This window comes from Engystomops pustulosus, chromosome 3, assembly GCF_040894005.1.
Source record: "Engystomops pustulosus chromosome 3, aEngPut4.maternal, whole genome shotgun sequence".
NCBI lineage: Eukaryota > Metazoa > Chordata > Amphibia > Anura > Leptodactylidae > Engystomops > Engystomops pustulosus.
In genome coordinates, this window is record NC_092413.1 from 52,878,672 (window position 1) to 52,981,492 (window position 102,821).

The window sequence follows — 102,821 nt, forward strand, 5'->3', positions numbered from 1 at the left end:
CCCAATCCGGGGTCTCCTCCCTTTCCATAAAAAGTGTGATATCACCTTGTTGAGTGAGCTCACGTCTCCATGTTTCAAAAGTATCGGCATTGGATACATTTTGAAATGCTCATCATTTTGATAAGCTGATTTCGTCCCAGCAGGGAGAGAGGGAGATCATGCCATTGCTGCAATTCCCTGATGATTTTCTGAAATAGTGGGGTAAAGTTAAGGCGGTAAAGGGATTCTGTATTCCTACCTATTTTGATCCCCAGGTATCGTATCCATGACTGTGCCACTGGAATATTACAAATGTTCGCGATGTCAGGCCTATCTTGCCGTCCAGTCCCCAAAAATAATATTTCACATTTTGCTTTGTTTACCCGAAATCCCGAGAACTCTCCAAACTTATCCAGTAATTCCATTACCGCCGGTAAATGACGAACCGGGTCTTTCATAAACAAAATTATGTCGTCCGCGAATAAAGCCAAGCGCAGATTTTTGACCCCCACCCTTATCCCCTCAAACCTTGTTGTCTTTGCCAGGACACGCGACAGGGGTTCCAATGCTAGATTAAACAACGGAGGAGAAAGGGGGCATCCCTGCCGCGTGCCCTTCTGCAATGGGAATCGTCGCGAGATAAAACCCGGAGTACTAACTCTGGTACTGGAGTTCCCGTATAGAGATGCTAAATAATTGCAAAAAGGGCCTTCAAATCCCATGTGGTGCATCACCTGCCTTAGCCACCCCCAACGTACATTATCGAAAGCCTTTTCGGCATCTAGGGTGACCAAAGCAGGGGTCACAGCCCCAGGGGGTAGACGAGAACTAGCATCCATTGCCAACAAAACTCGCCTCACATTCGTCACAGCTGAACGACCCACCGTGAAGTCTAGTTGAAGTGGAGAGACTAGGGACGGCATTATCGACGCCAAACGGTTTGCCAGGATTTTAGAGAGGATTTTAACGTCGACATCCATCAACGAGATGGGTCTATAGGAGCTGGGACACTCTGGGTCTTTACCCTCTTTTAGGAGCAGCTTAATATATGCGGTATTCATGTGAGTAGACATAGGGGAGCCCTCCATTAATTTGGAGAACAAACTAGCCAAAGTAGGGGCAACTTGCTCATGTACCGCCTTGTAGAATTCCCCCGTATAGCCATCTGGCCCAGGTGCCTTGCCAGTAGGAAGGGCCTTTATCGTCCTTTGTATCTCCTCTGCTGTAACCGGAGCATTAAGAGTTTGCACCTGGGTCTGTGACAAACGGAGCAACTCCAAGTCATGCAAAAAAGATTGCCCGGAGTCATCTCCTATGGGAGATTCTTTTTATAGATTTTCAAAATACTTCCCCAGTATGTCATTTATCTCCTTTGGGGATACTGCCACTGTATCGTCTGGGCGTTTCATTCTCAAAAGGTGGGTCATGGGACGGCGTCCCTTTGCCAAATTTGCCAGTAACCTACTAGATTTGTCCCCAAATTTGTGAAGTTCCAATTCGAATTTAGATCTAGTGAAGTCCTCCTTCCTCTCTGCCCAAATAGTAAATTCCTCCTCGGCTTTCCCCCATGCTTCTCTTGTGGTGTCTGATGGACTCTCTAAAAAATCTGAGTATGCTCTACGTACCTCGTCACTTGCCCTCCTAAATTGTTCCCTGGTTGTCCTTTTTAGCGCCCATACATGATCTCTTATACGGCCCCTAACTACCACTTTACCTGACTCCCAGAACAACATAGTCAGTGGCATGCCTCCCATTTCCATCGATATATATTCCGTCCACCACCCTCGCAATAGTTGTACAAAATCCTCGTCTTTCGTTAAGAAAGAGGGGAATCTCCACAGTATGTCACTGCCTTTCGGGGTCTTGTCGGCCAGTTCCAGCATGACGGGGGCATGGTCTGAAATCACCATGTCCTCTATCTGAATTTGGGTGATTCTTGGCATCAGTGTTGGGCTTAATAGAAAATAGTCCAGTCTCGACCAGGTGTCATGTGGATGGGAATAATGGGTATATTCTCTTGTCCTGCGGGTGCATTAAACGCCAAGCATCGTCCAGTGACAAAGAGGCCGCCCAGTCTTTCAGTGAGTACGTCCATTGTCTCCCTGTTGTACCTCTATCTCTCCTACTTCTGTCTTCCCTACTGTCCATCGTCAGGTTATAGTCTCCTCCCAAAATCTTCAAATGTCCCCCGTCTGTCATAATCCTTATCCTTAGATCCTCATAGAAAGGTTTCTGCTCTGAATTGGGGGCGTATATACCATAAATGCTTATAGTCTCTACTGCTAGGGACAACTTGATGTGAATCACCCTCCCTTCTGTGTCTTTCTCTGTCGAGATAACTTTGTGAGGTAACGTGCGGTTTATTAATATAATAACGCCTGCCTTACGCTCCACTGCTGGGGATCCATAGAGTTCTCCCACCCAAAGCCTTTTCATTCTCACCATATCCTCCTCATTCAAATGTGTTTCCTGCAATATGGCGATGTCCACCCTGAGACGTTTCAAGTGGCGAAGCACCATGATACGTTTCTGGGGGGAGCGCAACCCCTTCACATTCCAGGTGACTACTTTCATTTTAAATTATCGTAGTTTGAAAATGGCCTGCAATTGCAACACTACTGGAACAGCTGAAATATATTAGTACTTGTCCTTCCCTCCCTCCTCCCCCCCATTCCCAACCCAAGTAGAACACAACAGTATTACAATCGATAACAAAAGACAGACTTATTGCACAAGAAATGCGTTTCTCAGGATATCGTTAAATTTCACCAGAACTAACAACTACACTCTCCTTTGTGGACTCCCTTTTTTCTAATGGTACAGGTGCTATACTAGATATTTCCCACCCCCGCACATGACTATCGGTAATAATATTGCCGGAAGAGCAGTAGCGTAACAGCAAAACGCACCCTTTCAGCGCCTTCTCCTCTGGAGTTCCCACTTCCAACCCCGCTAGTTACTAACGACATCCATTATTGTGCAGGACCTAAAGTGTAAGATATAAAAAAAAAATATATATATATATATATATATATATATATACATGTTGAATGTCATATAACATGAAATGCCCTGCCAGAACTATAACATCGAGTACAAGCCAGGTGACTGTCCCAACAAACATAGACCACAGTGACAACCTCTTTCATACCGCCATTATAGACGTCATCTCCGTTAGACTATCTCCGTCTGCCTCTGTCGTTGCGGGCTTGTGGACGCCCCCCTGCGACTCCCCCCACTGGGTTCGTAGATGCAGATCACCACAGTCTCTGTGACTTCTCTCCTCCGTCATCCGTGCAGCTCCTCAACGTTCCCTCTTAGGTAAGGAATCATGTGACACAGTCTCCAAAAACTCCTCTGCTTCTGCTGGGTCTTGGAAAGCATGTTGTATCCCATCTGTGGTAGTAAGCCGTAATATTGCGGGGTATGCCAGCTGAAATCGGACATTCCGCTGCGATAGTGTAGAGCACAGCGGTGAAAATAACTTCCTCTTTCTGGTGACTGCCAGAGAAAAGTCCTCGAAGACCAAGATCTTGTGGCCACGAACCAACAGGGGAGAGCGAGAATTGCGGTACGCTCTTAGTAAGTCCTCCTTATCAGAGTAATTCAAATACTTAGCAATAACTTGCCTCGGTTTTATTGACTGCCCCTCCGGGCTCTGCTGCGGCCCTCGGAGTGGCGGTCCCACCCTATGTACTCTCTCGATTTGCCGTCTCCTGTTCAGGCCCAAGGCCTTAATTACTTAAGGCCTTGGGCCTGAACAGGAGACGGCATATATTTCTCATATATTTCTCTTAATTGGCCATTGTGGATTTCTTCGGGTAGGCCTACAATTCTTAAATTGCTCCCCCTCGAGCGGTTTTCAAGATCTTCCACCCGCTCTAACAAAGTAGTGGATAAGGAGCATAAGTCCTCATATTGAGTTTGTAATGCATTAGCCTTTGCGGTGTTATCACCTAGCGATTTTTCCATGGCCTCTATCTTTTCCTCATTGCGCTTAATCGAATCTTTTACCTCGGCAAGAGAGTTCTGCAACGTTGATGTCAAGTTGCTCACTAGGTCCGGGACTAGAAACCTCGCCACCTCTTTAGCCAGGATCTGATAGTTCACCTCTCCGACCGAGCAGGTGGAATGCTGCGGTATGGCATCTTGCTGGTCCACTTCGGTATAATCCTCTGGCTAGGAGTGGAGGGTAATTTCGCACTCCTCTCTGGGGACATTGGTTGGTGGTTGTTGTAACTCCAGTGATACCATCACCGCTGCCTCCGGCTCTTTTCCCGCCGGCGCCATGACAGGAGGACAGTCTGATGACGCAACACGCGGCCGGGTGTGTTTTATAAGCTTCTGCCTGGTCCGGAGCAGATACCGCTCCATAAACTAGTAGATCCTAATTCCAGGTTTGTCTCCTTCTCTTTCCTGGCCTTGGATGGCTATAGATTGCAGATCTGGGAGCTGAGCTTAGCGGGGGAACACGGGAGCTGTTTAGCAAGCCGCCATTCCCATCAGCGCCGGAACCGGAAGTCTAAAACCCTGTTTTAAGAAAGTGGATTTCGATTTAAGAATCAATGGACCTGTAGACAGTCATGTACAGCACCAAAGAAACTGCTGTATACAGTCAGTGGATAAGCCAAAGACCGTACTGGCCTGTAGTACAGGTAAAACTGGTAACGGTCAAGGTAGGCAGAACAGGTTCATATAAGGATAGGCTGGGGGGAAGGCAGGCAGCAGAACGTACTGTCAGCACTCAATGGAATCATAAAGCTCCTAAGAGTGCTGGCGGCTTCAAAAGGATGGCGGCGCATGGGCGCCGCCATCTTTTCGAGGATCGCCGCTCCCCATGATGTCATCGGGGATCCGTCGCCATGGTAGCCTCAGGTCTCACAAAGACCCAAGGTTACTACGGGTTAACCCATGCATGAGCACATTGTAATGTATGAGTAGTAAAATACACATATACTGCCATACTGTAGTATGGCAGTATATGATAGGATCGTACAGACAACCTAGGGTTAGAGTAACCTTGGGAGTCTGAAAAATAGTAAAAATTAAAATTAAAAAAAATAATAATAAAAAACCCTAAAAACTCAAATCACCCCCCTTTCCCTAGAACTGATATAAATATAAATAAACGGTAAAAATCATAAACACATTAGGTATTGCGACGTCCGAAAATGCCCGATCTATCAAAATATGATAACGTTTTTTCACTGCGTTTAATGCCGTAATGGAAAATCGCGCCCAAAGTCGAAAATGGCACTTTTTTGTCATTTAAAAAAAAAAAAATTCTATAAAAAGTGATCACAAGGTTGAACAGTCCTAAAATTGATAACATTGTAAACGTCATCAAAATCCGCAAAAAACGACACCCCCCCCCCCCACAGCTCCGTACACCAAAGAATAAAAAAGTTATTAGCGCCAGAAGATGGCAAAATCCTCCAAAAAATTTTTGTACAGGAGGTTTTAATTTTTTAAAATGTTATATTTAATGTTTTATAAATGTTACATTATAAAACCTATGTAAATTTGGTTTCCCCGTAATCGCACTGACCCAAAGAATAAAGTAGACATGTCATTTGGGGCGCACAGTGAAATCCGTAAAATCCAAGCCCACAAGAAAACGGCACAAAAGCGTTTTTTTACGAATTTCACAGCATTTGGAATTTTTTTCCCGCTTCCCAGTACACGGCATGGAATAATAAATACCATCTATATGAAGTGTAATTTGTTACGCAGAAAGCAAGTTGTCACACAGCTCTGGACATGGAAAAATAAAAAAGTTATGGATTTTTGATCATGGGGAGTGAAAAATGAAAAAACAAAAAAGGGCAAGGTCCTGAAAGGGTTAAAGTTGAGTCCTCAGTTGTTGATGCCTATCATTTATTGTCGAACTAAAAAGGATGATTACAATTGCAAGCTTCTTGACTACTTACAGTCGGTACAGAAACTATTCACACTTTTTAAAAACTTTTTCACTTTGTTCCATTGCATCCAATTGGTAAGATCAAAAATGTTTTTTTTCTTTTTGCTCATTAATGTACACTCTGCACTCTCTCTTACTTAAAAAAAAAAAAAACTGAAATGTAGATATTTTTGATAATTTATTAAACAAGAAAAACTGTTAATTACACAATTGCCACCTTGTAGCAGATTTGGGCCGAGCCAGGTTGACACATCTCTTGCCTTGAGCATGTGCTTAACCTGGTGTTAGGGTTCCTTGCTAACTACACAGACCTGTGAGAGCTGATGCTTAAAGTGTGTGTCAGACATCCTTGCCCATCGGTACTAATGGCATTGCGCAGTGTACTCCTGCACACAATGGAGGTTGACCTCTTGCCCCTGCAGGGACAGGAAACAGAGGTTATAAACCCTCACCTTACCCTCTGACACAACTTTTTTTCATGTCCCTACAAGAAGGAAAAGAGTTGGCTACAGGTTCAGCCTAAGGAGGAAAATGGGCGATAGGTAAACTGCAATCTTTTATTGATGATAAAATTCAACCTTCTATTTCTTCTAGACTTTGTTGTTTCCCTTCACTGATTCCAAATCTGATAAATTGACCTCTAGCTCTTTTATGGAATCTGTTAATCTAGATCCATCAATTTAAAATAGAAGAGTCAGATAAGAGCATGTTCAGCGGCTGTTCGTGCCATTATAGAAATAGAAAATATAATTTAACTAAGATCTGTACAAGATAAAATGTTTGGAGGCCTTATAGCGAAAAAGAGGTATGTGTTTCAATTAATAAATGTCACGGGTGCTCCTATGACTTGGATCACAGGTACACCTGTGGTACTCCATGTGCCCCCAGCCCCTGCTCTCTCCTCGATCCAGCACTGGCACCGACAGGCCAGCACACGCGTGCCGGCTTCCGGAGATTTAAAGGGCCAGCGCGCAGATAATTGGCGTTGGCTGGCTGCCACTTCTGATAAAGTCTCAGCCTTAGAAAAAGCTTGTTTCCCATGACCTTAGTGATTACTGTGATTTCCCGTTGTGACCCCGAACCTGTTCCCGTTTATGCGCCTCCGCTGCCAGCCCTGACCTTCTGCTCTGCCTCTGACCCTGAACCTTTGCTGCCTGTCTCCGTCCACAAACCTGCCTTCCGTTTCTGTACCTTGCCTTGGCAGCCACCACGGACAAAGTCGCACTTGTGGAATGACCTGGTGGTACCACGCCGCAGCAAGTCCAACCCGCTTTGCTGCGGGCTCTGGTGAAAACTGGGTACCACTAAGACTCCGGTCCCGGGTGTCGGCTTACGTCATCGTCCACGGTGGTCCAGTGGGCCCTGGAGCCTGACAATTGAACAGTTAAAGAAATGATCAGAAATTAAAAGAGATGAGTGGGAAAAACTTGAGACCTCACCAGTGTCCAGAAACTTCAAAAACTGATTATTATTTGAACTAGACGGAACTAGTAAAAACTTCTTGGCTGCAGCTCTGGCAGTAGCCTTGGTCATGGGAGAAGCTTCTGGCCACCCTGGAAAGAGATGAATGCATACAAGCACGTATTCCTACGTACCACTTTTTGGTAGCTGGATAAAATCCATCTGCAGTCTTCAGAAGGGATACAGCAGCTTGGGTGTCACCTTCTGTGGGGTCTTTACCACCTTACCCGGGCCGTGGCGGGCACAGACTATAAAGGCTTTCACTAGTCTAGTGACAGGGGTAGTAATGCCCGGGCAAACCACTGGTGGTTTATGAGCACTAGCATGGCCATTTTGGATATGCGTGTGTCCATGGGCTACTTGACTTACTGTCGGGTGCAGGGCTCTGGGCAGGCACAACCTCTCTCCCAGCATCCAGGTCCCATCGGCATCTGGGCTCCAGCTTTCCTCCACACTTCCTTCACTTCTGATGACACTCGGGCCACCAGGGACTGGAACACCTGTGGATCAAACTTTTAGCTCAGAACTCACCGCTGAGACTTCAGGACAGTCTCTGGGTTCCATCTGTGCAGCTGCCATTGCCATCCTGTCAGTCACATACTTGCCCTTGGCTTGTGGAGTTACCAAATTGTGTGTGCTTTTACTTTTACTTTCCCCACCTCTTGTGGAAGTAAGTGAGCATCCATGAGCTCTTTAACCAGCGTGCCATGCTTAGAGGGGGTCCCTGCAGAGGTGAGGAAATCTCTAGCCTTCCATATGGGTTCATAGTCGTGTTTAGACCCCAGACCTATACCTTGAGTATAGATGTTCGCCCTTTTACCTTCCACCAACTGTAGCGCTTCCCTGAGTGCCGTCACTTCACCTCCTGCGCTGACCTGTGTGGAGGGAGTGGTTCTGCTTGTACTACCATATGTGCGCCACTGACCACTGTATATCCAGCATAGAACCGTCTGTCTGTGCACCTTATCAGTGTATCCTGGGGCATCAGTTGTCTGGCCTTTGCTCAGATGCTTGGGCTGTACTTTGGTGAGGACACTGTGCAAGGAATGTGGGGTTTGCATCGTAACTGAGTGATCTAGGATCCCTGGCCTTGCTGAGCAGATTGCTGGCTGCAGCTACTGACACATGAGGGGCTCCCCTCACAACTGAGTCTAACCGGGCCTAATAATGGGCAACTGGGGAGGCCACCGTGTTCCTGGGCTAAGACACCACTCGGTGCAAAATAAAATAAAAGGTCTGGTCCAGTGGGATGTGCCTAGGGCCGGGGCAGACTGGATTTGCCAGCTTAAGGCTATGGAATGCATCAATTGCCTCCTGACTAAGGGCAAATGGGGAAGAGGCAATGCAGTCAGAAAGGGGCAGTAAAAGGCTGGAGGCAGCAGACCTTATCCCAGGCCTGCAGGAGCTGGCCAGTCCTAGAAACATGTGAAGAGGCTTAGGTCCTCAGGGCAGGGGCACATTCTGGACTGCCAGCTTTCTTTCCTCTGCCAGGTATCTGCCTGTGGCTGAGAAGCAGTGGCCTAGGAAGACCACCTTCTCCTGGTAGTACTGGAGTTTGTCTCAGGAAACTTTGCAACCCTTCTGGAACAGAAAACACATAAGGTCAATAAATGCATCCTGGCAAACAAAAACAGTAGGTCCTCCGCATACTGAAAAGGGGAACATCCAGTAAGGGGCAAGTCTGCCAGTCTACTCCCTGTAGGGCCGTGGGGTATTGGCTGGGTGAGTTTTACCCCCCTTGTGGGAATCTACATCAGGTATACTGGAATACTGAACTGGTAAAGGCAAATAGGTACTAACAATCTTCATGTAGGGGCACAGAGAGGAGAACATTTGCCAAATCAATAACAGTGAATAATATGTCACTCTCAGGGACTGCTGGCAGTTTGGGATAGGGACCACTGGGCTTCAGTACACTCATTGGCAGCTTGGAGGTCATAGACCATCCTGCATGTATCCAGCTGTTCTTTCTGGGTCATTTCCTTGACCGGAAATGGGTTAAAATCATCATCGGGCTAGCAGGGGAGAGTCACACATCAGTTCTACAATGAAAGGCACTATCTCTGTTTGGGGGGGCCGTTCAGAAGGGGGACTGTTCTTGCTGACATCCCTGTCCGTTACCACCCCCCCTTGTCCTGCCCTGTTGGGGCCGTCTCCGCCACTCACTATAGTAATGTCTCTTCCCCACAGTCGAAACACGCACACTTCGGTCGGGCTGTCAGCGGACCGCAACTTTCTCTCAGTCTCACTTTGCCGTGGTCTGTGAAACTGGTCTCTGTTTCCCTTTGGCTTTCAGTCACAATCTTATCAGTCCCTGTATACGCAAGTCTGGTAGAGATGTCTCCTGTCCGTTAACACCTTTGGTAACAACCCATTACAAAACAGATGTACACTACACTCTCAGGTCATCATCCCATGTGTCCCAAAGCTGCAAACCGTTCCCATGGAACTCTTCCATTACATTGTGCGTCTCAGCTTTATCTCATCCAGACATATAGGATTCTCTTAACTATCTATAAACTTCTGGCCAGACTCCAACATCTCAACAAAATCCAGGTACACTTATGTTGGTTTTTAATCAAAAAGGAACAAAAGTCAGTCATAGGCTCTGTAATACAGTTGGGGGCTCATTCTTGCTTAGTCTGTTCGTGGGTTACACAGGAGGACATCACATCATACTATATTCTTGTTCCACAACCAAATAACTTCCTTCAATTTTTTTTTTACATTGTCAGGGAGAACTCTAAATGCAACGATCTGCCCCCCCCCCCTCCCTTTTTGAAAACCAATTTACTAGCCTGTGAACCACAAAATAACAGAACACAGATTCTAAGCAACTCAATATGGAGAAATTCAGTTTTCCGTGAACATCAAGGTCACTGTTTCTCTCGTAGATAAGACAGACACAGAATTCCAATCCAAACCACACAGAATTCTGCCCCCATGGTCTGCCTAGTTAACCCCTTAAACGCCAGAAAGCAGGTACCAGAGACATTGCAACACTTTTTATAGTAATTTTTCTCTTATTGTCAGGATCAAATAAATTTTGATAATACTCAAATAAACAACATCCCACACTCCAAGACCCTTAGCAGACGCCCAAAACGGTGAAATATCACCAGCTGGCATTTGTTTTCAAACGTCTGCTCAGAATCCCGAGGGGGGGGGGGTTCAGTTACTATCATCAACCAGCCTTTATGGCTGCCAACAGAGTAGAGTCATAGGCAATCAACTTTCAGGGACTTGAAGGGAATATAACTTAAGATGGCCGCCACTGAAAAATGGCAGGGCGTGTCATCTTCTCTAACCACCAGATACAGGGGTGGAGTCTGCATTACAGGGGCCATTTTCTCTCCCTAAAAAATATAATTAAATCTCTTTTTCTCAAATTCTCTGAAGGATCCCTGTCACTCTGTCCTGGTCCGTCCGTCAAAGTCAGAGGCTCTAAGTGTCTGTTTGCAAATCTGATCAAGTTTTCTCACTTGTACAATCATCAGATCATCTGACACATCCCAAAACCTTGAAACCTTCAATACTACTTTTCACTTAAAACACAAAACTACCAGCCCTTATGTCCGATCATGTCAACTTGCACTTTTCCATCAGTCCTACTTAACTAAACAACCTTCTGTCTCTGTGCATACTTCCCCTTCATGTGGGACACAATCTGAGTAGCTTTTCTAGGTCCGCACCCTTGGCTTACTTTACTTTGCTTACTTCCCATCACAAATGCCTACAACTGCAACACTGCCAAACCTGTCCCCCACAGACACAACGAATCCGACACCTTGTGTGACCGACCCCAAAGAAACTAGATCCCAGACTTCCACAGAAGACTCTTTACCAAGTCTCCCTTATTGACTCTTAACCAAGTCAACTCTCTTTACTGAACTACTCTCTCCTTGACTCTTTACCAAGTCAACTCTCTTACTGACTCTTTACCAAGTCACTACTAGTTCTTACAGTCATCCACAAAGTCGTTCAGACTCCCCAAAAGGAGCTAAATGCTCACCTGATCAGGGCGGGTCTCCGCTGCACGTGCACAAATTGAGCTCTCTACCTCTATGGGCAGACCGATTGACACTAGTCAAACAGTACTATAGACAATATGATAATCTGACAATCACAACAAAGTATCTCCTACTTTAGCAGTGCGGACCTCTAAGGGTTATTCCCCCCCTTCCCACAGTTTCAGCTAACATCACAGACTGTCTGACCATCCGTCACTGTCCAGTCTCTGTCTGTCAATGTCCAATCACCTTACAAAGTGGTTCTTTGCCAAAACTCTGAGCTTAGGTTACAGTGAACAACAGTGGCAGATATGTAACACAGAGACAGAATTACCCGGTCCGTCCAATTAGTGAACCAGAAGTGACATTTCAAGGTAGACAAAAAAAAAACAGCTTACCCTGAGAGCTCTCTGGTCAGTTCTGTTCACCAAGCTGGCAGGGACCCTTCACAGAGGCTGTCTCGGTGCTGTTGTTGCTCACTCCTAAGCCCACCCAGGGACGCCAATTGATAGGGATTTTTATGCAGGGCCCCAACAGCCCTCTTGACTTTTGTAAGGTGAGTCCTAATTAACCCTTTGAGGGAGGATGAGATTGCTGCCGGCAGTGAGATGACAGAGAAAAGAAAAGACACAGTCCGGTCTTTAGATGCACTCAAATCACACTGTTTATTTAAAAAAACCCCAGCTGTATTTTAATACAGAGAAATCAGCATTTTGGGTGTTGTATGAAAGGAGATAAGGCACTTAGATTCTATTGGACATCAGCACATTCTGGGAAAAAAGTTAATTGTGCTCAATTCTCACAGACCTTGTGCACAGATATTGTTTATACTAATTTTCGGAGAAGAAGAAGATAAGTGTACTCCAGAATCATAATATAATCAAGGACAGACTGGCTTCTCATTAAATGTCAAAGGGTATTAGCTGACAGGCGAGCAAACAGGTTACATAGAATGAATTTTGAATCATGACATTAACTTGACAATGGTCAGGGAACATGGCCGCTGTATCTAAGATGGCGGACAGTAGTCAAGATGGCGTCTGAAACCAGTGCGATCTCCTTAACATGGGATAGAAGCAATTCGAAATATCCTAACGACAGCCAAAAAAGATCCTGATGTCATATCTTTTATATGTGAAGCTCTCCATTTTCTGTTGTCTAACAATATATTTCAATTTGCAGATACATGGTTTAAGCACTTAGTAGGGACAGCAATGGGCACACCTGCAGCATGCACTTATGGTAATATTTTCTTAGGTTATCTCGAGGACAATACATCTATACACCAGACAAATACATTTCTTAAATGTATCCAGATATACCACCGGTTTGTGGACGATATCTTCATAGCATGGTCGGGTACCCCACAAGAATTTGTAGAAATTGTGTCCTATCTTAATAGCAATTCTATAAACATGTTCTTTACGTACAAAATTGACCCCAAGAAAATAGAATTTCTAGACGTAGAAGTGCATATCTAGAATAGTAGCATTGTAACAACTATGTATCAAAAACCTACATCTACTAACTCCTATTTATGTTTCTTGAGTTATCACCCAAGTTATGTCAAGAGGGCCATTCCCTATGGACAATATATTCGTCTCAGACGTATCAACAATAGAGACGATTTATTTATAACTCAGGCAAAGGATATCACAGAACGTCTACGAAAGAGAAGTTATCCCCAACACCTTCTCAAGCAAGCAATGGAAAGAGCATTAAAAATGATCCCTGAGCAATTACTATGCAAACCATGTAAAAAAAGAAAAAATTGAGAGGTTTATATTCTCATTTGAATACAGTGCCATGACCCCCAAAATTAACGATACCATTAAGAAGAATTGGTTTATGGTAAAAGCTGACCCTCAACTTAAAACTGCAGCAGAAAACGGACCCTTGGTTACTTTCCGTAGAAGTAAACCAATAAAGGACTACTTGGTACGTAGTAGGCTTTTGAGGTCCTCTAGTGAGAAAAATTGGCTTAATAAATGTGTCCCGATAGGAAATCATAAATGTGGAACTTGCAACCATTGTACCCAGGTGTTGACAGGAAAAATTGAATATAGGAAGTATAGAACACAGAATCAGGCAATGTTTTAACCTGTAGATCGTGTTTTGTTATCTAATGTAATTTTTTGTCCATGCAAAACGGTTCTATATAGGTAAATCAATTAAAGCTATGTTCACACGGTTCAGAGAACATAAGAATTCAGTTATAACAGGTAAGGGAGCACCCCGTTTGATAGAACATATTAATCAGATTCACAAAGGCGATATAAGTACATTAAGGTTTGCAGGCTTGGAACAAGTTCAGATACCGTATCTACAGAGGCGATAGGCACAAGATATTAGTAAGGAAAGAGGTGCAATGGATTATAAAAACAGAAGCTATGGAGCACTTAGGCCTAAATGACAAGAACAACATGGGAGTGTTCTTATAAACATATTAACAAATATTTCGTATAAACCATGAAATGATACCTGAATTTTGCTTAGTTATTTTTATATATATATATATATATATATTTTTTTTTTAAATGTACCAGCTATTGAATTGTATGTTTTCCTATACGTTGTTTTGAAATATGTATAGAGGTAGTAGTGCCTTTTTCCCTCCTAGCCCTGATACTTGTATGTCAAAAATATCTATATTGTAATCGGATAATTTTTGATAATTTTGATAATCAAGAATTATTAGAATAGCCCACATACGTTAAGACTTTCTGGAAGTTTTTTCAGCTTGAGTGCGCCCCCTACCTGAATTTATAGGTTTTACCTGTTAAAAACATGAGTTTTTCTCTGGGTCCGATGTTTATGCTTCATTGAAGTCTGTGCTTAAGCTATGCTCCGCCTATGGCTGTTTACAGCATAAGCTGATTGGTCAAGCAAAACCATATTAGTTTCCCATCAGGTTCGCCTTTTGGTTCCTATGATGCCTCCAGCATAGATAAGCCACCCCCCCTTTTGGTCAATGCAACCCGATTGGATACATAAATCTACAGGGAATCTTGTAGTATCAGTAGATGGAGTTAACAATACATTGCTCTGCCCTTTTCTTTGTTTTTAACCAATCATGTGTGTTTTAGCTACGTAGTAGCAACTTTTGGTGCCCTGGTTTAAAAACCAAGTAAGGACGCCAGAAGATAAAGGCAAGATGAAGCGCTAGGATATGTGCGAAACGATTCGTCCCTCTAAACGCTCCTGTATAACAATGTTCCTCTCCCTGTAACGCATGCTATGTTTTAATATGTAAAGAATAAAGAAGAAGATGTTTTAGACATGGTGAGTGCCAACTTTTCCTTTCCTCTTCAATGATGAATATGTGACTCTGCTCTACGCTCTATTAAGTTTGCTCACCACCACATATACGTACATAGATGTCATTCCTCTTCAACAGGAAGAATACGGCTTGAGAGATCTGGGGTTATCCTAATTCTACTGAAAGGTCAAATAGCAGTGCCCCTGATACACTCTTTTTTTTGTTTAAGCAGTTTAACCTCCAAGCATTAAAAAACTACAGAGGAGAGCCTGAAAAAGAAAAGTATGAAAAATATAAATGCAGAGGCTAATCCAGGGAGAGAGGACACTTGAAGCCAAGGGACAGTCTGTTTTTCTCCTGGAAATATTTTTATGTAATAAATGTATTTACAGAAAATCTGAACAAAATATTTGGTAAATGGATATTGCCCTGCTCCCTGTGTGATAAAGGACAGATTATAATTCAATGTGTTGCTGTGAAAAGTGCAGAGCCTCTTCTACTCATTCCTCTCACATCCCACATAATCTCTAAGCAAACGCCACGTGTGCTTATTGTGCAGCAGCCAGATGAAAAGTGCTGACATCACCTCCTGCAATGTGTGCACCATACACGTGTATATCTCTCCATGCACTGACTCATAAGGAGAAGCAAGATCCATCCGTACTCCTCCTAATGAAAGTCCAATCTTATGCAGATTGCACAGATACTTAAGTAGTTTCCTGATACTTATAGTGTATAATGTACTGGTGGTCCACAAATGACTCCTATGGTTCTCCATATCTGTACTATCAGTTGATTTATGCTAGGTGATTAGAGAACCTCATATTAAGTTTTTGGAGAAAAGTATGTTTTCTTTCAGACTAGCGTTTTTCACATCAGTATGCTATCCATGATTTTTGTGGATAGCACACTGACACATTTGGCTTATTTACAAAGAGTCCGCGGCCGCACTTTCTTCGGATATGCCAACATTTTCGGGGTATGCGTGGCTGTGACAAGTATTTAGCAGGGGATTGTGTCGCACACGATCAGATTTTGGCGCAGCTGCGCCGGCTTTCATGCGACAGAAATCATGGGGCGATCCGACTGATTTGGACTGAGCGCAGGATTTAACATTCAAAGTGTGTTGCAATCCAATGCACTTACATGCACCAGGAAGAAGAAGGTGAACTCCGGCGGATCTGAGCGGGGAAGCGACACATGCAGGATATCGGGCGCACAAGTGAATCACAGTGCATTATACATGGACAATGCACTTTCTGCGAACTCCTCCGGACAAATGTGCCCCATTTTGTTCTATACGGCTATTCACACATCCATGTTTTTTCACAGACTTTTGGACCGTGAGAAAAAAATCTAAGGGTATTTTTTTCTTGTCTGCTGACCATAGACCTCCCTTTAAGTCACTGGGGGGAAAGTATGCTGGTGTAATGTAAAAAAAAATCCCGCCCCTATGCCACGCTGCTCCTGCGTTGGTGGTTCTGCGTTGGTGGTTCTGCAGGTTATAGCAAGTGCACAGGTGCGCGATCTCCGCACAAAATCTCCTTCTACACTCGTATAGTGTGAGGGTGGTTAATGGGAACTATGTCAGTAGAAAACTGACATACAAGCCCTGATAAATCCCTAATATGTTTCCCCGGCTTCCTCTGCACTTGTTGAGTAAGCACTTCACTGGAGGGTGAGACAGTGTAACAGCCAGATCACAGATCATCATTATCATAATTTTAAAAGTTGATTTTGTGCTCTTCGGGTCATAGCTACACCCCTGCTTCATTGCACAAGAGTCATACCATGGTGTTTTACACTGGCTTCACTGTGTGACTATTCAGGCGCAGGGAGCACCGGACCAAGGTAAGTATAAAGTTTTTTGCTTGTTCATTTCCCATGGTGGAAAAAGTGAAAAAGTAAAAAAAAAAAATTATTCAATAAAAAAATAAAGTAATAAATCACCAAAAATACCCAAAAGCCCCAAAACATATAAAGAGACATATAACTAAAAAAAAAGTCTAAATCATAACACAAACCCCACATATATAGTATCACTGCGTCCATAACAACCCATAGAATAAAAATAAATAATTATTGAACCCGCACGATGAACGCCGTAAAAGAAAACTGTTATAAACCCTCCAAAAATTATGATTTTTACCTATTCAATCCCACAAAAAATGCTATAAAAAGTGATCAAAAAAACATATGTACTCTAGATGATACTGGTGCAAAGTACAACGTGTCCCGCAAAAAACAAGCCATCAACCAGCTCCGTAGCCAAAAACGTAACAAAGTTATGCCACTTGGAAGATGGCAATACAAAAATGATAGATTTTTCCCCACAATAGGGTTTTATTTTACAAATTTAGTAAAACGCAAGAAAATATATTCGTGTCTGGTATCCCCGTTATCGTATCGACCCATAGAATGAAGATAATATGATTATTAGGCTATACGGTGAACACCACAAAAAAAAAAAAGTAAAAAAAACAGTAGAGAATTGATGCTTTTCTACTCCTGCTCTCAAAAAGAAGTTCCTAAATTTTCAACAATAGGTGATACCAACCCCAAAATGGTAACATTGGAAAAAGCATCTCGTCCCGCAAAAAAAATGCCATCACATGGCCCTAATAGCGCAAAAGCAAAAATTTTACAGCCTTCAAAAGAGGCCAATGAGGAAAGTAAAATCCTGGCAGCTGCAGGGTGCTCCTTCCCTTCTGCACCTCACTGTGCGCCCATAACACAAGTAACGACCACATATGGGGGGTCTCTGTACTCGGGAGAAATTGTAGAACAAATTGTATGGTGGGTTTTGTATTTTTATCTTTTGGAAATGTGTAAATTTTAGGGCTAACTGAATGTATAACCGGCACAATCTGACTATTCTAAATTTCGCCTCCATTTTGATGTAATTACTATGAAGATCTCAAGGGGTTAACAATCTTCGTAAAATCTGTTTCTGATAGCTTGAGGGGTGCAGATTTGAAATTGGGTTGGTTATATGGGGGGTTTTGATGCTAAATATGTAAATTTTCATTCAAAACTGTATTTATCCCCAAAATAGTCAATTCTGAAAATCCGGAAAAGCGCTATTCGATTTGTAAGCCGCGTGACATCAAAATAAATTATCCAAACATTTCAAAAATGGTGAAAATGTAAAGTAGACAAATGGGAAATGTTATTCAGCAATTTATTTAGGTGGTAAATCTATCTGCCTGAAAACGCAATGATTTCAAATTTCAAATTTTTCAGAAAATTCATCATATTTTCTTTTTTTTTTTGTAAATAAACGCAAAACTTATCAGCCAAAATTTACCACTAAAATGAAGTACAACATGTGGGTAAAAAACAATCTCAGAATCGTTTTGATAAGTAACAGTGTTCAAAAGTTATAACCATATAAAGCGACGCATGTCAGAATCCAAAAAATGGGACTGAGCCTTAAGCTGTAAAATGGCTGCGTCCTTAAGGAGTTAACCCTAGGTTGTCCGATCGATCCTACCATATACTGCTATACTGCAATATGGCAGTATATGGGGATTTTACTCCTCATTCATTACAATGTGCTGACAGCACATTGTAATGAATGGGTTAAAACGAGACAGCTTCGGGCCTTCGTGAGACCCGAAGCTGTCATGGCAATGACAATCCGCGGCAAGATGGCGGCGCCCACCGTTTGCTATCACCGATCACGGGTGTTATGGGTAAGCCTTTGCTGCAATATGCAGCAAAGACTTAGACCCCTTCCACACTAGTGTTGCATTTCACGTCAGGGTGCAATGCGTGAAAAACTGACGTTTTTGGCTGCGTTTTTGCTCCATTTTTCCTTGGAGTCATTAGCGTTTTTGCGTTTTTTTTGCGTTGTTCGCATTTTTTTTTTGCGTTTTCGGTGCGTTTTTCACGCGCGTTTTTTAAGTCAATGGGAGACTCGAGCATTTTTCAAAGGGACCATGGTTCGGGAATAAAATGTTTTATTTAATTGAAAAAGAATGTCTTCTGATAAGTTAGCAGATGTATGCAAACATCTGCAATCTATTCTTCACTGTTCCGCGCGTATATTAAAATAAAAACAGTGAACACAGGATCATTTAAGTGAAAAACACAGTAAAGAACACAGTGAAGAATAGATTACAGATGTTCGGCACATCTGCTTACTTGTCGGGAGATACGCGCAGAACGGTGCGAACAAAATAGCATGTGAAGAACAATATATATGTGTGAAGAACACATTGCAGATGTATGGAAACTGTGTTTTTCACTTAAATGATCCTGTGTTCACTGTTTTTATTCTATTCTTCACTGTTCTTCACTGTGTTTTTTTAATTAAATGCTCGATCTCGAGCAGGGGAATTATTCATGTCACCTAGCAACCCATCCATTTAAAACGCATTGCACTCGCATTGCACTTGCAATGCTTGCGAGTGCAATGCATTTTTGATACGTCTCCATAGACTTGAATGGGGCGGGAAAAACGCAAGTGAAACGCAAAAGTAGAGCATGCTGCGATTTTGACGCGCGTCAAAACAAACGCAAGCACGCGCGTGAAAAACAACGCAAATGAGGAAAGGCCCATTGGAAACAATGGGACAGAGTGCAATGCAAGTTCTGCACGTCAAAAGCATGCGCAGGAAACGCGTGTGAAATGGACTCAGGACTGAGCTCTATCTTTTCTATGGCAATTGATGCGTGAAAAACGCATTGCACTTGCATTGCACTTGCAAGTGTCTCAGAGTGCAATGCGTTTTTGATGCATCTCCATAGACTCGTATGGTGCGTTTTTCACGCGCGTGACTTGCAAAAGTAGAGCGTGTCGAGATTTAAACGCGCGTTAAAAAAAACGCGCGTGTGTGCGTGAAAAAAAATGCAAGTCTGTAAAGACCCATTGATTACAATGGGTCGGAGTGCAATGCAAGTTCTGCGCGTCAAAAGCACGCGCAGAGAACGCTCGTGAAAAACGCAAGTTTGAAAGGGGCCTCACTATAGTCCCAGATTGCAATAATCAGCTGTAAAGTGTCTGTAATTAAGTTTTATTGATAATCCTTGGTCCCATTACAGAAAAAAAATGTTAAACTCCGATTGTCACTGGGGCAAAGAAAAATTTTGTCTGGATCTACAATTATAAAATATACAGTTTCGATTTACATACAAATTCAACTTAAGAACAAATCTATGGACCCTATCTTGTGCATAACCCGGGGATTGCTTGTAGTGGACCTATTTTAAAAACCCCTCAGGGCGCGTTCACACGTTCCGCTAGCGCCGCGTTCATAACGCAACGCTAGCGCACAGGGGGCAGAGTTTGGGGCGATCGCATATGCGTTTCCAGAGAAACGCATGCGATCGCGCCCTCAAGGATCGCAGTAACACTATATTTGGAGGCACAATACCCCCTTGTTTAGCCTTTATTAGCATTTTAGGGGGGGGGCTACGGAGTTTGCGTACCTGTAGCGCCGCACTGCCTAGTAGCTATGCACAGAGGCTCATTGGCCACACAAGTGTGAGGTTTACTTGTGTGGTGAGTCAACGTCATAAGGGGGAGGGTCAAGACAAGGAGGATTTTTGCAGGTCATTCATTACAATAAGCCACTGGCTCATTGTAACGAATCTGCAGAAGCCATGTAGCCTCGTGTCAAAAGAAGACCCGAGGCTACCATGGCAAATGATCGCGCCCGGTGGCGGCGCCCGGCGGCAATGACATGGTTAATAGCCGCGATCGGTTCAAGCACTGACCGCGGTTATTAGCGGTGGGGGTTTTCTGCATAATGCAAAACCCCCCACCTTTGTATGAAGAGGACTCAGCCCGTGAGCCCTCTTCATACACTCCTTATACCTCTGCGCCGTAAAGCTACGGCGCAGAGCGTTAAGGGGTTAAAGGGGTTTTCCCACAAAGCAAGTTAGGCCCTATCCACAGGATAATGACTAACATGCTGAATGGTCGGGGCCTCAGTGATGGGACTCCTACAGATCACTAGAACGGGAGTCCAATGTACCCCTGTCGCCATGGCCGGTTCTAGACAAAGTGGGGCCCTGGGCAAAACAAAAAGTGGGGCCCTAAAATAAAACTATTTTCTAACCAGTCACAGTCAGCAAGAGGCTCCTTTAGTATGGTAAAACAAACTGTAATATGGGAGAATTTTATTGGAGATGGATAGATGATAGGGAGATTGATGGGCAGCACGGTGGCTCAGTGGTTAGCACTACAGCCTTGCAGCACTGGTCAACATCTGCAAAGAGTTTGTATGTTCTCTCTGTGTTTGCGTGGGTTTCCTCCGGGTCCTCCGGTTTCCTCCCACACTCCAAAAAATTACTGGTAGGTTGAATACATTGTGAGCCCCATTGGGAACAGGCACTATCTGGCAAGCTCTACCGCCAGGCATTTCTGGATATGTTGTTGCGTTATTAACCAGAGCAATTTTTACAATTTTGATGTTTAAAGAATTAAAGTAAACCCAACAAACCATATATTTTATGAAAGCAGACACTTGCCCCATTTTCAAAATTGCATGAAAGAGTTTATAGACAGCGGTGCCTTCATGCAATTTTGATTCAAACTGAAACATTTTATAAAAAATACTTAAAATTTTACTTTGATGGCAAAAATATGCTCCAAAAAGAAAATATTTACCTTCACATCTCCTAAATGTAATAGATGGACATGTGTAGAGTTCACAAATGTCCCATATTGATATGTTCACATAAATAAATCCACATACTATCACTAAAACTGTAATAACTAGAGATCTCCTTTTCAGCTACAAATTTTATGACAGCCACAACCTGCAAAATATATCAATAAAACAGAATAAAAAGTAAAGGCGCCATAAAACCTATAGAATTTTGAAAGCAGACAAGCAAGCGATGCATTTGGCAATTAACATTCAAATGTTCCTCTAAAATATGTACAAATCCAGATACTTATATAAAGAAAATATACTTTCCTAAAACAGTAAGATGTAAGGAGATCATACAGACCCCACATGTGTATATCCACCAAAATATGCAGCACAGGGGGTGCCAAACAATTTTTGCAGAAAATTGCACTGAGCATCACACAGATCTATCATTGTCTGCTCCTTACACAATGGTGACCCAAATAAATAACGTTTAGTCACGTTTAGATGTCGCCAGTGTATTAGCCGCACAATAACAGAACCCTCCGCGCTTCATAAGAATGAGAGTGAGAACGTCATAACCTAGGTGTAAGTAACGGAGGATGGTGTGAAATAATAACTTTATTCCAGAACATGGGTGAGTTTTTGGTGTTACATATAGCTTTATGGACCTGTTCTGGGTCGCGGTGTAAATATATAATAGCGAAATTAGGCGGAGAGGATCGAATGTTCATCGTATAGAAGGCAATTAGAGAGAAAGTGTGTTCTTAGATAGTTCTGCATATAGAAGGGTTAAAACATGAATATTAGTTGATATTATCCCTTCTCAAAATGTAGTAACATATAAAGTGAATATTTCCATTATCTGTGAGGTGCAGCAACTCCTGTGTCCCACAAATTCTCCCTGCAGCCTGATGGCTAAGAATCTGGGGCGGGGGCTACACTTAAAGGGGTATTTCGGGAATATGAACGTCTGACACAAAAACCCATGATGATATAAATAAATGAATACAACAATATCCATGTCATTAGCCACAAAACGGAGCTTAAATAATTTGATTTTATGATTTACAAAATTTATGGCCTCTCTAAAGTAGGTGGAGTTATCACTAAGATGGCCGCACCTGGAAACGACATGTTCCATGATCCTTTAGTTCTCAGTAACTCCTCCTCCCTCTTATGCTCTGCTCCCAGTGATGATGTAACAGATTTTCTTGCTCTGTTACCATAGTAATGATGTGTAACTGCCATCACCACAACACTGGCCATACTGGATGCACTGCAACCAACCAACTACAGCCAAACACAGTGGTGATCACATGACCCTGCCCAGGCAGCTGCAGGACATGTGATGTGGACATGTGACCAGCAGCCATCTTCTGTCCTGCAACGGACCGCGCGGAGGAAATTAACGGACTGATTAAAGGGCCAGTAGCATTTTAATTCTTCATTACAGTCTATGTCACCAGCATTTTCTGCTAAGGGGAGCAAAATTTTAAATAACAACTAATTACACACTAGCTTATATTTTGAGTACCCATTTGTATATGAATTATGCTGATTCCTGGAATACCCCTTTAAGAGGGCTGTATCTCTGGCTCTGTGACACATAGAACCTCACTTCTTTTTTCTTATGAAAGAAGAGAGTCTTCTCTTTTATATGATTCTAAATTTGTGTTTCTAAGTGTCAGAAAAATGGAGATATTAACTGTTGAACTGCCGTTGGGAGTGATTTTTATATATAAATATGGCACCTGATATTCTCACTTTAAACCTGAATATCTCTGGAACCATGGCACCTAGAAACACAATTCAAGATTCATTTGAATTGCCCACTTTGCCTACCCATAGCGCCGGCCCTGCCTGTCGCACCCCTTGTAGCAACACCGAGATGGCCTGGGCACCCGGTAGCGCATGGCTGGGCTGCACCGTTCATCCCTATGGAGCTGACAGAGATTGTTGAGTATGGATGTGGATAGGGCCTAACTTGCTTTGTGGGAAAACCCACTTAAAGGACATTTACCAACAGATTACCTGATGGTAGAGGACTATTACCTCCCCGTCCCCGCATGTCCCAGGTTTCATTTCTTATATCTTTACATGGCTGCATTCCTGTAAAAAATAAGTTATAAGATATGCAAATTACCCTGTGGTGCTCTATAGAGCACCATCAGGCTCCACCGTAACATAATTTATGCTCGCCCCTTTCTGAGAGCCGGTGAGAAAGGACACCAGATAGCATCACCGCCTCTCAGAACGCGGCGGGCATTATATTACGGTGGAGCCTGATGGCGCTCTGTACTTATTTTTTACAGGAACGCGGCCATACAAAGATATAAGAAATGAAACTTGGGACACACGGGGACGGGGCGGGGAGGTACGTAATCTACATTGACCATCAGGTAATCTGAGTCCTTAAAGGTAGATATTTATATGCTATGGGGTTGGACAATTACATTGCAAACTTATTTTTGGGTTCCATCTTTCTCTGCCCTAGCAGTTACATCTCTACCACCATATATGATACTGGTGTGACCAGAACCGGAAGTCTGTGGAGAAGCGTTTGTGAATGAGCCCTCCTCCATCTCACTGTATTCTCTGATATTCTCTGCCATTTAGCAGACACTCGAACATTTTTCAGAAATTCCAGAAATATCCGAGAACCTCCACCAAACTATATATATATATATATGTATGTATGCATATATGTATAGTTCTCTGCCCGATTATTGGTAATCTCTTTTGAGGTTCTGCGGCAGCTGAGTCCCTGTATAACGCAGTAGGTATTTGTGCAGCGTCACATAATCCTCCGTGAGGCTCCTCCTCCACAACATGTAAGACTAGGGGGTGTAATAGCAGGAGGCCGCCACACTAGACCTGCGGGCACTCCCTCCTCACCCTCTGCCCTGCCCCCGCAGCTGTAAGACTAGGGGGTGTAATAGCAGGAGGCCGCCACACTAGACCTGCGGGCACTCCCTCCTCACCCTCTGCCCTGCCCCCGCAGCTGTAAGACTAGGGGGTGTAATAGCAGGAGGCCGCCACACTAGACCTGCGGGCACTCCCTCCTCACCCTCTGCCCTGCCCCCGCAGCTGTAAGACTAGGGGGTGTAATAGCAGGAGGCCGCCACACTAGACCTGCGGGCACTCCCTCCTCACCCTCTGCCCTGCCCCCGCAGCTGGAGGAGGGAGAACACTCCGTTTCTATAGGATGGAGCCGGAATCCGGGTGTCGCTTCCGTGTGTGTGTCCTGACAACCCCTCCTACCTCAGAGGACGAGGCCCGGGCAGGGCGCAGCTGTGTGACTGGAGACAAGGTGACTGCTACCTGCAGCCATACACGGGATGCGCCGGGATAGCGGGCAGTGCATGTTGTGTCCAGCAGGCGGCGCTGTAGACAGTAGGGGTGTCATGCGCGGTGCCATATACACATAGAACTGCACTGAGAAGCGCTTGGAAGTTTGAGCCGCGCACCTGCAGCAGCTGAGGGCAGAGCAGTGAGGACCGGGCGGGACTGTATGTGCAGCATTTCCCATGGCGGCCCCCAAGCTCCTGTGTCTCCCTCTCCTATCACTGCTTGCTCTGCTGCTTGCCTACTGGTTCCGCCATGTGGAAAAGGATAACCTGCAGAACCGGCTGGACACAGTGCTGTCATCTCTGCTGCGGGCCGAACAGAAGGTTGGTCTGGATGGACAGCGCCCCCCTCGTATAGCGATAGGTCAGTGCAATGATATGTATTTACTTGGTCGTCACAGTCATATGTGCAGACGTATGTATACTGTACAAATGTACACGCACATATATACACACATACTGTATACACAGATATATATATACTGTACAAATGTACACGTATATCTATATACACACAAGCTGTATACACAGATATATATACTGTACTAATGCACACGCACATATATATGTGCAAACTGTATACACAGATATACTGTACAGATGCATGCATATACATATACACTGTATACTATGTGTGTGTAATATATTTATTGTATACACACTTTATATATACACATGCAGTCCCCTACTTAAGAACACCCAACTTACAGACGACCCCTAGTTACAAATGGACCTCTGGATGTTGGTAATTTACTGTACTTTAGCCTGCAATTAAGCTTTATTGTTATTCCTGGTTCTTATGACAAGCCAACATTTTTAAAATCCAATTGTCAAAGAGAACAAAAATTCTGTCTGTTACAATGATAAAGTATACAGTTCCGACTTACATACAAATTCAATTTAAGAACAAACCTGCAGAACCTATCTTGTATGTAATCTGGGGACTGCCTGTACTGTACAAATGCATGCATACAGACATATACACTGTATACACTTTTTATATATACTGTACAAATGCATGCATACAGACATATACACTGTATACACTTATAAATATACACCGTACAAATGCATGCATACAGACATATACACTGTATACACTTATAAATATACACCGTACAAATGCATGCATACAGACATATACAAACTGTATACACATATAAATATACACCGTACAAATGCATGCATACACACATATACAAACTGTATACACATATAAATATACACCGTACAAATGCATGCATACACACATATACAAACTGTATACACATATAAATATACACCGTACAAATGCATGCATACACACATATACAAACTGTATACACATATAAATATACACCGTACAAATGCATGCATACACACATATACAAACTGTATACACATATAAATATACACCGTACAAATGCATGCATACACACATATACAAACTGTATACACATATAAATATACACCGTACAAATGCATGCATACACACATATACAAACTGTATACACATATAAATATACACCGTACAAATGCATGCATACACACATATACAAACTGTATACACATATAAATATACACCGTACAAATGCATGCATACACACATATACAAACTGTATACACATATAAATATACACCGTACAAATGCATGCATACACACATATACAAACTGTATACACATATAAATATACACCGTACAAATGCATGCATACACACATATACAAACTGTATACACATATAAATATACACCGTACAAATGCATGCATACACACATATACAAACTGTATACACATATAAATATACACCGTACAAATGCATGCATACACACATATACAAACTGTATACACATATAAATATACACCGTACAAATGCATGCATACACACATATACAAACTGTATACACATATAAATATACACCGTACAAATGCATGCATACACACATATACAAACTGTATACACATATAAATATACACCGTACAAATGCATGCATACACACATATACAAACTGTATACACATATAAATATACACCGTACAAATGCATGCATACACACATATACAAACTGTATACACATATAAATATACACCGTACAAATGCATGCATACACACATATACAAACTGTGTACACATATAAATATACACCGTACAAATGCATGCATACACACATATACAAACTGTATACACATATAAATATACACCGTACAAATGCATGCATACACACATATACAAACTGTATACACATATAAATATACACCGTACAAATGCATGCATACACACATATACAAACTGTATACACATATAAATATACACCGTACAAATGCATGCATACACACATATACAAACTGTATACACATATAAATATACACCGTACAAATGCATGCATACACACATATACAAACTGTATACACATATAAATATACACCGTACAAATGCATGCATACACACATATACAAACTGTATACACATATAAATATACACCGTACAAATGCATGCACACATATATATTATATGCAGTCAGTATACAAACTGTATACCCACATATAAACACTGTACATGTATTGATGGGGACCTCCATGATTCCACTGCTATGGACAGGAGTGTTACATGAATTTACTTATAAATTTTGCAGAAAGGTAAAATACCGTATATTCCGGCGTATAAGACGACCTGGTGAATAAGACGACCCCCCTACTTTCCTGTTTAAAATATAGAGTTTAAGATATATTCGCCGTATAAGACTACCCCTTTTCCAACGCATACAAAACACCGGTAAAAAATTTTTAAAAAACAGATTTGAATTTAACATGGTCCTTTTTTTAATGTAAATTCTTATGACATGCAGGTATATAGCAGGAAAACTGTCGCTCATAAACATAAGGCATACAACAACAACATTACCATTACAGCACTGCCCCCAGTAGTATACAGCACAGCCCCCAGTAGTATACAGCACAGCCCCCAGTAGTATACAGCACAGCCCCCAGTAGTATACAGCCCAGCCCAGCATTAAAAAAAAAATAAACTTATATACTCACCCTCCGGTGGCCCCGATGTGCTGCGCTGCTCCCCCGATGTCCGCGCGGCTCGTCTTCAGTGTTCCACGCCGTCTTCTTTCTTCTGCCGGGCGCCGCCATTGATCTTCCCCGGCAGGCGCCTAGTAGAAAAAAGAAGATGGCGCGGAAGACTGAAGACAGCACAGCGCGGACATCGGGGCCAACGGAGGGTGAGTATGCGCCCCGATGTCTTTTTGAGGCTGCCGGCAGCTTTTTGAGGCTGCTGGCAGCCATCGCTGTGCAAACACCTGCGATCGGTGCTAGCACCGATCGCGGGTGTTACCGGTAAGCCTTTGCTGCAATATGCAGCAAAGACTTACCGGCTATGGAGAGGGCTCAGCCCGTGAGCCCTCTCCATGCACCGGGACCCGACCGCCGCCGTATAAGACGATTACCGGCGTATAAGACGACCCCAGAGAAGACAGAAGATTTTTCTGTCTTCAAAAGTCGTCTTATACGCCGGTATATACGGTAAAAATTGTGAGTATTAAAATATTGACTTCTCGGCGTAGGGGATCAATAATATAGTTCTATATTCTATATAATAATATTCTATATTCATATTATAACTAATGTACAAATTACAGGCAGTGGCCGCTCCTACAGATATCATGGACCCATTGAAAAGCCAAGTATGGGCATGTTCACAAGGCATTTTTTTGAGGAGAGTTTAAGGAATTTTTCACCCAAAAACTGAAGCTTATCTCTTCTATCCACATCCGACTTGCCACAAAACACTCACCACTTTTTTTAATCGGTGCACGCGACTATTCGGAGACCAACCAATTTCAGAAACTTCATGAATTTCTTCTCCCATATTTTTTTTTTTTCTTTTTAATGTTTCCAGTCGAGCGAAAAATGGCTAAAGTTACCTAGCGTAAACAGCAATCTGAAAAAAAGTCTGCACATTCGTAAAAGTAAATGGATGTGTGAACCGACCCCTAGGAATCAATGGGTCAGTATGCCATCCGCAAGGAACAACGGATGGCATACGGACCTCAAAAACGCCCGTCTGATTGAGCCCTAACTTTGTGGGAAAAGGAACGTGTGGCATAAATGCAAATGCAACGAAATTGCTACTCTTTATTGCTGATGTTAGTTAAGTCAACTTTTGGAAAAATTTAAGAGTGTCTAATTGTACGTTGCGCCTCCTGATTTCTCATCTAGCATCAGAAGCTTGATAAAACTGGCGCATTATAAGGCTGCATTCACACCCTGTTTTGTTGATCCGTTGGGAGGATTCCTGACGTGTCCTTACAGTGTAGGGCCTAGGCATATCCCCTGCATGCTTCCATAGTGGGATACCTTGCCTGGTGCAGGGGAGTAGTGAACAATCAATGGCTACTGATGAAGCTTGAGGTGTTCCCCCAGTGATGTCACTGCCCTTATATTATTTTCCCTCCGTCTTTTTCTGATCATACTGGGCAGACGGAGGCAAACATTATTCCTCTGACTACCAGTATAAGTCTATGTATACTCTGAGTGTGTATATCAGGAACTTTCTTGGTGGATATCCTCAGCATTTACATAAAACATGGTTTGAACCTAGCCTCAGACTGTCTAGTATAACAGTGTACTTCCGTACTTTACAGGGAACCTGTCATCAGAAATAATAAACTATAAGCAGTATATTGTCAAGCAGCTGAACAGTTTCCTTGTCTTCTTTCATTGCCAAGCGTGGTGGCATCATCCAGAGAATAGATTATAAAGTGAGATGTAAATTGTTTGCAAGTCCGGGAGGTGGAGAGTTAAACACTGAAGTTAAGCTCTCTCTGCCTCTGATGCCTGTTTGAGATCAGACTTCCTGAGATGTGGTTAGTAATGTCTCAGGTGAAGGAGTTGTTCTGAGGTAGGGGTAGCTTAACTTCAGTGTTAAATTCTCCACCTCTTTGAATTTATACAAACATTACATTACTTCAAAGTTGATTCTCTGGGTGATGCCTCTACATTGGGTCATGAAAGAAACATTATCTAGAAGCTGTTAATCTGCTTGACAGCATACTGGTAGCGGTTTATTGGGCCAATTTCTGATGACAGGTTCCCTTTTAGACACTTTTGCTGAATCTCCCCCATGGGTGAATCTGGTGACAGAATGAGCTCAATGACATCTGCTGCTTTTCCAGAGTAGCCATGTATGATGGAGATATCTATAGAACCATAGAGCTCATTCATTTGAAGGATGTTAACAAAAAAAGTTGAACATTCAAAAATAAACAATAGTATTTTCTAGGTTCCCAATTCTCATTTGTCACTGGACCAGTATCAGTTCTTGCTTATCAAGTTTGGTGTGTTTCTCAGTATCGCTACATCTCCATATAAAGACACACCTTAATAACGCTATAATGGTGTATAGGCCAAGACAAAGATAGTCACCCAGTTTAGCTGATTATCTTTGCATGGAAAAAAAAACAGGAATGTTGTAATATTATTATTACAGCGAGATCTCCCATATAATTACATGGGGAGGTGTGCTAGCTTTTGAAACGTCGTCTTGCACATGTCCAAAATGCGCATTCATGTGCATGTAGCCTAAATAGATCTGGCCATTTTCAAATGTGTCTCGTCAGAACTTGGGTCCCTTTCACACTAGCGAGTGTAATAAGTCCAACTCGCATAACACTTGCAGCATGGGCTGGCCGGAAGCTGGTGTCGGCAAGTGGGTGCCAGCCAAACGACCGGAAGAGGACCTGAAGAGGCACCGCTGGATCCGAAGCAAGAATAGGACCTGTAGGGGGCGTCAGAAAGGTGAGTACAATGTTATTTTTTTTTTAATTAAAGGTTTGGCATACTCGGGCTGGCAGGCTATATACTGGGGGGGTGGGGGCTGGCAGGCTATATACTGGGGGGGTGGGGGCTGGCAGGCTATATATTGTGGGTTGGCAGGCTATATACTGGGCGGGTGGGGGCTGGCAGGCTATATACTGGGGGGGTGGGGGCTGGCAGGCTATATACTGGGGGGTGGGGGCTGGCAGGCTATATACTGGCGGGTGGGGGCTGGCAGGTTATATACTGGCGGGTGGGGGCTGGCAGGCTATATACTGGCGGGTGGGGGCTGGCAGGCTATATACTGGCGGGTGGGGGCTGGCAGGCTATATACTGGCGGGTGGGGGCTGGCAGGCTATTTACTGGGTGGGGGAGGGGCTGGCAGGCTATATACTGGGTGGGGGGAAGCTGCCAGGCTATATACGGCAGGGGCTGGCAGGCTATATACCGGGTGGGGGGAGGGGCTGGCAGGCTATATACTGGGTGGGGGGGGGGGGAGCTGCCAGGCTATATACTGGGTGGGGGGGAGCTGCTAGGCTATATACGGCAGGGGCTGGCAGGCTATATACTGGATGGGGGGAGCTGCCAGGCTATATACGGCAGGGGCTGGCAGGCTATATACTGGGGTATATGGGCTGGTCTTCTTTATCATGGCTGGAAGCTGTGACCAATGCATTTAACACCCTCTACTTATACTCAGGTCAATTGGTTTTGAGGGTGCGGTCACACGTTGCAGTTAAAACTTCATCGCAATTAGTTTTGGGTTGGTTTTAGGTGTTATTACTTATTTTAACAAGTGAAAGACATCAAATCAACAGGTGAATGACATTTGTGGAGCAGCTTTCTCCTTCAAAATCAAATTCACCCGCTAGGTTCATGTCTTTCATCTGTGAAATTGACAAAACTGCACCTAAAAGCTTGACTAAGAACTTTATTTCTACGTTCGAAACGCGTAGGTATAATGGTTAATGCCATGTGAGCTGCAATTTTAATGGATTCAAATAAAACTTAAAGATTTTAAGCCGTATGGAGTGCCGGTCCTAACTCACTTTTTTCTTGCACCTAAAACCACCTCAAAACTGATTGCGATGTAGTTTTAACTGCCAACTGTGACCGCACCCTCACAGTTTTTGGTGGTAAAATTAGGTACCTCGGCTTATACTTGGGTCGGGTTTTACTCAAGTATATACGGTACTACTTTGGTTGGGTGAGGTTAGTAGGATCTATATAAAAAATTTATACATTACTGGTTTTTATAGCGTGAAGTTCCCATCATAATTCTTTGTTACTTTAGGGATTAATTTACAAACCAACCAACTAGAATATGTTTACTTAACCTTGTCAGCTATGGTTTTGCTGTCTTACGCTGTGACAACAGCAAGTGGATTCACATCATTGTTTTGCCCGCCTCAGAGTGTCCTTTATAGTCACACCGACTACATGATAGGAATTTGTAATACAGGCAGTCCCCAGGTTACATACAAGATAAGGTCTGTAGGTTTGTTCTTAAGTAGAATTTTTGTATGTAAGTCGGAACTGTATATTTTATCATTGTAATCCCAGACAGAACTTTTTTGGTCTCTATAACAATTGGATTTTAAAAATGTTGGGTTATCATAAGAATCAGGATTAACACAAGCTTCATTACAGACACCAGTGATAACGGTTACAGCTGATCATTGTAGCCTAGGACTAAAGTACAATAAATTACCAACATCCAGAGGTCCGTTTGTAACTAGGGGTCGTATGTAAGTCGAGTGTTCTTAAGTAGGGGACCGCCTGTATATCTCCATATTAGGTCACATTACCCAGTTGAGAGGTCAACTTTTTGTATTTCCTTTCCATTTTCTTGAATGTTTACCAGTTTTCTATAAATCACTTTCTCGTATCCCTTAGAGACATCTATAATCATCTCTCTGTTTCTGCCCAGGTTTTGGAGGTTGTCTCGATATCATAGTAGATGGAGTAGCGTTAATGCAAGAGGCCGCCATAGAGCCGAGCTACCACCCAATCCACCACAACTTTATTGAGACGGAGACACAACTGGCTGAGAGCTTTGCCTACTTTTTTCCTCCGGGTGCTGCCTCAGAGTAAGCAAATATTATATCAATACATAATCTAATAGAAATTATGTCTACTGAAGGTACTTGTATAAATATGGAATAAATTAAAATTAATCATAGTTGCCCTTGGACACCATCGGTATCAGAGGTCGCACTAACATTTTTCCAAAAGGGTAAAAATACTCCTCTCACCATTTTTGAGGAGTATTTTTACCCGAGGAGTATGAAAATTTTGGTAATACATAGCACACTCACACAGCACACACTGCACAGCACGCACAACACAGCACACACTACAACACAACACTGCACACACTACACACACTGCACACACTCACAGCACACTCACAACACTGCACACACTACAACACAACACTGCACACACTCACAACACTGCACACACTCACAACACTTTACGCATGGCAATTATTTTGGGGGGGTAATGGTGCCTCATCACGCGTCTATGACGCGTGGTGAGGCGTTAATGCGACCTCTGATCGGTATATTTTATCCCAATATTGTTTGGGGTAATTTATACGTTTACTCAAAAAAACATGGATTACAGATTGTGATCTCATTAGCTGATATCATTCTGACTAATTTCAGGGGAGCTGCTTGGTAGCTGTCAGTTCTCGTCTTTCTTAAAGGGGTATTCCCATCTGGGTATTTACATTAAATTAAATTCATTTGCCATTTGTAAACATTTCTTCAATTGGATGTTAATTAAAAAAATGTTCCTGTGTAAAGATAAATACTCATAAATGTAGCCATGTTGTCCCTTAGAAACGAGATAGCTTCCTCGGATACGGCCACGTCAAACTCTGGCAGCGGTGGTCAGACTTGCGCTATAGAGTCCTGCCGGACCACCAGGATTCAGCAATCATTACCATAGGGTGGCTGTGCGACATGTAGTAACTCCCGGACATTTTATATACAATAACCTTTTGTTTCTTTGTGCACTCAATCCATCAGAGGTGGCCGTATCCGAGGAAGCTATCTCGTTTCTAAGGGACAACATGACTACATTTATGAGAAATTATCTTCACACAGGAACATTTTTTTTAATAACATCTAATTGAAGAAATGTTTACATATGGCAGATTAATGAAACTGAATGCGAGTGCCCAGACGAGAATACCCCTTTAACCAGGGCCGATTCTAGCATATTTGCTGCCTGAGGCGAATATTAAAATGCTGCCCCCCCCCCCCGCCCCCCCGCTCCCTGTTAAGTAAATCCTTAAACTTTATTAACAAGTAACATCCCTACAGACAGCTCCCTGACACTGTGTGACTGACTACAGGATCTGAGAGGCATTAGTGACATCTAGTACCTTATAGATGACAATCTCTTCCATCAGTAGGACTTTATTCCGGGTTCTCCAATCCATGACGTATCACTGCTGAGTTCATGGCCGGATATCTTCAGCTCCGTGCAGCATCTCCACCCGGCGTCCCTAAAAATACCACAGTCACTTACAGTATAAAGTCTCCTGGATAACAACACTGTGCTCCTAAATAATATATACTCCTCACAACACAACTGTCCGCATGCTACCCCACATATAAAACATCCCTTCATTATAAAGGGATAAAATCTTGCCCCACATATACAGCCCCCTCCCAGCTTAGTAATATACTGTATCCCATATACATCCCCCCAGCTTAGTAATATACTGTATCCCATATACAGCCCCAGCTTAGTAATATACTGTATCCCATATACATCCCCCAGCTTAGTAATATACTGTACCTGATATACATCCCCCAGCTTAGTAATATACTGTATCCCATATACAGCCCCAGCTTAGTAATATACTGTACCCCATATACATCCCCCCAGCTTAGTAATATACTGTATCCCATATACAGCCCCTGCAGCTTAGTAATATACTGTACCTGATATACAGCCCCCCCAGCTTAGTGATATAGTGATATATAATATATACAGCACCCCCCAGTATAAAATGATTCTGGACCCATATAATATATACTGAATCCCCCCCCAGTATAAAATAATTATAGCCCCAAATAATATCTATAGCATCCCCCCCAGTATAAAATAATTATAGCCCCAAATAATATCTATAGCATCCCCCCAGTATAAAATAATTATAGCCCCAAATAATATCTATAACACCCCCCCCAGTATAAAATAATTATAGCCCCAAATAATATCTATAGCATCCCCCCAGTATAAAATAAGTATAGCCCCAAATCCCCAAATAAAATATACAGAACCTCCCCCCTGCCCCTAGTATAGCCCCAAATAATATAAATATATATTGCACCCCCCCCCCCAGTATAAAATAATTATAGCCCCAAATAAAATACATAGCATTCCATCATCCCCCCCCCCCCCAGTGTAATATAATTCTGGCCCCATATGATATATATAGCGCCCACCCCCCAGTATAAAATAATTATAGCCCCAAATAAAATACATAGCATTCCATCATCCCCCCCCCCCCCCCCCAGTGTAATATAATTCTGGCCCCATATGATATATATAGCGCCCACCCCCCCAGTATAAAATAATTATAGCCCCAAATAAAATACATAGCATTCCATCATCCCCCCCCCCCCCCCCAGTGTAATATAATTCTGGCCCATATGATATATTAGCGCCCACCCCCCCAGTATAAAATAATTATAGCCCCAAATAAAATACATAGCATTCCATCATCCCCCCCCCCCCCCCCAGTGTAATATAATTCTGGCCCCATATGATATATATAGCGCCCACCCCCCCAGTATAAAATAATTATAGCCCCAAATAAAATACATAGCATTCCATCATCCCCCCCCCCCCCCAGTGTAATATAATTCTGGCCCCATATGTATATATAGCGCCCACCCCCCCAGTATAAAATAATTCTAGCCCCAAATAAAATACATAGCATTCCATCAAGCCCCCCCCCCCCCCAGTATAAATAATTCTGGCCCCATATGATATATATATAGCGCCCCCCCCCCCCCCCCACTATTAATTATTAGCCACATTTAATTAATTAAAATACATGAAAAATAATAAAAATCATACTCACCTGCAGGCAGCTGCTCCCTCGGCGCGCGGGTCCCGTCCTCACGCGGCGCTTCCGGCAGCCCCGGCTCCGCACAGTGACACAGGCGCGTGACGTCATGACGCCTGTGTCACTGCTTAGAACGGAGCGACGCAGCTGCCGGAAAGGCGCTGCGTCGCTCCGAATATAAATCGCGCCTGTGTCTTAAAGAGACAGGCGCGATTTATTTAGCTAGTGGGCGATTCGGGCGTTAATGGACACCCGAATCGCCCACTTTAGAGCGGCGAATTTCGCCGCCCTTTACAGGGACCCGCATTCTGCCGCCTGAAGCGAGATTTTCATCTCGCCTCATGGCAGATGCGGCCCTGCCTTTAACTTACACTGAACCAAGAACATCGGATGTGGTGACAGGTTTTACCTATAGCTACATTCCTACTTTCCCACATCTCCATCTTTAGTATGCTTCTAGTATTCTTAATTCATACTCCTTACCATCCTATGGTTGGAATATTTGCTACCAAATCATTTCATGGTCTACAGCCAATGTCTACACAACAAACCAATACAGCTCATTCTGACAAACCTCTTAAGACTCTTACGTTGAAGTCATATCTTGTTATATATTTCTTGTTATGAACAGACGATACGTGTCCAACGAGACCTTGTTTAGGAAGCTTGTAGATGCCTCAAAAAGACTTTCAGAAATGCGCTGGGCTCTTGGTGGGAATGCTCCTGTAATGGCCAATCGTTTAGCATCTGAAGGATGTGGACGTCTTCTTGGAGGTCGTCTGAGTACAGAGGAAATTAGTGTATTGTCTGACCGCATCACAGGTAAGATCCAGAGATAATAATTTGGTGTGTTACCAGTACAAATAAACATACAATGATAAACAGCATAGAATAACATAAATGTAGATAAGTCTTTAGGTAATCTTTCTGAAGTTTTTATCTGTGATTAATAAATATTTTATTATTGGTCTTGGGTGGATTAAAAAAAAGAACCAATTCTTACTCCTGATCCCCTATTGCGCCTCCCATCACCTCCAGCCTCGGTTGTTATACAGAGGCTCAGCAGTGAGCTTGATTGGGCCTCTGGCTGCAACTTGTATTAGCCTGCTCTGGGTCCGATGACATGACAGATTTTTTTGCTTCTCCCAGAAATAAAAAGCTGGCAGAGGTGTCTGGCAGCGACTTATCACCCTATAGTAAATATGCTTGCACAGCTGACTTGTTTATGGAGTAGATATGCATATAAGACCGTGGCCAACATTTTATCTTATTTGTATTGCCAGCGGGAAGATATTTTAAGTCCCGTGGATGTTTGCGTTTAAATGAAAAAAAAAAAAGAAAACCTATAGAAAATAATGTGTTATATAACAGTTCCTTCTTTAAATCTACCATTTGATGCATTATGAAGCAAACATACCTTGAGAATGCTGTAGCTACACTGATGCAGAATCATATATTGGTTAATCCCTGAGCTGAGTGGTTTTGCTGAAAAAACAATTATAAAATTCAGGTCCTTGGGGAAAGCTGGATGCCTACATAAACACATTACATACAGAGCTTCTTGAACTGTGCAGACAGAACTAATCAACCTGAGCTAGATCACTCATACACAGCAGCTGGGGGATGGTGCAGCCATTGATTACTTCTGCTTCTCAGGGATAACACAGTGACTACATCATCCTCTGCAGTGCATAACTAATGTGAAAGGAGAAGCAGCTGAGCCAGACAAAGGAGCAAGAGATCTTCATTAGCATAATTTTATAATTTTCAGCAAAACCACTCAAACAAGATATGTGCATGCATCAGTGTAGCTACAGCTACAAGGTATGTTTAGTTTATAAAGAGAAAGCAGTGAAAAGTCCAGCTCACCTCAACCAAAGGATAGAATCCGACAAGGCACGGACTGCCTCCCTGCCACGGGCTGCATCGAGTTTGCACAAGCCGAAAAGGGAATTAGTTGTCCAGCTCGTCCAAGATAATACAAGCTTTATTTAAGGCATAATATTTAAAATCCCAAAGCGTTCGTGGCCTCTGTCTATCTTGGACGAAGCTGGACATGGAATTCTTTTTCCGCTTATGTTTAGTTCATAAAGCATTAAATCAAATGTTAGGTTTCCTTAAGTGTAATTACAACTTTTAAAAACATTTTGAATCCCTCTTTAACCCCTTTGTAACCAAGGGTCATTGGTGCATGAATATCCAGGTAAAGTTTTGCAGTTCTGTTCTTTAAATGATTATATATATTTGGAACTGCTGACATATAACAATTTTTACTTACTTTTTTCATGTCATATGAGACTTTATCTTTTTTATAAAGAATTAGCAGACTTGACTTGAATAACAAATAATTTGAAAAAATATGCTTTTTTCCTATTGGTATCTCTTGTGATCATACCAACCCAAAGAATAAAGGGCTTGGTGTCATTTAGAGCGCATAGTGGTTCTTATTGCCAGTTCCCCTCTGCATTTAAGTTTCCCGTTTTGCATTTAAAAACGCAGATCCCTGGCTTCACAGACGAGGGTGCGCAGCTGCAGGAAGGAGCGTGATTAAGATGCTATGGTGGGTGGGATTGACACAAGCTACTGGGGCGTTGAGTAGCCTTTGCTCCCGCTCCACGGAGAGGCTACTTCTTGCCCAGTAGCCTCTGTCGATAATTTGCATAAATAATAAAATATTTAAGTGCTTCTACTGAATTTAATGATTATGAAAAGAACTATGTGGCTGAGGGTTATAGCAGCAACCTATTTTAACTTATTTAACTTTGATTTTGGATATGCCAACAAATTAAAAATTGTTAACCATTTAATAAGTAATAAGAAAATATAACTAAGGGTTTGCATATCTTTTTTAAAGGGAACCCGTCACCACTATTTTCACAAATACAGGTAGTGGCAGGTTCCTATAGAGCTCTAGTAACTATCTGACCTCCTGCTTGTAGCTAAAAATTATTCCCCTCAGATCCCCATAAAATCAGAGTTATAATCTTGCCTGGTATCTATGTAGCTTTGGAGCGAGTCCACGGGGGGGGGGGGGCGTGGCCTAATGTCATGTGACCAGGGTGACATCATCAAAGGTCCTTGAGCTACTTAATATGAAAACTATACCCCATGTACATATCTGACCACATAAAACCATCACAGCAGCCTCCATGGACTTCTACTCTTCTCCATGCAGGCTGCTGTGATTTCATGTGATAAAATATGTAGTGATTTCATGACATATATGCTTAGTGTACAGTTCCTAATGCAACAAAAGCTATAGGACCTGTGATGATGTCACCCTGGTCACATGACATTATAGCAGCATACAGAGATAGGGATGGGGAGGAGCTGCTGGATTCAGCCCGAGGAGGCCACGCCCACCTGGACACGCTGTAGCCATGCTTAGTTACCAGATAAAACTATAAAGTTGAATATATGGGAATCTCAGGGGCATAATTTTTAGCTACAAGCAGGGTGTCAAATAGTTATTAGAGCTCTATAGGAACCTGTCACTACCTGTATTTGTGAAAATAGTGGTGACGGGTTCCCTTTAAGGGGCTTGCCCAATAAACAATATTACTAATTGCCAATACAAAGTTAGTATTTGACAGCAGCCTTATTTACAGTCTACAGGACTTGTGGAAATGACTGAACACTATCTCTATGAATCCCATAAATAGAGAATAGATTGGTGGTTACACGTTGTTTCTCTCATTTGCAGTTGCTGGAGAGCCATTAACAGATGCTGACATTCACCTAATAATGGAATATCCAACCGGAGCTAAATGGGGAAATCACATCTCACGTCGTGCCAACAGGTGACCGCAGGCATCATTTACCATGCAGTCTTCAAGTCTGCAGTAAAAAAGAATCAGGAAGATGGTCTACAGTACAGAACTGTATCATTACAGAACTGCATTGGATTTTTGTTTTCATTCTTAACAGTGTTCTCCAGTTCAGAAACAAAGCCCTTTTAATACAGCTTTTTGTTAAATGAGGTAGAATAAACTTGCCCGATAGGAAGATTCAGATCCAGCACAATGACTGTATCCAAAATCCTTATTAGGCGTTTCAAGCACTTGATGTGCTCTTACTCATGACTGGCATGAAACATGTTAATTGTTACCCAGTTGCAAATTGCTTTGGATGTCACATGTCCTTGTGCTGGATCAGAATTTTCCTGTCATGCCATATTAACATTTACCAAGGTGCCCTGGATGGTACATGAGGCAGAGAAAAAGGGTGAACTGGTATTTGGAACCTAGAATGAACTCCTCTGCAAATTGGTGGTGGGTACCTGGCTCTATTTCCTGCAGCTCTTGTTCATCTGTTATCATACGATGTGCTGTCTGGGCAGATCACCACTGCAGTCAATTATTGGTATCTGCCTCACTAAAGACACTATATAAATCATTTACTTTTGGGGTTTATTAAGAGATGGGTTTTTTACTGGTCAATGTTCTTTCTTTATAGGTACATAGTACACAGTGATTCACACAATCCAATGATCGATTCTCTGGAAGATTTTAAATCCCAACTGGAAGGTTTTAAGCCAGATCTCCTCGTGATTGGTGGGTTACAGATGATGGATAGTTTTCCTTTTAAACAAGGTGAGGTCATTCAAATGTTCAGCTGGTGGATTAAGGAATAATCCTACAATATTCTGACTGCTATTAAAAAGATATTTGTAACAATGGACCTATAGATTGTTCCCGCACAGGGACCCATTACAGTTTGTGTTCGCCTCTGTGTATATCTTTGGATCCAATATATGGTACTTTTGGGTTATGTGGTAGTGTTTTGTTAATATCTCAGTATAATGTTGGTTTTCATCATACAGGTCAACGTGAATCTAGGCTCAAAGCCCTTCAAGAAACTATCTTATCTATGGATCAGAAGATTGGTTGCCACTTTGAGATGGCCTCTTTTGTAGAACAAGATTTGATGAGGGATTTATTGGAGTATGTTATACCCTACTCTGATTCCTTGGGTATGAATGAACAGGAGCTTCCCAATTTGCTGAGTCTTATTAAAGGAGGAAACATTACAGTGTTATCCGACCCTTACCCTCGAGTGGCCTCCATCCTAGACCAAATGCGGGAACTGTATAAACTACTCAGATCCCAAGAACCAAAAATGGGTCAGAGGCCATTGACCAGATTGCATGTCCACACGTTAGCTTTTCAAGCTATGATGGTGACCAAAGGATCTATGTGGAAGAACACAATGTCTGCTACAGCAAAGGCATCTCTGACCGCCAACAGGCATGTGTGTGGGTCTGCCCGTATCGACACACGCAAGGCCAAACTTATCATGGATGAGTCCTTCTCGGTCAGCCGTGAAGTGGGCAGTCAGAGAATACCTTTCAAAGAAAGTCGACCAGTGTCTTGTTGGGAAGAGGAGACTTATGAAATTTGTCTAGCACCTGTCCTGGTATGTACTGAAGTATTCCAAACTGCAGGTGGAGGAGATAATATCTCTGCTGCAGGACTTGTACTGCAAATCTAAAGCTATGGAAACCCGATGACCGACCAACATTCCATTAACAGATAAGGTGTGTTTCAAGGGTACATTGACCGAAACTGACACAATCTGAGCCATAGTTTCATCTAGTTTTCTTGCCCTTCAGGTTGCATTCACACATTAAGTTTTCATTGCATACAGAAACGCAAAGTGCGTGGCTTGGCCTAATCGCATATGTGTTCCCATTTTGTAGACTATACAAAATGCCATCAGTAGAAACACATATGCAATCAGGCTGATCCCTATTTCTATATGCAATGCAAACTCAACATGTGAATGCAGCCTCAGAATAGAAATATAGGCTTAACCTTTTCTTCCACCACAAGTTTTTCATTTTAAGATATTTACAGTGTGGTCAAAGGAGATGCCATAAATATTCTGGAAAAAAAAGTTCACCAAAACCTGTCTCAGCTGTAAATGAAGATGTGACATTGTATGGCACTGGCATATATATATATTTTTTTTTCTTTCAAAAAAAACAATACTAAAATGTGCTGGGATTTCTTTGCTAGTACATTTATGGCATATCCACATTAGATGTCATGAAGATCTGAGATGGAAATACCCATTTGTGATAATGTGAACTTGTTTTCTGTAAGTTTTTACTTTGTGTCCGCAACGGGTTTGTCCGCAAAAAATGTGGACGGGTGATGTTCGTGTTCATTCCTTTTCTTTCACATCCCCCCAAAACACAGATGGGTTTTCTATTTCTGCACAGCCCCGTTTGAGAGAACCTGGACTGCATAGGGATGTCAGCCATGCGCCGTCCCCTTTTTTGCGGATTCATTGACTTCTTTCCTATTCTATTTTTTTCTTAATGTTTGCACATCTGTGAAAACAATGGATGTGTGAACAGCCCCATAGTAAACAATGGGTCATTATGCCATCCGCAAAAGAAAAATAATAGCATACGGACCTAAAAAATGCCTGAATGAACCTTTATGTAGTAGGATATTCACTGCATGCTGCTACATTCCTTACTGTTTTGCAACTTTATCTGTTTTATTGCTTTTGTTTGCTCTATATGGACTAAGATCTTAGTTTTGACCAGCCTGGTAGGCACTAAAAAGTGAATTGTGACCAAAAGGAGAGGAGTATGGTAATATGCAAGCTTCCTGTGGAGGTCCTCCACTCCTGATGACTGATTTCTTAATGAAACAAACACTTGTTTTTTTTCATTTTACAAACAAGCTCAAGATGGGTCCAAAAACAAACAAAAAAAGCAGTACTAGCTTTCCTTATCTTGACATGACGGACAAGGAATAGTCACTATGACAAAAATATTTACACCCTTTTTGGTCAGGCAATTGTTGAGGCCTTTCAGTGAATGTCCGTTTTTTTTTTTTTTTTTTTTTTTAAGACTATGCTCAGTTTTATCAATTGACTTCAGTTGTGAAACTTGTGGCAAAAGAAATGATGCAAAAATTGTGTTTGCTGTTTTTACATACCGTACTGCTCTAAAGTTACACATGTACCACTGTTTACATTAAAAATATTCTGTTCAGGGCACAGTGTTGTGTCGCTACTTTGTTACTACGCTACTTGTACATGATTAGTAGGACAGAGGAGTGGTTGTTTTTTGGGGGGTGGGGGGAGTTTCATCCAATTAATCAGATTTTTTTATTTTACATCTCGTTGCATTCACTCTTTTGTATGCATGGTTTTCTTTAGTATGTAAACAGTTCATCTCCTGTTGGGCTACTTCCAAACTTCAGCAACATCCTGAACGCCTCAAGCTTTATTTGTACTGTCCTTAAATTATTGCATTGCTGTTTACATAGTATATGTTAAGTATAAGAAGTGCTGACAAAATATGTAGCCTTTTTTGTGGCACATGGAAAACCTGTTGTAACTTAAGTACACGGCTATACAACTATGCAACATGGATTGGGGCCAACAATCCGGCAGTAGTGTTGTAGGCAACGCCCATTGGTTTACTAACATGCCGTACAATAGGGATTATGCAGCACAAGGTATTTTACTTATACATGGGAAATATTGTGTCCATATGGAGCTCCTTTATGTATACAAAAGAGTAGGGTAGGAGATGTGATTCCGATATTTACCTTAATAGAGAACTCCTGTCCTTGGAACAACTCAACCATCTAATAGAATTTTAATACTAGCCTCAAATTGAGAATTTCACCTTCCATGGTGACCAGGTAAATATATTGCTACCAACGTGATAGTTTGGTTGGGGTTTACTGTTGGAGTATAGATACTTTGAAGCAAAACCTGTGTTTTACACCACCATCATTTCTAAAGAGAATGATTTATATTACTTAACATGACCACAGTGCAGAATTACAGGACTCCATGCATAATAGTGATATATAAATGTATGGAGTTCCTTCTTCAATGCAAAACCGTACCAAACAGATCATCATTACGATTTGGCACTACTATTTAGAAAGGAATAAGACTTCCTGCATCATACATTACTAAACAAGAGCAAAGAAAATGTCTCTGTAGTTAATACAAATAAAAAGGGTATATTTCAGCCAAGTAAATGTGAAGATTTAATTACCTTATATACTCGAGTATAAGCCTAGTTTTTCAGCACAAAAAATGTGCTGAAAAACCCAAACTCGGCTTATACTCGAGTCAAAAAAATAAATACCCCTGCATATCTTCTGTGCGATCTGTCCGCCAGCTGCAGCAGGCTATATACACTGGGACAGGGTCTGGCAGGCTATATACTCTGGGGCAGGGTCTGGCAGGCTATATACACTGGGGCAGGGTCTGGCAGGCTATATACACTGGGGCAGGGTCTGGCAGGCTATGTACACTGGGGCAGGGTCTGGCAGGCTATGTACACTGGGGCAGGGTCTGGCAGGCTATGTACACTGGGGCAGGGTCTGGCAGGCTATGTACACTGGGGCAGGGTCTGGCAGGCTATGTACACTGGGGCAGGGTCTGGCAGGCTATGTACACTGGGGCAGGGTCTGGCAGGCTATGTACACTGGGGCAGGGTCTGGCAGGCTATATACACTGGGGCAGGGGCTGGCAGGCTATATACTGGGGAGACTGTGACCCATGCATTTCCCACCCTCGGCTTATATTCGAGTCAATAGGCTTTCCCAGTATTTTGTGTTAAAATTAGGGGCCTCGGCTTATACTCGGGTCGGCTTATACTCGAGTATATACGGTATATTTTTCTAGTGATTAGGCCCACTTAGTCCTATACTAAAACTAAATTTGAACAAAACCTGGTAGTGAGCACCATTTCAAATGGTAAAGCACAGCAATATTAATAAAGCTTCAAAACCTTTGTATGGGCTAAAAATACCAAACCCTTTTTAGTCCATATGCACATTTACTCACCCAGTGCAGAGGATTTCCTGAAAGTGCATTATCCGACGACAAAGCACTGTGACACGATTCAATAAGATCGTGCCCCTAATTTCCTGAATGTGACGCTTCCCCGATCAGGTCCTCTGGAGTTCACCATCTTCCTCCCAGTGTATGTAAGTAATAAGTGCATTGTAGGTGACAATTTTAAGTTCAAATCCCGTGTTTTGTCCGAATCAGTCGGATCGTCCGATGGCCCGTCACCCCGATTTGTGTCTTATTAAAGCCGACGCGGCTGCGCCAAAATCTGATAGTGTGCCAAAATCCCCTCCTAAATGCCTGTCCCAGCAGCGTAAATCTGAGAACATTGGAATATCTGACTAAAGTGTGGCCAGCGGGACCCTTTGTAAATAAGTCCCATTATGTCCATTAAAATTTTAGGATAGGGCAAGTATGTGAACACAGTAGATTTGGGGTAGGGGGGGGGGCAGCCACCTTTCACAAGCACTTTTTCTACACACATACAGGCAGTTCCTGTGTTACATACAAGATGGGTTATGTAGATTTGTTCTTAAGCTGAATTTGTATAGAAGTTAGAACAGGTATATTTTATAAGGGTAATTCCAGTCCAATTGGTTTTGTCTCTGTGACAATTGGGTTTTTACAATTGCTGAGATGGGGAGCACCATGGCATTGGTGAGGGAATGTGGGGGTTACATTAGGTTTTCAATTTAATTAAAAAACCCTAAACTATATAATCCTGTACTTTTTTCCTTTTTGGACATAAGGATATAAACAATAAAAGATCTATATTTATTATACACAAACAGAAATTACAAAAGTTATAAATTGAGTATATAATAAGTTATTCATGATGAAATCACATTCTTCCACCTTTGACTAGTTTAGCTGACTGTTCACTATGAAAAGGAAGAATAATCCATCATTTTTAACAGCAGATTGCTCAAATGGGCGTCTTCAGCCCAGTTCAGTTGGGAACTTAGAATGAGCCTCTGTTGGGAAAAATCAAAAGTAGAATCCGTCAAATTGTTAGAAACAAGGGATAATTGGCAAATGCACAGAGAGCTGCCACAGGGTAACAAAACTCTATACAATACTATATTTTTTGGGCTGGGAGCGATCCCTATATTGAAAGGTCAATATTATATAAAAATAAAATATTTGACAATATCTGGAAAATAATAATTTTCAGGAGGTTGAGGCTATATTATCTCTCACATGAGGGCTATACCATAATTTACAAATTGAATACCTGAAAAATCTCTTGAATGATGATGATTTTGCATGTCACATTTTGAATGGTTTCTCTTCCTTTATCCTGGGTCTTTGTTTCCAGATCTTGGATTTTACGATTTGTTTTTTCAGCATATTTTAATTTTTGGAACAATTCCTGCTGTTTCATGCGTGTTTCTAGAATGAAAAAAACATTTAAAGAGGGCCTGTCGAGTGAAACCCTCTAGCAGCACTTGCTTAAATAAATACTCCCTAGCCCTCCCCCAGATAGAGCATTGTAAAATCTCTAGATTTTTCTGTACCGCTAAGCTAGGAAACAATCCACCAGCGGCATATTCATAAGGGGTCGGCAAGTCGCTCCCCTCTCTTCAGATTCATCCCTGGACTGCTGCTACCACACCTGCTGTTGGAGTGACTGGCCGACTTGATGCTGCAATCACCTCCTCCTCGGACCGTCCCCTCGTGAATAAGCCGGACCGCTGTAAGTTAGGTCCGACGTGGATTGTTTCCTAGCTTATCGGTGTGTTTTGATTATTGTAAAATCTCTAGCTTTAACTGGGGGTGGGCCAGTTTCTTACTTTAGTAAGTTCTGCTAGAGGCTTTCATTCGCCTGACTGATTCTCTTTAAAGAAAATCAAAATCAAGCATGGATAAACCAGGGACACTTACTTGTGCAGAAGATCCATGCATTGTGGTATTCTTTGTCCTTCAAATATCAACTTTTAAAATTATATTAATGGGCCTGAAAAGCTACTAGGGCAGTTCCCAGAGCCTCTCCATGCTTTAGAGTCACCAGTTAGGGGGGGAGGGGTGGGAGAGGGTGCGACAGTCTCCCTCCCCCAGCACTACCCCCTCCCTCAGCCTAATGTAATCACACTGCAGCACAGGAAGTTTCAGCACAGGGTGAGAGGGGAAAGTGCTCCTTGTACAATAACAGTCTGAAGCATCAGCAGAGATGGTCTCTGGGAACCGCTCCAGTAGCCTTTCAGGCTTATTACCATTAAGTTTGCAATAAATCAACCAGTTAAAAAAAAACACCAAGAAATACTCACCTCAGTTCCTCCCATGCTGGGAGAGCGAGGCAACGTCACGCGAGGGGAGTGAATTTACTCCTCTCACGTGTTGTCACCTCACTCTCCCATGCTCCCAGTATGGGTGAGGGAGGTGCGGGCGGTGCATAATTAGCAGCCCAGAGTGCCAGACTTTTTGTCCCCCCGACCATGCTGCTTTTTTAGAACTTTCTTTTCTAGGTAACCCTGGCCTGTCAAGACTAGTGAAGAACACCCCAGGATCAAGATGAAGAGGATATGAGTATTATTGAGTAAAAGTTGATTTTAGATGGAAGGAAACCATAGATAACAAATATAAGATTGCAGTAACAGTGTCTGGATCTATGAGTAAGTGTATGATGGTATATTTCCTTTTAAACTTTGTAAGGCATGTTCATATATGGCAGCATGAACGGATAGACTTTGAAGAAATCCACCGAAACAGTCCCATTCAGATATATGAAACAGATTTATAGCTGCAGAAAGTTCTTGCAAAAATTAGAATACACAAACTAAGCAATCACCCAAGCCCCGCTGTTTCTTGTGTTTGTTCTCATACCGCATAAGAAGAGAACTTAGAGGGGTATTCAGATGTTTAATATTTATGACATGTATCCACAGGATAGGCCATAGGAACCTGATATTTTGTCCCGGAGGTGGAACGCAAACCTATTTTGAAATCGGAGGTCTCCTTACCACTAAATGCTTGAAAGGAGCAATGGTTGGAACTGGTTGGATGGTCAAAATTAGAGTCAATGAGAGAATTATCGTTTCTATATCCCGGACAGTCAAGTGCAATTGCCAGGTGTCCTCCACATGCTCCAAATTATACAAGAATCAATAGCATCTGCATCTTTTAAGAAGCCAATGCCATTGATAACGAGCGTAAAACATAGGACTCCTGCTAGTCACACATGGATATGATGGAGCCTGGAGTTGACCACAGGAGAAGCAGGATGCCATGGGGATGCTGGAGAGGCATTGGCTTCATATAACTAGAAAAGCTTTTGACCTCAGAAGTGAACATATGCTTGTGTTTCTGCTAGCCATCTGCATTTAATACTACAGAGATAAAATCCACACAATCAGTAATAAATACATCAGTAATAAATATACATCAGATATACAAATTCTGTGTACTTACCTATCCTACGCCTACGTATTACAGCCAGTTGCTCTTCTAACTGTCTGTTGTTCTAAATTAAGTAAGATATAAATCACTATCATCAGGTGTGTATACAGTACATAGTACTGTGTGTGCTTTATGGTTTGAGCCTTACAATATAATATAGATAAGTTAAGATACGTTAAGACAGCCAAAGTATAACCAAAATATATTAAAAAAAAGTTATTAGTTCATAGGATTAAAATTCTCATTCTCGAGTGTTCTATTGACACTTCCTATGATACCCAATAAATACTTAATTTGTATTTAATATTTTTAACTTCTTTGTTCTCCAATTGTTACATGCATCTTATAGCTCACAAAATATGGTATTAAATGTTATCAGACAAATGCTTACCTGGTGTAACACCATGGTCTGCTTACATATTCCCATAGAATGATTCATCAGTCCCATTATTGGTCTAAAAATTAAGTGAAAAATAAACCAGACTAGAACATAGAACGCTAACATCTTTAACATAACAAACCCAGTTCCTAGTTATTTAGTTAATATTTGGATTATCATTAAAAACACTTCTTGCAACTTTTTTGTCTTAGGCGCTTTTTGTCAGATTTATCATAGTTGCTTATACTGCTTGATAAACGTGGCACATGAAACATTAAAGTCTGCTTTGGATTTGAGACATCTTGGTAAAAGGTTGCAAATTTTCTCAATTTTTAAAGAAAACTTACCATTTGATTTGATGCATTATGAAGCAAACATACCTTGAGACAGCTGTAGCTACACTGATGCAGGAAAGTATCTTGGTTAATCCCTGAGCTCAGTGGTTTTGCTGATGAAACATATATAACATTATCAGGGCCGATTCTAGCCTATTTGCTGCCTGAGGCGAAAATGGAAATTACGCCCTTAGACACTCCCCCCCTCTGTGCAGGAAATATTGCAGCAGCAGAGAGCAGAGAGATATTAGCAGTTGAAGTGACAGTTGGAAATGGGGTCTGTATATGAAGATGAAATTGCTGATTGTAAATATAACGGTACATGTCTCCTATTATCTTGCACAAAGAAACAAAACTTCTTTAACCCCTTATCACCGACACTAGTTTTCAGCTCAATGACCAGACTCGATTTTTCAAATCTGACATGTCTCACGATAATTGGTTATAACTTCGGAACGCTTTAACATATCCCGGTGATTTTGAGAATGTTTTCTCGTGACACATTGTACTTCATGTTAGTTATAAAATTTAAGTGATACGTTTTGCGTTTCGTTCTGAAAAAAAGTGAAAATTTGGCAAAAGTTTGTAAAAATTCTTCATTTTCCAAGTTTGAAATGTTCTGGTTTCCAGACAGGAAGTAAAACTACCCAAAAAGTTTGATAATTAACATTTACAGAATATCTGCTTTATGGTGGGATGATATTTTATGCTTCCGGTCATTTTTCTAGGATGTTATGAGGTGCAGAACTTTAGGTGCGATTTTTCTTATTTTCATGAAAATTGCCATAACTCACATTTTGAGGGACAACTCGGCTTCCAAGTGACTTTGAGAGGCCTAAATAATAGTAAAACCTCATAAATTACCCCACTATAGAAACTTCACCCCTCAACGTATGTAAAACAACTTCTATTAAGTCCATTAACCCTTTAAGTGTTTCACATGGGTTAAAAAATATGGACCTGCGATTTAGAAACTATGGAATTTTTTGGAAATACATTCATTTAGGCCAAAACTGACATTTTCAGAATAAATTAAATGATGAAACGCACTGCAACGCTTGATGCCCAATTCCTCCCGAGTGTACTGATACCACATATGTGGTGGTAAACTGCTGTACGGGCGCACGGCCGAGTATAGAATGAAAGGAGGCGCCATTCACAGCAGATTTGTATTGTCACATTGTACGACCTATAAATTTTTATTTTTTTTGGTAATGCGATCATATGAGGGCTTATTTTTTATGGGATGAGATACAATGTATAAATAATTTATTTTGGGAGTCTAAAGCTTATTCATGAGATTTTATTAACTATTTCAAGGGGGACACCAACAAAATCATCAATTTTTATTTTGGATTGTGAGCATTCCCCCCCCCCCCCCCCCGCTCACCGTAACGTAAAAATAATATTTTATCTTTATTCTCTGGTTCACTACGATTGCGGTGATACCTCATTTATATAGTTTTTCTTATTTTGCTCAATTTTCCTGAGCAAAACCAATATTGGAGAAAATCGCATTGTTTTTACTATTGACAACTTTTCAGGGCCATAACTTCTGTATTTTTCTGTTGTCAGAACTGGTTGAGGGCTTATTTTTTGCGAAAACAGTTGTTCTTTTCAGTCGTATCATATTAGGTACCGTAACTTTTTTTGATCACTTTTTAGAACATTTTTTGTGATGGTGTTTGATGAAAAATTGTATATTATGGGAAGTTTTTCGAGTTTTTTTTTTACGTAGTTCACCGAGCGGGTTCAATATTGATTTAGATTTATTGTACAGATTAATACGGACGCGGTGATACCAAATATGTACGTGTTTTGTGTTTTATATACTTTATTTGCATTTTATGTGTTACTGGGGAGATTATGGGACTTTTATTTTATTTATTTATTTAATTATATTATAAAAAGATTTAATTTTTTTTTTTTTACTTTTTTACATTTTCTACTTCTTGGCTTGAATAAGCGATCATCCGATCGCTTATTCAAGCCTTTACACTGCAATACACTTGTATTGCAGTGTATAGTGAAAGTAACTGAGCATGCTGCGCATGCTCAGTTACTTACAGCCGGGTCCTGCCAGGAAGGCAGGACCCGGTGAGAAGAGGAGCCGACAGCCCCGGGTCACTCGTCGGAACCCGGGGCAGCGGCAGGAGGGATCGGATCCCCCGGTAAGCACACCGGGGGGGTCCGATCCACGGGGGACACACTTGCACGCCGCGGTCATGCTTGACCGCGGCGTGCAAGGGGTTAAACACCCGGGATCGGAGTTTTTCCGATCCCGGGTGTTAGTGCCGGGTCTGGGCTGTGATATCACAGCCCGACACCGGCACCAGCGAGACCCGGTGTCCCGAAAACTTCTTCTGATGCGCCGCCGTAGAAAGGCGTCGCATCAGAAGAAGTACCCTTAATGACCGCCGTAAAAACCCGATAGGGCGGTCATTAAGGGGTTAAACACAACTCTTCTTTCTGATGACACGAAGACTGTGTTTCTAGGTTCTACAAATCAAATGTTATGGGTCTCAATATCCAGGATGTGTTAGACAGAGGAGCCACCATGTCAGGGTGTAAGAGATGCATTCTTGGCAGCAAGAGGGTAGGTATATTATATAGCACCCCTTCATTAAATTATTGTTTGTTTTTTGTTGTCTGTATGGCTATCTGCAATGATAGGCTTGGATCAAAAGTGCAAACTATTTGAATTAAGTAGTCTTACTAGCCTAGCAAATAGCTGAATAGCAGGAATATTCTCATATTCCAGCGTTGTGGCTTTCTGCAATGTGGAAGGAGGTAATGAGGAAAATATTATTGTCATGCATGCTATTTTGTATACTATATTTTTGGCCTGAGCAGTAAAATTACAGTCACTACATATAAGCTGCTGTGAAACTACAACATTCCCTAATCTCTCCTCCACACAGGGCCGCATCTGCCATGAGGCGAGATGAAAATCTCGCCTCGGGCGGCAGAATGCGGCCCTCTTTAAAGGACACCTGTCATCAGGTCTGTGTCACTAGTCCTGTCACTACTACCTGTTGGAGCAGCTCACAAGGATCCCATCCCAGCCTTTATCTAGTTATTTCATACATTAATCATTGTAAAATAATCTATTCTTTATCATATAAATGAGGCTGGTCACATGGTCAGAGGCAGTGATGTCACCCCTGTTACCCCTCCCCTCTCCTCCCCCTGCTCATGTCTGTGTGTAATGTATAGTAAAGCATGGCTAGTGTGTATGTCATCTGCTGACATGCTGCATCCTCCTAATATACAGGTGAGAGACACAGACATCAGCTACACATGAATCTGACGTGTTCTGCTGTAACATGGCTGCCTGGAGCTGCTGTATCTCTCCTAAACACACACACATGCACACACAGGCTGCAGGGGGCGCCATCACCAGGAAGCACATCATTATACAGCCTCACATCATTATACAGGCTGTCAGTCAAGCACTGGGGGTGTGGCTGTGCCTCCCACTCATGAATAGAGTGGACAGCTTGAATATGCTAATGCTTCATTGGACATTTCACAGGTCATTTGCATACAGCTTTAGGACCTCATGGCTTAGGTTTACAGGCATGTAGAGGGACAATGAAGGGATAGAGGCAATGCTCTCTAATGGCAGTTTATGAAAATATATTTAGTTTAGGGGGTTATTTTGCATGACGGGTTCTCTTTAAAAGCGGCATTTTGCAGCTCCAATGTGGGCCCGCCGGCGCCCGAATCTCCCTTCAGATAAATCGCACCTGTCTCTTTAAGAAACAGGTGCGATTTACATGCGGAGCGGCGCAGCACCTTTACGGCTGTTGGCGTCGCTCCGCACAGTGCAGTGACACAGGCGGCGGATGATGACGTCACGCGCCTGTGTCACTCAACGGAGCCGCGGCTGCCAGAAGAGCCGCGTGAATATGGGAGCCGCGCCGTGGGAGCACCCTGCCGTGAGGTAAGTACAAGTTTTATTATTTTTATTGTCCAATTATTAATTAAATGTGGCCATATATATATTAGGGGGCGATTACTGCTGTAACGGGGGGGGGGGGGGGGGAGGTTGTCATCTATATATACTTTTTTACTGGGGAGGCTGTGTACAGTTATAAGGGGCCAGATCCCATTTTTCCTGGGGGGGGGAGGGGGTTGTATACATTTATATGGGGGGCCAAATTCTAATTACACTGGGGGGGAAGGGGCTGTATATATTTATATGGGGGGCCAAATTCTTATTACACTGGGGGGGGGAGGGGCTGTATATATTTATATGGGGGGCCAAATTCTTATTACACTGGGGGGGGGGGGGAGGGGCTGTATATATTTATATGGGGGGCCAAATTCTTATTACACTGGGGGGGGGGGGCTGTATATATTTATATGGGGGGCCAGATTCTGTTTATTCTGGGGGGCTGTATATATTTATATGGGGGGGCATACTCTGTTTATTCTGGGGGGCTGTATATATTTATATGGGGGGCAGATTTTGATTATACTGGGGGTGCTGTATATATTTATATGGGGGGGGGCAGATTTTGATTATACTGGGGGGGCTGTATATATTTATATGGGGGGGCTGTATATATTTATATGGGGGGCCAGATTCTGTTTATTTTGGGGGGCTGTATATATTGAAATGGGACTAGATTCTGTTTATTCTGGGGGGGGGGGGGCTGTATATATTTATATGGGGCCAGATTCTGTTTATTTTGGGGGGGCTGTATATATTTATATGGGGCTGGATACTGGTTATACTGGGGGGCCTATAAAAATAAGTTATATATATTCATTAGGAGGTGCTATATATTTTCATTAATCAGGGTAGTACTCTATATAAATTCACACGTAACATAATAACTGGGTGGGATATATTATTCATAAGATACAATAGATTACTTTGCATCATGTAAAACAAATGTTTGGGGGGGGTCTGTATTAATAAATAGGGGGTGTTGTATATTGATTGGTGCTGTGCATGCTATAATTCCAGTAGAATATATATAATAAGGAAGGGATGTTTTGTATGTGGGGAGAATGTGGTCAGTTGTGTTGTGAGGGGTATATATTATTTAGGAGCGCAGTGTTGTTATCCAGGAGACTTTATACTGTAAGTGACTGATATTTTTAGGGACGCTGGGTGGAGATGCTGCACGGAGCTGAAGATATCCGGCCATGAATTCAGCAGTGATATGTAATGGATTGGAGAACCCGGAATAAAGTCCTCCTGATGGAAGAAATTGTCATCTCTAAGGTACTAGATGTCACTAATGACTCCCAGAACCTGTAGTCAGTCACACAGGAGCTGCCTGTGGGGATGTTAATTGTTAGTAAAGTTTTCAGCATTTTCTGAACCGGGGGGGGGGGGGGCAGCATTTTAATATTCGCCTCAGGCAGCAAATATGCTAGAATCTGCCCTGCCTCCACATGTAGTGAACAGACATGGCAGAAACTTACGGTGTGCCTCTCTGCTAAGTCTCACTTCACACTCCTTTGCTCTGGACTCGGGACTGCAGCTCCACCACCACTTGTCAAGCTTCAGCCACATCAGAGGAGGAGAGGGGCTGCTGTCAGAAGCTTCCCTATGCTCTGGAAGCATGACAAATGTGAGTGGCTGCTAGAAACTGCAGTGCTGGCTTCAGCTTTCATGTCAGGAGCAGTCAGAGCGGCAAGTACTTGCAGTAGATGGCAGTACTGCTCACTGCACTCCTGCAGTCGGTGCCGGCATGTTGTGGGAGGAGGCAGAAGGAGGATGAGGATCATGTGAGAGACAGGAGGAGGATCTGGTGATAAGCACACAGAGTAGATTCTGCTGAAATGGTTGGTCTGTGCATCAGGACGCCGCCCTGCTTGGGGAGCCGCTATCTGTCGCCTGATGCAAGATTTTCATCTTGCCTCATGGCAGATGCGGCCCTAAACATTATGATAATGAAGCTTTCTCTTCTGTGGCTCCTTCAGGGCTTGTCTAGCACAGGAGAGAATGATGTAACTGGTTTGTGCCTGGAGGAAGAATAATCAATTGCTGCACCATCCCCCAGCTGCTGTGTATGAGTGATCCAGCTCAGGTTGATTAGTGCTTGACTAGCTATGCTTAGTCATTCTTTACATAGCAGCCATTTGCAATTAAGCTCCCTGTCTGTCCCAGCTATCCCAAGGTCCTGAATGGTATAATTGTTTTATCAGCAAAACCCCTCAGCACAGAGATTAACCATGCTATGATCCTGCATCAGTGTAGCTACAGCTGTCACAAGGTATGTTTGGTTCATAATGCATCAAATCAAATGGTAGGTTTCCTTTAAGTATTTCCTATGCCTATGTCATACTTCATACTTCTGACTACCACCTCTGTATTCACTTTATAAATGTGGCATAAGTAGGCTAAAATAAAAAAGTGTAGCAGGCTGCTTGATGTCACTGGAGTTTAATTTATTCACACCCCTGGTCATTTGTTGTCCTGCCTACAGAGGATCCCCAGCTTTAGCATTGTGCATAACTGAGGTTTTCAGAGCTCACCAGCTCTCTGCAACCTCTGTAGGCAGGACGACAAATGACCAGGGGTGTGAACAAATTAAATTCCGGCAGTGCCGAAAGGTGCTCTGCATAGCACCCTAGCCTAATTTCCGTATTATACAAAGTGTTTTTTTTTTTAAATAATGCTTCTGATATGGCTTATAAGAAAAGATGAGTACCGCATGGAATCGAGAGGTGAGTACTAATCATCTACCATCAGTGATGTTCTTTAATCTCCTTCATATCATACTGGTAGTGGAGTCTGCTGACAGGTGCCCTTTAAGACATTATAGAAAATCCTACTATAGCAACTAGTTATGCCAGTTTTATGATTAGCAGTTGAGATATAATGACACTGCAGGGTACTGCACAACACTAGCCACTGATTCTTAATAGACTAGATAAAATAGTTTCACTTACCCACGTTGTTCAACATTTTTCTGTAAGACAGTCAGCAAAGCATTGAAAGTCTGCATCCTAAATAGACACATACAGTGAGGTGGTGACAACTATAAGTCAAATTAATGATTTCCTAATATACCTCAAGATATTCCAATTATTAAAAAATAAAGCTACTGTATGTAGCAGCACCAACGCTGTCATCTTGTTTACAGTGTCAGCACTGTTTTTTTAGTGAAGAAATAGACTCCTTCCATAACATATCACTATGATGTAAGCATTCCCGTACCCAGCAGAGGTGTCGGAACTCACAGAACTCGGCACAACTGCAATGTGAAACTGCCATACAAAGTCAGAACTTTCAAAAACAAAAGATGTGGTTGATTTTCTTGCACCTCTACTGCACACAGCTATTTGTTTCATTCAATATGGTTGGCTGTTTAATCCATTTTCATCCATAAATGCATTCTGCTTTGGAGGAAAAACTATAAGTCGGTCATGCTCTGTAAAATTTATCAAATTCTATTGAATTCCAACTATATTTTGGGATTGAACCAAAATATCAGCATGCAGCTTCTACAAATATACATAATGGAAGTGTTCTAAAAAAAAAAAAAAAAATTTCAGATGGAATTGTCCACATCAACGAAACAGCTTGGAAGCACTGAGGCAAGTATGATTGTCCAACATAACTGAACAGGAGTGATGGACAGGAACAGGTAGGCAAAATGAAAAAAGTGCAAGTGCATTACTGCCATAGTAAAACGATCTGTAGAAGCCAACGTTGCATGCTATATTTATGGCTGTGTACATGTACTTACCTCATGAGAGCAAGCTCTTTGTTTTTCACAGAACAAATTTCATTTTCTAAAGGCACACGAGCAATACTAAGACTAAATAACCATAGAAAAATTACTGTCACTGTCAGTAGCTTATTAACAAACCAACCAGATAACTTTATGAACAAAATAATTTTAAGAGAAAAAATATAAAACATTTATTTTAAAGTTTACACGATCATATAAAACAGGGCTTTCAAGCAAAATCCATGTCAGAAATCCACACTATCTGCATACATGTTCCATACTGCAGGAAACACAGGATGGAAAAACCAGCACCCTGCACCTTTCCATTATGCTCCCAGACTATGTGGGACATGGGATATCCCCGGTGATGTTACTGTCAATATAAGGAAATTGACATCACTGGGGAAACACCCTGAACATATTCATTCCTCCCCCTTGGCATGACAACATCAAATAGTCAAAGTAAAAATAGAGTCCATGGCCAAAATATTTCTATACTCTGGGATGTATATATTAAAGATTTGGTCCAAAAATTCAAATCAATGGCAGGTGAATTGATCAGTGACAGGGGCTTATATGGGCAGTACTACCATGATAAAGCAAGTATTGTTGACATCAGTGACTAAGACCCCCAAAAATGTCACAATGTTAAGCCTTGCAAGTCATTCCCCTGGCCCCCTTATTAACTATATACACTAAAAATACCAAAGAAACCTACCTCACATTCAAAGACGTATCAATATCATCTTTAGCAAGTCCTCCTGAGAAAAATATATATACCAAAGTGTGTTATTTTGAAGCGCTTTTATATTTTTGAGAAATTAATATTGAAGATATTAGTAAAGATTAAATAAACTTTATTGAGGAAAATTTGTCTGAACTACATTTTCCCTCCCCTCTTCCTCTGTAGTCATCACTATATCTAAAGCACTTATGACAATTGATAAAGAGAAAGGGTGAAAGCTAAACTCCTTATAAACCCAAGATAAAATTTCACTCAAGCTTATTTTAATAATAGAATATAACAAACTCTGGAAATGACAACACCCCCATGGAGAACAAGATTGTTGACCCCATTAAAATAACAGCAGAAACTAAATTTACATAAACTTTATATTTTGCAAAAGCACTGGTTAATACAAACTTGTATGAAGTTCAGTTTTCATATCCATCAACTGCTGTTTCATTTGCCTTCCAAAACTGCAGAAAACAATGAGATTAGGGTTAAATTGTAATTACAAAAAACAATTGTTATCTGCATGTTACTCAGTCTGTGTTGGCTGGATATAGCAGCCCAAGCAACACTTAATGCAAATCTGTGTGTGCCTGTGTCAGTCTCCTCTCCTCCACACTCATGCAGCCCAGTTAACCCCTCCGCACTTCTGGTCATGTTCATTAAGCAGGCAGAGAAGGGGATAGTGTGGAGAAGAGGAAGAATGCATTAGGAGACACAGGCTGCAAAGTCCCCCCCCAGCCTAGGACTCACTAAACTGCTAACTGGGAGCCAGGTAATGTGAACTAAATATATATTGCTGAAATTATTCTGAATGCTGACAAAGGTTGTTTTAAAATACGTATAACTTAGGCTATGGGAAACTGTGACCAGCTAAAGATGACATTCCTAGTGACGTTTTAAAGGGGTTTTCCAACGAAAAAGCAGTTAGGCCCTATCCACGGGATCGGGCCTAACTTGCTGACCAGTGGGTCTCTCAGTACTGAGTCCCCCACAGATCCCGGAAATGAGGGGTCCGATGGGGTCCCATGTCCCTCGTCGTGCCCCTCGTCGCTCCGTCAGAGTAATGGAGCAGATGGCCGCACATTGCCGAGCTCAACGATCTCCGTCTGCTCCATAGAGCAGAACGGTCATGAGCGACAGTCTGACGGAGCGACGAGGGGTCCGACGGAGGTACATTGGACCCCATGTTTTCGTTGTCTGTTGGGGTCCCAGCACTGATCACCAAGTTAGGCCCTATACAGAGGAACTTTTGTTAGTGGGAAAACCCCTTTAAGGTTGATGAATCAGGCTAAAACGCAGACCAAGTTTCATGTAGTGAACTTGCTCATGTAAAACACTGACCACCAATGACAGAAGCAGGGATGAAGGAAGGTACCCATGAATAACAGATACTAATAATTGAAATAGAATAGAAAGGATTATTTTAACAGATTATAAAGTAGATTTTAAGAACACATCTCATTTAAAGACCTACTGACAAGTACAGTACAAGTTATGGCTGGAGTGTAAGGAGGCTTATGCGCTGTGCCCTCTCCATACATGGCAGATGTCTGCAGTATTATACACTGCTATGATCATTGCTGGCCGAAATTTGGGCGGCTGACCTATTAGGCCGGCAGCACACGTGTTTGCGTTTTGAACGCGTTTTTGGGACGTTTTTGACAGGTTTTATCAATTATCTTAATTAAAACTGGTCAAAAACGGATGAGTTTTCAAAAAAATGCATGTATTTTTCAAAAACGCATGCATTTTTTTAATGGACTGCTTAAAAACGGCCCAAAAACGGGTTTTACAACGTCACGTGTGCCGCCGGCCTTAGAGATCTAAGGATGATACATGGGCCAGCTATCTTCTTCAGTGGAAGGTGCACCTAGGTGGTTACCTCTAACAGCAAAGACTTTCCTAAATAATCAATGCCTAATCCTTATGGAGCCTTCTGACTGTTCAGAGGAAGATCCATCTCCTTTTAGGGTGATGCCACACATGGCGTTTTTGGTCCATTTTTAGTCAGTTTTTCTCAATTATTTTAGTAGGTAAACAGGTTGTAAGCAGCCAAACGGATGGTAAACAGCCAAAAACGGACTGAAAACAGATGTTTAAAAACGGACCAAAAGTGCCATGTATGGCATCACCCCTAGAGACCACATCCATGCGGTTTTTGTGTAATGCACTTCACTTTTTAATGCACTCGAGATAAGAGCACAATCTGGTTACAGTATCTCACCAGATAATCTGCATGCAGGATTCAGACCCTTTTTTAGCTTTATGGAAATTGTCTTTTTCTCTACGAGTACAGGGAAGGCAACTTTCAGCACACTTGATGCTCGTGTTACGCAGCTGGACAAGTACTTCAGGCACTTGATCCCTGTCAACAAAACCACAAGATTTATACAGAAGCCAGAAGCTCCATTTTTCATTTTAAAATCAATGTTAAAAAAAAATTCTTACAATGTTTGTCATCCTTAGAAATCTTCTCTTTCCATTTTTTTAAAGATTTTTTTTTATGCAGTGTATATAGTATACATTCACTATTCTGCAACTGTAGATTGCAAATTTCAGCAGCTGAGGTGAATATGCCCCATGTGGCTCCAAGTAAAGGCTTTGGGTGCGTCCACACGTTCAGTTTTTCAGATGCTGTTTTTTAAGCCCCAAAACAGGAGTGGAGTGAAAATAGAGGAGCAGCAGCACTTCTTAACCCCTTAGCGCTCTGCGCCGTAGCTGTACTGTGTGGAGTCCCACGAATAGCGTTCAGCGCAGTACAGCTACTGTGCAGAGACAATGCCGCTTCAGCTCTGCACAGGAGCCGAACCAGCATCGGGAGTCGCGGGATGTCAACGGTAATCTACCGCTGACATCCCTGGCTAACACCCGCGGTCGGAGTGGGCTGCGATCGCGGGTGTTTACCCCACGATCGTGCTTCTGCATAGGCTGACACTGCTAATACCCTTCAATACATAAGTATTGCAGAGTATTATCATGAATAAGCAATCAGATAATTGCTTGTTCATGTCCCATGGTGGATCAAGTAAAAAATGTAAAAAAAAATGTTTTTCAATAAAAAATAACTTTCTAAATCACTAAAAATGCCCATAAGCCCCAAAACGTATAAAGAGACATATAACTCTCAAAAAAGTCTAAATCATAACACAAACCCCACATGTATAGTATCACCTTGTCTGTAACAATCCATAGAGTAAAACTAAATAACTATTGAACCCATATGATGAACGCCGTAAAAAAAAAAAACGTTAAAAACCCGCCCAAAATTATGATTTTTACCTATTATATCCCACTAAAAATGCAATAAAAAGTGATCAAAAAAACATATGTACTCCAGAGTGATATTGTTGCAAAGTACAACATGTCCTGCAAAAAAAAAGCCATCAACCAGCTCTGTAGCCAAAAACTTAACAATATTATGCCACTTGGAAGACGGCGATGCAAAAATTATAGATTTTTCCCCACATTGGGGTGTTATTTGGCAAATTTAGTAAAACATAAGAAAAAATATTCATGTCTGGTATCCCCGTAATTGTTAACGAGCCATAGAATAAAGATAACAGTATTATTAGGCTATACGGTGAACACGAAAAAAAATAAAAATAATAATTGATGGTTTTCTACTCATGACCTCAAAAAAAGTTCCTAAATTTTGAACAATAGGGGATACCAACCCCAAAATGGTAACACTGGAAAAAGCATCTCATCCCGCAAAAAAAATGCCGTCACATGGCCGCAATAACGGAAAAGCGAACATTTTATAGCCTTCAAAAGGGATCAATGAGGAAACTAAAATCCTGGCAGCTACAGGGTGCTCCTTCCCTTCTGTGCCTCGCTGTGCCCCCATAACACAAGTGGGGGGTTGCTGCACTCAGGAGAAATTGTAGAACAAATTTTATGGTGGGTTTTCTCTTTTTATCTTTTGGAAATGTGTAAATTTTAGGGCTAAATGAACGTATAACCGACAAAATTTGACCATTCTAAATTTCACCGCCATTTTGATTCAATTACTATGAAGATCTCAAGGGGTTAACAATCTTCGTAAATGCTGTTTCTGATAGCTTGAGGGGTGCAGATTTGAAAATGGGTTGGTTATATAGGGTGGTTTAATGCTAAATATGTAAAATTAAATTTCAAACAGTATTTATCCCCAAAATAGTCAATTCTGAAAATACGGAAAATCGCTATTCGATTTGTAAGCCGCATGACGTCAAAATAAATTATCCAAACATTTCAAAAATTATGAAAATGTAAAGTTATTTAGGTGGTAAATCTATCTGCCTGAAAACGCGGGGATTTAGAATTTCGAAAATGGCTAATTTTTCTAAAAAATTCATCATTTTTTTTTGTAAATAAACGCAAAACCTATCAGCCAAAATTTACCACTAAAATGAAGTACAACATGTGGGGGAAAAAACTATCTCAAAATCGCTTTGATAAATAACAGTGTTCAAAAGTTATAACCCTATAAAGAGACGCAGGTCATATGCAAAAAATGGGACTGAGCCTTAAGCTGTAAAATGGCTGCATCCTTAAGGGGTTAATGAGAAAATCCATACCTTCGTCTGGCTTCAAAAACTATCTGAAAAACTGAGGGTGCGTTCATACTTTTGCTTTTTCAGATGGTTTCAGAATGTCATAATGATTGAGAACATATAATTTAGAGAAGCTGCACCTCCTCTCTTTTCACCCGACTCCTGGTTTGAATATTAAAAACTGCATCTGAAAAAGCAAACGTTGAAACGCAACCAAAACACAACGTGTGAACTTGGGGGTGAATGCACATGTTGCGTTTACATTCTGTTAAACAGGTTAACACCAGGCTTAATCAAACACAATTTAGGGTGCGGTCACACGTTCAGTTTTTCTGATGCAGTTTTTTTAAGCCAAAAGCAGGTGTGGATCATAATGGGTGAGACAAATACTTGAAAGGTGCTGCTCTTCCTCCTACTTTTACTCCATTCCTGGTTTGGGCATCAAAAACTGCATCTGAAAAACTGAACATGTGACATCACCCTTAGAGGTAATGTTAATGCATTGCAAACTATGTACATTTTTTGTTAACACCCTTTAACATGTGCACCTTGTCTAACATTTGTTCTACTATTAGTTCCAAAAATATGGAGCTTATGTGGTTCTGTCACCAGACTCTTGTGGCACCATAGGTCCCAGCATGTCTTTTCTTTCATAACCCTTCATTAGGTTGATGATAGCTAATAACTGTTACTTTCTGCTATCTAAAAATGGCCTGACCTGTTCACATCTCTTTTTGCTGCCTTCTTTTTAGATGCCATGATGGTCCCACCAAGTAGCTCTAATGACTGCTCAAAGTGGTTCCGCCCTTATTTGTAACATTCTTACACCCTCCCACTATGTTTTAGTCAGCCAATCGCTGCAAACATTACACCTTAAAAATTCCGTTTTTAATAACAGAGGCAGCGTTCACACAATGTGTTGTGTCGCGGGTCCTTGCTGTGGCTTTGATGCATTCCAAAGGCTTGAACCATGATCACATGCTGAGGTTACACTGCATTTTAGCAAATGCAATGCAATGAAAACGCATTGTAACCTTTGCATGATATCAAGGCTGAAGACTTTGGAATGCGTCAAAAATAAAACAAAAAATGTGAGGCAACGTGCATTAAAAACCCTTCAAGAATTCTTTGGTTCAAAGGTGTTATTTGCTTCAGTAATACTAGTAAAATAGTAGTGTCTCATGGCTTTCTTTAAAAAAATTCAAAACAGGAAAAAGTGGTAATTTTTACATTTATAATTTATCATTATAATTAATGATAATATAATAATAAAATCCCCTTTTGATGGATATGTTCTCATGTTCCAGGGCAATATATTTTCTAGATTTTTGCCCACCAGAACACATCCTAAATGTAACATCTGGAATCGGAAAAAAATATCATGGAATCCACCACAAAACCTTTTGCATGATCTCTGCCATATAGCGAAACCTTATTGGCAATTAATAAATGGTTAAGGGGTGTAACACATTGTGGAAAACTAACAAGATATTTACATTAATATGTAATATAATTTTTAATGGAGGAATACAGGGGTGTAACTAGGAGAGGCAGGGCCCCATAGCAGGCTTTTGAATGGGGACCCCTTCCCACTTACAAAATATACATATTTGTGTACTCACACATACGAGTTACAAACACATTTATACACTCATGCGCAAACATGTAGAGCATATACACACATACAGCGCCATATACAAAAATACAGCATACAGTATCTACACACATGCAGTATATACACATCCTATACACATATTCTACTTTAGTGTGTCAGGTCGGTTGACGTGGCCTCCTGACACTGCGGGCCCCATAGCAGCTGCTATGGCTGCTACCAATGTAGTTACGCTCCCAGAGAGGCTTTAACTTTGGAGGTCACATCCATCACATGACTTAGAGTCAGTGGATGACACAAATCATGTCCGTCTACTAGCGGCCATTTTGTTGATTTTTGTCTTATCTAAAGTACTGTGAGTGGTCTTCAAAAAAAATGGTCTCTCGCTGTTCCTGCTTCCGTTAAGACATTCACTGTTTTCTTGATCAGAGAGAATGGTACATGTGGTTACTGCCAATAGAGAAGAAATAAATAATTATTTGACTGGGGGAGAATAGACAATGATAGGAGATTTAGCAGTAGGCGAGGCAGCGTCATGTTGTGTCTTGTGACATATGGGTCTGGTATTGTAGTGTAGAGTTGTCATTTTGTCTGTATGTTGTCATTTTATTAGCGGATGTATATACCGATGGGTACGGATGCGTGAAAATATATTTGTTTCATGAGGTGTGAAGAGTGACATACAGTGACCCAGATATGATCAGTACATAGTAATGCTACAGATCTCATTGACATGTGTATGTATACAGGTTAATGGAAGGATCAGGTGGAATTAATCTTCTTACTGGAGGTCTTGAATATTTCAATCTTATATAAAAGTCTTCAATCTGTCATCCATTATGAATACACCAAAAGTTAGAGGAGATGGCTCGGTTGGGCCAAACAAAACCACCCCCCTTGACTCCCCCAGAAGAAGCCTTGGTGGCGAAACACATGTTGGGGTCCGTGCACATCAACATAGTCTGTATATTTTATACTAGTGGTTTATCTATTGACATCATTATTTTACCCCTGTTAGCTCCTCAGACAACTGGGGCATTAAGGGTATAGGACAGTGATGGCTAACCTATGGCACTGGTGCCAGAGGTGGCACTCGGAGCCCTTTCTGTGGGCACTCAGGCCATCACCAGAGATGACTCCAGGTATCTTCCTGCAGCCCCAGACAGCCCAGGACTTGCTGTGCACAGAGCTATTTTAAAGTGACAGCTCTACCTGGGACTATTTTCTGCTTTATTGGTGTCCTCAGGGTGCTGGTATCAATGAAAACTATGACAAAGAAGGGAGTATAAATCACAAATTAAATTTCTGTGTTGGCACTTTGCGATAAATAAGCGGATCTTTGTTGTAGTTTGGGCACCCGGTCTCTAAAAGGTTCGCCATCACTGGTATAGGATGTTGTTATACTCCATTATGAGGTTGGGTGCTGTTATGCAATATTTCTGACTGACTAAGGTCCTTGCTTACAGCATAGGTTAATTTTCAGAGATAATACCATTGATAATCATGTTTTATATCCGGGTTTTGTGCATTGTATGTTAGTCTGTTGTTGTCCTTGTGTTTTCCATTTTATCCCTACGGGAAGCTTTCAGTCATTTAATAAAGTTTATTGAATTTTGATTACCCTTTGGTATCACATTTTCTTTACACAAATTGAGAAGGCGTTTCTGTCATCCATTATGGTAATATGGTTTACAGTAATGCACCTGAACTTTCTAGCTGCAGAAGTATATTGTAAATGAGAACTTTCTAACCATGTTGTAAATGTAAATTACTGGTAAAGAGTCATGGGGGTAGGGTGCTGTTTGACACGGGTGCCCCCGCGATCCTTTTCGCGGATGGCGGGCACATCCGTGCCTCTCTATGTGCCGCGGTCCCTGCTGCCGATGTCCCGCTCCCCGCTCCACGGCCTGGACTCTCCTCTCCACGCTCCTGGCTGTACTACTGCTTAAAGGGCTAGCGTCCTCCTGCTAGCTCTGGCTAATCCAGCTAGCCCTTATAATCCGGCACCTCCCTTCCCCATACCAGGCTTCCCTAAGCCGTTCCTGTGGAAGAGAAAGCCCATTAGCGTTCCCAAATGCCTCCGTGCTCCCTGTGTTCCTCCAGCGTTTCCAGGCGCCTCCATGTTCCTGTCTCCAGCGTTACCAGTGTACCTCCGTGTGCTCCTGCCATCCTGTGTCAAGTCTTCAGTCTGCCTCCGTGCTTCCTGCCTTGCCTTCCAGGGTTCCAGTCCCGCGGTGTCTCCAGTTCGTGCCAGTGTTACCAGTGTTTCTCTGTGTTCCTGCTGTCATCCCAGGCTCGGACTGTTTCCTGAATATCCTGTACCTTGGCTGCCACTGTGGGCCTCATACCATCTCCCGTGGTGGTCCAGAGGGTCCACTGGTCCACAGACTCCTCCCTCCAGACTCTTCCCTGTCCAGACTCTTCTGCTTTCTGTGTGACCGTGACACTGCTGTTCTCAAAAGTCGTGCTGGCCCGTCTTCCTCCTGTCTTCATACATCACTACCAGTCCTGACTGCATGTCCTGTGTGGCACTGTGTACTGGTCTTCACAAGATGTTGTTGGAGCAGTAGATTCCATGAAATGTCCAGCACCAGCCTCTCCTCATCCATGAAATGTCCAGCACCAGCCTCTCCTCATCCATGACATATCCTGCACCTGCCTCTCCTCATCCATGACATATCCTGCACCTGCTTCTCCTCATCCATGAAATGTCCATCACCAGCCTCTCCTCATCCATGAAATGTCCAACTCAAGCCTCTCCTCATCCATGAAATGTCCAGCAGCAGCCTCTCCTCATCCATGAAATTTTCCAGCACCAGCCTCTCCCTATCTATGACATATCCAGCACCAGCCTTTCCTTATCCATGACATATCCAGCACCAGCCTCTCCCTATCCATGTGCAACATCCCCCACCAGGGCCTAGCCTTTTCTTGGGACCTGGAGGCAGCTGGGGCCCAGAATACTGGAGGGGCTGGCGATTGCGGCCTAGGGTTGTCCTACAGCCTGGAAGGTTTTCCAACAGGTGATGTGTGAAGAAATATGGAGGAAGAGGCTGTACTGGTTTCTGCCTGGGGCAACCCCTAAAGGTCTGTAAGATAGGTCTGTGGGTAATGGATGGGTAGTGGTGGTAGACAGCCATATCCAGGGATCAGATTGAGTCAACGTCGGGCAAATCAACTCACGGTTCTTTATTCAACAACAGGTAGCAGGCAACGGGCAAAAACGGTCAAACAGCAAATTCGGATTCTGGTACTGAGTGGTCGTGGAGAGTGGTCCTGCCTCTCCTCATCCATGACATATCCTGCCTCTCCTCATCCATGAAATGTCCAGCACCAGCCTCTCCTCATCCATGACATAACCTCCACCTGCCTCTCCTCATCCATGACATAACCTCCACCTGCCTCTCCTCATCCATGACATATAATGCACCTCCCTCTCCTCATCCATGACATATCCTGCACCTGCCTCTCCTCATCCATGACATATCCACCACCCGCCTCTCCTCATCCATGACATATCCTGCACCTGCCTCTCCTCATCCATGACATATCAATCCACCAGCCTCTCCTCATCCATGACATGTCCAGCGCCTGCCTCTCCTCATCCATGACATATGCAGCAGAGCCCCTATAATAATGACATGTTCACAGCAGAAGGGCCACATGGTGAGCTGCGGCTTTCTCTTTTCCCAGGGGCAGCCAAGCAGTGTAGGAAGGCACATCCATGTTCTCTACCCGCACACACCTGCACAGTCAGAGCCCGCAAAGCTGTGATAAACAATTGTATGCTTGATTTTCTTCCCCTTTCATGTACCTGCTGTCTGGCGGCTAGCAGGCAGCGGGCCCCTTCCATCCCTGTACCATGATCACTTTAGTATGAGCCGTGTGGGGCTGTTTGGGCTGAAAATTTCGGCTTATACTCAAGTATATACTGTATATTATTAACTGTCTCTGTCTACAATCTCAAAGAGCATGCATCCTGTTGCTTGGCTTGCTTGCTGGGCAGTGAAGAGGTACTCCGTAGTGAGTTTGCACACCGAGATTGTAGACAGATGCAATGTGCTATGGGGTTAATATAATGCCAGAATGGATCTGGGTATTATGTAACCAAAGTTAGGGGCATTTGAAGGGACATCTGCCCCTGCAGCTTCTAAACATTACTCATCTCTGGCAAATATGACTCTTCTCAGCTTAGTTTCACATGGTATTTGAGGAGATTTCTTTTTTTTTTTTTTTTAAGAAATTCAGGAAAAACACTTAATGCCCTCCCTGAGGGAAGGGGGGGGGTGGTATTTTAATGGGTATGCAATCTGGTAACAGAATCCCTTTAACAAAAGAGAGGGAAAATATTTTAGTCAAATCTAAGTTCACACCTGTGTTCGGCAGGTACCGCCACAAATCTTGTTGTTAGTAGTGTTAAACATGCACCAAGAGCACTTCAGTCTAATTTGCATATCTCTAAAGTTAACTTCTGGCACAGAAGGAACAGCTTGAAAATAAATACAAAGGTACGGGTAACATGCCTTACGTAACATGCAGGCTGCAGCATTTAGTAGAGGTAGGTAAATCGTGGTGACGGGTTCCCTTTATGGTGGATATAAAAAGGCTGGATTCCCAATGAAACTGTCTTGAGATGGATGAAAAAATGGATGGCGGTTATAATGTTCCACCATGTTCTTTTTACAGCTCTGATTGATGGGATAACATGCCTGGTGATGACTTACAACCATACTGGATCTGGTAATTACAAAATAGAAGACAAGAATACAGACCTGAAGAAATGTTACTTACCTAAACTGACAGTTATCTGTTGTCTGCTGTTATGGACAGCTAGAAGGATGTCTATTTCATAGATGTTTGAATGACAGCTACTTTTGGGGGGGTCTGTAAAAATATATGGTTGGGGGGTCTGTAAAAATAATAAACCTCTTATACTCACCTCCTCTGGTGCTCCTGTTCAGCCACTGCACAGTCCATCACTCTCGGCGGTGCCATCCCAACCACAGCCATGCCCTTACTACTGCTTGTAACTCATGCTGTAGTAGCTGTGGTTTAGGCAGCACCGCCAGCCCCCCCCCCCTCTCCCCCTGGCATATATATTTATTTTTATTCCCTAATGGATATTAGTCCAAACCTTCCTAGCTTATGTTCCTGTCACAAAGTTCTATTAGGGGCCGAAAATGTATCCTACTAAAGCCTCACAGCAGTCTATACTGCACTTTTTTGGATTATAATGTAAGTGCCCTGTCAATTATCAAATTTGTCAGAATGGCATGCATGCTTCCTAATTATAGTCAATGGGAGTTTTTTTCTTATATAATGTGTTGTTTTTTTTATTCACAAGTCATCCCATATGTTGGTAAAATCTTTGGAGATTTGAAACCGGAAACCATAGTATAGATTTGTGGTTCTGTTGATAATAATGACAGGTGTTTGTATTTTTTTTATTGATGAGTGGACCTGTTAAAAGTTGTGCCCAAACCCCCAGTAACTCCCAGTGTTCACTGTTTAAATACCGCCTGTAAAACCACCAGCGGCATTACATTCAACACAACGTGTGCACTTTGGCACATACCAGCAATCTTTCCCCACCTTTTTGGAGAGGAGACTTGCTCCTTATGATGTCATCGGATAGCAGCACATTGATTTAAATGCCGGTGGCAGTGATCAGCGCCAACATTGATAATGGGCATTAATGGTGAGGGGAGGGGTGTTTAATAAGCAGCACCTAACCTGGACCCGAACTTATGACGCTCATTACTAGTCACTGTCTTTTTGGAAAGTGATACACTGTGTTTTTGTGAGAAGCTGATCATTTTTGTTTATGGTTGGGTTTATGATTTATACCATGAAGTTTTGTGTCTTCTGTTGAAGTGGTTAATGATATGGTCTAGGCCTCTGTGATTGTCTGGCCTAGGCCTCTGTGACCATCTGACCTAAACCCAATGGGGTGGTTTGGGATGACCCGCACTTTAGAAGGAACACTCTCTGATATCCTTGTGTTATTGTAAAAGTTAAGTGGCAGTGAAAAAAAATTAAAAATAAAGGGCAAACCCCTATTATTAGTAAAGTATCTAGTAAAAGGACAATCCCAGTCAGTGGAACACCAAACAAAAAAATAGCAAACTAAATCATCCAAAAATTGTTATCTTCACATCCCTTAAAACTCACATTATTTCCAGATCAGACATTTGTACTAATATTTTATTGAAGTGATTTTGGTCCTCAGATGTTGCCTTTTTTAATTGGGTTTCAAATACACTTCCAGTACAGTGTAAAACCCCGTTCAGATGTTGCTTTTCGTTTCAACTCTTGATATGGATGTTCACAATACATAGTTTGCACTATGAAAAATGGGGAACTGGAAGAAAAAATATATGAGATGACTTTCCAAAGCAGCAAATTATTTGAAGTCACATTTCTTATTTTAAAAAATTAATTCCAGGTAAGTGTTTTTTTCTTTTCCAGCCTGTGACCCCTCTAGAGATTATCTTATGCTTTACATATTATATTTGTCAAGTATTTTATTAGCAGCTATAAAATAATTTAGATTGTAATTCAGTTGACCTTATAAATGCCACCAATATAAAATAAATATACCATAATTTATGGACCATAAGACACACTTTTTAGCAAGAAAAAATCTTGCTAAAACGTGCCTGCGTCTTATGGTCCGAAGGGCAGGAGGATCCAGCTCTGCCAGACCCTCCTGACCGTAATGGAGATTGGGTGATGTGCTGACATAGTGCTTCACCTGATCTCTTATAGAGGAGAACCTCCGCACTCCCTTTTCCAGGTGTCCTGACATGTATATCACCTCCAGGACCTGGAGTGATGTCAGAAGCTTGTGACTGTGTGTGCAGACCAGGCAGTCCAGCTCCCTCACCTGGGCAATGACCATAACATCAATAGATCATTCATGAATGCTGTAACAAAATATATACAATTGTTTATTTATCTACTGTTTCTATGGTTATTGTCCAGGTGGGGGAGCTGGACTTCTGGGTCTGCACACACTATCACATGTTGTGCTTTCCCTAGAGATCTCAGTTTGGTGTGCAGTCTTTTTGTATTCATAATGAATAGAGAATATCTATTAAACGGCATGTTTCATTCAGAGCTGTGTGTGTGTTCTGTGTTTAGCAGTACCCAGTGTGTTCCTTATGTGTGTGCTATTTATTTCCCAGTGTACATTGCAGAGCCTAGTGCCAATGTATAGCAGTGGACAGTGTGTTCCTATGTGCATGTGTGTAGCAGTGCAGAATGTTTTCCTTTTCTGTTTGTGTGTGTGTGTATAGCAAGGCTGTGTGTGTGAATGAACAAATGGATGTAGCGGAGCTGTGTGTGCAAATGTATAAATGTAGCATGGCTCTGTGTGTAAATGTATGGATGTAGAAAAGCTGTGTGTGCTGTGCTGTTGTGCAACCAACAGGGATATTTTCATTGGTATAAAATATATTTTTACTTTTTTTGGAAGACTAAATCTGGGGCACATCTTATAGTCTGAAAAGTATGGTACATAAAATAGTCTTAGTTTATCAAATACGATACAAAAAAACCAATACAACAACATATATATATATATATATATATATATATATATATATATTGTGACACAGTCAGGGGTTTGTTGCTGGATGGGAGGTATTATCCTCTCAGCTTGTGTTGCTCAGAGTAATGCAGCAAGCTGAAATCAAGCACCGGACCAAACTTCAAGCTCCGGTCCAAACCGGGTTTTCAGGGTGTTCCAGCTAACAAAGCTGAGCTGGAAGTGTGCACAAGGGTGTGGAGTGAGCTTGTTCCAAGAGCAAACACGTGTCCTGTCTAGGAGGACAGGTTGGTTTTTTTTTTGGACTTTAAATGGACTAAGTGCTATGCAGCATTTTCTGCAAGGTGTGAACTTACGCCAATAATTTGGACTATTTGTGAAGACCCTGCTTCTGGGTGAGAAGGCCAAGCCTGGTCTGTATGTTTATGTTTTAAACAAGCATGAAGACAATGCTGGATTTTTTGTTCCATTTGTTTTGTGGTGTGAATAAACACTGAACTGAACTGAGAACTGTCTCTTTCCCTCTGTCTGCGACCGCTACCTAGCTTATACCTGAGCAATACCCCACAATATATATATATAAAAAATGTCCTCCTATCTTCTATACCAGACCTGGGCATTGTACAGCCTGCGGACCACAACCAACCCTCTGACTGGCCTGTCTGTGCTCATTGAAAAATGTAAACTCCCCTCTGTATTTTTATTGAATCATTGTAAAGTTTTATCTACAGTTTTTTTTTATGTTGGGATAAGTTATATACTGCATATAGGTATTTTACAGTGCCTCCATCTCTATAAAAATGTGTCTTGTCCTATATACAGTCTTTTGCTATCTATATAAATCCCTCCCATACCGCTGTCCTCTATACAGCACCTATACATGTATATAAGCTAATAATGAAAGAGCTAGAGGGCTCAAATTTTGACTTAATTGTTTTCATGACATATGAGACTTTAACTTAATAGGATAGTTTTATTTATTGCTTATTTTTTTCTTTATAAAATTAGCCAATAAATGACTACAAATATGAAAAAATAAGCTTATTTGTAATTTTTCAGATTAAGGATTTTTTATAATAAGTATAAGTTATAATTTATAGATATGTACAGCAATATTCCATACCCTTTCCCCAAGTTCAACGATGGATGCAGAGGGTGCAGGTACTACAATTCTGCAAACTGTAAGCCAAGTCTTTCCTGCAGCCCCTTTTAGCCTTCAGCTGAGGTTAAAGGGGGCACATTTAATACACCTATATCTTCTTAACCCAGGCTCTAGGGGTAGTGGACCACCAAGGAGGATGACTTACGCCGACACCTAGGACTGGAATCTAAGTGGCACCCGGTTTTCACCGTGGTACCACCAGGACGTTCCACAGGTGCGACTTTGTCTACGGTAGCAGCTAAGGTGCGGTACACAGACGTAAAGCAGGATCATAGGAAGCAGGCAGGAGGTCAGGACGGGCAGCTCTGGATTGGAGTCTGAGACGAAGTAACAGGTCAGGGCAGACGGAACAGGATCAAAGTCTAATAAAGAACCGGGGTCCCAAGCTTTCTCAACGGCATAAGATCCGTCAGGGAATGCTGGGAGAGGCTGGCCTTTAACTATCTCCTGGAATGACCAGCAGACAGCTGCGGGAGCCGGAACGGGGATAGGTGGCTGGCGTGGGCGCTGTGCTGGCGGGGCATGAGGGGCACAGGTGAGCCCTGTGAGAAGGTACAAGGGGCCATTATTGATGGCAGATATGTGTCACCGAGGTGCCTGGCCTCAGTGAAGTGAGCCGGTTAATGTTTGGTCAGGAACCTTAGGTTTCTGACAATATTTAATGTAGCAAAGCTGCTTAATGCAGTTGATCCGGGCCCGCTTTCATTGGAGTAGTCAAGAGCAGGGTGGGTGACTACTCCCACATATCCAGGCCAGGTTTTGGCTGAGAGGTAAAGCCAGGAAGCTCAGGTGAGCTGGGGGATGTGTTTGCAGTCTGGAAGTCTCTGCTATACTGCATGCAGAGCTGGAGGTGTTACACAGCCAAGGATGAGCAATAGTGACATTGTTTGGTTATGCTGCTGGATGGAGACACAACCTACAAAGAACTGTGAGTCAAGATTGTTTATATGGACTGTATTTTCTGTTATATGCTGAAGCAAGCAATTCTGTTTCGTTAAACTGTTTTGGAAAGAAATAAAACAGCTACCTGGACTGTTACTAAAGTTGCCATTTGAGTTGATCCCCTACAATTGGTGCTTTGGATGTGGGCATAATCCCCTGGATATATTGTTTGTTTAGAGCAGTGATGGCTAACCTATGGCACTGGTGCCAGAGGTGGCACTCAGAGCCCTTTCTGTGGGCACCCAGGCCATCACCAGAGATGACTCCAGGTATCTTCCTGCAGTCCCAGACAGCCCAGGACTTGCTGTGCACAGAGCTATTTTAAAGTGACAACTGTACCTGGGACTATTTTCTGCTTTATTGGTGCCTCAGGGTGCTGGTATCAATGAAAACTGTGACAGAGAAGGGAGTATAAATCACAAGTTAAATTTCTGTGTTGGCACTTTGTTGTAGTTTGGGCACTCGGTCTCTAAAAGGTTTGCCATCACTGGTTTAGAGCAAAGGCTTCAGCTCAGAGCCAGCACACAGCAGCTGCCATGGAGGAAGTGATCAAGCACCTTGTGCAGTCAGCACATACTGAGGCTTTGCGAGCCCAACAGGAGACCAACAAGCTCCTTCTCCAGCAGATGGCAGTACTGACAGACGCCGTCCGCATGCAGGGGAGTCCAGTTCTGCCAAACCGAGATAATGGTCACCTTGTCAGAAAGACTGTAAGGGAAGCATTGCAGAAAATGACCCCGGAGGATGACGTTGAGGCGTTCCTCACAGTATTTGAGAGAGTGGCTGACCGGGAGAAGCTGCCGCCAGGTCAGTGGGCTGAAGTACTGGCTCCATATTTAACTGGCGAGCCCCAAAAGGCGTATTATGACCTGGCCCTGCAGGATTCCAAGGAGTACCCCAAATTAAAAGCGGAGATACTGGCACGGCTTGGTGCCACCTTAGCAGTCCGAGCACAGAGGGTGCACCACTGGTCTTATAGCCTGGACAAGCCGCCAAGATGACAGCTGTTTGACCTTTTGCATCTAGTCCAGAAGTGGTTGCAGCCTGCTCTCCAGCCCAGATTGTCAAACAAGTGGTTGTAGACTGATTTATGCACTCACTTCCCCGTGCCATACAGTGCTGGGTTGCACAGGGTGACCCCCAGAATGCAGATGATCTAGTGGGATTGGTGGAGAGGTTCCACACTATGGAGAAATCCCTGGGAGGGCCAGGGGATATGAAATCCGTATACTGGGAGCCCCTAAAAGATTGGAACTGTCAGAGACTGGGGCCTAAAACCTCTCATGATGGTCGTACCAAGGACAAAGGGGGGTACAAACCAGTAACCAAAGGGATACCCCGGGAGGTAATCTGTTGGAGATGTCATGCTCCGGGTCATATAGCGGCCCAGTGTCCCCTCACCCCAGAGCCCATGGATTGCTATGTGGGTCGCCACAGTTCCCTTTTTGCCCAGACTGCATGTAGTGCCATACCAGCCAAGGGGGAGGGACCACAGATGTGTACCCTGATGGTTAATGGGACTCTTGTTTCAGGACTGTTGGACTCAGGGAGTTTGGTCATTCTCATCTCGGCCACTCTCCCTCACATTATGGCCCCCGGGAAAACTCTGGGTGTCACATGCATCCATGGGGACACCAAGGTTTACCCAGTGGCTCAGGTTATGCTTGGGACAGACCAGGGTACTGTGTTGCACAATGTGGGGGTTGTTAAACAATTTGTACAGAGCGGAATCAAATCCCAATACAGTAACCACATCCAAATGGTGCTACACACATGAACAAAATAGCACATAGAAATTTAGAAAGAACGCATGTGTTAAGTAGCTATAAATATGAATCCTTTATTTCAAATACACATTTAGGAAAATCAAATGGACAAACAATATAAAAACAATTAAAACACAAACGAAGCAGATCAACTGCTTCTGTGATGAGAACGTAGCAGGTGCAGTCATGCGATAGTGACTGACACCCTGCAAATGGACCCCCTAGGACCAACACTTATAAAAAGAATAAATGAGTCACTGAAGTACTCCAGTATGAGCAAACTTGAACAGCATAATACACTAAATGATATGAGCAGAAAAGATCCCAAAATGAGAAGGATAATAGGGTACAGGCTGCTGAGGGCTATACTGGAAGGCATGAAATTACCCAAATGAAGGAGGTCCAAGGGGAGTCCAACCAATGCCCCACGCGTATCGCCGCAGAACGCGGCTTCCTCAGGGGTGCCCAAATGACTTGGTGTCTAAGTTTAAATACCTGTAAATGATGAGCCGTGTAGCGCTGCCGGTGTGTGGCCCTGGTGTAATGGCGGCGCCCATGACGGAACACGCCGGGCGCGGGTCACATGATCTGATGATGTCACTTCCGGTGACGTGTGTGCTTGCGCATGCGCACATGCGTGAAGTGGCCGGGCCCGATATAGAATGAGTGCCAATAGGGGCAGGACATGAAGCCTAGTAAGTTTAATAACTAAAGTGCCGGTGCAGTAATAAAGCTGGAAAGGAACCCAGCAAAAAATTGTTAAACAACTGATGTATGAGGTAATTGTTGGACGTGATTGCCCTCTGTTCTGGGACCTATGGGCCAAGGCAGCTGTGCAAAGTTCCCCAGAGAACCCAGTCAACTCTGTTGATGAAAATCCTGAGGAAACATCAGGGTTCTCTCTGAATGTCCTAATAGGGGAGAATGAGGAAGATTCAACTTCAGAGGAGGCAGCTGTCCCTGACTTAAATGTATCCAGGGAAAATTTTGGCACAGCCCAACTCCGGGACATGACCTTAAAAGGGGCGCTAGAGAATGTTACAGTGTTAAATGGGGCTGCTCAAGAACCTGGGGCAGACAACCGGTACCCACATATTGCCCTGAATCAGGACCTTTTATATCGGGTGACTAAAATAAGGGATGAGATAGTGGAGCAGCTACTAGTCCCAGGGCCATATAGACGTGTTGGGAGGTCACCTAGGGGCGGACAAAACACTTGAGAGGGTACTACAACGATTCTATTGGCCAGGTTGTTACCGGGAAATCAGAGATTACTGTCAATCCTGCCCTATCTGCCAGATCACATCCCCAGTGGCACATTTCCGCAGCCCTCTGGTCCCTTTGCCAATTATTGAGGTCCCATTTGAAAGAATAGCAATGGACCTGGTAGGGCCCTTAGTGAAGTCAGCTCGGGGGCATCAGTACATCCTAGTCATTGTGGATTATGCAACACGTTACCCCGAGGCTGTCCCCCTAAGGAACCCCTCCTCCCGAAATATATCCAGGGAGTTGTTCCATGTTTTTTCCCGCACAGGGATTCCTAAGGAGATCTTAACGGACCAGGGAACCCCGTTCATGTCAAAGGTGATGAAGGAACTGTGTAAGGTGTTAAAAGTCACCCAGTTGCGCACATCAGTTTACCACCCCCAGACAGATGGTCTTGTGGAGCGATTTAATAAGACCCTGAAAGCCATGCTGAAAAAGATGGTAGAGAAGGATGGGCAAGACTGGGACTGCCTTTTACCGTATCTTTTGTTTTCGATTAGAGAAGTGCCCCAATCCTCCACCGGGTTTTCACCCTTTGAATTACTTTATGGCAGGCACCCCAGAGGTCTCTTAGATGTGGCAAAAGAAACTTGGGAAAGTGAGGTTACACCATATAAAGGTGTGGTTGAGCATGTAGCTCAGATGCAGGAAAGGATGTCCAGGGTGATGCCAATTATAAAGGAGCATCTTCTCCAGGCCCAAGAGTCACAGGCCAGGGTCTATAATAGATTGTGTGAGACAGTTCCATCCAGGAGATCGCATACTGGTGTTAGTCCCTACTGCGGAGAGCAAGTTCCTAGCAAAATGGCAGGGGCCCTATGAGATAGTGGAAAAGGTTGGGGAGGTCAACTATAGGGTCCATCAGCCAGGGAAGAGGAAGCCCTTCCAGATCTATCATGTCAATCTGATCCAACCCTGGAAAGAGAGAGACCCCCCTGAGGCTTCTTGCCTAGTGACTCAATCGGAGTCAGCCATCAAAGCCGTAAAAATTATCCCCTTCCCAAAAACAACATTGTAGGGAAATGCTGCAGAGGAACAAGGATCTCTTCACAGAAAGCCCTGGTTGTACTAATGTGATAGAACATGAAATCCTCACAGAGCCTCATGTCAGGGTAAATTTAAAGCCATACAGGATCCCTGAGGCCCGTAGGGAGGTAATCTCCAAAGAAGTCCACAGGATGTTAGAACTGGGAGTGATTGAGAGGTCCAAAAGTGGGTGGTCCAGCCCCATAGTGTTAGAGTCAAAGCCAAATGGTGAATGGAGATTCTGCATTGACTACCGCAGACTCAATGAGGTATCCACAGTGGATGCTTACCCCATGCCCAGGGTGGATGAGCTAATAGAGCAATTAGGGCCAGCCAGGTACATCAGCACCCTAGACCTTACTAAGGGATATTGGCAGATTCCATTGTCTAAAGAGGCTAAGGAAAAAACAGCTTTTTCCACACCTGAGGGGAGTTTCCAGTACGTTCGAATGCCATTTGGGTTGCAGGGGGCCCCTGCCACTTTCCAGAGAGCCATGGACCAGGTTCTACGTCCTCACAGGAAGTATGCAGCAGCGTACTTGGATGATATTGTCATTTTTAGTCATGACTGGGAAAGTCACCTCATTAAGCTTCAGGCTGTCCTGAATTCTCTAAGAAGGGCTGGATTTACGATTAATCCAAATAAATGTGCCCTAGGAATGGACAAAACCAGGTACCTGGGTTACATAGTGGGAAGAGGAGAAATTAAACCCCAACTGAATAAAGTGGAAGCTATTCAGAATTGGCCCCGCCCACTTAACAAACCGGTCCGGGCATTTCTAGGAATTGTGGGATACTACAGGCGATTTGTCCCCAGGTTTGCAGAGATAGCAGTTCCTTTGACTGACCTCACAAAGGGTACAAAGTCGGCAATGGTGCAGTGGTCTTCAGAAGCAGAGGGGGCTTTTAAAGAGTTAAAAGAAGCCTTGTGTAGTCAACCAGTGTTGATAGCTCCGGACTTTGTGGTCCAGACAGATGCGTCTGATGTAGGTCTGGGTGCAGTTATGTCTCAAGTAGTAAATGGGGAAGAGCACCCAGTAATTTATCTTAGCAGGAAACTGTCCCCAGCGGAGAGAAATTATGCCATCATTGAGAAAGAATGTCTGGCCATAAAGTGGGCACTAGACTCCCTCAGGTACTATTTATTGGGAAGGAGGTTCAAACTAGTGTCAGACCATGCCCCACTAAGATGGATGCGGGAGAAGATGGAAAAAATGCCCGGGTCACCCGCTGGTTCCTGGCCCTACAAGATTTTTCTTTCACAGTGGAGCACAGGCCAGGAAAAAAGCAGGGAAATGCAAGGGTGCATAGTCTGGTGGCTAAAGGTGCCAAAACCCCCGGCTTTTGTCAGAGGAGGGGGGTATGTGAGAAGGTACAAGGGGCCATTATTGATGGCAGATATGTGTCACCGAGGTGCCTGGCCTCAGTGAAGTGAGCCGGTTAATGTTTGGTCAGGAACCTTAGGTTTCTGACAATATTTAATGTAGCAAAGCTGCTTAATGCAATTGATCCGGGCCCGCTTTCATTGGAGTAGTCAAGAGCAGGGTGGGTGACTACTCCCACATATCCAGGCCAGGTTTTGGCTGAGAGATAAAGCCAGGAAGCTCAGGTGAGCTGGGGGATGTGTGTTTGCAGTCTGGAAGTCTCTGCTATACTGCATGCGGACTGGAGGTGTTACACAGCCAAGGACCAGCAATAGTGACATTGTTTGGTTATGCTGCTGGATGGAGACACAACCTACAAAGGACTGTGAGTCAAGATTGTTTATATGGACTGTATTTTCTGTTATATGCTGAAGCAAGCGATTCTGTTTCGTTAAACTGTTTTGGAAAGAAATAAAACAGCTACCTGGACTGTTACTAAAGTTGCCATTTGAGTTGATCCCCTACAGCCCGCATATTCTCCCTGGAAGGCCCTGTGATTTTTGTTTATGGTGTAATTATGACTTTCATTTTAAGTAATGTCAGCGATCACTGAAGTTTATATGCACCATGTTTTTTTTCTTAATCCTGTGGACAAATGTATTTTCACTGCATTTCATGACATTTCTTGTTTATGTTTCGTTATGTTTTCATGTCTTGTAGGTGTCTACAAATGGGAAGCACTTGTTGACTTACAAACACAGGATCAGCCTTGAAAGAATTAACACTCTGAGGACAGCTGGAATGGTGAAAATCAAAAGTATTACATATGACTATCATTCAGTAAGTCTTTCAACATTTGGTAAAATAGTGTGCTCTGAAAGTTCCTCTTGACATTATATGAATACTTGAATAACTAGGTGCTGCTACCCCTCTGATCAGTAGTAAGACGCTACATTAACTATAAAAGATAGAAAAATAAAACCTGACCCTCTAAGCACTGTACCTAGGTGGGTACCTAAGGCCCACCAGTGAAATTGTTTTAGGGGGCCCACTTACTGCTACATAGAAACATTACCTATATTGCTAGAGGTCTAGGATCAGGGAATTTCTAGGCACTGGCAGGGAAGGCAGTGAAATAACAAGTACGGCAGTCCCTGGGTTACATACAAGATATGGTCTGTAGGTTTGATCTTAAGTTGAATTTGTATGTAAGTCGGAACTGTATATTTTATCATTGTAATCCCAGCAAGAACTTTTTTGGTCTCAATTGGATTTAAAAAATGTTGGGTTGTCATAAGAATCAAGATTAACAATAAAGCTTCATTACAGACACATTTGATAACTGTTACAGCTGATCATTGTGGCCTATGACTAAAGTACAATAAATTACCAATATCCAGTGGTCCGTTTGTAACTAGGGGTCGTATGTAAGTAGAGTGTTCTTAAGTAGGGGACCGCCTGTATAGAAATATGTATCTCCTTTCCTCTCTTCCAGTGCATGGCTTTTGATTTGTACACAAAGACTGCATAGATGATGCAAGGCATTAATGTTGGGGCAGTTATAAGTATTACCCATAGTTTCCCGGGCGTACTGCTGGCTCCTGGGCTTTGGTTAGGGATGTTATTGTCCGCAGTGTTGCCAATTACAAAATGATGATGTAATAACTGATGACAATAATTCCCCCCCCCCCCCCTACCTTGGGGTTGCCGCAGCAGATACAGAAAGTACAGTTGTCTCACTGACACTAATGGTATAAAATGACACTAAGAGCTGTCTCACACTAAAAGGTTAGTCAGTGTTTCTTTATTTTTTTACTTCAGAATTTTCCAACAGATATCTTTATCTCTGTGCAGTACATCACCACACTGCGTCTGAAAATGCCACAGTCACTTACAGTATACAGTCACCTGGATAACTGATGTGTCCCACTGTTCTTCTTAATGATATTTATTTCCCACTACACAACTGACCACAATGTGCCCCCCACATATGTCAAAAATTACTTTGCAACACCTGATTACAATACATACTACAACTCCTTAATAAATAATACTATACCCCTAATTATATGTAGTGCCTTCATATTTAACTACATACTATGTGATTCCCCTATAAATGGTTTTATATATAGCCCTCTCCAATGAATTGTTTACATATATAATGGCCCCTATAATTATTTTTGTACATCTCACATCTATTTATTGTTTTACATAATGTTTTCCCTTATTATTATTTTTTTCATATATCGTGCCCATTTATTTATATCATACACAACTCCCTAATTAATCGTATTATATAATACTCTCCAAGTAAATTGGTTGAATTTATAACTAATATTTAATCTTCATAGGGTCCCAACATTATTTCATTCATTCATAGAGCCATTCCACCAAGTATTAATTTACATACAGTGGCAAAATGTGAAATTTATACATTGTGCCCTCCATAATACAGTGCCCCCTTTCTCCATCCCCTGTTGCTGAAAAAAAAAGAATTTACCTAAATGGGCACTCCAGCATTCTTCACCTCCTGCATCCTCCACCTTCCTCCTTATTGCTGCACTGAATGTATGGGAAAGGAATACATACTTTAAATACATACAATTTTTAAGCTTTTATTTTCAAAAAAATCCACTGTAAAAATTTAGACTCCAACATCAGTAAATCTAACATGCAACCACAAGATGTCACCCACGAGCAATACTTCAGCTAAAACCATTAGTATGGCTTTGACCCATCCAGGCTCTCGTACATGGCTTTGACCCATCCAGGCTTCCGTACTTCCCACCATCTCTGGTAAAATCCAAAGGGAATTAAATAAACAATTTATACATTATGAATTTCAATGTAAGTAATGAAAGTATTACTGTAAATGATCTACCTGTATAGGATAGCCATTGAAATTGATGTAATTTATATTTCTTTTCTTGTACCTGTCTTTGTACCTGTCTCCCTGAGTTTCATACCGGGACATTTCCGGTCATTTCCGCAATAAATTTCATGCCTGTGACCTATATACATATGAATCTGATGAAGTGCTCAGCACGAGCGCGAAACACGTTATTCTAATTTTATTTTTTATATATAATCTTTTTATATGAAATAAAAGAAGTTTTTATTCGAGCGAGCCAGTGCCATTTTTTACTTTCCGGATTGGAGGAAAAACTGATCCCTATTGGATACGGGAAGACTCACGTCGGAAAACTGCACATCTACCACGGGGGAGAAAGCAGTGGAAAGCGGCAGCGGCACTAAGTCTCATTATAAGCTCTACAAGGAGTTGTGCCCTTCATGCACAACTCCATTAGGTGAGTGCATCACTACACCATCACATTTTTATATTATATGAAGGGTACTATGCTATAGGAGCACTCTCTGTCCCTCCTTGTCTCCCCACCTTCTCTTCATATCCTAAAAAGATTAAAGGTGTTTTCCCACTAATCAAGTTAAGCACTATCCACAGGATAGGGCATAACTTGGTGATCGGTGGGGGCTCAGACCCCTACAGATCACAAAAATGAGGGATGCCATGGGGTCCCAGTTACCTCTGAGGGACCCCTTATGGCTTTGAGAGAGTAATGGAGTAGATGGCCTGCATGACCGTTCTGCTCCATTCATCTCTATGGAGCTGACGGAGCCGTCCGGACCACCTGTCTCCCATCTCATCCCTGGCCACTCTGCCCGCCCCCATCCCATCCCCAGCTGGCCCCAACCGTTTGTTGCAACCCGGCCCTCCCGTTCCATCTGTGGCCGAGCTGGCTGCAAAAATCTGCGGCCTGGCTACCAGAATGCCTGAAGATGTATGTACCTTTTATAGCTTTAGATGGGTTTGCCGTGACTCACTAAGATCGTGCGCCCGATATCCTGCATGCGTGCGTTTGTAGTATATAGCTAGCCAACCCCCTATAGTATACATCCAGACAGCCCCCTATAGTATGTAGCCAGGCAGCCCCCCCTGCGGTATGTAGCCAGGCAGCCCCCCCCCCCTGCGGTATGTAGCCAGGCAGCCCCCCCCCCCTGCGGTATGTAGCCAGACAGCCCCCCCCCCTGCGGTATGTAGCCAGACAGCCCCCCCCTGCGGTATGTAGCCAGACAGCCCCCCCCCCTTCGGTATGTAGCCAGACAGCCCCCCCCCCTGCGGTATGTAACCAGACAGCCCCCCCCCCTGCGGTATGTAACCAGACAGCCCCCCCCCCCTGCGGTATGTAGCCAGACAGCCCCCCCCCTGCGGTATGTAGCCAGACAGCCCCCCCCCCTGCGGTATGAAGCCAGACAGCCCCCCCCCCTGCGGTATGAAGCCAGACAGCCCCCCCCCCTGCGGTATGAAGCCAGACAGCCCCCCCCCCCTGCGGTATGAAGCCAGACAGCCCCCCCCCTGCGGTATGTAGCGAGACAGCCCCCCCCCTGCGGTATGTAGCGAGACAGCCCCCCCCCTGCGGTATGTAGCGAGACAGCCCCCCCCCCTGCGGTATGTAGCCAGACAGCCCCCCCCCCCCTGCGGTATGTAGCCAGACAGCCCCCCCCCCTGCGGTATGTAGCCAGACAGCCCCCCCCCTGCGGTATGTAGCCAGACAGCCCCCCCCCTGCGGTATGTAGCCAGACAGCCCCCCCCCTGCGGTATGTAGCCAGACAGCCCCCCCCCCCTGCGGTATGTAGCCAGACAGCCCCCCCCCCTGCGGTATGTAGCCAGACAGCCCCCCCCCCCTGCGGTATGTAGCCAGACAGCCCCCCCCCCCTGCGGTATGTAGCCAGACAGCCCCCCCCCCCCTGCGGTATGTAGCCAGACAGCCCCCCCCCCTGCGGTATGTAGCCAGACAGCCCCCCCCTGCGGTATGTAGCCAGACAGCCCCCCCCCTGCGGTATGTAGCCAGACAGCCCCCCCCCCTGCGGTATGTAGCCAGACAGCCCCCCCCCCTGCGGTATGTAGCCAGACAGCCCCCCCCCCCTGCGGTATGTAGCCAGACAGCCCCCCCCCCCTGCGGTATGTAGCCAGACAGCCCCCCCCCCCTGCGGTATGTAGCCAGACAGCCCCCCCCCCCTGCGGTATGTAGCCAGACAGCCCCCCCCCCCTGCGGTATGTAGCCAGACAGCCCCCCCCCCCTGCGGTATGTAGCCAGACAGCCCCCCCCCCCCCCTGCGGTATGTAGCCAGACAGCTAAGTACTCAGTTAATTTTTTTTTTTATATACCCTAGTGTGAAGGAAACAGTGACCTTTTCGGACCCCTGTTATCCTTTTATAGACACTCCCAGAACGCACGGTTCTGAGAGGTGCAGGAAATGATTGAAAGTTGTCCACACAACTTCCGTATATGGCACAACAATAAATCACAGCCTGAATGGCTATAAGATACCTTTCAATAGCCTCAGTGAGACAGAATTTTATGAACCCTGAGCTGCCCCTATTGTCCTATAGTATAAGCCTGGTCCATAATGGGGTTATATAGGGTAAGGAACCAACCCGGTAGCATATACACTCACCGGACACTTTATTAGGTACACCTGTCCAACTGCTCTTTAACACTTAATTTCTAATCAGCCAATCACATGGCGGCAACTCAGTGCATTCAGGCATTTAGACATGGTCAAGACAATCTCCTGCAGTTCAAACCGAGCATCAGTATGGGGAAGAAAGGTGATTTGAGTGCCTTTGAACGTGGCATGGTTGGTGGTGCCAGAAGGGCTGGTCTGAGTATTTCAGAAACTGCTGATCTACTGGCATTTTCACGCACAACCATCTCTAGGGTTTACAGAGAATGGTCTGAAAAAGAAAAAACATCCAGTGAGCGGCAGTTCTGTGGGCGGAAATGCCTTGTTGATGCCAGAGGTCAGAGGAGAATGGGCAGACTGGTTCGAGCTGATAGAAAGGCAACAGTGACTCAAATTGCCACCCGTTAAAACCAAGGTAGGCAGAAGAGCATCTCTGAACGCACAGTACATCGAACTTTGAGGCAGATGGGCTACAGCAGCGGAAGACCACACCGGGTGTCACTCCTTTCAGCTAAGAACAGGAAACTGAGGCTACAATTTGCACAAGCTCATCGAAATTGGACAGTAGAAGATTGGAAAAATGTTGCCTGGTCTGATGAGTCTCGATTTCTGCTGCGACATTCGGATGGTAGGTTCAGAATTTGGCATCAACAACATGAAAGCATGGATCCATCCTGCCTTGTATCAACGGTTCATGCTGGTGGTGGTGGTGTCATGGTGTGGGGAATATTTTCTTGGCACTCTTTGGGCCCCTTGGTACCAATTGAGCATTGTTGCAACGCCACAGCCTACCTGAGTATTGTTGCTGACCATGTCCATCCCTTTATGACCACAATGTACCCAACATCTGATGGCTACTTTCAGCAGGATAATGCGCCATGTCATAAAGCTGGAATCATCTCAGACTGGTTTCTTAAACATGACAATGAGTTCACTGTACTCAAATGGCCTCCACAGTCACCAGATCTCAATCCAATAGAGCATCTTTGGGATGTGGTGGAACGGGAGATTCGCATCATGGATGTGCAGCCGACAAATCTGCGGCAACTGTGTGATGCCATCATGTCAATATGGACCAAAATCTCTGAGGAATGCTTCCAGCACCTTGTTGAATCTATGCCACGAAGAATTGAGGCAGTTCTGAAGGCAAAAGGGGGTCCAACCCATTACTAGCATGGTGTACCTAATAAAGTGGCCGGTGAGTGTATATATGCAAGACTCGGACGCAGGGATTCGTGGATCGAGATAAAAGAGCAACACAGATTAGATTTAATAGGGCACACTAGACAAAACAATATATACAGTAGAGATATATACAGTTACACAGAGTACAATATACAAGGTAGCACTACAAGTAACAGCAGTTCAGTAAGTTTGTTACCTTTTGTGTGTTGGGCCTAATGGAACCTGATAGTCAACAACTTAAGATCCTTTTCTGTGCTTAATGTTAAAATGGTTCCCAGATTCGCGTTTTTGCGCCGTTTTTTTTTTTTCCTCCCCTGAATTGCCCCAGGTTTTTGGCGCACGTGATCCGATTGTGGCGCTTCGGCGCGGGCATGCACGCGACGGAAATGGGGGGGGCGTGGCCGTACAAAACCCGACAGATTCGGAGAAACCGCCGCATTTAAAAAAAAAAAAAAAAAAAAAGTGTCGTGGGACATGCACTTACCTTCACCAAGTATAGGATCGTGAACTCCGGCAGGCCTTGGCGGACTTCAGCGCAGCAGCGACACCTGGTGGACGTCGGAGGAACTGCCTTAGTGAATCGCCGGAAGACCCGAATCCACCGCAGAGAACACGCCGCTGGATCGCGAATGGGCCGGGTAAGTAAATCTGCCCCAATGCGTCCTTAGAGGTGCTTGATTATATCAGGTGCGGACACACCTCTGCCCACCCAACAGGAGGTGTCATGGGACCCTACTACCTGGTATTACAACCAGAGCCCTGGAGAAGTCATAGCTTCTCAAGGGGAAGTTGTAGGGTCATGGTTCTGGTATCATTGGATCCGGGTGAATCCCTGGATCGCATTGATACCAAACCTGACCCATTTGCTATACTCCTATCCAGAGATATTGATATCTCGGGACCCAAGGAATCTCAGGACCCAGGAATTGGACCACTGATCTCCTGAAGATAACCAATCCAAAAATGTAGGGTTGAGACGAACGGTAACTCCAGAATTGGCTGCAGAAATCCTTTGAAGCTCGGACACCTGCTGTGTTAGGTAGCACTAGTTAGCTCCTTAGGCTAATTAAGCCGAGGCTGGGGGAAAGTGGGGAATTTAAGTAGTATAAGGCCTCCCCCAGGCCCTATTTATTACCACGAGTAGAAGCCGAGTGGGGAATTTTAATAACAAAAGTTGTGCTGAAATACTCGGCTTATACTCCAGTAAATACTGTACCCTCCAGAGTCATTTGTTGCTTGAGAAAGACTATCACTTAGCTGGAATGACTTAGTTAATGCAGAATAAAGAATCACAGTTTTTTTTTCACATTTGCTGTCTTTTGGATTGCTGTTTGTTTTCATGTGTTTTTTTGGAAAGCCTCTAGCCTGGACAGCCCTTAACAAAATGGCATAGATAGATAAATCAAAGGGATAAGTTCTATCCCAAATCCTTCAAACCTTGAAAAATCCACAGTAAAGTTTCCTAGAAAAGGCAGCTAGAGATGGGCGAATCGATTCTAACAAAGTAGAATTTGTTTAGAATTTCAGGAAAACTTCGGTTCTGCACGAATCCGAAGTTTACGGTGATTCATGGGAACAATTTTTTTTCCCCCCTTTATTACCAAAATGGTCGCGAGCATTTTTGTTGCTAAAGCTGATATCAAGAAATCTGTGTCAAATCAACATAGTTGATTAACCAATATGTCAGACAGAGGTGGCAGGTGGAGCAGAACAGGTTGCAGCACAGTAAGAGGACATCACAGACAGAGCTGCCCGTGTCATCTAGCGGCAGTGTGTTGATGAACAACCCAAAGGTTCTCGATTGGTTGACTGGGTCATACACTTCCGCCCAAATGACATCTGGCAACCCCAGCCAAGAGTCCGTGGGTTCGTCAGATAGAACCCTTAGTTCGCATGGCCCAGGAGCAGGTCATCGGCCCTCACCAGTCCTCAACCAGCCTCTGTCCTGTTCATTTCCCTCAGCCAGAGATCTACTAGTTGGTCTGCGCTCAGCACCACTATAGAGCGGGGACGAAATCTTTGAGGACAGTCAGCAGCTGCTTGGCAATGAAGAGGTGGGGCAGACATCCGCTGCTTCGTGCAGTAGGTGGGAAAGTAGAGATGTGGAGGTTATGTTGCACTTGCAAGTAGTCAGGCTGTGCAGGGAAACGATGATGATGTAGCCGATCGCACTTGGGAGCTGGGTGAAGCAAGGGCTTCATCATCATTGTCGGGAGAAGAGGGTGTCAGGCAGCAAGTCGCTACTGTGGCTGTGAGTCAGCTGGGTGGCAGCAGTGCGAGGATGGGAGCCAAACGGCCACGGGGTACAAAACCAGCTTCGCAGGTCCAAGTAAGCAGTGGCACAGGGGCTCAGCGAGGCAGCGGCCTTGGTGGTCACTCAGTGCAGAGTGTTGGCGGTAAAATCACCAACTCGACGGTGTGGCAGTTTTTTGTTAAGACACCAGAGCAGTTGAACGTGTGTATATGTAGAATTTGCAGGCAGAAAGTTAAGCGTGGCACCACGTGTCTCAGATTTGGTGGTCCATCCTGCTGCCGCAGCAACAGCTGCAGCACCTAGTAGCACACTTGGCATTTTAGGCAGTTAAGGCTCCAACACCTCTGCCGAAGGGAGCTGTTTGTCTCTGACGTCATCACCTGGTCCAGATGCTCCTGCTCCTCGCCACGCATGGCGCCAGCAGTCGTTGAACGAGATGATTACAAAGATAAAACTAAATGCGTCCAGCCATCCTAAGGTGCAGAACCTGACCGTGCTTCTGTCCAAGTTGTTGATACTGCAGTCCCTCCCTTTCCAAGTCATGGACTCTGCACCCTTCAGAGAACTAATGGCTTGTGCCGAACCAAGGTGGAGAGTTCCAAGACGAAATTTATTTTCCAAAAAGGCAGTACCAGCCCTTCACAAATATGTAGAACAGAAGGTGGACGAGTCCTTGAACTTATCGGTTTCTTTTTTAAGGTGCAGAGCAGCGCGGACGTGTGAAGCTGTAACTATGGTCAGGGGTGACACCTGGCGTTTGCTCAGGCCCTTTGAAGAGGCCACGTTATTTGTCAGTCACCAGGGCTACGGGATGAATAACGTCATTCCACTGCTTTATGTCCTGGAACAGATCCTGCAAAATATGTCTGGACAGGGCACTGGAGAAGTGGCAACTACATCTCATAGCCACATGAGTCCAGTGGGGGCTGAACTGTAGGAGGAGGAGGACATTGGAGCACAAGCAGAGTCTGGTGAAATTAGTGGTTTTTCTACCCAGGTGATTGGAGAGGAGGAGCAGGAGGAGGTAGAAGACGAGGCAGATGACATAGAAGCACCTTGGCAGTATACAGTGGAGATGGAGGCTGGGAGTCCCTCAGAGTCACTTGTGCAGATGGCCCGCAGCATGCTGCTTTGCCTAACTAGTGACAGCCAAATAGTTAACATCCGGCATAAGGATGACTTTTGGCTCTCCACCCTTTTGGACCCTCGCTACCGGTCCAAAATGGGTGCCTTTTTTCCAGCTGGCGAGAGGGAGGAACAACTGGCGTACTATAGAGAAATACTGTGCAGACAGTTGGCCGCTGACCAGTCTGACCTGGGGATTCCTGGCAGTCATCAATCGCGTACTACTGCCTTGGCTGCTATGGGGAGATGGGGGGCTAGGAGCAGTAGCAGCTCCATCAGCAGTAGCTTAAGTCTGGACTCCTTAATGAGCAGCTTCCTTCACCTGTCTAGTGAGGAGGGTAGCTGCCACCAGCAGCAACAGGACATGGAGCAGACCCTCCACCAGCAGGTGGTGGCATGCTTGGACAGCACTCTACCCCAGGACTACCACCCCAGATAGAGGATCCCCTGGACTACTGGGCAGCCAAACTTTGTGTGGCCGCAACTTGCGGAGTTTGCAGTAGAGAAGCTGTCCTGCCCGGCCAGTAGTGTGGCATCAGAACGGGTGTTCAGTGCGGCGGGGGCCATTGTTTCCCCAAAAAAAACTCGCTTGGAGAGACTGACCCTTGTCAAGATGATTCAGGCTTGGATCGGCCAGGATTTCAACACAACAATGCCTTATGCATCAGATTAGATCATGACGCCTCCCCCAAACATTAAGAAACTATTCTAACTACCTACCTCAGCCACTATTTTGATGCTGCCACCCGCCTGATGCCACACATCTGCCAGTTGCTCCATCTGCCTCCCACCATCTTTACCAGGGACTGGAATTGTCATCCACCTCCACACTCATTGTGCCACTTTCTGACCTCCTGCTGCTGCCACCAGCAGAATTTGTCATTATGCCACTGTCTGACCTCATGCTGCTGCTGCTGCCTCCTCCACAACTCCATAATTTGTCATGGCACAATGTTCTACAACACCCTACAGGCTCTCTGCAGCCAGGAAATACCTGTTTTTTTTTTTTTTAACATGATTCGCCATGATTCGATTCGGGTCAAAACAAATTTTGTCAGAAAATTCGGAGAACTCATCAAATTTCTGAAAAATTCGCCCATCTCTACAGGCAGCACTCCAAAAAATAAGTGAATAAAGGAGTTAGGGTCTCTGCACACATTTTGGATTGTCATGCAGAAAATACGCAAGGAAATCTGCATGTTCCCCCCCCCCCCCCCGTTTTCATGTTATTTGTAGTTCATTTTTGATGCAGATTAACATGCATTTTTAACCCCTTTTTTCACCAGATCTGATATCATTTCAAGCTAAAATCTACATCAGATCCACATCATGATGTGGATCTGCTGCAGATTTTCTGTGGCTTTTTACCCTCCCTTTTTACCCTCTACAAAGAGAAAAAGAAACACATAACAATATCTAACATGGAGTGCAGTTTTTAAGTGGCTACAGAGGGATAGTGCTCCCTATGTCACCCATCAGCACCCCAGCAAAGCAATTGTTGGGGGCTGAAGTTGTCACTTCAGTCGGGGTCCTTTGAAGGACTCCAGGGTTGTGAGAAGCATCTTTCTATTAGGCCATGCCACTGCATGACCGTATAATGAAGTGCACTACAGTGCTGACACTAATTGCGCCAGTTAACTTAAAGGATCCCTGTCAGGGCGATTTGGGGCACTAAACTACCCACAGATCCCACAGGGGTCACTCTAATTTTTTAAAATACCTCGGTCTGGAGGTACTGTAAAACAGTGAAGTTGATGTACTGCTCCCTGCATTCACTACGCAACCGCCTTCGGTAAGGTTCAATGAATCATACATACATACTGCTCCGGTTTTATTGAATTACTGCACAGCCGCAGGAAGCACCAGAAATTGGTCTGATGAGCATGAAGTATGAAGTTTTTTTTTTTTTTTTTAATAGACCACTGGTCCATAAGATATCTGGGTGGTTTAGTGTCCCAAATCACCCTGACAGGTCCTCTTTAAACCCAATCACAGCATTTAAAGGGGTTGTCCAAGAGTTTTAAAAATATATAGGTGACTATAAAAATAAAATCCTTACTTATACTTACCTTTTCCGATGCTTCCTTGTCCCTTGTAGCCTTCCGTCAGGGCAGTGCCCTGTGTGTCGAGAATTCGGGTCTTCCGGCGACTCACTAAGGTAGTGCGCCCCATGTCCACCAGCTGTCGCTGCTGCACTGAAGTCAGCTGGACTTCGCCGAAGTTCACCATCCTATCGTGAGTGCAGGTGAGCGTGTAAAGCGACACATCTTTTTAAAAAAAATCTGCGTTTTTTCCGAATCCGTCGGGTTTTCTGGCAGCCACACCCCACAATGCGATCACATGCGCCAAAAACCTGTGGCAATTCGGCGCAAACGGGTAATTTTCGGGAAACCCGACGAAAAAAGCGATTCGGGCCCTTAGTAAATGACCCCCACAGTGTTAAATTCAGTGTGTGTATTAGGTGCATGGACATGCCGCTAAAAAAGCATCATCCTCATTGGAACTAGAGAAAAACACCACAAAATGTGCTGTATGATCCCAGGATTCAGTCATACCTGAAAGGTCAATTTCTTAATAGTTAAAGAATGATAAAAGATTTCCTGGTAAATTAAACATATTTTATTATTAATGTAAAATTCTATATTTTTAATGGAGGAATCACGTATAACACGATATACACAGAGAGAGGCTGTAAGTTTCGATTTCGCATCCATCACGTGACTCAGAGGCAGCCTGGAATTTCTAAATCATATCAGTTTAACTTTTTATTGATGACACAAATCATGTCCGTCTACCGGCGGCCATTTTGTTGACGCCCGTCCTATGTACAGTACCTTGAGTGGTCTTCAAAAAAATGGTCGCTCGCTGCTTCAAAGGGACTTTTTTAGGTAGACAGGACGGTACGTGTGGTTTCTATATAAGTAGAGAAAAATAAATAATTACATGACGCACGTAGAATAGACGATGATAGGCGGGGCAGAGACTGAGCAGTGGGCGGGGTATCATCCTCCCACTCATGACTGCGGCAGCACACGGAAACTACTGCACCGGAGAAGAGTGAGGGGTCTGTGTCATGTGACCTCCGGGTCTGGTATTGTACTCAGTGTTATGTCTGCCTGTCTATTGTATTAGCCGATGTATATACTGATAAATACGGATGCGTGTAATTTATGTTTCATGAAGTGTGAATAGATACAGTGACCTATGATCAGTATAAAGTAATACTAGAAATCCCGGTGCTGATAGGTGTATGTATACAGGGTAATGGGGGGATCTGTATCCAGGATGGTAATATGGTTAGCAATGACCCCCCTGTAGATCCTGGATTGCAGCAAAATCTAAAATAAGATACTTATATTCATGCATTTTATGAAAATGACCTGCTAGGAGTCACAGAAACTGAAAATAATACACTAAGAAATGAAAAGAATACCATATGAGAGAGCAGGGCCCTTAAACAGATGGGCTTTAAATCAAGTTTATTTGTAAGGTGTGTAGGAGGGGGGCATGATATTAGTTAATTTACTCATACAGACGGTCCTCTACTTAAGGACACTCGACTTACAGACGACCCCTGGTTAAAGACGGGGCCCTCAGCCCACTGTGACCTCTGGTGAAGCTCTCTGGAAGCTTTACTATAGTCCTAGATTGCACTGATCAGTTGTAAGATGTTTGTAATGAAGTTTTATTGATAATCCTTGGTCCCATTACAGCTACATTTTGAAACTCCAATTGTGAAAAAAATTTTTTTGTCTGAAACTACAATGATAAAATATACAGTTTCGACTTTCATATAAATTCAACTTACGAACAAACCTATGGAACCTATCTTGTACGTAACCTGGGGACTGCCTGTATACAGCTCTTAAAGGGTCTACACTGCTTTCTATATATGTAAAATTCACAAATGCCTTTTTCAGTTAGTATTCATGAATACAAGCTCAAGGTCCAGGAAGGTAGATTGGTCATGAACAGTTAGGATCACATGACTCTCCATCTGTGCCCATTTTATGAACAGATAGCTAATGAGGCAAATGATATTTCTTAACCAGGCTGTATTATTTTACATATCAATATAATGTGAATGTAGCCTAACAGATTTTGGAGCACTGGGTGTGCTATGTGAGATCCCTTAACACAGTACAGCCCTTCACTATAGCTGGACTGTGGTAGATCGAACAGATCTCACACACCAAGTCCAGCTGCAATCCTTGTAAGTAGGACCGCTATGTAACACTGTTTGCATCTTTGTATGATCAAAACTGCTGGTGGAATCCTTTTAATGACAATAGAGGAGGAGTTGCAAAGACTTCAAAGATCTTGAATAATGTAGAGAAAATAGTTCCCACTAGAAGAGATCATTTTGAGATGTTTGTCACTGTATGTTATAGAGCTGCCATTAAAGGGAACCTGTCACCAGAAGACACAATTTCACTGGTGAAAAGCTGCAAAAGCAACAGCATAAGTATACTACATAACTGGTAGTTTCAGATCTTTGCTCCCTTCCGTTCTTGCAATATCCCGGGATAAAGATTACCCAACTCCCTACTAACAAGTCCTGGGCAAACTATGTAGTGACATTGCATACCTGAGCTCTGCCAGGTCAGGAGGTGCAGATAGGGTGCGCATGCACAATTTGTAGGTGCGGGTGTAGGGCTCACCGCGTGAGGTTTGCTGTGTGGTAAGCCGACATCAGTGAGGGTTAGTTAGGTGCTGATGGGATGTGGGAGGGGAAGGAATAGAATATTAACGAGCAGGGACAGTGCCTAGCGTTATGCTAATTGCCGAGCGAACATTAGATTTGAAAAGAGGGATGAACCCGGAACTTGGCCTGACTTAGCAGGGAGTCGGCTAATTTTTATCCGCTGCTATTACAAGAACGGAGGGGAGCAAAGATCTGAAACTACCAGTTATGTAATGCTATGCAGTGCCTATTGCAGCCTGTCACTAGTGAAATTATGCCTTCTGGTGACAGGTTCCCTTTAAGTATCCTAGGAGTTGAGACATAAAGAAGACATGGGTAAGTAGTTAAAAGTATGGATACTAAATGCTATTTCTAATAGAGATCATTTTGCATACTCTACTGAGCAGAGCAGGAAGCAGTTACATATGTGCAAAGTGCCTTATGGTGGCACGATCCCACGGGCTGCACATAGTATAGTGGACGAGTGTCCCTGCATTGTATAGCAATAGCTGCGCCGGAACTGTATTAACTATTACAGTTCTGACACGGCTATTCGGCTGTCAGAGGGAACATCCTTGTATTAAAATTCTATATAATGCAGTGACTGCTGTCCTTTGCTCTGTGTGCTCACGTCGTGTGTAACAGGCCTCAGATATATGGAATTATGCAACTGTCTCTTGATAGAGGCAATGGATGGTGATATATAATGTTCAGTCTTTAAAATTTCATATCTTTCTATTGACAGTTCTTATTGACGAAATAACATGTCTGTGGATGACTTGCATCCGACCATATTGGATCCGGTAATTACAATAAATAAACTAAAGGAAAAAAAATTGTTTGCAACATGGCTGCTTCAGTTAAAATATTATATTTATCTACCCTGACATATAAACATGTTACCCTGGAGAAATGTCTTTTTCCTAAACTGCCAATTGTCTACTGTAATAAACAATTCATTATATTAATCTGAAATCCCCAACTCCTGTAACAGAGCTGTATTGTGGGGCCCAAAATGGATCCTACTTCAGCTACACAGCAGTTTACTGGAATATAATGTTGGTGACCTGGTGTTTTGTTAAATACCAAATTTGTCATTATGACCTGTATGTTTTTCTTTTTAAAGGCCATCCCATATGTTGGTAGAATCTTTGGAAATTTGGAACCTGGAACCAAAGTAGAGATTCATGGTTTTGTTGATCATGATGCAGACAGGTATTTGTCTTTTTGGAAATTAAACACTATGGGGGAGATTTATCATTGCTTCTATGCCAGTTTTCTGGTGTAGAAGAAGTGAGACAATCCCAAAATCTTGAGCAGTTTAAGAATTTTTGATTAAAATATGGAATACGCCACCTCCACGGCATGTGGGCGTGAAGGGGGCGTAGAGGGCCGTGGCGGCCGGTGTAAAGCGCAGGCACAGCGCCAGGCCTGGTGTAGTTTTTCTTGCCAGCCACGATGTGCGCCTAAGCCTCTTGATTTATCCGGCACGACAAAGTGGGGTGTGGCCGCTATCTTATGCCGATGAAGGAGCGGTTGCATATGGTACATCTCCCTCCATATTTTTGTAAGATACAGATCATTTACGGGTTCATTTTTACCATAAAATTTTATGATGACGAGGTGCACTTCTGCTGTTACCAGTGCTGAATTAGTTCATCAAATGGCCTTGGCCTCCATGGTCTGATCTGAATTGGGTGATTTTGGGATGACCTCACTTTTAGAGAGAGTATATTGTTTGATATTATTCTGTTATTGTAATGTTCCAATTCCAAGTGGAAAATAATAAACAAAGGAAAAGCTCTATTTTGAGCACAGTGTCTTGTACAAAAGCATTAGACATAAGCCGTCCTCAGATGTTGTTTTCTTCATAGGTTTCAGGTAGACTTCCAGTGCGGTAGCAGTGTAAAACCCCGATCAGATGTGGCTTTCCATTTCAACCCTCGATTTAAAGGTTCAGGAGTCATAGTGTGCAACACTTTACAAAATGGAAAATGGGGATGGGAAGAAAAAACATATGAGATGCCTTTCCTAAGAAGCCAATCATTTGAAGTCACATTTCTTATTCTTCAAAATAAATTTCAGGTAAGTTTTTTTTTTTTTTCTCCAGTAAGTGGATATTTTTGACATCACCACTGGTCCTATAGGCAGTGAGTAGGCATTATTGATGGGAATTACTTCTCTCCTTAGTGAGCTGGCTCATCAGGCTTTGTTCACTAAGAGCCGGCTTTTCTGGGTCATGAACGTATAATAGGGAGCCTCAGTCCCTGTCCAGCTAGTCCTGTCCAGTCCCACCATTCGCGTAAAAGAGACGACTCTTACAACCGGCTGGTTTGCGAATAACGCATCACTAGTAGGCATGACAGGACACCCAGGAGAGGGAGAGAGCAGTGTAGAGCCTCTCCTCTCTGGGAGATCGGGTGCAGCGCTATGTCAGCACATCACCCAATCTCCATTACAGCGGTCAGGAGGGTCTGGCAGTGCTGGATCCTCCTGACCTCCCGTCTATAAGATGCAGGCACTTCTTAGCAAGATTTTTTTTTCTTGCTAAAAAGTGCGTCTTATAGTCTTATAATTCTTATAGTTTTTATAGTCTTATAAAAACGGTAGATTTTAAGTGCATTTTAAGTTGTCTTCCATTTAAAGTTTTTATTTTGGCATGATCTCTGTGGTAACTCCAATGACATTTAGTATGTGACATAATTGTGAAGAGCATGTCATAATTATTTTCATTATAAGTCAGGCCAGAGGATCACCTTATGCTTCATATTTTCAAAATCTGTTCAGAAATGTATTTTCACTGTATTGTATTAGTTGTTTGAGTTGTGCCATGTTTTCATGTGTTCAAGGTGTCTACAAACGGGAAGCACTTGTTGACTTACAAACACCGGATCAACCTGGAAAGAATTGACTCTCTTGGTATATATGGAATGGTGAAAATCAAAAGTATTACATTTGCCTATCGCCCAGTAAGTCTTTCATATTAGTAAATAATATTTCCTCTTAGACATGTAAAAAATAAATTAACTAGGTGTTTCCATGCCCCAGATTGATCAATAGTGAAAACATGCAAATATGTTTACCTAGAGTGAAACGGAAAACCTGGCCTCCCAAGTCGCGTTACAAGAGCCCCTTTCTGCCTAGACAGGGGTGCCCCCGTTCTCCTTTCTGTGCCTTGACCAGGCTGCCTGTCTATCCTGCTCTACAGGCAGACTTTTTTTTTTAAATATAAGTTGATATTTGCACAAGAATCTCCCTCCTACTGTTTAAAAAAATAGAGTTCTTCCGCTTCCGTTATCACAAGTTGTCATGGATTTCTATATCTCGTGGGTATATTATCACATGTATAATTTCCTAATCTTTTCTTTCCTGCTTCAGACACTGCTGGGCTCTCAACTAACATCTCTTGAACTTAGTTCAATAAGTTCCAGCCAGGTATTTTTAAAGATATATTTCTTGTTAAATGAATAATGTTACAAACTATACCAAGCATATGTTAAGTGTTCTTTTTTTACCTTTTTCAATAATCGAATACCAGGGATCACTGGGGAGCTTGACTTATGTGAGTATTCTTTTACAGTAAGTTCCACTTCACAAACAAATACAGAGTTGTGAATAGTTGGGAAGGGGTTGTGGCCTCATATACAAATAAATATTTGGATAACAAGACTTCTGCATAAAGGCACATAGAATACTAGACCCCATGGGTACTAAGGGCCCTATTGTTATACCCGTCAAACCTGACACCTGCTTAGTTCTACCTCCATATGTATCGCAAAGATATTGTACCTGTTTATTTCCGACTAAGGTTTTTTTCAGTTTAGCCATTGCAGATTAAAATTGTTTTACCTTATTAACCCTATGGGTTTTTTATGTAAATGTGTTTGCCAATATTTTCCCATAAAAGAGCTTTTCTATCCTTTTTTTTTAGGAGATACCTTACACTGGAAACCTTCCTAATGCTCTGAGAACAGGGATGACAGTGGTTGTAAAGGGTGAAATAAACAAAAATGCTAAAATGTAAATAATCTGCTTATAATTCTTTAACTTGGTAGTTAAAAGGTGCCTTTTGAAACTAAAATATTGATTACTTATAGTCAGACTTATGATCATGAATACCAGTCACATGCCGCAAATTTTCCTTCAAAATGAATGTGCTGAGCTGCAATACCAAGCACAGCCAATGTGGAGTGGAGAGGCTGCAGACCTCGGCAAACTGCTTCCATGTCTTGTGATCTTTTTATGCAACGCTGAACAGATGATTGGTGTGGGAGCCAAGTGTCACCATCCCCACTGATCACCCGCTTATGGACTATCCTGAGCCATAGAAAAGCAACTGAAGGATGGTGCAGTCACCTATTACTGGGGCTTCTACAAGAGAAATAATATCCACACAATTATTTTGCTGACATTATTGAATTATGAATAGCCAAAGGTAGGGTGATTTAGGGAAACAGTTTTTTTTACTATATACTGCAAGTAGTATTTTGCCATCCCATAAAATTTCACTTAACATTTAGGGAACTGTACAACCTTTTATGAGTAAAAACTACAGCCTTTTGGCATGTATTTTCACCCCACCCCCCACCCCCAATCAAGCCTGCTGGGGAGTTTTCATGTTAAACCAGATAACTCTTTTGTGAGGCTAAATCGTTTCTAAAGTTGTTCCATACCAAAGTTTTACTCTAAATTAAACCACAAAGCTGTATGGTGATTCAGCACAAATAGGTTATTAACCAGTAAAATATATACAGAGAGCCCCACAGAAAGGAAAGAATATGCTATTCTTCCTATCCGAATGATGGTCCTATTAGTTAGTCTTGTATATTGAAAACTAATGGTAAGTGAACATTACCTGCCAGTTTTAGTGATCTGGGGCTCTCCCTCAAATTCCTCCTCTTCTATTAAAACCCTAAGGCCCCTTCTCCACTGGCGTTTTTCACGCGCGAGTTCTGCGCGTGCATTTGACGCTCAGAACTCGCATTGCACTCTGTCCCATTGTATTCAATGGGTTTTCTCCATTAGCGTGGTTTTTAACGCGCGTGCTTGCGTTCGTTTGCACGCGCGTCAAAATCGCAGCATGCTCTATTTTTGCGGGTCACGCGCGTTTTTCACGCCCCATTCAAGTCTATGGAGATGCATCAAGAACGCATTGCACTCGCAATCATTGCAAGTGCAATGCGAGTGCAATGCGTTTTAAACGTAAGGGTTGCTAGGTGACCAGAATAACATTATTTCCCCTGCTCGCGATCGAGCATTTAATTAAAAAAACACAATGAAGAACAGTGAAGAATAGAATAAAAACATTGTACACAGTGAACACAGTGAACACAGGATCATTTAAGATAAAAACACAGTGCAGAACACAGTGCAGAATAGATTACAGATGTTCGGCACATCTGCTTACTTGTCGGGAGATACGCGCGGAACGGTGCGAACAAAATAGCATGTGAAGAACAATATATATGTGTGAAGAACACATTGCAGATGTATTTAAACATCTGCAATTTGTTCTTCACACACATATATATTGTTCTTCACATGCTATTTTGTTCGCGCCGTTCCGCGCGTATCTCCCGACAAGTAAGCAGATGTGCCGAACATCTGTAATCTATTCTGCACTGTGTTCTGCACTGTGTTTTTATCTTAAATGATCCTGTGTTCACTGTGTTCACTGTGTACAATGTTTTTATTCTATTCTTCACTGTTCTTCACATCTGCTAAATTGTCGGGAGATAATATACGCGCGGAACAGTGAAGAATAGATCGCCGATGTTTGCAAATTATCAGAAGACATTATTTTTCAATTAAATAACACATTTTAATCCCAAACCATGGTCCCTTTGAAATATGCTCGAGTCTCCCATTGAATCGCGCGTCAAAAATGCGCCGAAAACGCAAAAAAAACGCAAATTACTCCAAGGAAAAATGGAACAAAAACGCAGCCAAAACGTCAGTTTTTCACGCATTGCACCCTGACGTGAAACGCAACGCTAGTGTGCAAGAGGCCTAACACTCTGAAGTTTGATAATTGTTGTAATTCTTGTGATTTTTCTGTAATTTTCATGCCTTGTATTTCAGATGCAAATAAATAATATGGTTTATATTTTCATGTTCTTATGTTTCTATATTGACAGATTTGCCATTAATCTTAAGCCCAGGGGCTCCGATGACATTGCTTTGCACTTGAATCCACGAATGAAGGAGAAGGTGTTTGTGAGGAACACATACTTGTCTGACAGTTGGGGATCGGAAGAAAGGCAACTGCGTGAATTCCCCTTCTTTCCAGACATGTATTTTGAGGTTGGTTGCTATTAGATAGATATTTTATAAAGGCAGTAAAAGGATTCTGGAAAGAAAAGAGAAAAAGGGTAGATATAGAAATCCGTTTTCCAATGTATAGGGCGTTTCCACTAAATTCACAGGCTGTGCACAGGAAACCTGGTAGCTTCATACTATGAATAAGGACTCCTAGTAGAGCCCGAAACAACACATCACCTTGTCGCTTGGTGATCCCTACAAATTTTTTACCCATTAATTGGTATTTTAAACCTATGTTTTTTGGCTGGACACCAAATCACTTTTTTTATGCCATTTCAGTGCAATGATTCTGTATTGTGAAAGACTAATCTAAACTGGAGAGGTCTATAAAATGATATGTAAGAGGTGATTCTAGGGATCTAATTTAGAAGCGGTCATCAAGTCCTCTTCTACTGGTAGTTCTGCTCCTCAGACCTGGTAAGGTCATCAATACAATGGACCAGATATCAATCAAGAGACAATAAAGCCATCTCACTACCCAAGTTCTACAATATTTATTGCTAATAGTGTCTATCTCCTGGCGTTAATTGTTCTGTTTCTTATTACTTGTCTCATCGAATTACTGTGTTTGTGTATAAATTTTTGTTCTATTCATATGTTGTCTTATACAATGCCTGATGAACTTACATCTGTGGAGATGGTGAAATGTATCAGAATTTTCACCTGTAAAAATCAGTATATATTTAGCTCCCTGTAGGGGTTGTAGCTAGGAAATCTTATGCCTGTGTTTGTAATCCCACCATTTTTTATCTCTTTAGCTCCTCATCTACTGTGAAGCTGACCACTATAAGGTTGCTGTTAATGGACAGCATCTTCTGGAGTATAAGCACCGATTCAAAGATTTGGCCAAGATCAATGAGATTTCTATTCATGGAGACATTAAACTACATGATGTCAGAGCCTGGTAGACCATATCATATCTGGCAACCAATGACTAACAAAAGAGTCACAGACTGAAGATTTTCCTGTGATACTTTGCATAACCATAATCTTTGGGCATTATGTTGATCAAAATGGCTGCAGTTATCCTAGGCCGGTCTTAAATTACAGTAACTTTTAACTATTTCTTTATACTACAATAGCATTAATAACAAATATAACTTAAATAATTAAGTGATAAATGGACAGAATTGCTACTTTTCCCCATAAGGTGAATGTAGAACTGGGTGTATACTTTCAGGAGCCCCTGAGTTGCTATTCAACTAAATTTACAGTACAGTACCATAGGGACCTGGACAAAATGCCCATTTGTATCTGTAGGTGTTTTCTGAAACCCCTCTCCCTGAAGAAATATTTTGAGTTAAAAAAAAAAATCACTAGAAACTTCTGAAGGATTGCATCTGAGCAGGTCAAGATCCCACTAGATATAAGTATTATGTTTTAGAAACCTATAAATTTATAAAGGGTAAAGCAAATTTCGGAAACGAGTGATGCAGATGATATTGCTAAAGCATTCCTTTAGGATACATAACGTGAAGACAACTGTTATCAAACAGAATATAATCAAAATTTGATTATACTATTGTTATGTTCCTAATATGGGGGTTTTATATGTAAAATTATTTTTTTAATGGGTTCAGTAAGACTACATTATACATGAAGTTCTGCCTACATATCCTATGAGATGTAAAACCATGTGAGATAAATTGACTAGGTATTTAGTTAATTTGACATTGTCCCATATACAGATGTTGTGGAGAAATGACAACTGTCTTTATAATATTATTACATAAAACTGGTTGTAATCCCTCCCACTTGTACATAATGGATGCACTTTTTCCCAGAAACTTTACAATAAGATTGTAGCTTTCTTTTCTGTGTAATTTATCATTATGTATGTAAACAATTTAATTTTTGTCTAAAGCTTTTATGTTTTATAAAATAATTCTAATTCCATAGAAATCTTATAAAAAAAAAATTTTTGTGGGCGGTTGACATGAACATACTTTTTTAATAATTTGGTGTGTCCCTTTTAAGGATAGACATTCTATTCATGTAGATATGGCTCAATATCATATTTTGAACATTGTATTGAAGCTGCCATCCATTCTCTTTTCCTGTTTGCATTGTTTGTTTTCTTAATTGTCTTTGAACTGCACTTTTCAACCCTGTTGTAAAGCACGTTAATCAGAGCAGGTCCTACTCTTGCACGTGGCTGTGTCTCAGGTAGTCCTTTCAACTGTCCTTGGTGCATGAGCGCACCTCGGAGGCTGATACAAGGACCTCATACAGACCACAGAGCTGCTTCTTACAGCCTGTAATGTGCACATGTTTATGTGCAGGAGGCCTAAAGGTGCAAGCATAACCAAGCATAGTACATATGCTAAGAAACAACCATAACATTTCTCAAAAGTGTTATATACTTAAAGGGGTTACTTAATTGGATGTTTGCACTGAACTCAATATAAATAGGTCTACACACACATGAAATGTGTATATTATCATAAAAGCACAGCAGCCTGCATGGGCTTCAACTCCTCTCCATGCAGGCAGCTGTGATTTCATGTGATCAGGATCAGATATATGCATGGAGTACAGTTTACTAACGTTAGCAAGCTAAAGGACCTGAGATGATGTCACCCTGGTCATATGACATAACCAGGGCCGGATTAAGTTTGGTGGGGGCCCCCATTGGATGTGATCCAGGCAGGGAACCACAATCTCTATATACTTCTCCCCAGAAATAACTGTATACAGCCTACCCAGTAATCACAATATACAGCTCCCCCAGCAATCACTATATATGTACAGCCCCCCTCCCAGTAATCACTTTATACAGCCCTCCCAGTAATCACTACATAAAGCTATCCCAGCAATCACTATAAACAACCCTCATAGCAATCACTGTATACAGCCCCCAGCAATAACTGTATACAGCCCCTCCCCAGCATTAACTATATACAGCCCACCCAACATTACCTATATACAGTCCCCCTATAATAACTATATGCACCCCATATAATAATTATATACAGCCCCTACTGCGCCACCATCTTTGTATACTATCGATCATCTATGGCAGAGCAGGGAACTTATTGTTTCCTCGCCCTGCCATAGACTGAAGTAGGGGCAAAACTGTATACCCCCTATATTATCTAACTATACAGAGACTCCTATTATTACTATATACACACTCCCATAATAATTATACACAGTCCTAGGTAAAATAATAAAATTGTACTCGCCTTCCATCGTTCCCCCAATGCGCGCCATCCTCATCTTCCGTCAGGGTCAATATCGGAGGTTCAACAAGATGGTGGCACCCTGCTGCAGGTGGCGCTGTGACGTCACACACTGTGACGCCAGCGGCCGGGCGCCGCCGTCTTGCTGAAGCTCTGATAGTCTATGGCAGAGAAGGGAACTTATTGTTCACTCTTTCTGCCATAGACTATTCAGGCAGGTGTATTGTGTATGGCCCGAGGAGCCCAGACCCAAATATACTGTGGGTGCCCACATTTGGTGGGGGCCCCTTTAAGGGCAAAGTGGTGGGGGCCCTGGGGCGCCCCCTATAATCCGACCCTGGACATTACTGATGCATGCAAAGAAAGCATGAGGAGGAGCTGCTGGATTCAGCCCGAAGAGGTCACGCTATAGATATCCCTGGATACCAGGTAAAATCATAGTTGAATATATGGGCATCTGAGGGAAACAATTTTTAGCTAAAAGAAGGGTTTCAGTTAATCGGTGCCCCC

General features: G+C 42.8%; 3 protein-coding genes and 1 long non-coding RNA gene across 8 annotated transcripts; 3 read left to right on the top strand and 1 right to left on the bottom strand.

The window, feature by feature from the left end:
* The first annotated feature begins 24,097 nt into the window (after nucleotides 1-24,097).
* LOC140121354 (ADP-dependent glucokinase-like) lies at nucleotides 24,098-42,695 on the top strand. The gene is made up of 6 exons (XM_072140806.1): nucleotides 24,098-24,945; nucleotides 32,309-32,468; nucleotides 36,102-36,292; nucleotides 39,174-39,270; nucleotides 39,926-40,062; nucleotides 40,293-42,695. The coding sequence occupies exons 1-6, from the start codon at nucleotides 24,762-24,764 to the stop codon at nucleotides 40,958-40,960; spliced, it is 1,437 nt and encodes a 478-aa protein (XP_071996907.1). The 5' UTR covers nucleotides 24,098-24,761; the 3' UTR covers nucleotides 40,961-42,695.
* A 2,363-nt stretch (nucleotides 42,696-45,058) lies between these two features.
* Nucleotides 45,059-62,206, bottom strand: LOC140120468 (centromere protein H-like). Its single transcript, XM_072139500.1, has 10 exons — nucleotides 62,105-62,206; nucleotides 59,076-59,216; nucleotides 57,260-57,315; nucleotides 56,834-56,876; nucleotides 56,131-56,202; nucleotides 55,331-55,387; nucleotides 48,093-48,156; nucleotides 47,714-47,765; nucleotides 45,540-45,697; nucleotides 45,059-45,279 (listed from the first exon to the last, which is right to left on the bottom strand). The coding sequence occupies exons 1-10, from the start codon at nucleotides 62,143-62,145 to the stop codon at nucleotides 45,187-45,189; spliced, it is 777 nt and encodes a 258-aa protein (XP_071995601.1). The 5' UTR covers nucleotides 62,146-62,206; the 3' UTR covers nucleotides 45,059-45,186.
* On the top strand, nucleotides 48,675-56,014 carry LOC140120469 (uncharacterized). Its single transcript, XR_011853813.1, has 3 exons — nucleotides 48,675-48,733; nucleotides 50,912-51,011; nucleotides 55,937-56,014. It is a non-coding gene; the product is annotated as an uncharacterized lncRNA (long non-coding RNA).
* A 16,587-nt stretch (nucleotides 62,207-78,793) lies between the features above and the next one.
* On the top strand, nucleotides 78,794-100,940 carry LGALS8 (galectin 8). 5 transcript variants are annotated; one of them, XM_072140813.1, is made up of 10 exons: nucleotides 78,794-78,913; nucleotides 93,554-93,611; nucleotides 93,935-94,023; nucleotides 94,683-94,893; nucleotides 95,658-95,777; nucleotides 96,187-96,243; nucleotides 96,347-96,370; nucleotides 96,740-96,828; nucleotides 98,946-99,111; nucleotides 99,888-100,940. In XM_072140813.1, the coding sequence occupies exons 2-10, from the start codon at nucleotides 93,573-93,575 to the stop codon at nucleotides 100,035-100,037; spliced, it is 945 nt and encodes a 314-aa protein (XP_071996914.1). In that variant the 5' UTR covers nucleotides 78,794-78,913; nucleotides 93,554-93,572; the 3' UTR covers nucleotides 100,038-100,940. The 5 variants fall into 5 exon arrangements, with proteins under 5 accessions (XP_071996914.1, XP_071996913.1, XP_071996911.1 ...); XM_072140812.1 differs by lacking the exon at nucleotides 78,794-78,913 and adding an exon at nucleotides 90,955-91,024; XM_072140810.1 differs by lacking the exon at nucleotides 78,794-78,913 and adding an exon at nucleotides 91,081-91,188.
* The last annotated feature ends 1,881 nt before the right edge of the window (nucleotides 100,941-102,821 follow it).

Bases quoted from the DNA above. Each gene is read 5' to 3' on its own strand.
- LGALS8 (XM_072140813.1), top strand. From the start codon at position 93,573: ATGTCTGTGGATGACTTGCATCCGACCATATTGGATCCG. The intron at 93,612-93,934 runs GTAATTACAATA...TTCTTTTTAAAG, and splicing joins ATCCGACCATATTGGATCCG to GCCATCCCATATGTTGGTAG. The intron at 94,894-95,657 runs GTAAGTTTTTTT...CATGTGTTCAAG, and splicing joins TTCTTCAAAATAAATTTCAG to GTGTCTACAAACGGGAAGCA.
- LOC140121354 (XM_072140806.1), top strand. From the start codon at position 24,762: ATGGCGGCCCCCAAGCTCCTGTGTCTCCCTCTCCTATCACTGCTTGCT. The intron at 39,271-39,925 runs GTGACCGCAGGC...CTTTCTTTATAG, and splicing joins ATCTCACGTCGTGCCAACAG to GTACATAGTACACAGTGATT. The intron at 40,063-40,292 runs GTGAGGTCATTC...TTCATCATACAG, and splicing joins TAGTTTTCCTTTTAAACAAG to GTCAACGTGAATCTAGGCTC.
- LOC140120468 (XM_072139500.1), bottom strand. From the start codon at position 62,145: ATGGCATCTAAAAAGAAGGCAGCAAAAAGAGATGTGAACAG. The intron at 57,316-59,075 runs GTGAGATACTGT...TGTTTTCTGCAG, and splicing joins TCCTGCATGCAGATTATCTG to TTTTGGAAGGCAAATGAAAC. The intron at 47,766-48,092 runs GTAAGCATTTGT...TACTTAATTTAG, and splicing joins AGACCATGGTGTTACACCAG to AACAACAGACAGTTAGAAGA.